The 119,242-nt window shown below is 40.9% G+C and overlaps 2 protein-coding genes across 4 annotated transcripts in view; both read right to left on the bottom strand.

Moving 5' to 3' along the window:
* Positions 1-10,397: 10,397 nt before the first annotated feature.
* EGF (epidermal growth factor) lies at positions 10,398-80,466 on the bottom strand. 3 transcript variants are annotated; one of them, XM_058666926.1, is made up of 24 exons: positions 80,008-80,466; positions 68,472-68,671; positions 65,781-65,962; positions 65,135-65,362; positions 64,195-64,397; positions 55,011-55,136; positions 53,948-54,070; positions 49,451-49,573; positions 48,278-48,403; positions 47,034-47,170; positions 45,423-45,571; positions 41,597-41,701; positions 40,369-40,592; positions 35,314-35,481; positions 34,479-34,628; positions 31,929-32,048; positions 29,967-30,083; positions 29,158-29,283; positions 25,943-26,065; positions 24,539-24,683; positions 20,609-20,776; positions 17,405-17,516; positions 13,495-13,600; positions 10,398-11,661 (listed from the first exon to the last, which is right to left on the bottom strand). In XM_058666926.1, the coding sequence occupies exons 1-24, from the start codon at positions 80,129-80,131 to the stop codon at positions 11,408-11,410; spliced, it is 3,639 nt and encodes a 1,212-aa protein (XP_058522909.1). In that variant the 5' UTR covers positions 80,132-80,466; the 3' UTR covers positions 10,398-11,407. The 3 variants fall into 3 exon arrangements, with proteins under 3 accessions (XP_058522909.1, XP_058522910.1, XP_058522911.1); XM_058666927.1 differs by having other exon boundaries at positions 31,929-32,045; XM_058666928.1 differs by lacking the exons at positions 65,781-65,962; positions 80,008-80,466 and having other exon boundaries at positions 68,472-68,633.
* Positions 80,467-104,664: 24,198 nt separating this feature from the next.
* Positions 104,665-119,242, bottom strand: part of LRIT3 (leucine rich repeat, Ig-like and transmembrane domains 3) — a 23,229-nt gene continuing 8,651 nt past the window's right edge. The window contains exons 2-4 of the mRNA XM_058666691.1: positions 119,132-119,242; positions 108,487-108,792; positions 104,665-105,815 (exon numbers count right to left, since the gene is read on the bottom strand). The exon at positions 119,132-119,242 is cut by the window's right edge and continues 362 nt beyond it. Coding sequence (XP_058522674.1) covers positions 104,665-105,815; positions 108,487-108,792; positions 119,132-119,242 — 1,568 coding nt within the window. The remainder of the gene's footprint in view (positions 105,816-108,486; positions 108,793-119,131) is intronic.

Raw genomic sequence — 119,242 nt, 5'->3', positions numbered from 1 at the left:
TGATTTCTGACTACTGCTTTGTAAGAAGGTTCCTAAAAGTTTGTGATGAGTGCGGTGGTTGGTATAGCAGTTAAGTCACTGCTTGGAACACAGAATCCTATGTCCAATCACCTGGTTCAAACTCCAGTTATTCCAATTCTAATCCAGTTTCCTGCTAAAGCACATGGTGGTAGGCAGCATATGAGGGCTCTGGTACTCGAGTGCCTGTCACTCGTGTGGAATGTCCAAATTGAGTTTTGGGCTCCTACTCACAGCCTAGGAGCCCCCTTTGTTACAGGGTATGTGTGTGTTGTAGGCGGAGGTATTAGGAAGTGGCCCAGTGAATGGAAGGTCTCAATCTGTCTTTGTCCTTCAAATAAAATGCAAATAAACACAAGAAAGATTTATTGTCATTGGAAAGGCAGATTTATGGAGAGAAGGAGATCAAGAGAGAAAGATTTTCCATCTACTGGTTCACTTCCCAAGTGGCCACAGTGGCTGAAGCTGAGCCATTCTGAAGCCAGGAACCAGGAGCATGTTCCAGGTCTCCCACGTGGGTGTAGGGTCCCAAGGCTTTGGATCATCTACTGCTGCTTTCCCAGGCCATAGGCAGGGAGCTAGAAGGGAAGTGGAGTAGCAGGAATAGAACCAGTGCCCATTTGGGATCCCAGTGCTTGCAAGCGAAAATTATTTAATTGAGCCTTCACACAGGGACCTACAAACCTTTTTTTTTTAAGAACCCTCATACACGCTTGACTATTACAATGATTTCTTTCACTATTAGCAGAATGTGGCAAATATACTATGAAAGGGGGAAAGCAGTCACTCAGTACCACCCAGGGTTTGGCCACATTTGGAATGTGGTGCCCACTTAGAGCGCCCCATGTAAGAAAAGGGATGCTGTCACATTAGAGTAAGTGGTAAAGAGGGAGCACAGCATATAGTCCAGGGACTGTTCCTGGTAGGCCTGAAAACATAATCCACAACAAAATGACCCCGACCAATCAAGAAGACGTCAGGAGCCAAAGGGAGACTATTTGAAATATTTGAAGCATTGGCCTTTGCACCATCCTGCCCTAGCCGGGTGCAGAGTTGTAATAGCTTGCTGTGGAAAATTTGCTCTCAACTCCAAGGGCCCAACAGCTGTCCTTTGAAGTCGCCAAGTTCCCTGCGACAGCAAGTGGTGGAAGTGAAAGACTGAAGCCAAAGGAAGGAGAGGCAGGAGAGGAAATTCTCCTGGGTGTAGATGTGGCTGCCCTGGGGTAGGTCACGCTTTATCACGAAGACCTTGTGAGTGGTCGGAGCATCGGCTGTATTGATCCACCGAGTCTCTGTGCAATCTCCAATGTCCTGATCTTCACACGTGTGCCATGTTCTCTGAGAATTTTGCTGACCGTTTTGTGAATCAGAAAAGGATGTGTTGGAATCAGAAGTCATCAGGAGCCATGGTGGAAGAGAACTCTGGTTTGGGAATGAGAAAGGAACAAGGCTGGTTCTGAGAGATTTAGAAAGCCTTGAAGCACCTGCTTCTTCCTGTAGTGATTTTCGAGTTCCTTCAAAAGGGGATCCCTATCCACAATTGCATGAGTGCAGAGAGCAGTTTCATTCTGAACCCCAGCTCAGGACAAACACAGGCACTGCTGTATGAATCTGCTTAATAATTTAGCAAACACAGAATCGCTTGCACAAGGATTTGAAAAAGAGCATTTAAAACTGAAAGTTAACACAAAACCCAAACAATGGATTGTTGAAGGTCAGCTTATATTAGCAGGAGAGCAACACCCAGCCCAAATGAACACTAGAGATTCTGAAGGCTCCATCTCATCACACTTGCTGAACATCATTTTTATTTTATTATTATTATTTTTTTTTTTTTACAAAGCCAGATATACAGAGAGGAGGAGAGACAGAGAGAAAGATCTTCCGTCTGATGATTCACTCCCCAAGTGAGCCGCAACGGGCCGATGCGCACCGATCCGAAGCCAGGAACCTGGAACCTCTTCCGGGTCTCCCACGCGGGTGCAGGGTCCCAGTGCATTGGGCCTTCCTCAACTGCTTTCCCAGGCCACAAGCAGGGAGCTGGATGGGAAGTGGAGCTGCCGGGATTAGAACCGGCGCCCATATGGGATCCCGGGGTGTTCAAGGCGAGGACTTTAGCCGCTAGGCCACGCCGCCAGGCCCATTATTATTATTGTTTTAATGGAAAGACAGACACACAGAGAGAAGGCGATACAAAGAGAAAGATCTTCAGCCCGCTGGTTCACTGCTCAAGTGTTCACAACACTGGAGCTGAGCTGATCTGAAGCCAGGAACCACGAGCCTCATCCAGGTCTGTAATGTGGGTGCAGGGTCCCAAGTCTTTGGGGGCATTCTCCATTGCTTTTCTAGAGAGTTAGATGAGAAGTAGAGCAGCCAAGACATAAATTGGTGCCCCTATAGGATTCTGGCAAATGCATGGCGAGAACTTGGCCACTAGACTATCATGCCAAATCATCCCCAACCCAATAATTTTGTAGGAGATTCAAAAACTCAGTATAATGTCCATGTTGTCTTGAGTTTGCTATACCCCCTTTTCCCCTTGATCTTCCAGTGTCCTGGGTTTCCTTTTTATTTTTCCGTTCACCAAGAGTTTTCAAAGTTGTGTAGTAGAAGATTTGGGGTTTTTTTTTTTTTTTTTCCTTTTCTCTTCAGGCTCCTGTAACTGTGGAGGAAAATTCCTAGCTCCGAAATATGTTAATCCAGCCTTTTGTGTAGCTTCAGGGATCCAGGGTCCAGCAAAACTAGCCAGAATGAATGCAAGGAATGTGAGTAATTCTGCTCTGGAATCCAATGTGGGCTTCAACAGAATTTAAGGACAATTTCGTTTGTGTTCTTTTGTGTTCTTTTCACTCTTTCAAGAAGTGTAAAATATGTCACAGGAGGAAAAAGTGAGAGTATATGTCTGTGGGCAATTCACAGAGAAGTCGTTGTTACCAAAACAGAGCTGAGGCTTGGGACCAGAGCCCTGCTGGAAGCCCTGGGGTCCCCATTACGGATGGGTTCCTCTCCGGCACCCAAGACAGCTGTTCAACAGAGTCAGTTCTTGATGATGCTCCGATTCTCTTTTGTCTTCTACCACATGGGCTTGCATCTATTCACAATACACTGTTTGATTTTCCTGGTGCATAACATTTATATACAATGTTTCCCTGATAAAATGTGAACCTTTCCTGTTTTTTTTTCTGCCTTATTCAGATTCAACACATGCTTTCGAATTAATATATTGTCATGTAAGATTTATTTATTGAATGTGTTTATTTAAGAAAAAGAAAGGTCTTTCAGCTGTTGGCTCGCTGCACAAATGCCAGTGGGGTAGGGTCCAAAGCCCGGAGCCAGGTTCTTCCATTAGAGTGGCAGGAACCCAACTACCTGAGGCACACCTGCTGCCTCCCTGCCCCTGCTCCTGCCCCGCTGGCAGAAAGGTGCCAGAGTCAGGGGTTGAACTTGGGCACGCCAGTGTGACATGGGCATTAGCCACTAGTGCATGCAGCCCAATGCACACACTTCAGTTGCTACACAGTATCCCATAAGAAAAGTATATTGTGTGTTTTTTCAAAATATATATATTTTTTATTGCAAAGTCAGATATGCAGAGAGGAGGAGAGACAGAGAGGAAGATCTTCTGTCTGATGACTCACTGGCCAAGCGGCTGCAATGGCTGGAGCTGAACTGATTCGAAGCCAGGAACCCAGGTCCTCCTTCGGATCTCCCACGCCAATGCAGGGTCCCAAGGCTTTGGGCTGTCCTCCACTGCTTTCCCAGGTCACAAGTAGGGAGCTAGATGGGAAGCGGGTGCCCACATAGTATCCCAGGGCGTTCAAGGTAAGGACTTTAGTCACTAGGCCATCGTGCCAGACCCCGTATGTTGTGTTTTCATTCACATTCTTGTTGATGTTTATGTGTTTTTTGTTTGTTTGTTTGTTTTGCTACCCCGTGTTAGAAACAAAATCATACTGAAATAGTGAATGATGGTAAAACCAGATTTATTGAAATCTGCTCCCGGGAGAGGTTCATCGGTAGGGGCACTGAAGTTGCACCTACACTGAGCGGTGCACTCCTTATGTAGTGGTGATGACAGGGCTTGATGTAAAGGTATGTGTTGTCTTCTGATTGGTCAGCTCCATTTAAATGGGTCTGGGGCAGTTGTTCTCAGCAGAAAGTTTTGTCACCACTATGGGCTTTCCACCTGTCCCCAAGTCCTCTGCACTAACACTCTGAACTTTCTCGAATATGCCTTAAGATAACACATAAAACTTTCTCTAGGATATGTATCACAGATTGAATTTGTAAATTGTATAGTCCGAATATGTTCTAATAGGCAATGTACTAGCTAGTGCCAAAATTATTGTGCCAATTAATTTTTGCACCAGTGTTTAAGAGTATTGATAGTTTCCTATTCTTGCCTAACCTTGGCCCTGACATTTTTGAACATGGCTGAGTAATTGTAACTGTGGTTTCGTTTCCTACTGAGCTGCTGAGGCGATGGCTCATCATTCCATGTCGTTTTGGGGTCACACTTATGCTCTCTCTTCTGCTCATCTTTTGATTACATTGCTTCTTATAATGTTAAGAAACAAATTTGCATTCTTTATATTCTTCTTTGTCAGATGTATCCATGGAAAATTTTGCTTCAAAGTTTGAAACTTACATTTTATGCTTTTTATGATGCATTTTGAATAGAAAGTTTTAATTTTAATGATAACCTTGGTATACTCTCCTTTTTTGTGATTTTTAAAAAGACTTATTTATTTTTATTGGAAAGACAGATTTACAGAGAGAAGGAGACACAGAGAGAACGATGTTCCATCCATTGGTTCAACCCCCAAATAGCCATAATAGTCAGAACCTAGCTGACCCAAAGCCCAGAGCCAGGAGATCCCTCTGGGTCTCCCACATGGGTGCAGAACCCCAAGGCTTGGTCCATCCTCAACTGCTTTCCCACGCCACAATCAGGGAGCTGGATTGAAAGTGGAGCAGCGAGGACAGAGCTGGTGCCCATATGGGATCCTGGTGTTTGCAAAATTAGCCAATAGAGCAGTCAAGTCAGGCCCCTTTTTGTGATCTTGATTAAGAAATTTATACATAGCCTGAAATTACTAAAATATGATCTAGCAATATCTTCTGAATTTTTTTTAGTTTTTCTGCCACATTAAAGCGTATATTTTCTATAGAATTGATGTTTGTGTAAAATGTAGTTTAAGAATGTTTCTAATTTTCTGAATATCTTCTCAGCTGTAATACCAATTGTTTATCCTTATTCCACTAACATGTATTATCCATTTGTTTGACTATTTTATTCATCTCATATCTATCTTGCACAATAATAAATTTCTTAGTTACTATCATTTTATGATAATCTCTGATATCTTATAGATCAAATTCTCCTATTTAATTTTTCATAAGTAGCCTTATTTTATAACCAAATTAATTTAGCTTATAGCTTATACATACTGATCTTCTCAGGTTTGTTGGTTTTTTTTTTTTTTTTTTTTTCTAATTTTCATGATTTTGTCTGGAGTCATTTTACATCTGCATGAAAAATTCCATTCAATGTATGCCTGTATGTAATGTGTTCTGTTGTCCAATTCTTTCTACTTGTTGCTATCTAAAATCTGTATTTTACCTTTACTTTTGAACAATATTTTAGCTAGGAACAGAATTCTAATTATTCCAACACTATAAACATATTCTGTTATTTTCTATTTTCATTATTTCCATTGATCAGTCAATCTGTATTATTTTTCATTTCAAATAATTGTCTTTTGTGACTGCTTTCAAATTTTTTTTTCCTTTGGGTTTACAGTTTTGTTTGCACCTGTTCTATATAGTTTGTAGCCATTTTCTGGAGATTTAATTTTTATTGGAAAGGTGCAGTTATAGAGAAGGACAGACAGACAAAAATCTTCCATTCATTGGTTCATTCCCCAAATGGCCACAATGGTTGGCTCTGGGCCTATCTGAAGTAGAGAGCCAGGAGCTTCTTCTAGCTCTCCTACTTACAAGTAGGAGTGTACAGGCCCAAGAACTCAGGCCAGCTTGCACTGCTTTTCCAGGTCATTAGCAGGAAGCTGGATCAGAAGTAGAGCACCCTGAACTCAAATTGCCCCCCATGTGGGCTGCCAGTGCCACAGAAAGAGGTTTAGCCTTGAACAACACCTTAGCAATCACAGTTTGTAACATTTTTGAGTTATTGCTCCACATTTTTGAATGTCCTCTTATGTCATCTCTTTAAATATTGCTTTTATGACATAGCATGATGACCCAGCAAAATGGCTAAATTCTCACTTTGCAAGCACCAGGATCCCATATAGTCATTGCTTTGTGTCCCAGCTGCTCCACTTCCCATCCAGCTCCCTGCATGTGGCCTGGGAAAGCAGTGGAGGATAGCCCAAAGCCTTGGGACCCTGCACCTATGTGGAAGACCAGGAAGAGGCTCCTGGTTCCTGGCTTCAGTTTAGCTCAGCTCCAGCCATTGCGGTTGCTTGGGGAATGAATGAGCAGATGAAAGGTCTTTCTCTCTGTCTCTATTTCTGTAAATATGCATTTCCAAAAACAAATCTTTCAAAAATAATATTATTTTTGACTATTTCTCTTCTGAAATTGAAAACATATGTGTTGGAAGATTTTTGTGTCCTCATGCATCATTCCTTTTCTGTATTTTACATCATTTTCCCTTTTTCTTTATGAATTTTTTTATTCTGTTTCCTACTTTCAATAGTCATTACTTCCTGTGTGTCTGATCTGCAGTTAGACCCTTTCACTAAGTTCTTCATTTCACTTATTGTATTTTCCAGTGCATTATTTGTAAGAACTCAAAACCACAGTGAGATTATTTTTCTCTGTGTATCTTCTTGTGTAAAATCTTACATTATTTAAACCACACAGCTGATAAATCCAATAGCTGGATTCCCTATAGGTCGGTGTACTTGACCTGAGTTTCCTTTTCTTGGCTAATTGTTCAGTTTTTTTTTCCTGAATACCAGATGCCACATATAAAATTTTGAGGAAATAATTAGAGATTCTGAATTATATTATGTTTCTGCAGAGAGGATTCATTTTTGCCTGCAGCAAGGTTAAGGGTTAGATTAGATCACTTTAATCTTATTTTAGAGTGAGCTAATTTGAATCTGTGTCTCTTTGTGAGTGCTGCACTATTTCTAACTAGCTTTTGTGCACAGACTGTGGCATCTCACATATCTTATGTGAAAGCTTGGATTTGTTATCAGGGTCACTTTTCTTTGCCAAAGTTTTATGCTCATCTTCTAGCTCACTGAACTATTAAAACTCTGCCTAATTTTTTCTCCCATATTACTACTATTCTCTGCTTAACCCTTCATAAACTAGCAAATACTTAAAGACAGAGAATGACAGGTTTACCTTCTTGCATTTTCCAACTTAAAAAAATTTGTTAAAGTTTGTTTCTTGAAAGGAAGACAAAGAAATACAGAGAGACAAAGCGATCAGTAGAGTTATTGGCCAACTGCTTGTTCACTTCTCAGAAAAACAGTGAGAGCTGTACCAAGCAAAAGGCAGAAACAGGGAACTCCATCTAGGGCTTCCACACATGACGGCAGTGCCCAAGTACTTGGGGCCCTTCCATTGCCTTTCTAGGTTTCATTAGTCAGGAGATGGATCAGCAGTAAAGCAACCAGGAGTTGAACTAGCACCCCTATATGGGATGCTGGTGTGTAAGTAGTAGCATAACACTGGTGCACCGCCAACACCAGTCCCTGTACATCCAATTCTTTATCTCCAAAATCTCAGCCCTTTGAATTCACACAGCCTTAAAAGACACACAATGACTTCCAATTAATTTTGTTGGAATTTTATCTCATTTCCCAAAAATTTTCCTATCAGGAGGTTTCTGATAAATCTAGACTTTCATAGTCAGACCTTCTATATGGAATCTGACATTAGTCAAGTTTTTTTTTTAAGTTTTTTAAGATTTATTTATTTTATTACAAAGTCAGACATGCAGAGAGGAGGAGAGACAGAGAGGAAGATCTTATGTCCAATGATTCACTCCCCAAGCGACCACAACGGTAGGTGCTGCGCTGAACCAAAGCCAGGAGTCAGGAACTTCCTCCAGGTCTCCCACATGGCTGCAGGGTCCCAAGGCTCTGGGCCGTCCTCGACTGCTTTCCCAGGCCACAAGCAGGGGAGCTGGATGGGAAGTGGAGCTGCCAGGATCAGAACCGGCGCCCACATGGGATCCCTGGGCGTTCAAGGCGAGGACCTCAACCACCACGCCATCACGCCGGGCCCATAGTCAAGTTTTTTTTAAATGAGATTTTAATTGAAATGTTATTGTGTATGTATGTATGTGTGTGTGCATGTACTAAGGGAAAATTGATGACAACAGCATAACATTAAGACTTTATGAACATGGTATATCTTCTTTTAGGTCTTTCTAAATTCTTTCCACTTTTTAATTTTCTAGTTTATCTCACCTAGCATATCTTCTTAATGTATTCGTAGTTACTTCACTTTTATATTACCTTTATTACTTATATGCTAATATTTATTTGTATTTTCTAGTCAGTAATAGTGAGATAAATTTTGTTACTGCTTATAATTTAAGTATAGATAATTTTTGCGTTTTGTGGACAACTATGAAAATAATTAACACCATTTCCTTATTTTCACTTTTCACAAATTCCTAAAATATAACCTTAGTATTGAGTGTGATGTCACATTTCTAAGATCTCTAGAACAATGTGGAATATAAATCATGACAACCTTTGTCTTAGTCCTGATCTTAGGGCTAAAGGGAATGCTTTCAATATTAATTACTAAGTATAATGTTTGCCGGAGGGAAGAGAAGGTGTTGGCAAATTTCCTTCATCATGATAAGGAATTAAACGTCACTTTATTTTTTGCTGAGAAGTTTTGTCAGGAATGAGTGTTAAAGTTGAAAAATTTTATGCCTCTATTAGAACATGTCAAGTTCTTTTTTAAATCTGTTACCATACTAAGTTACACTTATAGCTTTAAATATCTAACTTTTCATGAACTAAATACCACTTGATCATAACATGGTAGTTTTTTTTTAAATGCTGCCAAGTTTAGTTTAATACTTCGACTTTTGGTTTATATATTCGTAACTGAATTTCCTATGTTATATACTGTCTTCTGTAGAAATACTGTTAGACCAACCCTATAAAAATGAAAGGAAGTGTTTTCTTTTCTCTACTCCATGGACAAATTTGTGTGAGACTCTAAGTGTATTTAAATATCTGGATGAATTTGTTGTATCAGTCTTCAATGAAGGAAGTAAATCACTGGATATTAGATCACAAGCAATTTATTATAGACATTGACCTTTACAGAATTACGAGGGGAGCTGGGAAAAACAAGTACCAGAAAGAGGACCTGGAGGATCTGAGTTTCTTAATCAGCATCTCTGCCACAATGCAATACATGGAAAGGTTGGGCATTGGCAGTGAAACTTCCAAAGCCAGGCACTTTTGGCTTCTTACAGAGCATCATCAAAAGGACATCATTTGGACATCATGGCTAATGGGAAGAAGTGGAATCATATGTTTTCAAAAAATTCAATGTTCAAAGCTTTCTTTAGGTGCTAGAAGAGAGGACAGAATGCTCATTTTAGAAGGTGATATTTAGTCAAAAGGAATTTCATTCAGGTAATGTGCACATGAGACCCTGAGGAATGGGAAATATATTCAGTCTGGAAAACATGCAAATCAAACACCGTAGGTGAAAATGCTCTTTTTGTAACACTAGAATTTTAAAGAAGGGAGAATATTTCTGAAGAGATGTGGAGCTGCAAGAAATGAAGATGTCTTCTCGGGGTGACTTGTTGCTTTGTTGCATTGTCTTCAATCTGACCAGGGAGCCGGTGGGATAGCCTGGGCAAAGATTTAACACGGTGACAGTTTTTAATGGTATCTCACTTGTCAAAAATCTCAAAGGACATAGGAAATTTCTGGTTCCAACATACTGGCATATTATAAGTGCTTGCCATCTCATGTCATTTCCTCAGTGATTTTCAAAACCATAAAAGAAGAATGTACTGAAGGACAAAAACCGTAATCTAAACATTTAAAGTTTCATTTCACTCATCAGAAATAAAAGACAGGTCTTCTGATCTTTCATGTTATCAATTATCAATCAAAGCAAAACTGAATATAGGAAAATTTAAAGTAGCTGGCAAACTGATGTAACATTTGTAGACCTCAAGTCATCCTCCCCATTGCCACGACGAAATCTGCAGCACAGTTTGGATAAAGCAGTCATTTCAAAGCATGCATTTCAATTCCTTTTTATTCTGTGTTCTGATGTAATCAAAGTCCAAGTCGTTTAGGAGAAGTAAAAGATAAAAGGGACTAGTTCATGTATAAACGAAGTAATCACAAATCTCAATCCAAAGTTATTATAATAGGCAGATTGTGTTATCTATTGTAGCAATGCCCTCACTGTAAGAAAAATGATAAACTGGAACACTGTGTGAAGTTTTACTTTATGATGTTATAGTTTTGAAATAAAAAAGGTTCTAACAATAAGCCTGACAAAACCATTTGGTTCAAGTCTAATATCTCTTTTGATCACAATTGCTTTTATCAAGTAAACAATAATATATTTATGTTTTATGCTGACTTTATCTTAATAATTAAAGAAATTAACTATAATCCATGACAAAAAACAAATAAATCAGGCTATGTGTTTACAACCTCATACTAGGAAACAGGTAGAAAATTGCATACAAACACACAGTGGGAAAATTCAGTATTTTCACTGGAGAAGACATGGTGACAGTAGACAGTAATGGCAGGGAAAGCCTCTTGGGTAACATTTAGAAGTTAAATCTTTTCAAAGATTTTCAAATAGAAAAAATAAGCTGTTTAATTTTAAAGAAATTGGTTCATGGATTTATCACAATTCATTCTGCAAAGTTACTAGCATGGACCAAACTGAAGATCAGTTAAAGATTATGCTGTAACTTAAAAAGGATATTCCAATATTTCCATCTAGTTGAGCTAAATGGTCTGTCTAGATCAAAAACTTGCTTTATAACTGACCAAAACCATAGAACTGCCTGTTCTAATCCCATTCTGAGGCTACAGGAAGGAAGAAAATATCTGTATGTACTGTCAAAACAGCATAGCTTATAAAATACTATCGCACCAATTTTGGTTTTTAATGCTACCAGGTGGTTCTCCTGGTTACTTGAATTTGAATATTTGCAGTGAGATTGCCTGAAAGAAGAAACAAAAGCCTAATCATGCATCTATGTCCAGAGTTCTGAGTAAGTGATTGGTTGCAGAGGATATGAACCCAGTATCTGTAGTTTTCCTAGACAATTTGTAAGGAGCCATACTACCCACATGTGTGGTTTGTTCCTCTGGGCCTTCCTTATAATTCCAGCTTTTCACTGAATTGGTTCCACCTGGTATGATGAATCTGAGGCCCTTTGCTGCCATGATGGATTAGCAGATGAGAAAAACTGGAGCTTCTCAACTCCCACAGCAAGAGGCTGTGCCCCATGCGAGGGCAGATGCAAGCTTTGCTCCAGTAGCTGGGGGCCATTCCCCTGAGCACAGGATGGTAGAGTCAAGTAGTCTGGTTCCATGGTCACTCCAAGTATCTGGGGCTCCTTCCCTGCTGGGGTCATTTGTATTGATTCTACATTAAAAAAAAAAAAAGAATTTTCATCATTCACATCACTCACAGTGGTCAGCAAGAAAGATCTTAATAGTGGCCTGCAAAGAGAGATGGAAAATTCTCATTTCCCATTCTCAAATTACTCTAGAATAAATTTAAAAAATTTTTAATAGCTTTGGCTGGTTGAGCTGATTCAAAAAAACTTTACTGTCTGATGATATTCTTTAGCTTCCCTATACAACTCCTGTATCCCACCTGCTCCCTAAGTGATGCATGAGCTGAGCTTCAGTGTTAAATGTAATTATGGGAGCCGGTGTCATGTGACAGTGGGTTAAGCCATTGCTCGCAACACCAGCTCCCATATCCAAGAGCTGCTCCATTCCTGAACCAGTTTCCTGTTTTGCCTAGAAAGGCAGTGAAGGTAACTCAAGCACTTGGGCCCCTGTCCAATATATGGGAGACCTGGAAGGAGTTTCTGGCCCCTGGATTCAGCATGACCCATATCTGGCTGTTACGGTTATTTGGGGAATGAATCAGCAGCTGGAAGATCTCTCTGTCTCTCCTTCTCTCTGTAAATCTGCCTTTCCAATAAAAAAATTCCTTAAAAAGGAAGTAAAATACTGGCCCCAAACTAAATATGATTCTTAATTCTATTCCCCACTCTACCTCACTCTCTCGGGCACATTAGGAAGGAGTTCAAATAGAAATGAAGTAGCTGAGACTTGAACTGCTGCCCATAGAGGATGCACAGTGTCATAGTCCACAGCTTAACCCACTGTGCCAAAGTACTGGTTCCCTGTTGTATTTGATAGAGTCAATATTACAGCACCAGCACAGATTTCATTTAGGACTTCATTTAGGAAACAGCAAGAATATATATAAGCTATTTACATGTAAAAGATAACATAGTTTTATGTACATAACCATATTAATTACAGTTTTTATATTTAATCCTTAGGTATACCTTAATACTCAGACCTCTCTTACATTCCATAAAATTCTATCAAATTTATAATTTTAGACCACAAAATAATATATGTACAAGGGGGTATTTAGAGTGAATTTTTCAAAACAAGGAGCCCATGTTCTCTTTACAAAGGAGTCTAAGGAGGGACAATAATAAAAACATTGATAAATATCAGCAGGTAAAAGTGGAGTTAGTATTTCATTAGCTCCTTTGTTTGGCAGAGAAACTGTTTCTGTTGGCTCAAAGTTTCTCTGAACCATACCAAAGGTTTATGGAATTAACTGTGACCAATAATATCCTCTGGATTGTGAAATTAAGTTACAATAACTGAGACCCAATCCAAGAGATTGATCAAAATCGAACTGTTGGCAAAAATATTATGTCAAAGGTTATCTGACTCCATTTCCACCTGTAGCAAACCACATTCCAGAACAATATGAGAATCCAGGCAGATCTGATGGTCTCGAGGAATGGTTGGACCTGCTTGGCTGGACCCAGGAGTGTAGCTGAGGTCCAAAATCCCCAGAAAAACTCCCAAAACAACTTAAATTCACAGGCACCCTTCATTCTAGAACACAGAGATTTTTTTTTAAGAACAATTTACAATTGCACCAGAACCATGTTTAACAGCTACCAACAATGAACTCCCAAGTTCCAGGAATGATCCTACAGTAATACGGGAGACTGTTATAGGACAAGAGTGTTGAGTCAACCTGGAAACCTCACAAAAGACAGAAAGCTACTCCAAGGTTCTTTTTCTAAAGCTCCATGCATTCCAAAACAGTCCAGCTGCTCACACATCTTAGACATTTTCACTACTGTCTTTCTAGATAGACAAGAGTTTTCGTTGGAAGACCTCAAGGTTCCAGATAAAGATAATCACTCACCTGGCTTCAGGGAGGACATGTGGTCAACAGCTGCTTCCTGGCCATCTGGGCCAGCCACAGGCTGACTCCCCTGTCTGAAGTCTTGCTGTTCCTTTATAACCACAAACTGCAGAAAACAGAAAAGGTAGGAATATGCGGCACAGTATCTCAACATGCATTAAATTAAAGACTGTGACTTCATCATGTTCATCCTAGGGAAGTTGGAAGTTAGAAGAAAGGTCCTGTTAAATGTGTCTGTCTCTTCAGTTAATAAAAGGTTACATTTTCAGTGATGAAATTTCTGTTACATTTTTTTTGTTACGTTTTATGAAAGCCAATAGACTACCAGTATTTTCTCTAAAGAATCGATTCTGAAATCTCAACTTTGGCTCATGGATTCTTGGGGACTCCTGTTTTATTAAAAGTAACCCAAGGCTTCCTAAGTATTTTGAGCATATTTTGAGCTCACAAACAATATCACATGTATGTATATACTATCACTTCTAAGAATATGTCATATTTTAAGTAATGAGTCATTTCCATGTACCAGTAAATTCTGAATAATCAGTCATTAATAGACATTCTCAGGGCATTGATAGTACAATTATTATTTGGTAGGCAATCTGCCTAATGTTTTCTTGTGTTTGAATAGCTTGGGAACCAGAATCCTGAAAGGGAGCCCTAGAAAACAACATTGTTTCTCAGACTGATTTGTTTTTGTCATTATTCATATTGTCTCAAATTGAGCACTTGCAAAACACGCTGATGACAGTTTATTGGCTCCTACTCACTTTAGAGATATAAGGTATCAAAGCAATAAATGACAAAAGGAAAGAAAACAAGGGACTCCAGGCTCCAGGATACAGGACACAGGTTGGTGAAGTCCCTCCCTGTTAATCAGCAACCCTGCGGAAGGACTTCCCCGTGGTTTTGGCTGACTGAACTCCACTGGTTCAGAAGAATGGGCTCTGAACAGGAGGTAGCCTACAGCTCAAATGGGTGAAAGGAAAGAGGGAGAACAATATTTTGACTACATTCTATATGGGCAGATTGTATGAGAGGATGGTGAATGGATTCAGATGGAGGGAAATGTTGGTCATGGGAAGGTGAGGGCTATGAACATATTTTTCATTTTCTGATTTCCAACATTAACTTCATTACCTCCTCATTAACATTCCTTCAGCCCCTCCTCCTTAGAGGCCTCCCGGTAGCAGCACATGACTTCACCAATGCGAGACCTGTGGCTTAAGAGCTCATGCCCGTTATTTCCAGTTCCAGTTAGAATCCATCTCTACTGCAAAGTGTCCAACTCTGAGATTTCTCTGCATGAAGAACACGGGGCCGAGAACTCTGGGCTAGGACGAGGAGGGCAGCTGATGGCACTACATTTGTTTCAGCTGTCTCTTCTCCCAGTCTAGGCACTTGGTTTGTTCCTACTCATGTCAATTTCTGTTGTAGCAGCTGCTGTGGACATTTTATGATGACTATGAGTGTGACGTTCATTAGCCCCGGGGTCTTCTAACAGTTCTGGGCCAGTAAGTTGCTCATGTCAATAGCAAGTGATTTGGATTTAAAAACAAACAAGAAACACACACACCACACACACACACACACACACACAGAGTTTCTTCTTCTTTCCTGTGATGTAAGTAAGATGAATTAAAATCTACTAACCAAAGCTTGAAAGAAATACCTGCTAGACTGACAAAGGCACTCTGGGTTAATTGAAGTCCACAAATTTATGAGGCCTCAAAGAAGAGAGCCCATTCTATAGCTAAGCCCCCTATAATCACACACACATGGAATTTACAGAGACAGAAAGGAGTTTAGAAGTCATCCAATCTGGGGCCCGGCATGGTAGCCTAGCAGCTAAAGTCCTTGCCTTGCATGTACCAGGATACCATATGGGCGCTGGTTCATGTCCCAGCGACCCTGCTTCCCATCCACCTCTCTGCTTGTGGCCTAAGGACGGCCCAAAACCTTGGGACCCTGCACCTGCATGGGAGACCTGGAAGAGGTTTCTGGCTCCTGGCTTTGGATCAGTGCGTCTCTGGCCATTGCGGAGTGAACCAATGGACGAAAGATCTTTCTCTCTGTGTCTCATTTTCTCTGTATTTTCCAATAAAAATAAACAAGTGTTAAAAAAAAAAAGAGAAGTCATCCGATACAAATCCCTTGTTGTACTGAAGAGGCCACAGTGGTCTGCAGAGGTTAAAGGATTAGCTGAAGGTTAGGATTGTCCATATAGGAGAGGCAAAGGCTAGAACTCACATTTGTTGGTTTTTGATTGAATTTGAGTATAGACGTTAAGATAAGTCAACACTGAATGTCTATAAGAGGTAGGAACAGATAGTCACTTGTTAGCCAGAAGCAGAAGGCACAGGGTGGTGGGAGGTTTCTAGGAATTGGTGAAAGAATCTGGGAAGGATTCCCAAATATCTTGCGTTTGCCCATCCCTAACTCTCTAACAGCTCTTTCTTTACAGTTTCAATTCCCCATGGATCCGTTATGTATGTAGGCCTCTTCTACAACATACACCACAGAAAACACCAACACCACCCAAGAAACCAATCAAGTTACCTCTCTGACAGATTTCTGGAAATTGAAATTCCCCAAGCACTTCAAGAGAGCTTAACTTGTCCCAAGTCTGCCCCCTAGCGTACTGAAGGGTGATCTATGGAAGCATTTTGACCTCTGCCCGCTGCAGTTTTGGGGACAATATCTAGGTTCCCTAATAAAATACAGAAAGCCCAGTTAAATCTGAGTTTGAATTTAAGCTGAAATTTTATTCTAAACACAAATTAAGCATGCATAAGTATGAATGTGAATTTATTTGCTGCACCTAGCAATTTTATTACTTAAAGCTTAAGCACTAAAAAACATTTGTGAGAAAAGCCAACCATGGATTGAGAAAAGCCCATGGATTCTCTATTCATGTATTCAACCAACTATGTACATAAAATGTAATTAGGCTACTAATGGTTATGTTTGTGCTGAACAAGTATAGATGTCAGTATTCCATAGGGAACAAGCATAACAACTATTTTCCTATCACTGACATTATATGAAGTATTTTACATAAATTACAGATCGGGATGGGCATAGGTAATATGCAGAGCTATGCTATTTTAAGTAATGGATTTGGCTGTTCAAGGACGTTGGTATGTATGGGTGAAGTGGTTCTCAAACTGATCCCCCTCAGATACCAAGGAAGGACTGTATTAAAAAAGTTAGAAGCATTATATTGTTATTGTTGTTGTTTTAAGACATTAACCCGGAGCCAGTACCATGTATATGAGGTTAATCTTCCACCTACAAGTGCCAGCATGTTACTTGGGCACCTGTTCTTGTCCTGGCTGCTCCACTCCCAATCCAGAGCTCCCACTGTATGGCCTGGAAAAGCGGTAAGAATGGTCCAAGGCCTTGGGTCCCTATTCCTATTAGCAGACTGGGAAAAAGCTCCTGGCTCCCAGTCTCAGACCAGCTCAGCTCCAGCCATTGCAGCCATTTGGGGAGTGAACCAGCAGGTTCAAGACTTCTCTCAGTGTCTCTCCTTTTCCCTCTGTAAAAATCTGTCCTTAAGACAAACAGACATTCACTGCAAGGGATGGTCTAAGAATAAGAGCTGGGAAGGACATATTATAAAATACACAATAATCTAAGTGTTTGGAAGAAGCTAGGTAACAGGGAAAGTTTCATCAAGTTTTTATGCCATTAAATTATGGTTCTACTTTTACTTGTCCAATACGCTTAAGGACACGGTTCACCTACCTTCCCGCCTAGGGCCTCCCCAGTCATATGGTGCCAGCATTGATATCAGATGGAAGCTCTAATAGGTTCCACTCACTCTTACTCAGTTATGAATGGGAAAAAAACGGACTCAGGTTAACAGCAAGCCACTTCCTTGTTTCAGCTAGTTTGTATGAATTACCCAAGGCTGAGGGCAAGAAGACATCCCAGTCCCGGTAGGCCTGTTACTGCTCCCATTTCCGCTCGACTCTTCATAAGGGTTCTTTGGATGTTTTAATTGCTTCTTCTGAGTCCTGCAATAAGCCAAAGTTTGAGACAGACTCAACATGCAACAAAGTACTCCCCACTCAGAAACGATCAGGACCGACTGTCTTGCTAACTGCCGTCTATCCTCAGTGAAAACGTAATCAAGCCCATCACTGAAACTTTGCAGAGGTAGTCAGCTACACTGACAGGAATTGTTAGGTAAGATACCACAGACTGGCACTGGCACCATGCTGCAGTGCGTCAAACCACTGCCTGTGACACTGCCATCCCGTATCGCAGTTTCTATTCAAGTTCTGAATGCTCTGCTTCCAATTCTGCTTCCTACAAACATACATGGGCAAACAGAGGAAGATGGCCCACGCACACGGTCCCGTGCCACAGAGTGCAGCTTTAGCCTGGCCCAGCCCTGGCAGTTACAGCCATCTGGGGAAGTGAACCAGCAAAGCAAGATTTATTTCTCTCCATGTCTCTCTGCCTTTCGAATAACTAAATTGTCTTTAAGGAAAAAAGACACCAGAGATTCATGCAGAACTCTGATTCCATTTTAGCCACAAGAAAAAGAATGTGTTCCGCAGAGCTTTCTTTTTGAAGAAATTATCCTAGCCACAGTCAATTTTCAGCAAATGGAAGTAGCAGGGTGACGATGTTAATACCAGTACATGGTGCCTACAGTCATCTTTCAGCAGAAATGGCCTTTGAACCGTAAGACAAAAATCCAGCAATGCACCATTCTTCTTCAAACCAGACCTCTGAAAAATGTTCAACATCAAATTTAAAAAGCAGATTAAAACTTTAAAAAAAGATTTGATGTATGTGCAATTAATATTTACATATCATTGCATGTTTAACATATTAGATTAATAAATGTAATTATCACATATCAATAATGTGGTAATAATTATACACACATAAACTTAAATCTCTTGCTTCTCTGCTTCTCCACAGTATTTCCAAGCACCTTCCTTTCCTTTGGCATTCTCCATTACAGTCTCTTTTTTCCACATCCTTTTTGCAAACTTCTAAGATATTGAACATCAGGCTAAAAAGTGTAAGTGTTAATGATGAACCACTGAATTGCGACTTTAAGTTTCTGCCTGAGAATACCGTCTCTCGTGAGGTGGCAAAAAAGGAATTTGAAGCATATGACTCATTTAAGGAAGATTCCAGTTCGTACAAAATCGTGATAATGACAACAGATGACATTTGTTACACCAGATCTACATTAAACCCTTGCTTAGATTAACTCAATTCATCTCGGTACTGTTCTCATCCCTCTTTGAATAAAAAGTGAAATTAATGAATAAAGGGGTTAGGAAGTATGTCTGATGTCATTTGACACTGACTAGGATTTGAACCTGTACACCCTAGGATATAGCAGGATTTGAGACAAGTGTATCTTGGCTGACCTGTTGGATTTTCCGCGATACAGGACTGCTGCCACTCCCATGGCTGTGTAACACCTGTAACCTGGCTGTGTTTCTAGTGCAGGTAGGAGGCATTTGGATATTTGCAGAGAAGTTGGACAAATAAGTTAAGTGGCTTTTAGCTTCTTCAGCATGGGATGATGATATTGAACTGGATAATTCTATAAAGTTCCCTTCATCCCAAAAATATTACGTCTCAGATTTTGTACAACACAACTGTAACAGTAAGTAAAATGCTTTTCTTTTCTTTTTTTTTTTTTTAAAGATTTATTCATTTTATTACAGCCAGATATATACAGAGGAGAGACAGAGAGGAAGATCTTCCCTCCGATGATTCACTCCCCAAGTGAGCCCCAACGGCCGGTGCGCGCCGATCCGAAGCCGGGAACCTGGAACCTCTTCCGGGTCTCCCACGCGGGTGCAGTGTCCCAATGCATTGGGCCGTCCTCAACTGCTTTCCCAGGCCACAAGCAGGGAGCTGGATGGGAAGTGGAGCTGCCGGGATTAGAACCGGCGCCCATATGGGATCCCGGGGCTTTCAAGGCGAGGACTTTAGCCGCTAGGCCACGCCGCCGGGCCCGTAAAATGCTTTTCAATAATGGTAACAGTAGAGAATACTGCCCCACTTCTTAAAACATGGAAAATGGGGCTCCCTGCAATAACATAGTGGCTAAATCATTGCCTTACACACCCAGGATCCCATATGAGCGCCAATTCGTATCCTGACTGCTCCACTTCCCTTCTAGCTCCCTATTTGTGGCCTGGGAAAGCAGTCAAGGATGGCCCAAAGCCTTGGAACCCTGCACCTGTGTGGGAGACACAGAAGAGGCTCCTGGCTCCTGGTTTTTGACCTCCGATGTGCACAGCTCCAGGCATTGCAGTCAGTTGAGTGAATCAGCAGACAGAAGACCTCTCTCTGTCTCTTCTTCTCTCTGTAAATCTGCCTTTCTAATAAAAATAAATACATCTGGGCCTGGCACGATAGCATAGCGGTTAAGGTCCTTGCCTTGAACGCATCAGCATCCCATATGGGCGCTGGTTCTAATTCCGGCAGCCCCGCTTCCCATCAGCTCCCTGCTTGTATCCTGGGAAAGCAGTTGAGGACAGCCCAAAGCCTTAGGACCCTGAACCCTTGTGGGAGACCTGGGAGAAGCTCCTGGCTCCTGGCTTCAGATTGACTCAGCACCAGCTGTTGTGGTCACTTGGGGAGTGAACCATCAAACAGAAGCCAATTTGAAGCCAGGAGTCAGGAGCTTCTCCCATTCTCCTACGCGGATGCAGGGTCCCAAGGCTTTGGGCCATCCTTGACTGCTTTCCCAGGCCACAAGAAGGGAGCTGGATGGGAAGTGGGGCCGCTGAGATATGAACTGGTTCCTATAGAAACCTTTAATCTCTCTGGTCCACTTTCTAAATGTCCATAATAGCTGGGGCTGTACTAGGAAAAGCCAGGGGCTGAGAACTCAACCCAGGTCTTCCATGTAAATGGCAGAGATCCAAATCCTGCAGCTTCGCAGGGTCTGTGTTGGCAGGAAGCTGCCACTGGGATTCAGAGCCAGGACTCCAGCCCAGGCACAGGCATCTGAAGCCCTTGGCCAAATGGCTGCCTCTATTTATGTTTCGAAAGGTAGCGAGGACACCCAAGTTCACCTCCAGGAGGCAGGGGCTCCCCTGGACCAAAGGAAGGAAAGGGTCACCTGTAGGAATGAGCCCCCCAGAGGCCCAGGAGGAGCAGCAGGATCAGCACCACCACGCAGACTATCGCCACAGTGAGGTCCCGCTGCCGAGCTCTGCCGGTGTGGCGCAGCTCCCACCACCTGAGGTCTCGGTGCTGACAGCGCTCCCCGACATAGCCAACCACACAGCTGTGACAACACACAAAGAGCCGTCATCAGAGACTGCAGCGCCATAGTTTCCACCCAGGCATCTCTCCACCCTTGCGTATTCACTCAGTGCTATGGAAGCCTGGGGGGAGAAACAGCCATCAGGGGTCAGGTGAAAACACCACAACTCACAAGTCTATGCAGCATGATCTTCCCCGTTGCCTTGGAGAGAAAGGGAGGGAGGGGGATAATATTTGCATAGTGCCTCCGCAAGGCTTCACAGGGAGTTGATTAAAGATCAATTTCTGTTAGGCTGAAATCTGGAGGAGTCACCTTTTAAGGCCAAAGCCAAGAGACTGTGTCCTCAGGGCCCAGGAAGTTCGGGAAGCAAATGTTTGCAATAAGCAGAGGTGAGCAGAAGGAAGAATCTGAGGCAGAGACCCTCCCTGGGAACCAGGCGGTCCAAGACGAATGTGCCAGCACAGGAAGAACAACCCAGCCTGTGAAAGAATATTTCTCCTTTCTATCACCACTGACCCAAAGACAAGACGCTTCCATGTTGACACAGAGATTCTCCAGTTTTCTTCAAGGTGGGGAAGAACTCTTTGGAGCAAAAAAGAACTTTCCCACATAGCCGCCGGGCTGTCCAACAAATGAAATTGTTGCTTGAATTGTCCGAGACAATGTACTAGGAATCCTTTGCAGTCAATGAAACAATACTGCCATCTACTGGACATGTTCGTACCCAGAAATTGTCAGGACATTGGTTAACAAGCGGTCTTCTGTTCTTTGCAAGAGCACTAATAGAAGGACCTGGTTAACACTTTGCCATGCTCACTTACTAGGGATTCCCTCTCCTTGAAACAGCTATCTATGTATGCAGGTCCCCTGCCTGTTCCAAAAGGACTTGAAGGAATTAGTCCAGAGAACAGATAAGAGCTCCTGTGGCAGAAGACGCAGCATGCAGAAAGCATAGGAAAGCTTCTGAAGGCCTGGGCCCTGTTCCCGGTTCTATAATGAGCTCGCCATGGGGCTTTAGGAGGCAGGAGGAAAAGAAATGAACACTTTGTATGTCTGACGCTGTGGTAGGCATGTTACCTCAATGTCATGCTCCGTTTTCACAGACGAGAAAACTGAAGCTTGAGGAATTAGTTTGCACAAGGTTGAACAACTAATGACAGGTTTGATTCAGGCCTTGCACCAAGACAGAGCCACTGGTTGCTTCACTCTCTTCCACGAATTCTGGGATCTGCTTCAAATGACTCTTCGACATCCAAGCCCATGTTCTTCCTACTACACTTGGCTCGTTCCCAAAAGAATGTGCAGGGCTATTCACCTCTGAAAAGCTATTCTTCTAGAACTGACCACATGAGAGATGGTAGGGCCTGAGTGTAGAACCTATGGGACCATCATGCTGTCTCAGACTTTCCTGGGCACACTCTTCACTCTAGCTCTCTTTGGTTAGGCCACTCCCATCGATGCCTAGCATCCGCTTTTAAGCTGCTATATATTAATGGACCACATACTCCTCTGATGCTCTCAGAGATGTGGGGAGCTTGTGGACTCGGTCAGTCACGTGTCCATGAGTTCTCCAGAGCCACGTTAGCCTGCAGGAGCAGAGCTTCTCTGAGCTTTTATTATGGGGTGGGACAGAAACTCCAAGTTCTTTGGGTCATAAAGACTCCCTAGCCAAATATGTTCCATTTCCCTCGGTCAAATAAGTTACATAAAGGCAAGTAAGTCTTGTCAATGAGTTGCAGTGAACCGAAGGCTGGAGTATCAGGCATTTCTTGGACTGTGCTGAACACACAACAAGGGCTAAGGAATCTTGATTTAAACACCTGCCCAGAAAGTGGTTGGACCAAAAGCTAAAGCAGAAGGCACAGGGACCTCCCGTGAGCTCAAGAGGCTTAAAGCTGCCTGAAAATTGGCACAGCAGGAGACTTCTGAGGACCATAGTGGGCACGGAGCCTTCCAGTTCCCACTCCTTCCACCTCTCAGGGAGTCTGGGCTCCCACGAATTTCAGGGGAATGTCCACTGTCTCCAGGTAAGAAAGAGCCAGCCCACTAGAACGTGCTGTGCAGAATGGTGCCTACAAAGCGCTTCTTGTAAAAGCTGCACTGATAAGCACACCCTAGAGATTTGCTGATTGGGAATTAATAAGGCATAAGGTGAGGTTATCAGGGTACGGCGGGGGGAGGGAAGAGTTGAATATTTGCTTAAACAATACTGTTAATTGAATGCACAAGTCAAAAAGCTATGATTCAGATTATGGTGAATTTTGATGTCATTTTAAACATTGCTTTCCATTAAAGGCCCTTGGAGTTCAATGTAACCTCCAGTTTAATTATCATTTTGCAGCAATTTGTGTTTAAATCATTATCAGGCACATACAATATTTCCATCAGGAGTGACTGGCAAAAAGAAAAACATTGAGCTAAAGAGCTCATCAATCGTCAAGGGAATTATGAGGCCCACATGAAAAGACTGCACGAAATACAATAAACAATGCCCCATCTCCCACACTACCCTCTGTATGTTATGATTTTGGAATAGCAAGTTACAGCATTATAGAGGAAAACAATTTATGACCTGATAAACCAGAATATTTCTTTTTGTAATTTTATTATCTGTGATAATAAGAAAAAACGAACAGATTTTAAAAACCTGGCTCTTAATGTTAAAACTAAAGAAACTAAAGAGAATTAAAGCATTCGTTTTATCATTCATTAGAGAATTACAGCCTGTAAATATGAACACGAAAGCAGAATTCCATTAGAAGAAAGCCCTTTTTGCTAACACTTTAGAGCCTTTCCCCGACTTGTGTCCCACTCACATGGTTTCCAAAGCAAGACCATACACTCAGAGAATATAGCTTATTCTAACCATTTAGACTATAATTCCACTCATTATCACTGATGAAATTTTAAAAAATCCTCTCTGCTTTAACATCTGTTTGTGAGGATCAGAATATTCCATGACACCTCCCCCAAAACACACACACACACACACACACAGGCACACAGAGAATTATTAAGGAATCAGGACTCTAACTGTGGGAGACCCACTTTTTTCACTACCAGCGGCTTTGAGATATGAAATTAATCTAGGGAAAAATTTGATGCCTATCAAGATACTGTCAGCTTGGGTTTTGTTAAAGTCTCCATGGAAAGGTCTTCCCAATGAGTACCCCACACATTCAGACCTTCCTCTGATATCCTTTTTGGGCTGACAGTGCCCATAAGGAACCCCCAAACTGAGAGACAGCAACAACAGCAGTTGCAGAATCCAGTGATTATCACTAAATGACAAAAATGCAAAGCCAACTATTAAGAAGCAAAGTAATAAAAGGTTTTTAAACACAAGGCAAGAAACCCAGTGTGGATATGTACACATTTTTGTAACTCTAGACAAATACTGTGGCCTACGAATGCTCTCCACATATTTGGCAGAAAAGAAATTGCAGTTTCAAGAAATCCTCTCACAAACCTGTGTGGTTTTTTTCCAATCAGTATGAGAAGCACAATCCCCAGATAATGCTAATAGTAATGTCGACTGATTTAAGAAAAACGAAAATCCCCAGCTCTTGTCAGTTATATTTAAGCACTGGTGGTTGGGCAGGGAGGAAAGGGGTCGTACATAAATATGGAGGATGCTATGGAACACGCACATGGGCCCCCACACACACAACACAGTTTACGTGTGTGTGCTTTTTCCTAAGGACAAACCTAATGGTAGTGAAGTTATTTATTGTAAATTTCACCAGCTAGTGAAAGTTCTAGACTGTGAGACAGGTGACGTACTTGCACGCATAGTTGTCCACTGCTTCAATGTACATGCACACGCCACCATGGAGGCAGTAGCCGTCATGTGATGCGGGGCATCCCGGGTAACTATTTCTGCCAGGAGGAGGCTCATCTTCCCTGAGGTGAGATGGAGGCACGGAATCTAGGAGAATCAAAGACATGGCTTTTATTTTCTGAAGTGATTAGGGTATTTTAGGAATGAGTTTCTGTGAACAACTTGTGATAGAGCAGGGACAGTAGAACCATCAGGAAAGGCAACAGGTTGACTTTCCTCGATAGATCTTATGTCACTCAGAGTGACCCAGATAAAAAGCACCCTGGAGAAAAGTAAGTTACCATATGAACTTGGTCAATGATGCCCTTACAGGAGCAAATCTATCACCCATGGATATGCACTGATTCCATGAAATGACAGCCTGAAGAAGGTTTCACTGACCAACCATTATCTTTGTATGACTTCATAAGTACACAGCCTATTCCCCTTAGTATCTTGAATCTCAAAAATTTCTCCCATGTGATGTCGTCTACTAAAAACTAACTATCCTGGGAAACTTCAAACACAGGACTATAGCAACTTGGACAGGAAGGGAATGTTACTGTAACAGAGGGAATGCCAGAGCAATGAAGTCGTCGTCATTGAATGGCTCACTGCTCTTTGAAAGAAAACATCAGGTGTGCCGCTGACTATACAAATAGAAGTTTTTTTCAATATCTTAAAGAACAATATATTCTTTTCCTTTTTCTTTTCTGTGGAAAAGTCTCAAGCTAAACAGACCAGGTAAGTGTCGGATTTTCTTTTTTCATAATATTTTTGCTTTCAGAGAGAGGGAGACAACTAGGGACACAGAAATGGAGTCCTGATTTTGGCTCCATGGTCAAGATGAAACCAGCTTCTTTTGTGGGGTGCTGATGGTGAGAAGTTTTAAGAAGCATGAGGTGACCCTTTGTGAACATCTTAAAACAAAAGTAAGAGAGTTGGAGTTCTAACTCGGATCAAGAAATGTGAACTTTAAAAAGTAGTATTTGAAAATTCTTGACTGCAACTGAAAATGTTAGGAGTCCCCAGACACCCTCACAACCTGCCTGCCCTGTGAAAGTTTTTCCAGCAGCCCCAGGAATCAACATTTCAAGCTGGGAGATTAGTTGCATAGTTAAAAAGAGCCATCTGTGGTCCCAGCTTCACTGAATTGTGAACAATAAAAAGGGATTTCTTCCAGATACTTTTAAATGAAGAAAGCCTGGACCATTTCAAATTCTCAAGCCCAGCATTGACCTGCCCAGAATAGTCAGTTTTCTAGCCTGACCAAGTGCAATGATTTCTAGATTAACACAAACATTCTGGGTGCAGAATTTCCCAGAAGCAGGCCCCTCCCTTTCCAACCAGGCCAGCCACCCACCTACCAGGGCACACCAGGCCAGGTTCGGATGGGCTGCCAGCACACGTGCAAGTGTAGCCTCCCTCCGTATTTGTGCAGTTGGCATTCTCTCCGCAGCTGTGCACCCCCAAGTGGCACTCATCAACATCTGCCAGAAAAATAGGGTGCAGGGGAGGAAAGAGTGTTACATAAGCAAGCCCAACATCCTGAAGGGATGCCTCCTCGGGTCTGCCCCACAGCCTGTTCTCCGAGGCTTGTGCAATTTCATGTGTACAGGTGATGAAGCAGAGTGCCAGAGAGAGAGACTGGGCCCCTCAGCTGCCTGTGCACACAGATGAGCCACACTTCTGGCGGATGTTTTCCAGTTACAAGTCCTCCTCCTGCTTGGCAGGAAAAGAGACTTGCTCAAATTATCCACTGGTAAACCACCTCGGTCAATCATTTTAGAAGATCAGATACTAAAGATTCATGACTTCACCTTCATGATTTGATATCCAGCTATTCACACGCACACACATGTTACATCAGACATGACATTTTTAGGTTTACACATAAACATGAATGACATAATTAAGCCAACCTTGATTTTCTGACTTACCCAATCCACATTTTCCTGTCTCGGCTACTGCTACCCTAACAGGTCTCTCCTTTCTCTCACCTGCCATCCCTCCAGGCACAGCCTCATCCTATTCCTGCATCCTAGCCCTCTTCCAGCTCCACACCTAAACATCAGTACCAGGTGGTTGTCCCTGGATCACATGTTGATAAAACCATCACAAACTCAGATGTTGCCAGTGGCTCTCTCGGATCCTTGTGGATATTCTGTCACTGTAGCCATCACCATATGTGGGATTCAACCACTTGAAGTGCATGATTCCACACAGACATGGACTATAGGTATCAAGCATACAGCAGATTCTGAAGACCCAGTATCAAAATCAGAAAGAATGTAAAATAGTTCAATCATGTTGACGCTTACCACACATTAAAATGTTAGAATAAAAACCATGACATGAAAATTAATTTCAACCATTCTTTATACTCCTTACAACGTGGCTACTAGAGAACCTGTGAGATCACTGGCCAAAGGAAGTAAATTCCCAATGACTGACCCTCACATTCTAGCCTTCCACAAGTCCTAACAAAATGGAACTTATGTCCTTAAAGAAGCGGAAGAAATCTCAGAGTGTCCACTCACTCAATCTTTCTGGCATGTTCTGTTGTCAGTCCTGGCTCTCTCTGAACACTGCAGAGAAAAAGCTGTCTAAGTTAATGAAAAAGAGGCCGTCTACAATTTAGGAAGTGATCCTTCACCAGACACCAAGCCAACTAGAATGGTCTCTGGGGCTTGTACATTCCAGAACTGTGAGGAATCAAACTTTTGTGGTCCAAGTCACCAGCTCGATGGTACACAGCTTCTACCCTCCTCACATTTGGTGCTCACCTAGACTATTCTTTACCGTACATACAAGACACATGGTTTGTTTAAACCTGGAATACTCTCCACTCCTGCCCATGTCACCTAATGAAAGTGTATTCATCTTTTCATGGTCCCATTAGAATGACATTGTCTCTGTGTAATCCCTCCTGACCCTTCATGTATTTCTCCAAGTTTTGAATCCCCATTGTAGTTCTAACGTTTGACATGAACATTTCTTCATGAGCTTTGATTACAATCATGTGTTTTGGCAAATGATATTCTCAGTACAAACAAGGACTGCATTCCCTATCTTGACATTCCCCATAATTCCTAGCACTGTGCCTTTGTACCTGAAAGAGACTGATCAAATATTCATCATGGTGATTCACTAGTCTGAATGACCCAATCAACTCCTTTACCTTGAACCATGAATTTGATAGAGAAATAGAGAACTTTTGCAAACTCAAAAACAAAATGCATTCTTGGCCAAGATTTAAGACTATTGTTCATAATAACAGTAAGACTTTTATATAACAATTACTATGTATAAACCCACAGTCCATAGAATTTTATCTATATGTCTTTAGGAAGACAGAGAAAGAGGAAATAGTAGGGGGAGAAAAGAAAGAGAGTAAGACAGGGAGTGAGCCCTATGTCTCAGTGGAGGCCCAAGGACTGTGCCAACCAGACAGGCAGGGTCATGATCTCGTCTCGTGTGTTTGACACTGGAAGGGGGTAGGTTAGTAACCGAGAGAGAACCAAGAGGAGAACGAGTTTAAACATCCACAAACGAGACCTCTTTCTCTTCAAAGTAAATTAAGAAATCTGCCTAATTATCTATGAGTCGGCTTAATTAGAGTAGTGACATTTTCCTGACTGATAGCCAAGTCGGTGTTTATTAGAGCATTTGCAGTTGTCAGTGGACTATACAAAATGAATCTGATAAAGGGCTGATTCAAACCAACTCCATCTAGAAAATTCAGCATTTTCACTGCTATGTCATCCTTAGCCTCAACACATGGGACAAGGCAGTATCATCAGAGTTTGCTAGCAGGGCATCTGCACCTCAGGTTCCAGAAGAAGGAAAACACAGAAAGGAAAATTCTACAGCTTGATAAAACTGCAGATAACCCCTTGACTAGGTCACAGAGAGCTTCAGGCAGGCCTGTGCTCGCAGGGCAATGCTCTGCTACAAACACCTGGCAAGGTGCATCTGCCAGGTGAATTCCCAACCAGCAGACCTTCCCCAGTCTTTGCCAAGGATGGTGACTATGCAAGAGGTTTTAAACACTCTTTACTTATACCCTAAGTACCAGTGGTTGCAATCTCTCATCTGCTAAACTCACCAGAAACACCTGATGAACACCTTCACATAAGCAAGTCACCTCTTTTAAAAATTTGCTTGTAGCAGGGACTTTAAACAAACTCACAGCAGCCCTTAATTCACCCCACTCCAGTTGCCAAACTCAGCGACAAAACAGTGTAGCCTGATTCCTCCACATTGGTTCAAAATGCAGAGTACCAATGAGACACTAGTAGCACTGGGACCCCAGAGAAAGAGCAAGAAAGACATGGGGGATTGAGCAGGTAGGGCAAGGACTTGGAGCTGACTAATGCAGCAAACACAAGGGAACACACACTCAACTATTTACCAAGAATCGAACTATGCCAGTTTGAACTGGTTGTACAACTTGTCTTTCAGTCTTGTTATGTATCACCTCAGTTATTCCCTGTCTTCTCTCAGCCTACCACACCCACAGGGCATTAGATTGCCCAGGGCTGACCCCCGCCCTCTTCCCTTGGCACACAAGTTCTCTCACCGAGACAGTGAATTCCATCTCCGTGGTAGCCTTCTGAGCACTGGCACACATAACCACCTTCCATATTGATGCACTTGGAGGAGACAGGATGGCAAATTGTGTTCCCCATCTCACATTCATCTATATCTATGGGTAAAACAGTGAGCTAATGAGGTATTCAGGCAATCCTGGTAGCAATGGATACAGCAGGAAACAACAAACAGAATCTGAAATGCAGCTAATCAGTCAATTACAGGCACTGTCTGCAAAAATAACACAAACCATTGCCTCATGAATGTAAAGCTCACTTCTGAATCAACTTTTAGAGTTCTCAGTCTGACGGCTAAATGGGTTTAAATAAATCACATTCCTAGAGTTTCAGACCACAGATAATGAGCTCTTTTCAGTAATCACTAACATTTCCAGACTTTCAATATAAAACAGAAAACTAATCTATCACTTGACAAATACTTAGACCTAAGCTTCTGGTGAACAAAAACAATAGTTGCATTTTCATTAGAATTGGTGAATTCATACTGTGACCTGAACTCAAATCTGTGCTTCTCAAGCTAATTATAAATTCTCCCCCTTAACTTTAACTGCTTGTATTATGTAATATTAATGCAAATGCAGCATAATGTTTATATTGTATATTTAAAATATGTCTAGTATTTCCTATGTATATTATCCAAATCTTTTAGCTATCATATAATAACTTACTCAAATCTGTTGATTATGTAAATCCTCCTGGAGGTTTTGAGGCCATATGAGCAAAAAGAATGTTTTTGGTTTAAGGTTTTCCAAATGTGTATGCCTAGCCTTTCTCTTACCAGAACAAAGTTTTCCATCTCCAGCAAATCCTTCCAAACACTGGCATGTGGCAACCTCTCCCTCAGAGACACACTGGGCATGCTCATCACAACCTGTAGGTACGCAGTCATCTTGCTCTGCAAACAAGGAGAACCACATGCTATATAATTTCCAGATCTTAGAGAAGAGAATGGACTTTAATGTTCCACATTCTACAGAACATCCCAGCATTTCCCTTCTCCAGTTCTGGGACAGGTTAATTCCAGACAGAAACACTTCACTTGCCTAAAAGCTATGTTGTAGTACACAGGATCCACACACCAGGTGACTCCATTAACAAGCTCCCATTAAGGATCCATTTTGGAGGATGATGTGGTCTCCAATGAGCCCTGTGTACCCCTGTTTACGAATCTTTAAAAAAATGCTTGCAGACTTGAGCTATAAAATTATTAGAACAGATTGACTCAAATTTTAAGAAGCCTGGTTACTTATTTTTAAAATCCTAACCATTTGAAACATACAAGGAATCAATCTCTTTTTATTCCCCTAAGACACACAGATCAATTTGAAGTGAGAAGATCTGTTCACCAAAGTGGCCAAGAGCTTCAACCATAAAAAGATTTATTGTTGATTTCCTAATAGTCAGTTTCATATGAAATAGAATACAGATAATCAACCATGTATGTTGATTATTCAGAGCTATGCAGTGACTTGCAAGCCTCCAGGCACTTTTCCAAAGTCATTAATCATGTTAGTTAGATGCAATAAAAGAATCATTTTATTCTGTACTAAAATCAAATACAAATGCCCCAAGGGACAGATTTACTACATGCTGAGCCATAAACGTGAACAATTTTGTTGTGTGTGTGTGTGTGTGTGTGTGTGTGTATGATCGTTCTTCAAAATCTATCTTTCTGCTAATTTCTTAGAATTTGGGGGATCTGACACATAAACTATTACCTATTCATTGGCAAATGAAGCACAGAAGAGACCAAAGAAACCCTCCAATCAGTCTATAAATTAGAAAGTTAAATGGGCAAGATCCCGGTGCAGATATTGGATACTGAACATGACTTGCTTATAGAAGGTTTCTGTTGATGGAACACATTCCTTTCATGGTTGTTCGATCATCTCTTGTCATTCACAACTCCTGAGGATGGATAAGTTCAGGCTAATCGTACTTTCATTTCATTCAGTGTTTGTTCAGAAAGAGGGTGAATGGTACCCAATTACTCAAGATATAATGTAAATACCTGCAGAGTTATCTTAAATAAGAATATGATTCTGAACCTCATGTGGCAACTTGTAAAATCAAAGCCAGCTTTGCATAATGTAAAGTGAGTGGGTATGCAGTTTTCTGGGGGGGCTTGGGCTAGAGTTGATCCCACCTCAATGGCTGTTGCCTTTAAGCAGTAAGCCAGTGGATGGAAAATCTCTCTGTGTCTGTCTCTGTCTTCCTTGTCATTCAAATATATTAAAATGAGTAAATATATATTTACTATCTGTTCTTCCTACTCCTGGAAATACAGCTAGATGGACCCAAATCTTAAAACATTGGGTATGGACAGACATTGAAATCTTCTCTGGCCTATTCTTCAGCATTGTTTCAAAGTTACACAAGGAATCTTCAAAAAGTTCACAGAAAATCTGTAATTATGAAAACCATCATGAATTCCAAGATTGTTTTAATACCAAATTGAATTCATCTTTCAATTCCTTTTCCCACAAACTGTTTGAAGTTGCTCTTGTATTTCTCCAAAGACTGATCATTCCAAAAACTTTCAAGGTACATAGTTTACATTTACTGTGGAGCCATCTGCCTCAGGCTCTCCAGTCAAAGGGAAGGCCTGTATTCCTAGGCTTGGCTTCATTAAGTTTGTACAGGTATAGCCTACATTCAGTAACACAGAAATCAGAATTTCTCACATGTCAGATGGCAATTGTTGGAACCAAAGCTGTGCTAGAAAACTCCCCATTCATACCTGACACCATGATCTCTATCACCAGCGTGTGCTTAGATGCTGCCACATCCTCTTCTGATGCTCTGGTCCCCAAGGTGTCCACTGGGGTCATCTGACTGTTCAGATCAGCTTCACCACCTGCTGGAGGTCAACAGATTCGATTAGTGGTGTTTCTACTGTAAAGGGAGTATGATTTGATTTATATGCATGGTGATTCACTAGTTGTGAGGTCAGCTCCTTCTTACACTTGAGGATTCAGGGAAATTGGCAGGGTCTCAATGATACAGCACATTTTGCTCTGCTCTCTCACATCCTTCCAACTTCACTCAGTGCACTTATAGATTTGGGGAACAGGGCAGAGCAGGGAAGGTAAGTAGGCCTCTTTTAGGTACTGGCAAAACACAAGCATCAAGTACCAATATCTTTTGGAATATATTCAGTTGATAATCTCAGCATGCCTCTAGTAACAACCAAGGAGGGATGATTGCAACCTACCTTCCATACACACCCCTTGACCGTTAAGCTGCTTTAATGCTTATGTTAGCTTCATTTTACCAGAATGACATACTATGAAAGGACATTAAAAAACCATGATTTAATATAGACATTGAATTCTTGACCCTTCCATCCCAAAACATGAAGAAATGGATTCTCTAAAGAGGCTGTTCTCTAAATTGTGATCTGCAGACCCTTGGCGGACTCAGTGCATAGAGCCCAATTCATCAAAACTATGACTGTGTTTATAATATAACGGTCTTTGCCTCTTTTCACTGTGTTCATGTTCATATTAATACAACACGAGCCAAGAGTGGGTAAAACATGCCTCATCATGGATCAAGGCATTGACACCAAACTCCACTAGCATTCACATTAAAAAACAAATAGGTTTCACAAGAAGATTGTGGCAAATCAATACAAATTAGAAATTTCTGAAACTCTCAACTATTTACTGCATGGTTTGTAATATTCTGTGATACAAAAGGAATGATAAACATTATTTCTTCCAATGTATACTGAAGCTATGGTGGCGATCCAGTGACAAAGTGCTCAAGCAACTTTTGAGTTGTGACCAGAAATTAATCGCAACCCTCCCCACTGTAATATGATTTTTACTTGAAGAAAAAATGCCGACAAACTGTGCTAATAAGACTTAGGTGTTTGGCAAGCATTTTCTCAAAATGAATGAAGTGAGCCTGTAACTCTAAGGAAAAAAAAAACCTACCTATATTTGTTGCCACTGTCAAATTTCACTTTGTCGCTGAGTTGCAAGACTACCAGTTCTGGTGCAGTATCAAAAGAACAGAACCCCAAAAAGACACTCTAAATAGGCTGTTGGACAATACTGTCCAACTTCACATCTGTGAGAGGTCAGCTTTTCAACACTGATTTTAACCAAAACAATGCATAACAACCAGGAGTGGCTACAAGAATCCAGCTGTCCTGTCAAGCCAGACACCCAAACCATATAGAAAAGGAAAATCACACCACTCTTCTCACTACAAACTTTCTCATTTTGAAAATATGCTTATCTTAGCTTTGTGAATATGTATTATATTAATAAACAATAGACTTATTATTACAATTTCAATAGAAACCTTTAAAATGTTTTGACTTCAATATAATAAATAGTAAATAGGCATAAATAAGAACTCTTTGGAGCTCTCAATACTTTTTTTTATTAAGTTTATTCATTAATTACATTGGTTGTAATTACATAGAATCTGGGATTATCCTCCCACCCTCCCCCCATGGGCTCTCAATACTTTTTAAGAGCATAATGAGGTCGAAAACTTAGAGTTCTGAAATTGTTGTCTTAATGCAAACAAAACAAAACAAGCTCACTAATAGAAAACCTTGAAAATCACCCAAATATCTGACTCTGGTATATGGACAAAGCAATCCATTTATTTGTTATCCATCTAGCATCCATCTTATATTTATACTGTGCCTACCAAGTAAATACAAATTCTTTTAAAGTGCTGTAATAAAATTTATTTTTGACCTATGTTTCATGTAAATATATCAAAGTTGAATCAAAAAAATGCCTAAATTGTTTGATAAATACATGGACACATTACAGGAAGGCTAATCAGTGGTACTAGTTACATGTCACTCTTGGTTTCCTGATCCTTTCTCTTCCTCAAAATTATATTTAGTTTGCTAAAAGTGGATCAAATAGTAAGTTTTTCACAATTTAAAAAATTTCAAGAAATTTACTGTTCATATTAATACCTTTCCGGTGGCAGGGTCTAATATATGACTACCTCTACAATTGAGAACATAAAACTTCTACACAAAATTTCTCTAAACATTTTTTAAAATTTGATAAAATTCCTGTATCCATTCCACTTCAAACAGGGAAGCAGGCAGATTAAAGTGTAAAAATGTTACAATTGGAGATCATCCTCTAACAAGGAATTTAAAACTTATCAGGGGAGGAACTCAAATATATTCTTAACAGTCCTAAAAAGAGTAGTTTTTAGTAACATAAAATATTTAAAATCAGGTTGTGCAACTCTATTCCTGAACTGAGGGAGGACCCTTCAACTATAGGATTTATTATTAGGTTACCTGCCCACATCGGGTCACCATTCAGAGCCAAGCACTTTTTCCCATCTGGGGATTTTATAAAACCTTCACGACATGAACACTGAGCAGTTCCAAATCTCTCTTGGCAAGTATGTTCACAGCTTCCATTCTGGTGTAAGCAGGGATCTGTTCCTAGTGGAGAAGAGAGGCAAATTCACACATGCGCTTGGAGATGCAAAGGACGCTGTGGATGCAAATCACCTTCTACAACTTTCAGGGAAAGAAATTGAGTGAGACTAAACACAGAGTATATCAAGAGCTATCTCAGAAGTGTTCCCATAGTGAGCCACCAATTCTAACAGAAGTTCAGGATGCAATTGCCTTTTCCATATCTACTGAGTATAGACAGTCTCTGGTTCAAGAAGCTCCTTGGTCAGATGTGATTCCTATCTCCTGATTCATCCTCCAGTCAGACTGACAAAGAGCAATTCAGAAAGGAGGAGACTGTAGGCAGTAGGAGACTGCATACCCCCAGCTGACACTAATTTCTTGGCACTCTGTAGGGGGAGAGGAGAGACCCAGTGCAGGTTTCTAAATTGTCTGCCCTTACTACCTTTAATCCAAGGGTCTCTGCAATGTAGCCAACAAGAAAAGCTGATCCTGGAAGGAAAAATCCCAATTACTAAAATCACCAAATTGAAGTTACCAGACTACCAGACAGACTGTCTTAGTTTTAATGAAGTCCAAATTTCAAAAAATGCTAGCATCTTTTCAGACTAGTGAGAACTGCAAAGCCCTCTTGATGTTCCCTGCCCATCACCAGTTAAAACAGTCACAGATTGCAGCCAAAGAAAAGGCTGATTAACTTTCAGTGTACCTGGTTTTGCCAATGGATGGACCACAACCAGTGATGAGGGCTTCATCATGCTGCCTCGCAGACGTACCCTGTTTTTGCCAGTCCTCTTGTTCATTCTTATTACAGATGGCACAGCCCAATCTGAGAACCACACATAATCCTCAAATACAGCTACAGCAAACGGATGACCTGGAAGTAATTCAGACTCATTAGGTACACCCTCGGTGTCATGGTTGTGAAAACTTACCAAAGGACAGATTTCAAACATACACAATTCCAGCACTAAAGCAGTACTTTATCTGCTCAGATATGGTATAGGCTACTGGTTCACAACATCAAGGAGAACCCACACGATAAAGGCTCCTCGATTGAGAGTGGGAGCCTGTTGGTATGAGGTCCTTGCAAAGCCCAGTATCTCTTCAGCGTTTGGACAGAGAGAGAACATGGGCTGATTGACTTTACAGCACTAAGAAGAGGGGGCCGAGATGGACATTTCCTGTGTTCACTTCGTACATCTGTCATTATTTACAGACTCAGCTCCAGTGATTGCTCTATGCTATGCTCCTTACCCTGGGTTCCTCATCATTTGAGTGGCGATAATGCACCATAGACGAAATTCATAGGTTGCAAACAAACGTTATTAAATATTTGGGTAACAGTCTCCCAAAAGTCGCCTGGTAGCCCCTCTCTCCTGCCTCTTTCTTCCCTTTCCTCTTAGCACAGACCTGTGCTTCTGACATCATCTTTCCTTCCTTGATCCATCAACAATCACCACTTCACTCTTTCTCATTCCACTTTCCCTCAGTCTACTAATACCCCGTCCTCACCTCCTCCTCCCCTCAGGCCCTCTGGTTTCTCTTTGTCGCGTTTTGTTAGTTTGTTTTAGTTTGAAAGGAATAGGCATACAGGAGAAACAGAGATCCTCCATCTGTAGGTTCACTTCCTAAAACACCTGCACCAGCCAGGGCTGTGCCAAACCAAAGCCAGGTGTCAAACAATCTGGCTCTCCCACATGAGCAGTAGCAGGCAACTGGGATTGGAAGCTGGGCTGAGATTTGTGTTCTGGAATGCAGGCATCCTAAGCAGCATCATAAATGCTGCCCAAATGATTACTCCAAAGTTAAGAGTCATTTATTATCTACTGCCTCTATTTTCATGGTCCCTGTTGACTTGCAAATGAATTGCATTTGCAGTCCGATTCAGCCAAATTCAAGTCAGGCCTTCAAACTACTGGAATACCTATAATGAGGTATTCAAAGAAATAACAAGCAAGGCAATGTTTTCTTTTTCAAGCACTTAGAAACTAAAATTAAATAGGCCTAAATTTGGAAGTTTGAATCAATGTCTACTTACATTGCTGTAGGTCTTTTTTTTTTTCTTTTTTTTCTTTTTTTTTTTTTGCTTAGGAGTAATGTTATTTGGTGAATTAGAGGGAATGTCTCCCTCTACTGGCAGCAAACCCAAATGAGTTTCCACTCGTTAAGACTCATTTTTTTGCTCTAGTTTATAATCCAATTACAGTAGTGATAATAATCCATAGGAACTTCTCAAGATGTTCTGCAGAAGTCATTAATATTACCAAACCTATACTTATATGTACCTATATGCTGGTTTTTCTTGTATGAGCGATCTTCAAATACATTCTTGCAAGAAATCACATTATGAAAAAACTATGCCTGGATTTCAAAAAAGATGTGGCACTAAAATCAATTTATTTTTAATTTAATTTTCCACAAACTTTCTGAAGTACTCTCATACATATATACCAATGGTAAATTTTATATATTAGGCGCAATCAAAGATTAAGGACAATATTAGCATAGAACAATTATAACAACTGACTTCAACAAAAGCTACTTAAAACTTATGAATTGCTTATTTCTTTTTTTTTTTCTTCACACAGTTGACCACAGTTAACTAAGGCTGTGGAAAACAAAACATATGAGAAAGGGAGGTTTGCTTTAAAACCACAAATACAGCATGATCTTTTCTTTTTCATGTACCCACAGTTCTTTTCATTGTGGCACCATATTTTTCCATTTTGACCATTTCTCAGCGAACCATTCAGAAGAGGTAAGTCCATTCATAAACTGATAGGCAACTAATCTTCGGAACTTTTCATCTTGCAAACCCCAACCTCTGTGCCTTTAAGCAGCTCTGCATTTCCTTCTGTCCTCAGTTCCCTGGGAATCACCATTCCCACTTCTGTTTCCATAAATGTGACCACTCTAGATATCTCAAACAGGTGGGACTGTATAATACGTGCCTTTTGGTGACTAGCTTATTTCACTTAGCACAATGTACTCAAGGCCTATCCATGTTGAAGCACATGTTAGAATTATAGTGTTTCAACAGATATCCTACACGACACATCATCTTCATTATTTTTTAAATAGAAGAAGTACATTGGTTGTACTTAAACGTTAAGAAGGGGTCAGTGCAGTGGTGTAGCACATTAATTTTCTGCCTTTGGTGCCGGTATCCCATATGGGTGCTGGTTCAAGTTCTGGCTGCCTCACTTCTGATCTAGCTCCATGTTTATGGTCTGGGAAATCATTGGAGAATGGTTTAAGTCCTTGGGACCCTGTACCCATGTGGGAAACTCAGAAAAAGCTCATTCAATCCTGACTTTGTTTTAACCTAACCATCGAAATGCGTAATATCTACATCAGAGTGCCTGAGTTTGCTTCCCAGTTCTGGCTCTTCAGATTCCCAACCACTATAAATGGTGGAGCCTGAAGTGATTGGCTCACGTAATCAGGTTCCTGCCAGCCTGTGGAAAATGTGGATTGCATTCCCATCTCCCAGATCGTGCCTTGGCCTGGCTCAGGCTGCTGCAGGCTGTTGGGTAGGGAACACGCACTCACTCTCTCTTCCCTTTCATCCCCTCCCCTGAATAAGTAAGTAAGTAAAAAAATAAATAAATAAAATCATGAATTGAAGTTAAGAAGAATATATACCAGCAGAGGGCACTATTATGATGGGAATGGTTAGATTATTTAACAAAATTATTTGATAACGACTGTCAATGGAAAGTTGGGTTCATCATAGATAACAGTAGTAATACAAATTATTCTCAAAATATTTGCTATGATTTTTTTGGAATATGACGTCTTTACATACTGGTAAAGACCCCAGTCAATCCTTTCATATCAAAGCTATAGGTTTATATTTACATGTGTTTGAGTGATGTATTTTTAAAAATATTGTATATATCTTGCTAGCATCCATGATTTCATAGAAATCATAATATGGTCCCCTGTATCTCCACTTCCTATAAGGAATTTTTGTTAAAGTGCATGGATGAAATTGAAGACTGTATGCAAGTTTACCACTTATTTAAAAAGTAAATATTTAATTTTCAAAGAATCTTAAAAATTTCTAAAATTTTAAATTATATTTATTTTGCTGTGTTTAATTCATATCGCAAATATAGACATTCATTACCTAGATAGATATGCATAAACTAGATGGAGGAGTGGGCAACCTGTGTGGTGGTTAAAACATCACTTGGGGCCCATCCAATCCCCCTTCCCCACATTGTGGAGTTTGGGTTCAAGTTCTGGCTCCACTCGTGATTCCAGTTTCCTACCAATTTGTATCCCTGGAGGCATGAAGGGAAGGTTCAAACTGTCAACTCCGCACACACACGCATGAGGAGTCGTAACTGAGCCCCTGACACCTGGTGACGCAGGCTCCTAGGGAGTGAATCAGCAGATAGAAGTGCTTGCTTTCTCTCTCGCTCCCTCCCTGCCTTTTACATAAATAAACAGAAATTTTTTCAAACTTTTTAAACCAAAGAGGAAAATCAAAACTATATCTTGTACAAATTATTAAACAAGAGAGATCATGTTTTTCACCTGCAACACCTCCCTGGCTCTCATTTTCTGTATCTAATCTGTTAACAAATCTTCTCAGTTTCTCATTCACAAGAATCCTTAATATCTTCCATTTCATTTTTAAATGGTCATGTTCTAGGACAGGTCTTCATTAACTATTACATGCATACCTGCTGTAGCCTTCTAGCTGATTCCTTTCTCCAAATTCCAATCTACCCTTTGTCTTATTTGCTAAGTGTTTAATTATTCTAACATGTCATTCTGCTGAAGAATACTCAGTGGCTCCCTAATAAGTTCAGAATAAAGTTCAGTTAACACATCCTGGCAGTACCAACATGTAGATGCCCATCTTCACATATAAAGATCTGTCACATGTCCAGTTCAATGTTGCCTTTACTGATATCCTGAGTCAAAATAAAGCTCCCACTATTCACATATCCTCATGGTCACTTGCACTTCTCTTTCAAGAGTAAGCATAGGCTCTAATATTTTAAAACTTTTTCCTGAAAATGCACAATAGCCCATGGAAACAATTTCAAAATACAACAGAGAAAATAGTTTTATTTTTTTAAGTTTTATTTCATTTATTTGAAAGACAAAGTTACCGAGACACAGAGAGGGAGAGACAGAGACCTTTCATCCACTGATTCACTCCCCATATGGCCATAATGACTGAAACTAGGTCAGGAGCCTCTCTTCTAGGTCTTCCGCGCAGGGGCCCAAGCACTTGGATCATCCCCTGCAGATTTCCTAGGTGTGTTACCAGGGAACTGGATCAGAAGTGGAGCAAGTACAAATTGAACTGGTACCCATACAGAATGTAAGTATCCACAGGTGGTAGCTTTAGCTCAACATCCACACCAGAAAAACTTTACTATTCTTAGTACACATTATCAATTTTTTCATTATTACTGCTGTAAAAGACATTTTCTAAAACTTAAGAAATGTAACAGCTAAACCAAGTTTTTATTCTTAAACAAATTCAGAAATTTTTACTGTTTTTATTCTGATTTGGGAAACTAATAGAAAAGAGGAAATGATTATACAACACTATTTGTATCTGCTATTCTCACCATCTTTGTAATTCATACGTCCCTGGAGCAGACTTTCTGTCTGTTTCTTTTTCATCACATGGTAAGGATGTGTGTGTGCATGTTATATGCCTGTGTGTCTATGTAAATACACTTCATATTTAACACTCAGCAAGATGAAGACATCACCCACTCCCAAGCCTCACCTACATCATTCTGGGCAAGTCTTTGGCGTTTCGAACCATCCAGATTGGCCATTTCAATCACTGACTTCTGGGCATCACACCAATACAGTTTGTCAGTCACGTAGTCAACTGTGATTCCACTGGGCCCAATCAGATCAGAACTGGCTATGATCGATCGGCCAAAGCCTTGAAGGGAAGAACTTTCAATTCGTGGACTGATCCCCGAGTCAGTCCAGAACAATCTCCTTTAATCAAGGAAGCACACAACAAACAAAAACTGCATGAAAAGGTACTTCTGCTCTTTCATCACTGCAAACATCAATGTAAATCACTTCAGAATACATTAAAATGGCACAGTTAGGAATGTAGAAGGGAAAAATACAGCACCATACTATACTGCTGTGATCATATGAAGGAGACTAATGGGAGGCGAAATAGAAGGGGGGAGGAGGGGAAGGAGGTAGAAGGAATCCTTATACATATAAAACTGTATCATGGAAAATAAACCACCACTTGTTGGATAGTAACTTTGAAATACGAAAGAATTTATCTTCTATCTTGATAAAAAATGCTGAAATAAGGCTCAGATCACTAGATCAATGAATTACTTCTAAAGACTTTTATCTATTTAAAAGACAGAGTACTAGAGAAAGAAGGAAAGACAAAAAGAAAGATATCTTCCATCACTGATTCTCTCCCCAAACGGCTACAATAGTCCGCGCTGGGTCAGGCTGAAGCTTGGTCAGGGTCTCCCACTGGGGTAGCAGGAGCCCAGGCACTTGGGCCATCCTCTGCTACCTTCCCAGGCACATAAGCAGGAAGCTGGATTGTCAGTGGGGCAGCCAGGACTCAAACAGGCATTCTGGTATGGAATGACAAGATTGCAAGCGGTAACTTAACCCCATGTTCCACAATGCCAGCCTCACGGACTTTTGTTTTTTAATAAAGTAGATAACTGCTGGATTAAGTTTGAGTAGTAAATGACTTATAGTACACTTTGTTTCAAAAAGAAATTGAATTCATTTTAAAATAGAAAGGTATTTTGATAATAAAATTATTATTCAAGAATAGAAGTCCAAAGACATTAAAAGGTTGAAGAATACATGTAGTTCCATCACTTCTGAAGATTTCAACAACTTCCTTGGACTCTTCTTGTTTTCTGATCCCACCAACCACCTGAGCTCTATGGCAAATTCTGACCTGACACACGGCTTCTTTGTAGGGTTGCCTTGTCTTCACAACTACTCACTTGGCCATGGGATGAACAGCAATCCCTCGTGGTTGGGAGATATTCTCCTTTATGATTATTTCACGGCGTTTTCCATTCAAATTACTCCCTTCAATGACAGACTTCCTAAAATGCATATAATACAAAAGGGTTTGTTTTCAATCAAAAACATTCCTTTTCCCTGTTCCAATCATTGATAGACATTTTAGACTACTATTAATCCCTCTTTTGCTTTCTCTGTTAAACACACACACACACACACACACACACACACACACCCCAACCAGTCCACAAATTCCATTTTTAAAAAAAGCATGATCCCTTAATTAACCTCTGAGTATTCATCTCAGGAACCTAAAAAACACCATGACAGGATAAGGTCAAAAAGGGACAGTGTCAGGGCCCTGGTGGGGACAAAGCCGCACTGATCTCTGTCTCTTCACGGACCCCCTGCTGCAACTGAGGGAGGCCAGAGGCAGGAGAGGGGTCCAACTCCTGAGTCACAGACTCTTAGGAGGAATGACACAAAACGGCACAGAACACTAGAGATTTTATTGGCTTTCACATTGTTTCAACTGAAATATTATTTGCTGCCTATTGTATTTAAAAAAATAATAATAACCTGGGGAGAACATTTAGCTTAGTGGCTAAGAAGCCATTGTAGATAACTATGACCCATATCAAAGTGCTTGTGTTTCATGCCTGGCTCTGACTCGAGTCCAGCTTCCTGTTGGTGCAAACCCTGGGGGCTCAGCAGGCAATGGCTCAACTGGCTGGGGCTCTGCCACCCACAAGGGAAACCTAGGCTGGGTTCCTCTCTCCCAGCTTTGGCTTGGTCTAGCCCCAGCTGTTTCGGCAGGTGAGCAGAAAAGCACAGAATAGGAGAACTTGCTCGCTCACTTGCCTGCTGTTATTTTCCATGTCTCTCCAAGTAAAAAATAAATAAATATTAATAAAAATTAAACATCACTCTTTGAAACCTGCAAAGAAAGAAAAGTCTTATATTCCAGTTTTGCTACTGATTTGCCAAATAAATATTCATTATAAAGCAAATATTTACTGAACATCTACTGTGTGCAAGGGATTAGTCTCACACTGGGGACACAATAATAAACAAAACCCTGTCTCTAGTCTACTGAAGCCATAGTTCAATAGGAACAAGGGAGAAAGGGAAGCAGAGGGAGCAGGGAGGGGTCGGAAGGAGAGATGACTCAGCATCTGCAGGCACACGGAAGAGAAGGAGAGAGTGGGTAGCCCAGCCCAGCAGGGATAACAGAAGGATCCTTGGAGGGAATAATACAGCAGGATTAGAAGAAGGGAGACAGGCAAACATGGGGGGTAGAGAAGCCAGACCTGAGAGGAAGAAACTTTTGGTACAAGTTCCAGAGATAGAAAGAGTGCAGGATTGTCATAATATCACTTAGGAAAGTTTGTTATATAGAGATGAGATAGGTAGGAAATGATTGGAGTGAAATGAAGTGGCAAAATGCATACACACACATACACATACAAAAAGCAAGCATTGGCACTAAGAAGACAAAAATAGATGGATTCATGTAATCTACAAGTTTGTAACATCCCTTTCAGGAGCTAATAAGTGATGCTGGCATCTCATAGCAGAGTACCATTTCAAGTCCAGGCTGCTCTACTTCCAATTCAGCTTCTGTCTAATGTACCTGTAAAGGCAGGGGATGCTGGCCCTGTCTCTCATGTGGGAGAGCCAGATACGGTGTGTGACTCCTGGCTTTGACCTAACCCAACCCTACAAGGAGTAATCCAACAGATGGAAGATCTTTTGATGTCTATTTCTCTCTCTCTCATAAATAAGTCTTTTTTCTTCTTCATCTTTGTCTTCTTCTTTTTCTTCTTCTGAATCTCGAGAAAAGAAGCAGGGATTCTGGCGAGTTTCCCAGAGCAGGTAGGATGCAGTAGAGTGCAGCAATAGAGTGAAGAAGAGCCATTCTAATGTATTTTCTGCTTGCTCCAAATCCTATTTCAGGCTAGAGAATGTAACCACATTGAATTCATTCAATAAACATCCATCAGGGTCTAACTACCTTGTCCTTGTGGGCAAATCAATAAGAGACAGACATGCCCAGAAACAGAATAGGTTCATTCTCTGCTCCTCATTCTACAAAATGTCAAGAAAATCTTCATAGCCTTATTCTAGTCCCTGCTGCATGAGGCATAGGGCTTTTCTGTGTATTCCTCCTCAAAGGACTGAAGCAGAGGGAAGTAGAGAGGAAACAGACTTAGGGCCTGTGTTGGGTCACAGACACTGACAATGTGAAGCAGGAGATCATCGGAAACCATCTATACTCCAACAGCACTTTTCAGATAATTTTGTCTCTAGGTGAAATGGAAGGGAAATATTCGTGAATTCAATGTGTTGAATTCTCTCCTCCCTTGGACATAGTTGTCATAGTGCCTCTTCCCCTGGTGGTAGGCAAGGAATTATGAAGCTACCTGCTTGCTTGTGGCTAGGAGAGATGAAATTGTCAGTTCCGATCTTGCTATGATAGTATCTCTAAACTTTAAAGCAAGCATAAGAGGATAAGAATAGAGAATGGCATAACAGCTGACTGGTTTTCTCTAAAAATGGGATTGCTGGAATCTATTTTTCCAGCTCCCCAACAAGTTCACACAGCCATACATTTCTACTGGCTTCAGATGCTCACAATGGCTACTTTATGGTGTTCAGTTTCTCTCAGAAAATATCCTAAGGCACACAGCACATCTCACACTACCCTGTGAGGGGCTTTCAGGTTAGCAGTTTCACTCACAGAAGCAAGAGGACAGAACTATGGCAACTTCACTCTGCTCTGGTCCCCACCAAAGGAAGGGGCATTGTCTTGGACCTCCTGAACTTCCCTAGCAGGAGGATATCACAGCCAGAGTCAGCACATGGATTCTGGTCACCTGCACGTTCTTTGACTTTGAATAACTCCTTTAGCCTCTTGGCTCTTAGGTTTCTCACCTGTAAAATGAAAGGGTCAAGCTAGCTGAAACCCCTTCCATTCCCTGAGAGAGTGTGCAATGTTCCATTGGCAATTATTTTCACATTGCTCTCAAAACATTTCTTGTGCAATATTTAGACCACTCTGTTGTATTATTATTATTAAAATATGCCTTATCTCTCAGATAATCTATGGGTCAACTGAAAATATGGGGCATGTCTCATGCTCCATGTACCATCAATGAGATCTAGCAGGTAGACTATGGTTACACAGATCTTGGGTTTCTCTATTAACAATAGCGTGAACTACAAAAACACGTATTATTTTCTTCGTCCTAGAAATCCTTCTGCAGATACAAATCCAACGCATCCAGTTTTTAAAATTTTTCATTGGGTCATTTTTATGTATTTGAAAAGCATGGAGACAGAGACTTTCCACCCACTGGTTTATTCCTCAGATGTCCATAACTGCTAGGGCTAGCCCAGGCCAAAGCCAGGAGTCCAGAACTCAATCTGGGTCTCCCACAAGGGTAGCAGACACTCACGTGAGAGCACATTAACAGGAAACTGGATCAGAAGCAGAGCCAGGACTCATACATCTGACACTCCAGTATGGGATGCAGGACTCCAAGTAGCATCTTTCTACTGTACCAAACATCTGTTTCTCTATTTTCAAAAAAAAATTTAATAGATCTTATCTCGGTAAAAGAGGGACTGTCTTGTTTGGCGGGAGAAGAAGTGTTAAGTAGTAATGATGGCTTCCTTCCTCCAATTCCATCCAACTAGCCTGACAATATTTTTCTATCATCACAGTGGAGAGTGAAGTGAGCTGTATTACCTATCACATCACTCCCATCACACATAATTTAAAAGCTAATGCTGCAAACTTACCCTCTGTCTGTCCAATAGAATCGACGGCCAATCCAGTCCACAGCAAGACCTTCCGGCAAATCTACTCCTTCTTCAATTAGCCTTTCTCTCTGGGAACCATCCATATTAGCTCTCTCTATCCACTTCAGGACTGTATGGGCAAAGTATATCTACAAAAGAGAACACAGGATGTTCTGACTGAGCTAGGGGAAAAATGTGGTATGGATCCAAATTGGGTTGGTAAGCTTTCAGCACCTACAATGTAACTGCTAAGAGGGTGACCTTGGAGATGGAGATGCCTGCAACAAAATTCCAACTTTGCTGCAACTCAGAAAGATGGAACCTTTAGCAAGTTAATCAGGTGTCTTGGCATCTCAGTTTCTTCATTGATCAAAAAGGGGATAGCAACAGCATTAGTGTAATCACATGTACACAAATCCTTAACCCTTTGCTTTTGTCCGCATCTCTGCTGTTACTGGCAATTTCTTGAACTTTAATCATTAGTCAGTAGCACAGCCATTTTATCTCAACCCTAGTGACTCATACATACAAAAGTGAGCAAAACTCTGCAATTTAATGAGGGCTACAAACTGGGATCCATCTCTGTTCAAATTATAGCATTCCATGGCAAATCAGGGGACACCAATGCCTCTCCCAATTTTGCCACTTATCTGCTTGATTGCCAAAGCCAAGTCATTTAACCTGAATTTTCTAAACTGGAAAAATGAGAAGATTGCACTAGAAACTTAATAAGGTTCCTATCATGTCTAATGTTATGTAACTTTATTGCTATTACCTGGATTGTCCAACACAGTATCCTTTGTAAGTGCAACGTTCTTTTTCCAGTCTAGTGTGCAGGTTCTCCAACAGGTACAAGTTTCATTAAAGTATTAAAAAATGCTAAGGGTCTGCCAACAATTTAGTGATAACATTTGTGGAATTTTAACTGTGATTATACAAAAGAACTTTAAAAACTTTGTGGGAATGAAATGAAATGGTAAGTTCTGGTAAATTTTTAAAAATCTATGCATATATACAAAAGAACTTCAAAAGTTCATAGAAATTCATATCACAAGAATTCCATGCAGGGACTTCAAATTTTTAAAAAACAAAATAAATTTATCTTCTGATTCTATTCCCACATAAGCCATAAAGCTTCTTTCCTAATTTTCAGGGTAACAAGATGATTGAATTCCATCCCCCTATCAATAATATATCTTAAATGCAAATTACTTAACCCTTATTAGTGTTACTATGTCCCCACTTCTCACTCCTTCAACTATTAGCAAATGATCATAAACCTATTTATGGAGCTCCTCCCATGGGTGTAGCACTGCGTTAGCCTAGTCTGTTATATCATCATCTGCAAAAAAGAAACTAAAAATGCAGATCTTGCATGATCATTCCCAGTGAAATGGCTGAACCATAGCAAGAACAAGGGCACAGTTATGCTAGACAGAAAGTACTTAAACTATCTCAAAGGATGCATTAGCATCTATTTTCAACTTGTTCCATGCCTGTTGGTCCTGGGCTTAGTTGAGGACTTTCACATAACCGAGGTCATTTGTTGGGTTCCTCTACTTGGCCCTCAAAGTGAGCATCTCCACGTCTGTTGAAGCAACAAAGCCATACCTTATTTTCCACGGGGTCATGATCTAGAGCAAAAACCATTCCCATCTGCTGGCTGACCAGGGTTCCATACTCTGTTCCATCAAAATGCATGTGTCGAATATCTTGAGAATTTGCAAACAGCAAAAATGGTGGTGGACCTGTCAATAAGATTCCAAATATGGTTGCACTGCAAACATGCTTTAGAACCCAAGAGGCATTTCTGACTCCTCCCTTTCAGGGCACCCTCTTTAATTTTGGCAGTATTGTTTTTCTTAATTTCCCCAGCTTGATGTAGGCAAGGCTTGATGTCAGGCAAGGCTTGATGTCAGGCAAGGCTGTCTTCCAGTAGGAGACCCATTGCCAGAGTGTCATCAGCAGGTCCTTCCCTCTCCTGGTGTCTGCTTTTGAAATACAAATTAGTTGTAGGAAAAAAACAGCATTGAAAAAACACCATAATTAAATAATGCAAGTTTTAGGGCTATACCCTCCTCATTCATATACACTGCAACATACTAAAATCATACTAATGCTGAATACTGAACCTTTCCTGGCCTGGATACTTTCGAAAATGAGGTATTTTCAGAACACAGTGTTACCTGTGTTAATTCCAAGACCCTTAATTATACTAGGACACAGATACTGCAAGACAAACTAAGACCTTGAGAAATTAGCACAATTGGGTCTCATTAAAACATGCTATACAGCAGCGTCATTACAATATCCCAGATTAAAGCATGCTGAATCTGCTGAAGAAATGAAATTAATCTAGGATTTCCAAAGCTGTTGAAAGACATAGGAAACGTGATCTCACAAAACAGAAAGACAGCTGAAGCATACAGCTTCTTATTGAATCAAGACACAGTAAGGACAGGATTTGTCAAAGTATTATGATTATTACATTCAGAGGAGAGATGAAAATCAAATCAATCAACCAAGATTCATTAACCACTTTCAAACAGAAATTGTTTTAAGATTGTTCTGGTCAGGACATTCTCATCCCCCACAAATATTATTCCTGACACTATGTTAAATCATTGCTGGATGCTAACGAACTTAGAAATGTTCTTCAAAAACACATTTATGTATTACTTATGTCATTATTTGTTCATGCTTACAATGTAACTGGTTTTCTATTTCCAATTATTAGAAATTAGACTTTCTACCCAGAAACCAAGAGCAATTCAACTGTCCATGTTTCTAAAAGAAATGTTGTTTTCATGTCACCTTTCTGCAGGGCCACACTTTGAGACAGTCACGGCACTGACCTGCAGCTGCACAGCTTTTCTGGTCTCGCTGTAGATCATACCCAGGCAAGCAATCACATTTCCAGGATACGGGACTGAAAGGAACGCAGAGCTGGCTACACCCGCCGTTGTCAGGAGACGAACAGCCTACAAAACACAATCACTCGGTCAGGATGTTCCAAATGATGATCCACAACAGAACAAAGTACTGGGGTGACCCAACTATATGTAGATTTGTAAAGCCATATCCATATCATGTGTACTGCTCTCTAGTCAGACTTATGTTGCAGAGGCCAACAGCAAATATCATAGTGCCCTCCTTTTGTATAACTCACCATCTTGGTGGCTAATGGCCCTTGTCCTCTAGCGCTACCACTAAGTTCAAGAATCAGCACAGGTACAGCTGACTGGAATAAGGGACACATTTTGCTGAGTTTGGCAGCTGGTCTAGCTCTTCCTTTGAGGAATATATTTTCCCCAGTTACATGTTTGGCCTGGGTGAAGCTGTCTGCCTCCTGCATCAGAGTAGTAATGATCAGTGGTCAGTTCTGCCTTCTGACTCCAGCTCCCTACCAAGGCAGATGCCCAGAGACAGTGGGAAGGCCTCCACTTCCTGGATCCTTGTCACCTAGGTGGGAGAATTAGCCTGCCTTCCCAGCTCCTGGTTACAGCTCCTGCCTAAAGTCCAAACCACTGTGGTCATTTGGAGAGTGAACCAGGGGATAGGAGCCGCTATCTTAAAAAAATAATTAATCTTTTCTTTTTTTAAGGAAAAAGTCACTCCCAGGTCACTACATGGTGAAGTCTCCATGGAAATCAAGGAAGACAGGAACGTTTTAGGCGTAAGCAAGAGGCCAAGCACTCGGCATCTGTCATCTTACTTAATCCAGTTGGCAATTATCAGACCTCTACTGATGAAGAAACAAGGCTGAGAGAGAATAAATAATCAGTCCCCAGTCACACTGCTATTAACGGATAAAGCTATTACAAGGCCATTTAACTTGAGAGTCCTTGCTCATAACCATTGCACTATGCGCTCCAAAAAAAAAAAAAACCCTCCATTTAAATCTGTGTACTAATCCTTTACTTAAACATGTTTCAGTGTGTAATTTTAGAAAGTTGATTCTCCTTTGACAATAAGATCAAATGTTAACTATGACTTGGGAAATATAAAGAAAAGCTAAATAAACTCACCACTACATGTTTTTCCATCTTTCTCGAGCACGGAGCCTTCAGGACAGAAACAAAGGGGACCGTCTGATGTCAGCACACAACCATGGCTGCACTCAGAGGCATTACTAGGACAGGAAACTAGTTCTAATTTGTATAAAGAACAAAGTGGAATTAGTGTTGGGTTAGGATTGTGGAAATTAATTAGTTTCAAATACAAAAATGTTACCTTAAGCTTAATATGACTAACTGCTGGGGCCAGCCTGGTGGCAGAAAAGCTAATCTTCCACTGCAAGGTGCTAGCATCTGCTAAGGGCAAGGGTTCTAGTTCTGGCTGCTTCACTTTCCCATCCAGTTCCCTGCACATGGCCTGGGAAAGCAGTGGAGGATGGTCTAAGTACTTGGGCAGCTGGACCCAACTGGGACATTCAGAAGAAGCTCAAGGCTTCTGGTCAGCTTAGCTCTGGCCATTGTGGCCATTTGAGAGGTAAAATCACAGATAAAAGATCTCTCTGTCTCTCCATCTCTCTTAAGATTTGCCTTTCAAATAAAAATAAAACTAAAAAAAGATTATGAAAAGCTGTAGTCATAGTCACAAAATAAAGAAAAAATCAAAAAACTAAACCTCTGATTTTTGAAAAATCACTCTACTTGTGATTTTTTAAATTGTTAGTCATTGAAATTTCAATATATTTTAAACGGAGCTTGATCAAATGATTGAAAACTAGAGTGATTTTGTGGGTTTGTTTATATTTAGGAAGATAAAATAAGAGGCTCTTAACAGGTATCAATGTTTGATACAAGTGCAATCAATAGATAGCTGGGAATAGGTACAAAAATAGGTTAATAGGACAGAGTAAAGTTAAATCTAGAAAATAATGAAGTATGTGTAAGAATGTACTTTTAAAATACTGTACATATGAAAGATCATTCAATAAGTGTTGGAGAACAATTGAGTGGTGATTTTGGGTCAGGGCATCTAAATCCCTATCCTGTATCATGTATCAAAATACATTCAAAGTAATTCAAAGATTTCAATATAAAATATGTACCATACAGGTTTTATAACTTTTGAGAATCACGTGAGATTATGTGTGAAATGTCTGAAACATAATGGACCCTATGACACAATAACGCCCTACACTTCAGTATATTTGCCAATAGGCAAATCATGTAGTATCAAGAGAAGGCCAAGTTTCACAGACAGGCACAGCTACTGGAGAATTCCCAAGAAATCTATTCGTATTCATCCATTTCCATATGCCTGGTGTCACAGGCATAGATGACAGAGTTGTTCTCCATCATTTCTGAAACAAACCCAGATAATACACACAATCTGAAACATTCACTTATACTTAGCCATGTTAGTATATTTGATAAGAAATACATTAGAAGGTATTTGAAAATGCTTTTCTAAATTTGAATTGGTATATTTATAAATTTCTAACTTTTTAACTTTTTTTGTACATACATTTTAAGCTTTAAAGCTCCAAAAGGCCCGGGAACTAACTGGTAGTAAGACTGTAGTCTCTAAATGCAATTTCTCATTCATAAGAATCTGTGCTCCTCAAGAAATGTTAGGTCTAGACATTAGCTCTAGAACATGAAATGTGTGAGATGAGTCTATATAATACATCCATGGGAAGTATCAAAGACTGCTGGGGTCAGGCACTCCCTTGAGAAGGCTCCCACTAGCCAAGGAAGATATGATCTGCTTGTGAGTTGGAATAAATGCAGTGTGTCAAAGAATTTTTTACATTTTTTAAATCCATTTAGTCAAAAATGCCTAATTTTAAAATAATTTTTAAAAATGTTTATTTGCTTTTTTCTTTAAATTGGAAAGTCAGATACACCGAGAGGAGGAGAGACAGAGGAAGATCTTTATTTATTTTTTATTTTTTTATTTTTTAAAATTTATTTATTAATTACATTGTATTATGTGACACAGTTTCATAGGTACTGGGATTTCTCCCCACCCCTCCCTAAACCCTCCCCCCGTGGTGGATTCCTCCACCTTGTTGCATAACCACAGTTCAAGTTCAGTTGAGATTCCTTCATTGCAAGTGTATACCAAGCATAGAGTCCAGCATCTTATTGTTCAGATAAGTTCAAGGAAGATCTTTCATTCACTGATTCATTCCACAAGTGGCTGAAATGGCCAGAACTGAGCCAATTTGAAGCCAAGAGCCAGGAGCTTCTCCCAGGTCTCCCACGTGGGTTCAGGGTCCCAAGGCTTTGGGCCGTCCTCGACTGCTTTCCCAGGCCACAAGAAGGGAGCTAGAAGGGAAGCGGGGCTGCCGGGATTAGAACCAGCGCCCATATGGGATCCCAATACATGCAAGGACTTCAGCCACTAGTCTTCTACACTATGCCCTCAAATACCTAATTTTAAATACTACTAACTGGCCACCTTAGGAAAGTATTCACATACTAAGCCATTTGCTATATGTAAGTAAATAAAGAAAAAAATATAATGCTTATTTGGCCTTTATTATAAGAATTACATAAAGGCTTATTGCTAATATGGCTGAGGGGTTGTTTTTTCATCTCTAGGAAACGGCTCTTTCTTGTTTCAATTTAAAAGTTTTTTTGGTGCCAAATCTAATTATTTTTTGCTGTGAATTTTATCTTTTTGCACTTTCCAGTCACTTGTATTTTTCTCAGTAAATTGATCATCCATAAGAAACTTTGAATGCTTGTTAGCACCTGAGGTTGTAAAAATCCCTTTCGGTACTGTTTCTGCTACATCTCATGGGCAATGATGTTCTTGTTTGTATTGTAATTTCTTCAACACCGCCTGGGTTGTGCAGTAGCATCGATTTCTACCAGAAGGCTTTTGATTTTCTTTTCATCACATTAGCGGTGCATTGGCAATTCTGTAGCATGTTGCTTAACTTCATGTTGATGAAAATTTTCTGTTTTTCTCCCTTTTGTAAACTGTGTTTTCTGGCTCTGTGTTTAAGGGGATGTATAATAGAAGCATAGCGGAGACTGATAAGTCTAAATGTGGAGACATAGTGCAGTATGTCTCTCTGCATCCAGAATAAAGATGAACTCCCAGTGAAATAGTTGAAAAAATCCTAACAATAGATGCTGGACTTTAAGACATTGTCCATGCATACAATGTCAGGAAACACTTCAACAGTGGAATGATGGACTTAAGACTGGAAGAACACCCATTGTAATACTAGAGGGGAAATCAATGGGTGAAAGGGACTTGGGGAGGGGAATGGGAAGTCCCAGAGCCTAAGGAACTGTATCACAAAACAATTATATAACCAAATAGTGTATATATATATATATATATACACTATTTGGTTATATATATATTTATATTTAATATATATAATATATATAAATATATAATATATAAATATATTAATTATGCACACATTATATAACTCATCTATTAATTCATCCATTAATGCATGAATTTATTTTTCACTTTAATAAACTAATACTTATTATGTTAAAAAAAAGAACTGCATGAAGGTACTTCAAAACACTTATGGTAAATGAAAATTATAAGGTAGATTTATTTTGGTGCCAAAAATTCCACATAATTTTTTCATGGTGTACCTTTTCTGTGAATTGTTTGAAGATCCCTATATCTTGAGACAACTAGTCAGTGAAAGCTCTCCTTATAAAGACATTCTAATTAGCAATCAAAAAGAAATAGCACAACTAGAATTTCTCTCTATGAAGCTCTTAATGGATCTAGTAAATGACTGCTATAAACATCCATTGAAAGACTTCTGGGGAATTGTACAATGGATGTGTGAACGTATTAGTTAATTGTGACAAAGAAAGAACTGCACCTCATGTGTATCTTCATCAAGTACAGACATTTCACTGAACGGTTCCTCCCAGAATGTCAAACCTGAACTTGATCAGCCTGCCGATCTAACAAACGTCTTCAGAAAACAGAGACATCACAAAGGTGTGATTAGCAAATGAGTTGAGAAAAAATGGATGAAAGAAAGGAGCCAATCCCTACAGTCAAAGAGAGATGTATCAGGCTACATAAAACACAAAGCTTGTCTGAATGTCTCGTCATGCAAATCCCAAAGTTTTTAAAGAAAGCTTTGAGATAACAGGAGAATTTTGGAAACTGATTAGAAAGCTGATTAGAAAGCTAAGGAATTATAGTTGATTTTTAAATATGATAACGATATTGTACTTAAACCTGAAAATTGACTGAATATTATTTATCAGAATGGAGAATTTATTAATTTTTTTAGATATAAAAGCACATCAGGATTATTTTCCACATACTCATCTTTTGGAGATGACCAATGAAATACAAGATAACATGTTAAAGACACAGGAAAGCAAATCTCTCTGTTTCCCAATCCTTTGTGATATCATCGGATTGTTCCAGTCATCCTTGTTTTTAAAAACACAGCACTATAAAATTCCAGGATAATTCTGATGCTCACTGCTGATGGATGAGCACTGACCCAGATTACTATGGAAACATTATGGACAATGATGCAGTAAATACTAGCTGCTGTGACTTACCATGACACCGTTTCCCATCCGGAAGCAGGACAAATCCTACCGGGCATGTGCAGTAATAGGATCCAAGGATGTTTTCACATCCCAGAGAACAGCCATGGTTCCAAAAGGCACATTCGTTTACATCTGTACCACAACAGCAACAAAACACCGATTTTTTAAACATACAAGCTTATATTAAATATCAGTACAGAGTAGGATATCTCCTACTACTCCACATTGCAACCAATCAATGAAAGGCTGATAGTATTTGTAGCAAAGGGTGACAGAAGTCAGCTTAATGCTGATGCAAATCTTTTCTGTCATAGTTTACATTTTCAAATATATTTCCACACTAAAGTGACCTTGGCTGGGGTGGGGTATTGTGGGGAGAGTGGTATTATTTCTCTCCAAAGGATACAGCATTCTATTTAAGTTAGAGACTCTGGAAAGTTCCTCGCCCACTTGCAACACTTCCTGCTTGCAGGAGGAGGCCTTCCTGGAAATGTGGGAAGCTCTCCCAGCAGCCTTTCTGCTTTTGTTTCTAAGAACCATGACATCTGTTACTGGGCCCAAGTGAGCAGGAGACCGTAATTAACAGGTGTATGTTAGTTTCACCTTTATCTCAGTCAACTAACTACTGTAGCCATTGAATTCTTCTCAGGAGTCAACTGCTGCGCCTTGCGGGTGAAACAACACAGTATTTCTCCTGGGTGCTTTAAGGTAACTAGAAGGGCCCCTATCCCTTTCAGGGACAACCTATGAGAGTTCCCTTCTACTTTTCGGAGAGGTGAAGATTAGCTCTGGCGCCACGCCCCTACAGACAGAGAGAACCACACCTTTCCCATCTTTTTCAGTTCTCGAGAGCTTGATCCTCCCACACAAGACATAAAGAAAATCAGAAAGTATTCTAAAAGCTTTATACGACACAGAGAAACAGAGAGACTGAGAGAGCGCGCTCAAGCGAGCCTTTTTGGAGTGAGCTCGGGTTGGACTTGAAACTGCTTTCCCGCGAGTTTAGGGGAGCCGCGAACCCTGAAATCGAAGTTCCTCCCTGCCCTGCCCCGCCCCGCCCCGCGCCCCTGACCTTCGCAGGACTTCCGGTCTCGGCTTAAAGTGTAGCCCTCAGCACATGCGCACTGGCCGGACTTGGGGTCTGCAACGCACACGCTGTCGGAGCATTTTTCCTTCCTGGGGTTGCAGAGTTTCTGTTCTGCAGGAGAAGGAGCAGAGGTGTGTTTGTACGGGTGGTCAGGCCTCTGTCTCCGTTGTTGAGAAGTGGGCTCCGTCACGCGGCTCTAGTTGGGATCCCCAGCGTCCGCGGCCGGTGGAGTCTCTAATCGTTATTTCTGCCCAAGCAGCTCTCAGATTAGGGCATCCTAGCCTCTTGGAGATGGCATGCCCCCAGGCTGCAGATAAAAAGCTCAATTTGCTAATTTTTTCATCCTGTTTTTCTTTTTCTTTTCCAAAAAGATATTGTGGATTGTGAAAAGGAAATTTTTAAAGCTTCAAGCCTCAAAATAAGTAATATTTGTAGTCCAGATCTATTTGATACTATGTTTTTACAGTCTTTCTTTAAAGAACACCTTTTAGACTTAAATACCGTTGCTCTGTGCTTTATTCCCAATTTTTAAGTTTATTGCATTAAAATCTCCCAGAGTAAATACAAAATGCGATCCGTGAAGTGGGTGATTGGATTGAACTAGTCAAGCTGACTAAACGATGGTTGATCACCTCAATGCGTTTGTTTTTCAGAGAGGGCATCAACAGCTAATCTCTGGTTGTTGTGAGTATATATACACAGTGGGTTAGTGGAGGGAGCGTTCTCTTTGTCTCTCTCTGGCACTCTACTTTTGTAATAAAATTAATTACTAAAAATACTTTTAAGACTATAGAAATTTTAATTAAACCAAAGAAAAAATAAAATGGCCAAAATTTTTATAAAAGTAGGGTGACTAAAATTAGAAACATGTAAATTTGTTGGAGATAAAATGTACCCACTTTTGATTTTTTTTAAAGACCGGATAATTACTGGATTATGAATCAGAAAAACAGATTTATATTTTGGTTCTTCCTTCTATAACAGATCACTTTGTGTCGTTGACATTCATGTCTTAATCTGTGAAATAAAACTGTTGAAGTAGATAGTTCCTGAGATAGTGCCTTTAAAATTGATTGCTCTAGACAGAATTCAGCCTTTGTGGTAAATTCCTCTAACTTTATTCCTCCAAAATTCCCAGCCTTAGTTATTGTTTATAATAAAGTAGTGAACAATCCAAATGGCAGAAGAGGAAAGCAGCTAGTGTCTAGGTATCCTGAGTACTCCACACATAAGTGCTCCATTCTCACATTCAATCCAGTATTAGTTTTTCCTATACCTTTCTCCTATCTCTACCTGGACTTACAGGTGTTTCTGTCATCATGCCTATTATCACCATCACATTGCCATATGTACATCTTTCCCCCAATGTCTGATAATCTTCCAAAGATAAGGCATGTGTTCTGTTCACATTTGGGGTCCCTCTAGCCCCTGAGTATACCATACCGCCTTTCAGAACACAAGTGTACAGAGTGTGCAACACAGGCCCCCAAACCTCTGATCCTTTCACCTGCATGCTGAATATTTCATTTCACCTTAAATCTGTGGAAGACCACAGAGACGGTGTTCAGCTTGTCAGGTGGTGCCAGCCTAGTGCTCCTGCCACTGGTCGCTGAGTGGTACAGCAAAAATGTTAATGATATACATGAGTTCACTGAGGAGCAGACAGGAGGCAAGTAATTGCTGTTCTTTACATGGCTGAGCTGCTGATGTGACCTGAATTCAGAGACTAACCAGTTTAAAAGGCTGTTTTAGGAAGGGATCACACAGCAGAGTGTGGGTTATGTATTTGTTTAATCTCCTTAACCTTCTGCTGTTCTTTAGCAGCCCCAAATGCTGCTGCTGACCTCAGATAACACAGGTCTCAGCTCAGCTTAATGCCCTGTGAGATCAATTAAAGCTCCTAATCAGGGAGTTGAATGTGCACTGCCAACTGCCCCTCCAATCATTTGCCTACTGCGCACACCAGGCACTGGTAAGCTTCAGTATAGCCAAGGAAGTCTGTTACAGCTTTTACCCTGGCCTAGTTCTCAAACAGCGTGCTTGGGATTTGCTGTTTAACTTTCTCCCAACTGATCACGTTGTTTTTTCCAGCCTCTAATTCTGCGCAAGACTCCCGTCATCAACAAAGCCAAAAACAAAGAAACAAACACTCTCTCCTATTCACTTGTCACAAAATTTTTGATATCTCCAGTATTTAGCACATAAAGCATTTGAATACCACTTTATCAGGTGTCTACATTCTCCCATTTAATTTCCATAACAAGCACCTGTGCTATTAATAAAAACAAGCATCATAAATTTCATAGATTAGAAAAAAGTACCTTATCAAAAAATACTTAGGTAATAAGGAGGAGAATGGGTCCTGAGCCCTGACCCCACATCTTCACCACCACTTGTAACTCTTTGTGTGTGCATTTACTTGTATGTGCGGAAATACACATGCATACATGTGGAAAGTGAGTTTGGAGTTTTTAGCAGAATAAACATCATTGAATTTCACTTCCTATGAACTTTTTGAAGAAGTCTCATATAAATATATATATATATACACATATGAATGTATTTACATCTATGTATTATATTTATAACTGTGGGTTTTATGATATATGTATGAAAAACAGCTACATTTTAGTGTTCTTTTTTAAGATTTATTTATTTTCATTGGAAAGGCAGATATACAGATAAAAATCCAATAAAAATAAACAAGTCTTTAAAAGTAGAAAACTAAACTAAACACAGGCTCCCTAGCCACACTGCAGAGACCAACAAGGTATTAGGGCTGCCAGCCACAGAGAAGACACAAGGAGTCAGAAGGAGAAGAGGAAAAGGGAGGGCAAGGAAAATGACAAGGAAAAGAAGAAGAAGAAATCCCAAATAATCTAAAAGGCATTTCAAATTACAGCCTTTTGGTGTCAGGGCAAACCTGGACCAAAAGCCCCACTTTACCAAATTAGTCCTATGCTCATCCAACGGTAGGCACCCTCATACAAATGACTTGAGTCACTAAGAAGATGGCAGTAATTGCAGATATCACCAAGACAATACGGTAATCCACAGATTACAAAAATTTCTATGGCAATAACAGAACTTTGCGTGCTTTAACCGGTAGTGAAGAATTCTAAGAAAGAAAAGCATTCATCTTTAGGATGATTCTTTCCTAAAGTTTTCCAAATAAACCAAGGTTTTACGGTAGGCATGCCAGCAACAAACAGTAAACTGTAAAATGCACAGAGGTTGGGCTTCAAGTAGTGTCATTAACAATAATGTGTGAGAGAGAGATTGTGATAATTGTATAGCTGTCAGGAGGAGTGACTAGAAGTTCAATTTTTGAAATTGAAGAGAAACAAATAATGTTTTATCCCCAAAATCTGTGAAAGCTGAAGCATTTTAATCAGCAAGTAGCCATGGATATACAAAGATAGGCCATATTATAGGTTTTTCTTCCAACAAAGCAAGTCAAAGACATGAAATGATAGATTGTAGTGAAAGCAGAGTTAGAGGGCAAGCATGGTATCACTTCCTAGATTCAAATTCCAGTTTCCACCTTGAGCACCCACAATGACACCTCTTAATTTCATTTATTAATGACATAAAATGATGCTAATAATCATACTTAATCCATGGGGTTGTTCTGAAAATGAAGTGGTATAGGAAAAGCTCAGAGGAACTAACTCTGCACACAAGAACCATGGCTCTTTCTATCAGTCAGGAAGGCAATATATCCTTAGAATAAATTTTTGAAGATTGCTTCTTTTTTAAAAAAAAGATTTATTTATTTTTATTGCAAAGTCAGATATAGAGAGGAGGAGAGAAAGAGAGGAAGATCTTCCATCCGCTGGTTCACTCCCCAAGTGGCTGTAATGGCTAGAGCTGAGCTGATTCGAAGCCAGGACCAGGAGCTTCTTCTGGGTCCCCATGAAGATGTAGGGTCCCAAGGCATTGGGCTGTCCTCTACTGCTTTCCCAGGCCACTAGCAAGGAGCTGGATGGGAAATGGGACCACCAGAAAAAATTAGAACCAATGCCCACATGGGATCCCAGTGCGTGCAAGGCGAGGATTTTAGACACTAGACTATAGTACAGGACCCTGAAGATTGCTTCTTACAGAATTATTCAGAAAAGAGTGGCAAAGGATAATTTCTTCTATTTTTTCAGTTCTTGCTTATGAAAGTCCTTTAGGCATTGAAAACACAATGAAAAGTGGTATCTTCTGTCTTCCTGAGACCTTGACATTTAGGAATACAGACAATTTTGGCAAAGCAGGATAAAGGCCACATGATTGGTGCTGCTTTCTGAGAACACAGAACTGGGACGGCGAATGCAGGCTCACAGTGGAACTGGTGAAGAAGCATTGGGGCTGCATCCCAGTGGCCGAGCAGTAACAGCTAGTGACAAGAGGAGAAACAGCCTTCCTGAACTTGCTGGCAGAGACTGGGAAATAGAGATGAAGGATGATGCTGAGAAAGGAGCAGGGGGTCTATGAACCAGGTGAAAGACTGAACTTTGAGGATTGCCAGTTGAGAGTGGTCAGTGGGTTTTCACCAGGTAATAACATGATTGAGGTTTCATTTGTTAAGGCTTACATTCCATGCAGCATAGTTAAAGAGGCAGGGAGAGCCCTTGGGGGCTCCTGCAGTAGATCTTTGTAGCCCAGCACTCACTATGTCTCAGATTCTGTTTCTTGTTGAATATCCTAGGACACTTTTTGGATCCTAGAAATCAAAAAGGAGACCAAGGCTAGAAATAACAGGTGCAAGGGTCATGTGAGAAGTATGTAGGAAATAAACCAGGGAAGGCCAATTGGTAGTAGTCAGCCCCAAGGGGAAACATTACATATACCATTCCACTGATTCTGAGAACTCCCACTTGAGAAGCAAACAACCAGTTAAACTTGACTGAGTCTGGGTCTTCTAGGTCACTTCAAAGGTTTTCCCCCCAAGAACAGCATCATAAATTTCCATAGAATTTGAATTTTGTAGAATACACTTCAAGAAAAAAATAGCTGAGATGCTTTGCCAAGAAAAGTAAGTATAAAGAAATTCTTATTGGTATAAAGGTTTGTGTGTTATAACAAAAGCAATATCAACCAGATGACATGAGTTCTCTCAGTTATCAACATAGCTTTATATTAAATGCCTCTTAATCCCAAGTGCCAGTGTTCGCCTCTCCAGAGAGGCAGCAACCACACACATAATATCCATAGGGTCCTGACCACCTTCTAGAGACATGTGACTTTAAATTTGAAAGCCATCAGACACACTGAAAGCCTGATGAAAATGATCCACCATTTCCTTAGTTGTTAGAACTGTATACTTGTAATTATTATCAAGTAAAGAGTTTCACAGCCCCCCACATCTCAAGTGCAGAATCCCTGCTCTCTGAAGCACTGATGAATGATGCCCAAATTTACAGTGCTCATGAAACCAAACGCTTATTGCACACGGTGTGTATGTGAAGTCCATCCTAGGAGTATATGTGAAGCCAATCTGCAAGACCAATTGTCTGCTAAATCGCAGGTTGAACTGTGGCTTTGTAGTTGACAGTGACTACTCAAACTATGGTGTTTCTGCTTAATAAGTCACCAGGGATTTTCTTCTGAAATGCTTGCTCTCAGCTATCTGATTGGAACTCCATATCAAAGAGGTCGAGTCACAGTGAAGTATTCCAAAGAAAGAAAGTGTTTGTGGTAGAAAGAATGCTAAACAGGAATCCCACCCCCCCCCCCAAATCCAGCCCGAACTAGCTATGTAATCCTGGAAAAGACACTCTGTTTAGATTTCTCAACTAGAGAAGGAGTATATTTTTTCCTTCCTTCCTTCCTTGTCCCACAATATTATTGTATTGAACCCGTAATAAAATGTCAATGAAAACACTGGAAACTATGGGGCTACTTACAAATGTGAGAGGTGATGCTAATGATGGCAGTCTTAACTGTCACTGCTGAGACAAAGGGACTTGCTTATTTAGCTCTCTTTGGCACAGTGAGTCATCACCTCTCTAGACATGAGTTGAATTTGCAGTCCGTATAAGTCAAAATAGTCCACAGCCCTTCTGTGCGAACTCTATTCACCATTTGATTTATAGCATTGCCACTATGTGATATAGTGCCACAACTCATAGTTAACTATAAGTTTTTCACAACTCTTGCTTTGTAAATTCAAAAGCAATTTAATAACGTGCACCATCAAATGTTTCATCCATGGAACTCTTCTGAATTCTAAGAATAGCTTGTACCAACAAATGCTTCATCCATGGGATTTTAAAAAATTATTTGCAGATTGTATTCACTTGCATGGAAAACATAGCTATTACAAAGTTAAATTACAGTTTCTATCGAGGTTTTCAAAGCAATCAGAGGAAAGGCATTGTCATTGTGAGCTTCATGCCCAAGGATATAAGAAAGAAAACCCTGGAGTCCCCCTGAATTCCAGCTTCCTTTGCACAATCTCAAGCCTATCCTGTTCTGTCACCACAGTACTCTTCAGGAACTGTGTCCCGGGCAAGCATGAAGATGTTTATGCACTACTTATGACAGGGAACTGTCATCCAAAACATTTTCCACACAGTTAGCAATTCTGAATGGTATCTAACAGGAAGGATGTAGAGGAAACAATTTCCTTTTTGAAATGAAATATTTCTATAAGGGTGATATGTTAATGTAGCATCTTTATGTTGTATCTAAGCCGCCTTGAGCAACTTAGCAATTATAAAAATATTTAAAAGCCTAGCAAATTTCTAGTTCAAATAATTATATGTTAAAGGTTTCTGAGAATAATTACTGTGGCAATAGAAATTAGAAACTATAGCTAGATTTAGTTATCTTTTAACAGTATGTTTAACCTAAAATTTATTTATTTACAAATAGCCACTTATATACATTTGGGAATTAAAAAGTAAACATGATTTCCATTTGTATAGCACTTATATTCAAGTAAGAAAGAGAATCAAATTGGATGGAATTGATATGCGACTGAATTTGTGAGGGGTTAAATGAAGGATGCATGAGACAAGAGTAGGAGATAAGTTTAAAGGATTAAGGGGCTGGTCCCCTCGCCGGTCAGCTACTCCCACTGGAGAGTGTTGGCTGGGATAGAGACAGACCCGACTAAGCAAGGCTATAACACCTGTGTGCTGCATGTGGACTAGATCAGGGCCGCAGCATCAGCTGGCAGAAGCTGGCACTGGGGACTAATTCTGTCGAGTCAAATCACAGGACCACCTAAAGAGTGCATAAACCGGGACAGAGAGACCTGGGAGGGAAAAGTGGGTTCCCCCTTCCTGGATCACTATTCCCGTGGGAGGGCATGAAAACTAGGACGGGGGCTGGGATGGCTAGATAGAGAGGCACTCAACAACATCTGTGAGGGCTGGATGGTTGAGTTGATTAGATAGAACTAAGCTTTAATACCCATTGACAAGTACCAGAGCCAAATGGGATGGGGGACAGACTGGTCTTCTGCTACACATACTGGCAAACCAGGGTAGGGGGCGGGCTTGGTGGGGGTTATTGTGGGTCGCCCCGACTAGGCTGCAGCTCCCACTGGTTGATGTAAGGGCCGAACCAGACTGGACTGCAACACCCATTGGTTCCAGTGCAACTCGGGACTGAAAACAGAACCAACCCAGCAATTGCAACCACCAGCTGATCGGGGTGATGGACTGTGCCGGGCCCTGTGCTTGCTAGAACATACAAAAAACTAATCTGGGAATACCTCAAAGTATCTTTGGAGATCTCCCCAATCGAACTGCTGGACTCAGAACTCTAACCAAGAAAAGACAGAAGACAGAACGGGACAGTCATTCATCTCAGCTATATGTTGGCAGCAAATTATGGGGCAAACGGAGACTTTATGATGGACCATGTCAATCAGTGGACCACCTCATCGAGCGAAACTGGCAGCGATTCATAACTGGAGAACTATTAAAACCACTTGGGCACATATCTCAGAGCATGCCCCACATCCGGGACTTGGGGTGGGCGGGAAACTGGGTGGGGTCCCTTTACCTCAGATGCATGATGGAAACAATATGGACATAATGGCATTACCCACTTTCCTATCCCCTGAACCTTTTTTTTCTTTTTTTCTTTTTTTTTCTTCTTTTTCCTTTAACTGTAATTAACTATGTAAAGATTGTCAACAACAATACAATAAAAAGAAAAAAATTTTTAAAAAAAAAAGAATAGGAGATAAAATGGTCGGTCTATTTTGACTTATCAGGGTAGGACTCTCTGAGGGCATGACATTTAATCTTAGAGCTTGAAGATATATCTGGGCCAACAGAGGAGAAAAAGGTTAAAGGCAAGAAGGAGTTGCATTGTTGTACATCTGCAAGAAGGCTTGGAATATATCCTAAGCAGAAAAATGAATAGATCAGTTTCAGTATTTAGAGACAAGAAAGGAAAACAGAAAAAACATCAGTTAGTGGCTGTTATAGCAGACCAGACAAGAAATGCTGGATGTTTGGGACATGGAAGTGGAGGAAAAAGGTAGATAGCTGAGATACACTTAGGAGGTAGAATGGGTAGATTTCACGGAATATTTGAAATTAAAAGTAAGGCAGTAGGAAACATCAGAGATGAGAAAATGCTACTGTAAGATAAGGATTGTCGAACTGCAGATAACTAAGGGGCAGTCAAGGGCAACCGACGTTAGCCCACAGTAAAATAGCACTTTACAAACATAGAAGGCATCCCCTCTCCCCTCCTAAACATGGAGAACAAATGCTAACCACCGACATCAATTTTTAGATTCCAAGGCCTAGAGATTATTCTAGAGGAATCCACATTACCAAACTCAGCTAACAAGCCTATATTTGCCATCTTTTTTGTCCTCTCCTAAGTTGCTACCATCAGAGGGTCGAATTATTTTCCTTCCTCTGTCACTTATCTAAAAATGCAACATTATTTCTTAAACATGCTTTCTGAGCTGGAATTCAAAGTCACTTCTTTAAGAGCCATTCATTTCACAGTGTCTGCCATGTCTATGTGAAACACATGTTAATATATTTCTACTGACTTTTCACTTATTTTTCTTGCTGCCAGGTTCTAACTAAGAATTTACAACAGCTGAGGAAAAACAATTGTTTTACTGTATATCCCGTGCCTGGATGGAGCAAGCAGCAGGGTGAGGAGTATGTGCCAGGCCCTATGGGAGGTCAAGGTGACTCACCAGGCTCCCAGGCATCGTCCATTGCCTTGGGCTGTACAAGCGGATGTACTACTTTCAGTGCACCTGGTGGCACAAATGATGTGTTGAGGTTAATTTTAACCATATCCTTCCCAGTGTGCTTGTTGGCTATCCAAATTGTCCTCTTTTCCCATGTTGAATAGAAGATACGGTCACCAAAAAGGGTCATTGCAAACAAATTGTGCCTAAAAAACAAACAGCGGGAAAAATCCATTACATGGCAAAGCACTTGTACCCTGACTTGTTAATGTTTCATGCTATTTCAATTTCTTGGCTGACTGTTAATCACCTACCTTTGCAATAATTTATCATTTAAGTCTAGAAAATTTTATTAATAATTTCATCATAATCTGAACTAATTAGATGTCAGTTCTAGTTCCAGTCCCATTGTCTCATCTTCTCTTAGCAGCCACCACAAAAGTGATGAATACGGAGAAGAAAATAGGAATAGAGTAGGAATGGAACCCAGTTATATCAGTTCCACATTTGGGCCTCTCTGCACAAGTCTGTCTGCCAACTGCCAGTGTGCTACACAATTATATAAAACATGGGAACATCACAAAATGTGTGATAATCATTCCAAACACATTAACTTTGACTGCCATGTGGGAAGTTACTCTATGCCCAAATCTATTATTTTCTTTTGCATTTATTTAATCTTCATAGTAACAACCGTGACAACAACAAAAACCCACTCTTACCACCCCCACATTAAAGAAAACTGAGCCTAAGAAAAGTTATGGAAACCATACAGAGTCACGTATCTAGTGAAGAATAAATCTGGAATTTGAATTCCAGTCTTCTTGGACTCGACATCTCTATTTCAAACTACTCTACCAATTCACCTACCAAAAGTAAAATTAGTTCACCACACTAACTTGAAACGATGACTGCTTTATTTGACACCTAGAGCAAAACTTACTGTGCTTGGGGTCTGCTGCAGCGGACAGAGCCCCCGTCATAATCACAAGAGCAGATTCTAGAACTGCTTGCTTCTGTGCTGAACCCAATCCAAAAGAGCCGCCGATCAAACACATCCAAGGACGCAGCAGGTATTTTCTGTGGCATTTCCAAAAGAGTCTTCACTTTAACACCATTGAGGTCGGCTCTGTGAAGGCTGCCAGGCATTTCTGAAGACCAAAATATAAACCTAAAGACAAACACATTCCACGAACCCATAACTGAATGTACCACCATTAATCACTTAAACAGCCAGCTTGTTCAGTGTTCAGCAGCTCCTAACTTGTACCAGAGATGAGCTTGGCTACTTTGAATGAAAATTCAATTCAACAGGTATGTATTGCTATTTTAAGGAAATGCCATATGACTTCAGGTAGAAGAGGCATGGTTCTATAGCAGAAAGCCATGCTAGTTAAGTAGTGTTTGTAAAGTGAGCCTGACTTGAACCCAATCCAGGCTACTTCCTTGCTGCAAATGCTGGCGAAGAAGCCCTCTAAAAGAGGACCTTGCACTCAATAGGAAGGTCCCTTTTGAGTTCAAAATGTTATGATTCTGCAAGTTGTAATTAGATGTTGAAATATATTTCAGTGTCTGAAAACAGAATTTACCTTTCTACTGGATCAACTGCTATATGTGCAGGATATTTTAAGGCGCTTAAAAGAACGTAGGAATAGTTTCCTTTCATATCTGTTACTGTAATGATTCCTTCCTGTTGATTTAACCAAATAATTTCTTCATTTATCCAATTTATTGCCATTCCAGAAACATTTTTCTCTATATTGCACACTTTCTGTAAAATCAGATTTCAGAATTATTATTAGCATTTCCCCATTCATAGTAAGAATGTATTAGTATGTACAATTAATCTATTATTTTAAGTGCTTGTCATTTCTACATATCCCCAGCTTGTTTAAATGATAAAATGGTCACAGATAACGTGTATTTTGCTCTAGCAAAATAAATTCCCCTCACATGGATATTTCTTGGCACAGGATTTTTATAATGCTGGCAATTCCTATAGACACTGTTGAAATTAAAGAATTCACTATAAAATATTGATAAGTTCACCTAAAGTAACAGTAAATTTCAATGCTACATTCAGGATTGTCTATTCAATTTCCTTTCCTAATTGAATTTTCTGGCTCCTCTGAACTCATGCTCAAATTTTGCCAACTTCTGGCAAGACTCCTTTGAAATTTGAGCAAGGTGTTATGAAGTCGACGAATCTCTCAGGCCCCTCTCATTCTACTGCCCATGATGTCCGCATGCTATAACAAGTGTTCCAAGGTTTATCTTTCTGCTCCTTGAGTTCTATTCCTCACTGTCTCATGACAGAAACAACTAAACAAAGCTTCTCTTAATTCCTAACTCTAACAATGAACAGGAAAATCAGTCTTCTTGGGGGTTGGAGAGTGCAAGATAAATAGAAGCCCTGATTTATACAACTGGAGATTTCCATGGTGTAAATATTCCCACTTTCTGGAATTCCAGCTACTCTTTGGACTTCATGGAATTTGGAGATTGCAAGTCTCATGAGCCAATTCTAGTTCTACATTGTACGAAGTAATTTACACAAATTACTTTACCCATTTTTATATCTATAATTGCCTATACAGGAAAATTATATTTTAATTGTCATTCTTTATAAATAATACTTCATTCCAAAGTGAAATCGAGAATTGGAGGAAACAGTTGAGTCACTTGGCGTGCAGCTCCCATTGGTTCAAGTCCTACAGCATATAGGTTTGGTTTCTCTGTTTAGCTCTGCCTAAAGCTAAACAGACCCCTAGCCTGGAACAGGTTCATACCAGTATAGAGGGCTACACGCATCTGCCCTACATTCACCAATAGCTCATTATAGGCTCATTGTAATCAACCTGCCATCAACCATGACAAGAATCGTTAGACCATAAAGTATGAAAAGGAACAGTAGCTAGATTCTGGGAAATCTTTATCAACTTTTCAGAAAGTCCATGACTATTTTGCCCTTTGTTAGAATGTACTGTCTCTCATTAAACAATCCACATGAAATTAACAGTTCAGAGCCAGACTGTGTGCTCTCAGAGTGAGGTCACAGTTGGTGAAGTGTGTACTTTTCCTCTCCCAGTTAGATGCTTGCTGCTATTACCCACTGTTCTCTGGTTCTCTCAGGAATCCTTTTTCACAGTGAAGTCATGAACCTGGATCCTGATGGGAGGCCGTCAATACAAGAGTGGCTGTCATTAGGCAGCCATTAGGACATTAGGCCTGTCCTTTCATACGACTAACACAAGTTCACAACCGGCTGACATTTTTTCTTGTTCTGTGACAGATTCTTAAACTCAAAAATTTTGAACTGTCTACCAGATGGCTGGAGAATGAGGGCCTCCTTTGTTAGAAGTGAGATTAGAAAGTGTTAGAAATGGAATGAGATAAATTAGCAAACTGGAGCTTTATGGAAGGAAAAAAGTTTTGAAAAACAAAACAAAACAATGAGCACTTTGTTGTTGGGAAGAAATGCTTAAAGTTTCTCTAGTCACGTGCTCTCTAATCTGTAACCAAAGAAATGCAAGGACACTCCTTCTGGTGTGGGTTGAAGGATTCTGTTAAATAAAAAAAGAAAGATGAAGGATCCTTTGTATGTACTTACAATACTTAAATCTGCCATTTGGGTTTTTTTTCTTTCTTAATTTTTATTAACAGAGTGTAAACACGTTGAGATTAAACAGAAAAACAACTTTCTCCCTCAGTGTTAGGTGCTGAAACCCATGACAGATAACTCGGGATAAAGCAGGTGCTCCTAGCTTCAGCACAATTGGCAGCTCACACCAGTCAAGTCTGTGCCAAGCAGCTTCCCCAAGGATTGAAGGGTGCTTGGTGGTACCCCTGGCCTCCACTCACTAGAGACCAGTGGCATTTCCCTCCTCCAACCTTGCCCAGCTCTGACAGCCAAAATTGTTTTTTCAGATATTGCCAGATATCCCCTGCAAGGCAAACTCGTTTCCAACTAAGAACTACTGGGACAGAACATATCATGCCAATAATCTGTTATAACCACAAAATAGCAGTCTGACTTAATAAACGTGGATATGTTCAAAATTATATTCATGTCCTTATTCTCTTTTTCAGGAGATTTCTAAATATCAATCAATGAGCTTATTTAATCATATAGTTCTATAACTGCAGATTACAGAAAAATCTACATTGGCCAGACACATTTAAATCATATTGTTGTCTTCATTTACTATACAATAAGAATGCACTATATCCTGTGAGTGTATGCAAACACTTCTCAAACTCTGTGAGTCATGGTACCTTACCTCTTGCATTGAGCCATTCATAAAAGCTCTTTGCAAAAGTTGTCTTTCTGGATCCACCCAATAGATTCTTTTCTCTTTGTAGTGAAAATCCATAATGATTGAGACACCAGCATCCACCACCAATTGCTCATGATTTGTTCCTTCTGGGTCAATCCTAAAGATGCTATTTCCATGCGAGAAAATTAAAAAGGGTACAGAACCTGAGTGGGGACAAAAAAAGAAGCTGATTATTTTCTATGGTATTTCTGTGATACTTTATCTGATTTGGATTAAATTTTTCTCCCTGACAACCAACACCAGAATTAATATTTAATTTCTGATTTTTAAATTTTAAGTAAAAATTTCTGTAAAATAAAGAGCTCCTGGAGATCTAACAATTATTTTTTAAAGTGTCTCCTCCACAAACTAAATATTAGAAATTAGCATTGCTAATTTGTGGAAAATGAACTATTTGAAGAGAAAGTTGGTTTCTTTACTCTCATCTATAAAATGCCTTTTACTATTTCAAAAGAAACCCTCTATGAAACTCTATTAAGAGGCCACATGAATGTAGACTTTAACTGATCAAATTGGAAATGAAACACAAATGTGATCAATTTGAAGATGGACCCTGTCCTCCTCTCTCCTAACCTATGACTACAACCTTCAGTGTGATGGCATAGAAGATGGTGAAGACAAGACAGAGAACTGTCTCAAGAGAAAAAACAAAAAGTGCAAATGCTGCCCTCTGTAAGTTCTGAAATATTTTTCCTTGGTTAAGCATTGTCACATGAAATACAAGAACCCCAGTTACATTTGAATTGTGTATCCAGATTAAGCCTCTGTAATTCAAAAACCAAAAATTCAAAGTGTGCCACAGTCCAAAGTTTTTGTGTGTCTTCCTGATGTGCAAGTGGAAAATTCTACACCTGACCCAAGGTGATAGTTATAGTCAACACTCACTAGGCAACACTAAGGTGTGGGTATTTGGCCCAGTGGTTAAGACAAAAGCATCTTATATTGAAATGCCTGGTTCAAGTCCCAGCTCTGATTCCTAACTTCAACTTTTTCCAATGCAGATCCTAGGAGGCAGCGAGTGATGCTTCAAGTAGTCAGATTCCTACTATTCAAGTGGAAGACCTGAATTCAGTTCTATCTCCAGGTCTACTTCTGCCCTCAGCCACTTGTGGTCATTTGGGAAGAGAATCAGCAGCTGGGAGGGCTCACTTTCTTTTTTTCTCTCTACCTCTCAAAAAAATTTTTGAGGGACCCAGTGCAATGGATCAACGGCTCTATCCTCATTTTGCAACTACCAGCATCCCATATAGGTGCCAGTTCATGTACTGGCTGCTTCATTTCCCATCCAGCTCCTTGAATGCAGTCTGGGAAAGCAGCCAAAAATGGTCCAAAGCACTGGAACCCTGTACCTGCATGGGAGACTCAGAAGAAGCTCCTGGCTCATGGCTTCAGATCAGCTCAGCTTTGGCTCCTACAACCATTTGGAGAGTGTACTAGATCTTTCTCTCTGTCTCTTCTTCTCTCCATAAACATGATCTGCCTTTCCAATAAAAATAAATCTTGAAAGATTTTCTTGAGAAAAGAAAGCTTATGCATACTAAAACTTTGGCACAACACTACCTTCAGGATACATGTGTAAAATGTCTATGAAATATACATGAATTTCATGCTTATACTTGGGTTCCAAGCCCGAGATATCTCATTAAGTGTACACAAATATCCCAAAATACAAAATGCTTCTGATCTCGGACATTTTTGCTTAATGAATATCCAACCTATATATGCGTAGTACAAGCAGTGAAAATTATCCTCTGTTTACTTGGAATTTAAATTTAACTGAGTATGATTGCATTTTTATATGCTAAATCTGCATGGTGGATCTCACTAGATGTCCTGGTTCTTACAGGACTTGCTCAGCATCCTAACCCTGGACCAGTGATTCCACACTGCTCAAGGTGATGGTGAAGTGTCCCCTCGGGCTTATAGTAACCAGTTTTTTCTTGGGAACTTGTTTCCATCCATAGAAGCCTGAGCATTAATTTCTAGATGACTCCATGCTCAACTTGGCTTGCAAGCTCCGAAGTGACTCAGCCCCAGCTCCTCTCAAGTCACTGAAGCAAATAGGATATGAAAGGAGAATCGTAACACTTCCATATTTCTACCTGGATTTACTCCACTTTGCTTTAACTTTAAATTTGAAATCCCAAGATGTTTGTTTTCTTAAGGAATAAGCAGAAAAACTTGTATTTCCTTAAGAGGATTCATAGGGATAGAGATGCAAAAGATTGGGAGAACCACAAGAGCATGAGAACTTATAGACCTAGACGTAAATGTCCAAGAGAAATAGCGCAAATCGCTCTCCATCTTTGCAACACACAAGCCTCCCTGTACGAACACATGGCACAGCCCATGCACCATTGACCTCTGGTTATAGAGTTACACAGATACCTTGGATTAAAGAGAAAGGGCCCTGGACAGAGAGCCAGAGGGCTTGTTTTTCAGTCCCAGCTCAGAGACCAGCTGAACACGTCACAGGATCTCTCCTATTGCATAGCTCCTGAAACATGTGTCAGATTACTATAGACTTAAAGACTGGCTGCCAGGAGTGTTCATTAATACAGATGTCATTCATTATTTATAAAAGGAATAAATGTGTCCAATGTATGTTACTATTTTCTTTTTTTTTTTTTTAAAGATTTTATTGTTATTGGAAAGCCGGATATACAGAGAGGAGGAGAGACAGAGAGGAAGATCTTCCATCCAATGATTCACTCCCCAAGTGAGCCGCAACGGGCCGGTGCGCGCCGATCCGATGCCGGGAACCAGGAACCTCTTCCGGGTCTCCCACGCGGGTGCAGGGTCCCAAGGCATTGGGCCATCCTCGACTGCTTTCCCAGGCCACAAGCAGGGAGCTGGATGGGAAGTGGAGCTTCCGGGATTAGAACCGGCGCCCATATGGGATCCCGGGACGTTCAAGGCAAAGACTTTAGCCGCTAGGCCACGCCGCCGGGCCCATATGTTACTATTTTCTAATACTTCATGACCTGAAACTGAGTGTTTAGCTTTCCCAAAGTACTATTCTTTGAAGGTCTTCCTTGCCTGGGTCTCTGTGTCAAGTCATTACTGTAGCCATTCTACCTGAGTAGCTGATTCTAATTTCTATGCTCACAAAACACAGTTTTCTTTTTCATAAACCCTCAGAATTATGTTATACAAACCAAAGCCTGGACCGAGTATCTGTAGAAATGGTACACAGTATGATTTGAAACAAAATGAGACACTTTTGAGAATTAGGCTTAGAAAAATAGGCATTACTCTGCACCACTCAAAACGACAAGTAAGTCTTCAGGTATTTTTTTTAGGACTCTAAAAACGCTGTTGTGCAGTCCAATCTGGGGATGAGAATGTCAGCAGAGTCCTCATGTTTGAACAGCTTATGCCTTCCCATGTCAAAACCTACTGCATTTATTTTGGGTGCAGTTCAGCAAAAGAGAAAAACCTAGAAAATCAAACATCATTGCTAAGGAGCACAAACCCAAAGACAGCAAACAATTCTGAGCAAATCCCCTGGAACCTCTGCCTTCTGGAGCTAGGCATTAGTGGGAGACCTGCAGGCATTAGAAAGGAGTCCAGAATGTTTGGAGACTCCAGTAGAGACTACAAGGAAGTGGAGCCTCTGTGGACTGAAGGTCAATTACAAAGAGCAGGTTTGAACTGATGTGGGACTGGAGGGGCAGACACATAACATTTCCCAACCTGCAACTCCTCATCCCCGTGAAGCTGTGAGAGGAGCCTGAACAGGTAAGTAAAAGAAGTTGATTGTCTTCTGCACACTTCAGGAGCAAGGGCTCATGGGAACTGGTGAACACCCAAGTATTACAGCCAGCTTAACCAGGTCCTCCCAGGCCAATACTCCCTCCTGCCCCTAAAGTTACAGAGTTCTTGCTCTAAATCTGTCGACAGACCAAACACTAACAGAGCAAAGAAGGAAAGGGGTTTTTCTGGGCTTTAAGATTGCATGCCACCATGAGAAAAGAGAGTAGTTGAAGCCCTCCTACCTCCCCCCCACACACACACTGCTCCTGCCCTGGATCCCACTAAGAAACCTTTCTGCCACTCCCTGGGATTGGCTCCCGTGATATCTTGGAGTGTAAGAAACGCAGAGTTTCATTTCACTATGAGAGATTGCCTCATCTCCTTTTTACAGTCATGGGACTTCAAAGCGCACAGATGTGTATTTGAGACCAATGACAGCCTTCCTCTTGGCTTATTTGGTTTATTCTTTTTTATTTTAAAGATTTATTTATTTTTACTGGAAAGGCAGATTAACAGAGAGAGATGAGACATAGAGAAAGATCTTCCACCTGCTATTTCACTCCTCAATGACTGCAATGGTTGGAACTGAGCCAATGCAAAGCTAGGAGCCAGGAGCATTTTCCAGATCTCCCATGTAGATGCAGGGTCCCAAGGCTTTGGGCCATCCTCTACTTTCCCAGGCTGCAAGCAGGGAGCTAGATGGGAAGTGGAGCATCTGGAACACGAACTGGTACTCATATGGGATCCTGATGTGTGCAAGGTGAGCATTTAGCCACTAGGCTATGGTACCAGGCCTCTGACTTATTTTTTAAAGTCAAAATTCAAGTAAAAGGGAGAAGCCAGGTAATTGAGAAGCAATACACCCAGAGAGGTACACCAGCAGATTTTGTTCAATGCTGAGGTCAATGCTAATTTCTGGGCTCTTATTATCTCCATAGCCGTAAAAACTATATATAGAAAAAGCCCAAAGAATTGAGAAATTGTGCTATACTTTATCACCAATATAACAAATCAAATGACAGCATAGAGCCATAGTGATGGTGATCAAAGGGAAAAACATTAAGATACAGGTATTAGAAAAATGTCACAAAGCAAAGGTGTTTCAGTATATGAGAGTTGAAAGAAAGCAATAGCCAATATTTCCCAGGAGCTTCCGTGGTGTCAGACAAGATTCTAAGAACTTCTATTTAATAATTTATTTAGTCTTTATGACAAGCTGGTGAGATAGATACTTAGCAGTTTGCACCAACCAAATAACTGTGCCTTCCAAATTTCAAAAGCTGATGCCTAACACAATATGACAGACGTTAACGTATTGTCTCCTTCATGCTATGCCAGGCAACAAGCAAGTAAGTGGGGTCCACTGTACAATACTTATGTAAAGTAGCCATCACAATTCACTGCACTTAAAATACAGCATAGGCAGGTGTTTAGCACGGAAGTTGACAGTGCTTGAAACATTCACACCCCACTGCAGAATGCCTGAGTTGAAGTCTTGGCTCTGCTTCTGATTCCAACTTCTATTCATGCACACCCTTGGAAGGCAACAGGTAATGGCAGCATAGGTAAGTCCTTGACACTATTATGGGAGGCCCAGATTGAGTTCCAGGCTCCTGACTCAGCCTGGCCCAACCATATATAGACATGTTATAGACATGTTATAGACATTTGGAGAATGAACCTTTCTCTCTTTGTCTCTCTTCCTCCTCTTTCTTTCTCTCTTTTTCCTTTTTTCCCATCCACTTAGAGTATCTAAAATTCTAAATAATATTGCTGAAATCTAAGATACACATTTTCTTATATGTAATAAGTTAGCATAAGTAAGCAGGAACCTTTGCAAGAAGATGCAAACTCCTTTGTGGTGAAAATCCTATGGCAAATAATCACCACGTGCTTGGGAGGGAGTGAATTGGCATAACCAGTGTGGCTTGCTGCACTCAGGTAAGAGCAGGTCTTGCTGATATGGCAAGGGACTGATGCGTGGGTTTAAGGAGGCTCCTGGAAAGCCCTGCAACAGACAACAATAATTTTGCAACCTTTAAGAACAGAAATGATCTTCAGAAAACTAAAAACAGATGTACCCTATAATCTAGCTATACCACACCTGGAAGCACATCCAAAGAAGGTGAAACAGTTCACGCGAGAGTTACCTGCATGCTAACGTGCATAGCAACACAATTCATAGGTTGTGGAATCAGTCTAGATGTCCATCAACTGATGGCTGGATAAAGAATATATGACACACACATACAAGATGGAAGACTACTCAGTCATAAAGAAGAACGAAATATTGATGTTGGAAACAAAATTAATGCAACTGGAGAGTATAATGCTAAGTGAACATAAACTCAATAAGAAAATTACCACATGTTTTCTTTTGTATGTGATAGCTAGCGTGAATGTCATGTCTTTTGGTTTATAGTCATACAATTTTCCCACACTGTGTCATATCATGTAAATGATATGACAGGGCCCAAAGCAATGGCCTAGCGGCTGGAGTCCTTGCCTTGAACATGCCAGGATCCCATATGGGCACCTGTTTTAATCCCGGCAGCTCCACTTCCCATCCAGCGTCCTGCCTGTGGCCTGGGAAAGCAGTCGAGGACGGCCCAAAGCCTTGGGATCCTGCACCTGTGTGGGAGACCTGGACGAACTTCCTGGCTCCTGGCTTCGAATCAGCACAGCTCAGGCCATTGCAATCACTTGGAGAGTGAATCATTGAACGGAAGATCTTCCTCTCTGTCTCCCCTCCTCTCCGTATATCTGACTTTTCAATAAAAACAAATAAAATCTTCAAAAGATGTTTAAAAATGACACAACACAACTGCTTTACACATTACTAATAGAAAGAAAAGAGGAATAGTGAGGACTCTTGGGGTACTCGTAACACTTTGTTCTTAGGGTATTGTTTAGGAGTCGAGCCAGATGACCAAAGAGAGCATGTATGTATACTTATGTGCAATAATGCTCTGTATATTGTGTTTTAACAAAATGCTTTTTGAAAAAGGGGTGGCACAAAAGCTTTCAAAGAAAAAAAAAGGAAATTAAGTATGTTTTGCTTTCATTGTGAGATGAGCTGTCCAGAATGCAAGCAAGCAGGCTTGTGGTGGTTGTTGCAAGCCTTCTCATAGCGCCTGCACTTCACCCTCATAACACGGGTTCTTCCCCAACGTAAGAGAAACTGAGTGGGGAATAGCCTGGTGATGCAGCACGGAAAACAGAGTGTGCAGGAGGAAAGTGAGACACAGAAGTGACCAAGAGGTCAGCAGAAGGACCAGAAGGATACATCAAATCAGCTTCATCAAATCCCAGGGGACACCCACTTTTGATGGAAACAATCTATGGCTTTGTGTTCTATCTGAACACAAGTAAATCATTCTTACTCTCCAAACCCTAACTAGCCCGACAAGGTAAGCTGATGAAAAGAAGCAATGACCTTTATGTGTCTTCAGCAGCTTTAAAAGCCTCAGAGAAGATGCCACATCCTCTACCTGAGTGCCATACCTGCAGTCCCAACTTTCTCACGTTCAGTTCAAGCTGCCTGCTAATTGAAAGTCCAGGGAAGCAGCCAGTGATGACTCAACACGATCCTCGGGTCCCTGACACTCCTGTGGCACACTGGAATTGAATTCTGGCCTCCTGACTTCAGTCTGGCTCATTCTCAGCTGTTGCAGATTTTTGTGCATTAAACTAGTAGATGAAAGATCTCACTCTTCCTGCCTTGCAAGAATCAGTCAATCACTCAGTTTGACAATGCAATACTTAAAAGTATTAATGTTTAAAAGAATTTGTCCATGTACTGGTTCACTCTCCAAATAGTTACAAAAGCTGACACTAGGTCAGGCTATAGCCAGGAGCTTCCTTGAAGGTCTCCCATGTGGGAACAGGGTCCCAAGGACTTGGGCCATCCTCCACTGCTCTCCTAGGTCATCATCAGAGAGCTGCAATGCCCATATGGGATCCTGATTCTGCAAGCAGTGGTTTAATTCATCGTACCACAGCACCTGCCTATTGAGTAAAAAACTTTTTTAAGGATTTATTTATTTCTATTGGAAAGTCAGATATACAGAGAAGAGGAGAGACAGAGGAAGATCTTCCATTTGTTCAATCACTCCCCAAGCGGCCGCGACAGCTGGAGTTGAGACCATCCAAAGCCAGGAGCACGGAGTCTGCTCCAGGTCTCCCATGTGTGTGCAGTGTCCCAAAACTTTGAGCCATCCTCGATTGCTTTCCCAGGCCACAAATAGAGAGCTGGATGGGAAGTGCGGCTGCTGGGATTAGAACCAGCACCCATATGGGATCCCAGCATGTGCAAGGTGAGGCCTTTAGCTGCTAGACTACCGTGCTGGCCCCAAGAAAATTTTTTGTTATGAAACACTCACCAGGTTTCTCAACATGACATTTTTTCATATGCGCGTGTGCACATGTGTGTGTGTGTATGATTGTAGCTGAAGCCAAGCCACATTTTGAAAATTGTATTACCATAAATGCCAATAGAGATCATTTTAGCAACAATAATAAAAATATTCCGAGTGTTTTTTACAGGCTCGCTCTGTTTTGTGTACTTCGTACGCATTGATTTAGTTATTCTATGCCCAAACTACAGATTAGACTCACCAAGGGAGCATTTTAAAAAGACCTGGGTTCCACCCCCAGAACAGACTGTACTCCAGACTCACTGGGATGCTGACCTTGACACTGACGAATTTATGCAATGCATTGTGGGCACCAGAGAGGACTACATTAGCATGATGCTGACCATAGCTCTGGGACAGGGTAACTAACCCTACTTCGTGGTAAGAAACTTCAGACACACAGTTGCAAGCAGTAGGATCAGCACTGAGACAGTCTGTCTCCAAAATGTACACTTTTAACCACCAAATTCTCCCACCCTCTAAAGACCAAGCACCACTGACTCACTGAAGGAATGATTTTATGCATATATATATATATATATAAAGGCTTCTTCTGCAATTTCTCTGTACAAAACTTTTAAACACCTTTGTACAACTTTGATTAAAAAGAAGCAAAATTCTGATGTAGGAATCACTGAGGTTTGCACATGACGGGGAAGCTGACCAAACCTTCACTGGTGAACTCCAGGATTTCACTGTTTGCTGCTAAACGGATCTACCGGTTGGTAACCTTTGAACCACCCAGCAGCTGGCTCTCTGAGGTTGAACTTCTTCCTTGCCCTGTGTTTACCAAGAAAGTTCGTACAAATAATGCAAGGACGAACGTCAAGCAGGAAATGTTCCTCTTACAGCTGATATTTGTCCTCAAGGGCAAATTGGCTTCCAAGTTCAGAAGCCAAATGCCGGCTGCTTTCTTTGCTGTTCTCTTCATCTTGAGTTCAAATGGAAGCTAACAGAATACTCATTCAATTTCTTGCAAGGGGGTGGGAGAGGGGAGTGGAAACAAAACCTTTCTGTGTTGCTATTGTTTGATTTATCTGGCTAGCAGTCCTTGGAGTGTATCTAAATCTTGTTAAACCACAAAGCGTTGTTCTTGCTATGTCAGACTGGCTGCAGAAATGGTCTGTCTCAATACCAAGGGGAAAAAAAAAAAAAAGACAGGTAGAATTTAAATGAGGGAAAGGCAGAAGATGGCAGCATATCTAGAGAGGAGAAATGCCAGGTGTAACAGGTTGTGACCTCGGCAGTTATTAGCTAATATGAGACCTGAAGTGTAAACAAGGGGGCTCTAGCCAGGGGCCTGCAAAGAACAGGGGAGTAGGAGGCAGACAGTAACACAAAGTAGCATCCTACCACTATGTGGGGTCTTAGAGGATGACTTGAACAAAGAGGCTTAGCCAAGATCTGGAGCTCACAAGGACATTTACTCAGCTAGTTACTGGGAAAGGTACTTCTCACAAATTTTCTCAGACCATCTTAGCAACAATCCTAACAGCTGGGATATTATTTCCCAGTGACAATCTAAGGCCATCCAAGCAGTAAGTCAATAGCATGAAATTCAGTTGTAGGCTTACTTCTGAAACCTGAGTTTCCTCCATGTATGAAACAAATTGTTGTCCCTATGCTAGACTCCCTGTTGATTTGGTGCGATCCTCTCCAGCACAGGTGTTCCAGAGCAGGATGGCAAGAAACACAAGAGACAGGCTGTTGACCAGCAGGAATCACACACCAGAGCTAAGCACAGAAGTCCATCCCTCCCCTTTTCTGGGCTCTTCTTCAGAGGATCAGTTCTTTTTTCTTCACCACCAGCTGTCTGGTTGGCTTCCACCCTCACCCCTTGCATTCTACAAGATTGGCAGTCTCTGACTTGGGTAACTTGCCAACTGCTCTAGGAAAATTCTCCCACCCCAGAGAGGCTCCAGTGCATCTGACATAACTGTGCAGTTTTTATTTGTGCCTTTAACAGCTAAGGGAGAGGTTCATGGGGTTGTTCCTGTCTTTCGTCACTCCCTTTTGTCAGGATTCTCCAGAACTCTGCTATTAACAGGTCAAACAAAGACTGCATTCATTCATCTAGAATGTACTGAGACCATCTGATGAAAGTGGGAATGTTCACTAGGCACTGGGGACATAAAGATAATTAGCATACAGCCCTTCCTTCAAATAGCCTAACGTTCTGCACACCTGTTACAGAGAGTTCTGCCTGGCGATAAAGCCCAGAGCCTGGGAGCAAGAACACCTGATTTCCTGACTGTTAACTTCCTTCATGGAGAGCCAGGACAGCAGCCCAGCTCTGGCAGTGAGCCTAAGCTCAGCTCAGCTCTCTCTATACTTGTTAGCTTGCTTTCTTCTAGAGGTTTCTTTCCTGGATACTTTACTAGGTTTCCCTTCATCTACCTCTTTTTGAAGGTCAGACATCATCTCAGAAGGGCAAGATAACCAGACCAGAATTTCAGGGCATTCATATCTGAAGTAGATGCAAATAGTTTCTTGTCTGGGCAGTAGTTCAGAGACCCTCCCCAAGACGAAACAAATGCATGGACAGTGAGGTGTTTTTGTTTGTTTTTAGGGTTTTTTTTTTTTTTTGCAAAATATTTGGGCAGGATGATAATCTGCATTACAATGTTCATTACCTGATGACTACAAATCCACTTACTGTGAGAGGGGTTGATATGCTCATTGTCATTTCTTAGTGGTTCTCCAAGTATAAGGCACCTGTCACTGAAAAGCTGTTCTGCGTCAGAGCTCCAGCCACTGCCACGGAGGCAAAAAGGAAGAAGGTGGCTGAACTCGAAACTTGGGTTAATTTTCACAGTGACAGAACCACCTTTGTTCCCAATTCCCTCCCCACACATCACCAATTTTTGGCAACTTCTGGGTTCTTACAGAGAGGTATCAGAAGGAAGGATTTTCCCTCCCCTTACAGCTTAATTAGAAACCGTTTTCAAAACCTGAGAATCCCTGCATCTCTGCACTTTCCAATAAGAAACTATTTACCAGCTGCTAGTTCCTCTTCATGTCAGAATAAGCACGGGTTTGGGTGACAAGAAATACCCAGCTAATTTAAAATGTACTCTATTTAGGCACCTACAGAAGAGCAGTTTGAGAGCCATGAACCTTTATAATCTGTAGCAGATGAGCCAATGAGAAAATAAACATGCAGTGGAAAAGAAAAACATAAGGCAATACACATACCCGAAGACGAATCAGAAAAAAAAATCCAAGAATAAATAGGAGCTGCACAGGTGTAAGAGCAGGCATCTGAGGGCTATTTCCAGGAGGGTCTGAGGTCCTGCTCAAGGACTTACCCACACAAGGAGAGTGCCCATGTCCCCGGATGTGTCTGTCAGGACCACTCTGTGGCTGGAGTGCCGAGACATTCACACGACTGAATGTAAAGACTCCTGGCAACAGAATGAGCCAGAGCAGCATAATCGTGGTGGGGTTGAGCTCTCAGTAGAAAACAATCTGAATGAGCTCCAGCAGATCACAAGCACGGTGGTTCAGTGTGACCAGGATGGCGTCTCAGCAAGTAGGTCTTCAGCCAGGGACATGTCCCACTTTGCTCTGTCCTGCCTGTCTTCCTCCAAACTCCAAGGCAGCTTCCGAAGGGAGTTTCTGTAGCTATGGGTTCTTAGGAGCTAGGCAGAAATACCTGACACACTTCTGACAAATTTCATTCTGTTTCACAGCCAAGCTCTGGAGGCTAGCGGCTGATTGCCCTGTGACTGGCAGGACTGGGGCAAAGGCTGAGAGAGAGAGAGAGACAGAGAGAGAGAGAGAGAGAAAGAATGGATAGAAAGTTTCAATCCTGACCCTTGGGTGAGTGAGGCTAAAGAAAGAAATATGTAGATAGGATTCCTCCCAAGCACAGTTCTCTTTTAGAAGAGTGGATGACTCCTTGTTCTCTTTTAAGGCTCTTAAGCCCCGCCCCTCTCCCTTAGTGACATTCGCTTTGCAAATGGGAATGTGGGCAACTCTGCCCAACAGGAAATCAGGACCAGCTGCCAAAGAGGCGATAGCTGACCTCTCACCATAAATATTCCAGGCGGACCAGGGGAGGAGCGATTAGGAGCTAATGGTGCCTTGGAGGTGCCTGTTGAATACTGGTTATATTGATTATCTTGGAGAATAAAACCAAATGAAGCCATTGCCATATTAATTGATGGTGAACAACACTGCTGATAATTCAAATTTACAATAATTGATCATCCACAGGCATGATACTAAAGGTAATCTATCCTCAAAAGCTCATTATTTTGAACAAGATGTAGACACCATTGCACATTCCTGGGGCTTAATTGCTTTCTCTATCTCTCCTGTATGTTTTAGAGTGGAATTGGGTTATTCTTTCCAAGTCCAAGGGAAATCCCTGGAGCCAAATGCAAAGACACAGCATGCACTGACACCCTTTCTTTCAGCAGGAGCATAACAAAACATCATGTGGGTCCCGGAGTACAGGGAAAAGAGTGGGTGTTATTACAGAGCACGTTGGAAAAACTCATGTAATAGGGCAAAGGCTGGGAAGCACTGGAAACTCAGCACTAGGGCAGGCTCTTCCTTCCCGGGGGATGTGGGCTCCTTTCAGAGCTCAGTGGTAGGAAACAAATGCTTAATGCATCATTCTATTACTCCTCAGGAATAATCTTCTAGCGTACAGAAACATCCAGCTTCAGCAAACCCTTTATTTATATTGTTTTCAATGAACAAAGGAGAGTTCTGCCAAATTATTTCATCCTGGAGAACTGACATTCAGTTGCCCAGAGCTAGTGCTCCGAACAGGAACCAGCATGGAGATAAAGCGACAGAAAAGCCAGTCACTAGTGAAACCCGCTGATGGAAGGCAGAACGACCCTAAACATGTATTCCTTTCTCCTGTATCCAGAATACTCCTTAGAGACTGGGACACTACCTGTAACCAGAATACTCCTCAGAGACTGGGACACTCCTCAGGGACTGGGACACCTGAGATCAGGATTTCTGTGACACCAGCCAACCTCTGCCGACAGTTGTGACCCTTTATAAGAGAAACAGACCTTGGGTGGGAGAAATACACAGAAGACTTGTGGAGGTATGGAATATTCCAGGGCTTTCTAGACTCATTCAGACTCAGGATTTAGGATGGGCCTCCTACACATAACCTGCACTGACTGTTCAAGTCCCTGGCTAATTAGCTTCCCCTTATGCAAATATACTGTCATTGTCATAGAGGATAGCAACCAAAATAGCTTAGAGGACACTCATGCTGTGCTAAGGAAGAGGAATGAAAAGAAAAATATAAAAAGAAATATTAAATAGTCCACATAATTATGTTCTACTTAGACTTGGAAGCTCTCATGCTATTTAAAAAATATTTATTTGTTTTTATTGGAAAGACAGAGTCTTCGAAGCAGCAGAGAGAGAACTTCCACTGGCTGGTTCACTCTCCAAATGGTCGCAACAGCCAGAACTGGGCTCATCCAAAGACAAGATCCAGGAGCTTTCTTTAGGTCTCCCACACTGATGCAGGAGCCCAAGAATGTGGGCCAGCTTCCCCTGCCTCCCCAGGCCATTAGCAGGGAGCTGGATCACCAAGCGCATCAGCCAGAGCTCTAATGGGTGTCCATGTGGGATGCCAGCACTATAAGTTGAGACTCGGTGTGCTACATCACGATGCTGACTCCTCTTATATCATTTTTTACCTTAAAAATGTTCACTTTCAGGAAATACTATTTGGCCTAGGAGGTTAAGACCCTGCCTGGGCTGCCTGCATTCCATTTCTAAATGATTGGGTTTGAGCCCTGGCTTTGTTGCTGATTCCAGTTTCCTGACAACATGTACTGTGAGAGGCAGCAGAAGATGGCACAAGCTATTGCATTCCTAATCACCACATGAGAGACCTGGGTGGAAATATGCTTGCTGTCTCTCCCAGTCAAACAAAAATAAGTAATTAAAAATTAAGAAAGATGTCCTAGTTACATGTCACTTGTGCTAGTATTTCCATTAATGTGGCACGTAAGCCCCTTAGGAAATAATGAAGTCTACAGGAAGGAGATAGTTAGTAAGTTCATATTCTTACTTCTAGATAGGATCAAGTATTTCCTGGACAAATGAATATCTTCCCTATTTTAGAGTTAATTAGAAATCTATTACAAGTTTTTGGGTTAAGGCTGCCAACTATGTTTTGGTTCCTACAGTTGAGTCAAAAGAAACTAATGTTCTGTAGAATCAAGCAGCTTCACGTGATGCATACTGAGGTCAAGGAACAGAATCCACAATCTATAATCATTTTAAAAAAATGTTTATTTTATTTTTGCTGGAAAGTCAGATATACAAAGAGGAGGAGACACAGAATAAGATCTTCCATCCACTCCCCACAGCGGCCAGATCTCCCACACAGGTACAGGGTCTCAAGACTGTGGTTGGTCCTCGACTGCTTTCCCAGGCCACAAGCAGAAGGCTGGATGGGAAGCGGGGCCACTGGGATTAGAACCAGCGCCTATATGGGATCTCAGTGCATGCAAGGTGAGGATTTTAGCCAATAGGCTACCTCGCCAGGTTCAATCTGTAATCTTTAGTCTACAATCTGTTAACAGTTTGCTGAAATTGATCATCAACAACAACAGAGTATGTAAGAATGAGCCAATTAATGGCCAGTTGTCAAGAGTTCTGTGGGTGTCAGGAAAGAAAGGCGAGCAGCAAAGAACTCTATGGATTGAAGCATGCAGGGATGCTTTGTGGAATGGTCAGGAAGCTTCAGATGAGCCATGGGCAAGAAGAAAGGAGAATGTGGAATAGATATGAACAAAGAAAACAACTGCTTGTGTGTCCTTAGCTGCTGAGAGGACACAGCTGGATGGGCAAAAATTATGCAGGTGAATCAGTAAGAGAGCTGCACATTCATGGCAAGGAGAAAGCTCTAAAGCCTTTAAGTGTGAGTGTACAGCAGTGGCTAAGAGAAAGAAGGCTGTTGGAAGGCACATCAGTGTGTCGGTCCTTATCCTTCTCTAATAAAATGGCCCCATCAAAATACAAACCATCTAATTTTGTAGGGTTTTATATATATGTGCTGTACTCAGCAGCTCATCTTTATTACTCACCATCACCTAGATGCCACTAATAGATTGTTCTCTATGTGCCAGGCCAGTGGGTGGCAGATAGGTTATTATACACATCATCTCAAATTCTCCATGTCACATTGCAAGGTGGATATGATCACTTCCATTGCACAAACAAGGACGCTGAAGATCAGAAAAGGTGAACAGTTTGTCCAAGAAAGCACGTATGTTATGGAGGATGAGAACTCTGAAGTCATCTCTCCTCCTTAACCAGAGTCTACCAATGGAGTGAATAGATAGAGGCATCATCAATATAAAAAGCAAAATTCATACTACACAGATGAATGTGATGGTGGCAATCAGAAGTAATGAGGCAGCACATTTTGGTGAGAATGATTATTTAACATTCCTCCTGCAGAAACAGTCCAAAAGCTTATTTCCTGGACCACCTCCACCAGCAAGCTTCATTTCACCAGGGAGGGACCTACAAGAATTGAAAGCATTTTCTCCTTTTTCAGAAAGAAAGTGGTTAATGTGCTTCTGTTATTCTGTATGATTTACACATGGCAAAACTGAAACAGTGTTCAAGGAAAGAAATAGAAAGAGGCATAGGCACAGGAGTTAACTACAAGAGAACAAGATGTCTATACAAATTTTTATATTAAAAAAGGGTAATCATGTTCTTTGATACTTACCTCAATGAGTCAAAAACTTAGGTCAACATAAAAAAAGGCCTGCAAAGAATGTTTGCAGTAGCTTTATTCACAATCACAAAAACTGGGACACAACCAAGATGTTCTTCAATAGATGAATGAATAAATACACTGTGTTCACATACATACAATAAGTGATTTTTTAAAAAAGGAAATGAGCCATCAAGCCACGAGAAAAAAAAAACCATATAGGCATCTTATTCAGTTAAAGGAATTAAAAAAAAAAAAAACTGGGGTATGTGCCATGGTGTATCAGGTTAATTCTCAATCCTGTGGTGCCAGCATCTCATAAGGGCACTGGTTCATGTCCCAAATGCTCCACTTCCAATCCAGCTCTCTGCTTATGGCCTGGCAAAGCAGCAGAGGATGGCTGAAGTCTTTGGGACTCTGCACCAATGTTGGAAGCCCAGAAGAAGCTCCTGGCTCCTGGCTTCAGATCAGCTCAGCTATGGTCATTGTAGCCATTTGGGGAGTGAACTAGTAGACAGAAAACCTGCTACCTCTGTCTCTCTTTCTCTCCTTAAAAGCTGCATTTCAAATAAAAAAAATATTTTAAAAAGAAAAAGAAAAAAGAAAGGTTACACATGATATAAATCTAGCCATATCATACTCTGGAAAAAACAAAGCAATGGAGACAGTAAGGAGATGGTGGCCAGGGTTTCTGAAGGAGGAAAGAACGGCTGTGTGAGTGGAGCGCAATGGGATTTTTAGGCACGGAGACTGCTACGTGAGACGTTCAAGTGGTGGACAGCCATCCATACGTTTGTCAAAAATCATACAATGTACAGGTCAGGAGGGAGCCTGAATGTGAACCAGGACTTTTGTTAGTGATACTGCATCTGTGATATTCACCATTTGTCACAAATGAGCCCACAGTAATGAAAGAAGTTAATAATAAGAATAGCTGTCTAGGGCCTGGCGTGATGTCCTAGCAGCTAAAGTCCTCGCCTTGAGCGCGCCAGGATCCCATATGGGCACCGGTTCTAATCCCGGCAGCTCCACTTCCCATCCAGCTCCCTGCTTGTGGCCTGGGAAAGCAGTCGAGGACAGCCCAAAGCCTTGGGACCCTGCACCCACGTAGGAGACCTGGAGGAGGTTCTGGGCTCCTAGCTTCGAATCAGCACAGTTCCAGCCGTGGTGGTCACTTGGGGAGCGAATCATCAGATGGAAGATCTTCCTCTCTGTCTCTTCTCCTCTATGTGTAACTGACTTTGCAATAAAAATAAATACTTTTTTTTAAATAATGACTGTCTTGGTGGGGGAGGTAGGTGAATAAAGGGTATATAAAAATTCTGTGTCCTTTCTTTTCAGCTTTTCTGTCAGTGTAAAACTTTTAAAAGTTCTTTTTTTTTTTTTTCAAAATGAGTCACTATATAATTAAAATACACAGATTAAATAATGTCATATCCCTACCCAACAACATATAAATTTAAAAGCATTATGGGGGGCCCCGGTGGCGTGGCGTAGCGGCTAAAATCCTCGCCTTGAAAGCCCCAGGATCCCATATGGGCGCCGGTTCTAATCCCGGAAGCTCCACTTCCCATCCAGCTCCCTGCTTGTGGCCTGGGAAAGCAGTCGAGGACGGCCCAATGCATTGGGACCCTGCACCCGCGTGGGAGACCCGGAAGAGGTTCCTGGTTCCCGGCTTCAGATCGGTGCGCACTGGCCCATTGCAGCTCACTTGGGGAGTGAATCATCGGACGGAAGATCTTCCTCTCTGTCTCTCCTCCTCTGTGTATATCTGGCTATAATAAAATGAATAAATCTTAAAAAAAAAAAAAAAGCATTATTGGGCCTGGTGCAACGATCTAGTAGCTAAGTCCTTGACTTGCATGCCTGGGATATCATATGGGCACCAGTTCATATCCCAGCTGCCCCACTTCCCATCCAGCTGCCTGCTTGTGGCTTGGGAAAGCAGCAGAGGATAGCTCAAAAGCCTTGGGATGCTGCACCCACATGGGAGATCCAAAAGAAGCTCCTGGCTTAGGATCAGCTCAGCTCTGGCTATTGTGGCCACTTGGGGAGTATATCAGCAGATGAAAGAGCTTTCTCTGTGTCTCTACTTTTCTGTGCGTATCTTGCCTGTCCAATAAAAATAGATAAATCTTTTAAAAAGGAAATTTAAAAACATTTTGCACAAGATAAGTCAGTCATTTTTCACTTAACCAGTTAGTTCAACCCAATTATATAGAAAACTTCCATAAAGAGAAACAAGCCCCCAAAACTGGACACATAGCAAGGAAATACATGATAATACATAATATATAAACGCAATCCTAAGCAGGTATATCACAATTTAAATCTGAAAAAATAAACTGTCCACATGAAATTGCATTGAATTTGTTTACCTTACCTGCCTCATTCTTCCCGGCACTTTGACTTCAAATACGTAGAGGTTTAGAGATACAATCTGAGCTTTTCTATCATTCACAATACAATTTCCCTCCCTAACTTTCCATTTTGTCCCATCCACAAGAAACACATTACCATGAAATAAGAAGCATTTGAAGTCCAAACAAGTGTACTAGAGATGCTATGAACTGCATATAGTTGAACACCACTTGCTGGGAACCGAGGAACTTGCAAACCGTTGCTTGCAGCTCTTTGCTCTCGTAAAGCTGTGATTCGCTATCTTTCTTCTCCTCTACATCCGAGACAGAAATTACTTTGGTGAAAATAATCATGGTTTGCCTCTCAGGAATGGAGAGAAGCATACAATAAAGGGTAAAGAAAAAACATGTAATAGTAAATTTTTGAAATTTTAAGTTCTAGATTACAGAAACAAAATTACTTACATGAAGTTGTTCCATTTGCTTTTTCCAGTCTGACTTTTTTCAGTTGAGATGCATCCACTTTTTTATTCAAATAGAATTTGCACAAAGTGAGCAGATCTTCAATCTTAAATGTTTGATCTGCTGAGTTCTGGTAAATGTTATCCACACACTTCATAAGATGTGGAACGTTTCCTTTATCACCAAAATTTCCCCTGTGCTCCTTTTAGTGAACTCCACCCATAGGAAACCATTGTTCTTATTTCTGTTGTCATAGCTTAGTTTTGTCTGTTCTTGACCTTTATATTAGTACAATCACATGGTATGTTTAATTATGCGCTTAGCTTTTTTTTTTAACATTTTTTATTCACCTAAGTTATGTATGTCAGTACTGCATTCTTTTTCATTTCTGCCAAGTAATCCCTGTATGAATATAGCACAATTTGTTTATCAGTCTGCTGTTGATGGACCTTTGGGTTGTTTCCAGGTTTGGTTCAATGAATGTTTTCGCCTCCTTTCAGTTAATATCTAATTTCTGCTTCATAGGGTAGGTATATGTTTAACTTCATAAGAAACTGCCAAGTATTTTATTATTAAAGTGGTTGCTCCATTTTATATTCTGATCAGCAATGTATTTAAGCTCCATTCTACATCTTTTGTTCAGTTAGTCTTGTTAGGCTTTTGTATGAGTGACTAGTATTACACTGCAATTTTAATTAGCCTTTCTTCAATGACTACAGTATTGAACATATTTTTGTGTTTGTTCATATTACATGGAATATTTTGTGACATATCTATTCAAACCTTTGGCTTATTTTTATTTAATTGTTTAGCTTCTTCTTATTAATTTATAGAAGCTCATCATACATATTCTAGATTCAAATGCTTTATCTGACCATATGTATTGCAAATATTTACTCCCAGTTTATCAGTTTTCTCAATAGTATCTTTCGGTGTACAAAAGATTTTAATTTTGATAAAGTTGACTTGGTCAATCTTTGTTTTGTGATAACATTTTTTTTGTGTTCTCTCTCATAAGTCATTGTCTACTGTGAAGTCTCTGAGATATTCTTTTTTCTTTTCTTGCTGCTGTTAGAGTTTTAGCTTTCATATTAGTGATTAGTGTTTATACAGTATATGAAGTTGAAGCTTATTAGTTTTTTATGATATTTAATTATTTAAGTATCACTTATAAAACATGTTTTCTTTTTCCTTGAATTGCTTCGATATTTATGGAGAAATTATTTCACCATTTGTCTATGGATATATATCTAGACTTTTTGCTTTGGCTGTTTTTTCTACCCTTATTCTATTACCGTATTATCTTGACTACTGTTCCTTTGAAGTGTCTTAAAACCTGTTTCAGTACATCCTCCAACTTTATTTTTAAAGTTTTTTTCCCTTTGGATATTTTTGATTCTTTGCATTTCACTATACATTTTAGAACTAGCTTGACAACTTCTACCAAACAAACAAACAAAAAAAAGTTCTTTTGGGGATCTTAATTGGGATGTCATCGAAATAATTAGCCCAATTCAGAAAGCACTGACATTTTAGCAACATGGAATCTTTCAACGTATAAACACAATATATTTTGCCAATTATTTAGACTGTCTTAAACACACTTCATCAATGTGTTAGAATGTTTAGTGTTGAGCTCCCCATACCTTCTGTTAAAATTATTATATATTTTTTAACAAATGCAATTTTTCTATTAATTTTGGTTTCCAATATTCTGCTGTTACTTTATGGCAATAGAATTAAATTTTTATGGAGCTTTGTCTTTTCCTGATTGCTAAATATTTCATTATGTCTGGAGTTGTCATTGAATGCAAGGTCTGGAATGAAAAGTCCCATTCAGTTTTTTTTTTTTTTTAAACATCAGCCATCACTATTTAGCATCATTCAGTGTACCTCATCAGGAAGATCAAGCCAGGACAACTTCTATCTGCCATTTGAGGAAGTAGGCATTAACCCCATTTAACAGGAGATAATCCTGAGGTTAATGATCTTGCCCAGTCTCACGGCTGCAAAGTGAGGGAAATGCTACAGAAATCCAGCTCTCTCTATCCCTAGGGCCTCTGCCCAACTCCTGCTTGGTAAGACTCTTTTTACATCCCTAAGGATGCCAAGGTGAGCACTTCTTTCTCATGCCTGCCCTGAGACCATTACATCAGGAGCAAGCATGAGTTTCCATCCTTCCTTTTAGCATCTTCCAACTCCTCCTGTGTGTCTCCCCAAACACCTAAATGCCCGCCAGCAAGGTGGTTCTCACTGCTGGTGAAGATCATAATCTAAGTTGTTTGAGAAATGAGAAAGTCTTCTTCAGTGACCCATGAAGTTGTACCTGGACATGATACGAAAAAGAGACAGCCGTTAAATTAGATTGCTTAGATGCCCTGATCTTCAAGAACATTTATGTGTCTGAAACAGGGAAATCAAAGATAAATATAGGAAAGTAACTTTAAGAATGAGCAAGAGCAAGTGTCTTGGATAACTAATAAATGATGTTATTCCAAATTCTCCTCAGTAATTTCAAGTGTATTTCAGAAAGAAGGAGGCAAAGGACATGACCATTTTTGCAGAGACTAAGACAACCGGGAACAGTTTTTAAAACGCTGGTTACCAGATCCTATGACTGCTCACGTAATGTAAATCTGTGTCACAGAAATGATCCATCTTCTTTTAGGTCACCTGTGGCTCCAATTTCCATGACTGCATTCACATACCAGCTGTAGCCTTTTCACAAGGTATCTGCTAAACCAAGAATAACAAAATAATACAGTCCTTGCTTTGTGCAGATGAAACCTCCTGTGCACAGTATTTTATTTTTTTAAGAATTATTTTTTTATGGGAGCTGATGCCATGGCAAAGTATACTCAGCTTCTGCTGCCATCCCATAAGTGCCAGTTCAAGTTCTGGCTGTTCCACTGCTGATCCCACTCCCCATTTAGGGTCTAGAGAAGCAGAAGAGGATGGCCCAAGTCTTTCAGTCTCTGCACCTGCATGGAAAACCCAGAAGAAGCTCCTGGCTTCAGATTTGCTCAGTTTCAGTTATTTCAGCTCTCCAGGGAGTGAACCAGCAAATGGAAAACCTCTCTCTCCCTCCTCCCTCCTTCTCTCTGTAACTTTGCATTTCAAATACAGAATATTTTAAAGATTTATTTTAGTTTTATTTTTAAGTAACTCTTCCTTTCAAATGAAACAAAAATAAATCATTCTCACCAAAAGAATTATGTATTTAGGGCCTGGTACAATAGCCTAGTGCCTGAAATCCTCGCCTTGCATCTGTTGGGATCCCATATGAGCACTGGTTCATATCCAAGCTGCTCCACTTCCCATCCAGCTCTCTAGCTCTCCACTTGTGGCCTGGGAATGTAGTCGAGGACAGTCCAAAGCCTTGGGACACTGCATCCATGTGGGAGACCTGGAAGAAACTCCTAGCTCCTGGTCTCAGATCAGCTCAGCTCCGGCCTTTGCAGTCACTTGGGGAGTGAACCAGTGGACGGAAGATCTTTCTCTCTGTTTCTCCTTCTCTGTTTATCTGCTTTTGCAATAAGAAATAAATAAAATAAATCTTTTAAAAAGGAATTATGTATTTGAAAGGCAGAGTTACCGAGAGAGAAAGAGAGAGAAAGATCTTTCATCCCCCAGTTCACTCTTCAAATGGATGCTAAGGCCAACATTGGGCTGGTCTGAAGCCAGGAGTCTCCTTGGGGGTCTCTGAAATGGTTGCAGGAGCCCAAAGACCCAAGCCATCCTCCACTGCTTTCCCAGGTACGTCAACAGGATCAGAAGTAGAGCTGCATGGGAAATAGAGCAGCTGGGACTAGAACCAGCGCTCACATGGGCTATGGCTACTACAGCAACTTTACTCACTACCCCACAGTGTTGGCCCCAATGTTTTTTAAACTACATGTCAGAATATGACTGTTTTATGAAGTAGAAAATTACATTGTTTCTAGAGAATCTGGCAATCAGTTCTAATCTCATTCCTAATCTCCAACACAGGAGACCATGAAATAAAATGGAAGGCAACGCATGTGCGCGCACACACACACACACACACACACACACGTTAAACTAAGCCTCAGCCCTTCCCAGGCATTGTGTCACTCAAAGAAGCATTTAGAAAGATCATACCTGTGGTTTGAGCCATGGTTTAGCCAAAAGGTCACCCTCAGATGTGCATACTTCATAATTCTGACCAAAATGAACATGCCTGACACATTTGCAGCACAGGAGACTTCAGCAAAATTCCTGCAATATATTCTTCTTCTGTTAAGAAATGATATATTTTGTTTCTCATCAGTCAAGTCGTTAGTTTAATATAACTTACCTTGATCTTGTGTCAAAATAAGTCTGACCTTTAAAAGCCAGTTCGCTCCCAGCATGATCCTTTCAGTAAGTAATTTGGCAACCCAGTCAGTGCCATAAAAATATTCAGAGGCGTTGACCATGTAATCTCACTCCTGGCAATTTCTGCCTAAACGAATAATCTCTCCACTAAAAAAAGAAGTTGTAGTCATATGATATATTTTATGTCATCATTTGTGATAGCAAAAATTATAAGCTTTCATTTACAGTTACAGAAATGGTTAAGAAATTGTTAAAAGAACATGATATTAGCCTTAAAAGGCAACATGTATTGCAATATTAACAAAAAACAATATAAAAATCACATTCATCCTATTATCACAGTATTTTTCTTTTATATACATGAATAAGAACCCCCTCCCATCAGAAATAGTTCGTTTGAAAAGATCATGGATTTTCTTCCTTTTCAATTTGTTTTATTGCCTTAAAGTTGTAAATATATATGTGTATATATATAAATTATATATGATCCTAATATGTAATTATAATATATAGCATATACAATTAATTACAATATAATTATAAGATATAATTATAAGAATGCAATCCAAATCTTTCATGTGAATGGCAGAGACCCAACAGCTTGAACCATCATTGCTGTGTTCCCCATCTCCAACCCCCAGGTATGCTTAAGCAGGGAGCTGAAATCAGGGGCCTGAAATCAGGGGCTTGGGTCAAGTACCAAACTCTCACACTTCATTGTGGTATATGAGCATCCTAGTTTAACAGGTGTCTTGCCCCTAAAGTTGTATTTTTATTTTATTTTTTTTAAGTTTGTTTATTTGTATTTGAAAGGCATGTTTACAGAAGAGAGGAGTGACAGCGAGAGAGATCTGCCATTCACAGTTCACTCTTCAAATGGTCACAATGGTTGGAGCCGAGTTGGTTTAAAGCCAGGAACCAGAACTTCCTTGAGGGTTTCCAATGTGGGTATAGAGACCCAAGGCCTTGGGCGATCTTGTAAAGCTTTCCCAGGCTATAAGCAAGGAGCTGAATCAAAAGCGGAGTATCTGGGGTACACAGTAGATAATATGGAATGCTGGTGCTGGCAGGTGGAAGATTAGCCTGTTGAGCCACAGCACTACCACCACCACCCCTGTCCCATTCAGAGTTGTAATTTTAAATGAGACTTAGCAAACTATCCAAAGCTCAGAAGAAGAGCATTATGATTAGCTTTTAAAGCTGCTGATGCCCGGGCCCCAGCCCTGCCAATAAAGTATAGGCCTTGAGGCGAGGCACCTCGGTCTCTGCATCACTTGAAGCTTATTGGGAACACAGACCTCAGGGCTGTCACCATGGCTCAACTGGCTAATCTTCTACCTTCAAGCGCCAGCATCACATGTGGGTGCCAATTATTGTCCCTGCTGTTCCACTTCCCATCTATCTCCCTGCTTGTGGCCTGGAAAAGCAGTACAGGTTGGCCAAATCCTTGGGGCCCTGCAACTGTAAAAGAGACCTGGAAGAAACTCCTGGCTCCTGGCTTGTATCAGCTCAGCTTTGGCCATTGTTGCCATTTGGGGGAGTGAAACAGCAGATGGAGGATCCTTGTCTCTGCTTCTCTATCTCTTTCTAATGATAATAAATTAACCTTCAAAGAAGGAAGGAAAGGAGAGAGGGAGGGAGGAGAGAGAGAAGGGAAAGAGGGAGGAAAAGAGGAAGGGAAGGAAGGAAAGAAGGTAAGAAGGAAGGAAGGAAGGAAGGAAAGAAGGAAGGAAGGAAGGAAGGAAGGAAAGAAGGAAGGAAGGAAGGAAGGAAGGAAGGAAGGAAGGAAGGAAGGAAGGAAGGAAGGAAGGAAGGAAGGAAGGAAGGAAAGAAAGAAGGAAGATTCTTTGTGTTACAGGACCCTGTATCTAGTGCAGGGTGTAGTACTCTCTCTCCCTCCTCCTCCCAAGAAATGTTAATGTATTAGTTCATGTTCTGTTGCTGTATTGGAGTATCTCAGCCTGGGGAGTTTCTCAAGAGATTGATTTCTTGTGTTCCAAGGGCACAGCACCAGCATGTGGTAAGAGCTTTTCTGCTACATTCAAAACTGGCAGAAGACACCACACGGTGAGAAAGAGCAAGGTTACTGGTCTCTCTTCAGTTTCTCAGAAAGCCAAGAAGGCCATTCTGGGGCCCACCTCATGACCCCCATCACAGTTATTATCTGCCAAAGGCCCCCTCCAATTACCATCCATATACAAATCTGAGGATTCAATGTCCAACATATGAGCTCTCACATTTAGGCCCTAGCAGCCAGTTAAAACCCCAATCCTATTACACAACCAAAAGCACCCCAAAGCTGCTTCCTGTGGATCTAAAATACTTTCTATGGATGCAACTATTAGCCTAGGAAGATTTGACCTTCTTTTATGAGAAGTCAAGTTGACTCCTGTCACTTTTGCTCCCAAATTGCCCTTTTCTCCTCCTTCAGGACTCCTCTGTTACAGTCCATTATTTCATACCCTCCCTAACCTCAATGAAATTCTTTGAGAATATTCATCCTTTATTCACTCAACCATTTGTTGGAAAAACCTCAACAGTTTGATTATTGAGTTCACGTCATTCACTCCACACACACATATATACATATATTTACCTAAAAGGACTGCATAAGGGAGAGTAGCACACTGAGAAGTGAAGACACAGTGCAGTATGCGTCTCTAATCCTGAATAAAAGATGGACTCCCAATGAAACTGTTAAGAATAGATTTACAATGGGATGCTGGACTCTCTATCATTGTCTATACCTACAATGTCAGAATACACTTAAATTGCAGAAGGATGAATTTGTGACTGTTGCTACAGGACTTCACTATTGTAACAATGCAGGGAAGATGTTGGCAAGGGCAGGAAAATAGAGAGAGTGGAAGGAGAATTCCCTAAGCCTATGGAGCTATAGCATGAAAAATAAAAATTAAAAAATTAACATATACTTAAGTCAAAGGCAGGGATTAGAGTTGCCTTTGAAGACTTTCACTCCCGGAGAAAACATAACTTTTTTTTTTATCTGCCGCATTTTACCAAGAAGAACACCAAAGTATAGAAATCAACTAAAAGTTAGAAAATTACTTTTGGCTGTATTTCTGATCATTCATACTCATCTATGACAGTTACAGAACGTCCTGGATTCAAAGAGCATTTAAAATAGCCTTGGCACTCATTGGAAGAGATCGGTGTAACTGGAATCATAACGGCATTACAGAAGTCACGTTCTGATTCCTGAGCCCGGAGAGCTGCTTAACTCTGAAGAAAACATCAACTGAATCATTATCTCATGATCACATAACTAAGAAAATTTGTGCTGGGAATAGAAGCTGGAGGTTACAAATTTCCCCTTTCCTTTTTTGGGGTTCCTAAAATATACAACTGCTAGATGACTGGCTAAGTTTTTTTATTTAAAGTTACTTATCTCAGTGGGAGTACTTCCAAAGTGCTCCTACCAGATTCCCAAATTGCAAGACCAACCATATATTTTGCCAACACAGACAGTACGTGAAACACAGTGAGCAGTCAATATATCTTTATCAAGTAACTAAATGAATGGCAGCTAAGGAGATGTTAAAAAGAAGCAGAGGAATCCGTCTTGCAGCGTGTGTGTGTGTGTGTGTGTGTGTGTGTGTGTGTGTATACACACTAATAAAACACCCAAAAGCCAAGCCACAAACAAATAAAGTCTCCAAAAACTCAATAACAGCAAAATCCTCCGTGAGGCTATGGTGGGTAAACTGCTTTCCCTTGTGGGAGTCATCCAGACACTACAGCATCTACTTAAGAGCCAAACACCACCTGATTATTTGGACACTTGTGAGGAATCCCCAAGAGAGGGCAGAGATGCATCACTTCTACCATAGAAGGCAATGAGGCCAGCAGAAAAGAGAGTCAGGAGCCTTGTGACCCCACGCAACCTCCCAGCTGCCCAGGGAGCAATGCCAACGTGTGAATCTCAAACTCAAATGTCATGATGAGCGAGAATCCGGAGAGTGGTGTCTGGGAGCCATAGCCAAGACACACCCTGCTTTCAAGCCCAGCTGTCCATGCTCTTCTGGGATGGGATGCCCAATGAGAGCCAAATCCCAGGACTGTGGGTAAGGTCGTGGAGGTGAAACTGGTCACTGAGCTCACTCAAAAGCTTAAACAAACCGATCATTGCTAGAATTTAATCCATTTTGAATGTTTTTAAAAATAATCTTTACCTTCTCAAAGTTAGTAAGGGCATTACAGGAAACTGAAAACACAAGAAGCCAAAGACAAAGCCATCTGCAATGCCAAGCAGTGAGTTCGAATTGTCCTTTTGCGTCCCCTGCCTGCACACACAACATCCACTAACACGCAACTGGATTCACACAGAATGAACCCACTTTTAAAGTAGGATTTTAATTGACTTGTTGATGCGTTTTCCAGCACACCACAGGGCAACTCACACTTTTTGATCCTACACTTAACATTCGACTGGAAGTTACTGATTATAAAGTAACTCAAACAAGAGTTAGAGAACATCAAGCTCACCTCAAACCAAAAATAGACTTTATTTTGTTGGCTGTCAACATGCTGTTTATTCTGAAATGGACAAAGGAAAATTTTCAGCACCTTGTAGTCTATTTCACATGACTTTTAAATGTTCCTAAAAACCCGATTAATGACATTCCTGAAAACAGTGGCATTTCTGGGGCACAGCAAGTCTGGTACTCACAGCTTATCCCCAGTCACACTTACTACCTGGTGCCAAGAATGCCCCGCTGACGCTCAGTGGAATTTTTCTCACCTGATACGCCCTTGAATTGCCTGCCTATGTCTTATGCTAATTATGTAGAGCAAAATTCTGTTGGGTACTTGGTCCAGCAACTCTTACGTGAATTTTGTTTTCCTAAATAACACATTGCTTTGAATAACTCACCTGCATGAAAATGAGCAAACCTGTGTGCCAATAGTGGCTTTAATTTCCAAAAGTGGTATTCTGTTACTTTGTTTTACCAGAAAGTAAAATTTAAAATGACCACATGCAGTCTAAAATTTTCCCTTGCAAAACTCTTAGAAAAGTTCTCCTTTATTAATATGCAAAAATCATAATAGAGGAGGGTCAGTATTTGGCAAAACAGTTAAAATGCGGTTGGTTGGGGCACCCACCATTCCGTTTTGAATGGTTGACTTTGAGTCCTGGCCCCAGTCCTAATTCCAGCTTCCTGCCAACACTCACCCTGGGAAGCAGTAGATAACTCAAGTTGGGTTCCTGCCCTCCATATGGTAGACTTGGATTCTGGCTTTAGCCTGGTTCAGCCCTTTGCTGTTGTGGGCATTTGGGGAGTAAATCAACAGATGGAAATGTTCTGTCTAAATATTAATTAATACTTTTTTAATCAATAGAAAATAATACTCCCAAGACAACAAATGCACCTTCATGGGAAATTGTTCTTAAAATTTATCAGATACATCAGATTTTCACTTCTTTTAAATTTACTGAGTAATTAACTTGCACTAAAAAATGATGTATAGATTTTGTCAACCCAATTCTTAGGATGCTTTAGCAAGACAGCTAAAACGTCTGTCATCCATGTAATCTGTACGGTGGAGATTATCCAAGCAAAGGAGGTGTCTTCCACGTGGCTTGGTGCCCTACATCTCATAAGCTCTAACTCTTCACTTTGGCTCACTCAGGGATGGCCAGAACAATCAAAGAGATGTATTTTGGTACTCATATTATTTTTTCCCAATTTTTATTGTAAGTAATATACATTACAAGCATGCACAGTCTAATCCTTCCATTGCAGAGTCCTAAAAACAATCATTAAATTTTAAATAGAGTTCTTATTAATTTACCCCAATTTCAAATTCTTCTGTTCTCTACTTTAAATACATATCAATTAAAATTGTATCTGATCAGAAACCTCAAAGTAAAATACAACCACCAAACATCCCAAATATTGGGAGAATGCGTATATGAGTTGGGGATGAGGAGACATTTTTCAAGCACAAAAGATGGCAAAATCAGAAATTGTAAGAATGATTATGAACTGATTTAATTGCAGAATTGTACGAAATACCACAAAAAGATAAAAGAAAAAGGGGAGAAAGACTATTTACAATATGCATAGCAGGTGAACAGTTGACATCTATTTTTAAAAATTATTTATTTATCTATTTTAAAAGGTCAAAGTTATGGAGAGATAAAGATGCAGAGTGAGAAAAATATCTTCCATCCACTGGTTCACTCCCAGACAGCTGCAATGGCCTGGCCGGGTGGGGGGCTAAAGCAGGAGCTGGGAGTTTCATCCAGGTCTCTCCCATTGGTGGAAGGGACCCAGGCATATTTTTGAGCTCCTTCTTGATGCTCCTTTTCTGTTGTCAATGTGAATGAATTATAAAAAAACTGATAACTACTAATCTTCGCATTAGAAGGCAAGCCAGGGGGATGTGATTGGTTCAGAAGGATGCCCGGCAGTATTTTTTTTTTTCTCATGTCGCCCTTCAGTAAATACAAGATCCATGAAGTGCCTTCCCAAAGAATAAGGAAATGAACGAATGAATAAGCAAAGCGCTCTATACCAACTTACAATGAAGGCCTAATCTTCTTGGTGGGGAAACAACTGATACTTTTTAATCTTTTTTTTAATCCTTCATGTTTTTCTGACCGCAGGTGAAAGCATGATAATTTGCTTTAAAATATTTAAATATGTTAGTGAATCTCACAGCCCTGTAACTGTATTCTCGAAAAGAGTTTCCTTGGCCCTTGTGATAGCACCGAGTGAAAAACTATTTGTCTATTTGGAAATTAGAGTGGCTTCCTTCTGAGAGTCTGGTTTCTAAAAATGACTGCAGTTAACAATCTGTAATTCATATACACAATTATCTGAATTCAAGAGAGGAGTGCAGTTTCTCAAAGAGCAGGCTGTGATGCAGGCACATGAGCACACATGCATATTGGAAGAGGGAGCTAAGACACACCCACACACACCCTGAGCAATCCTTTGAAACTAAAAACCTTGGGTGTACAATTGTGCAAATGTGCAAATTGCTGGAGTAAAACAAGATTCTGCTAAGGGTAAATGGAGAGCAGAACTGGCAAGGGTGTCTATAAGCAGGAGCATGAAGAGAGTCGTCCCAAGGAAAGAGAATTCCATGAATGTTGAGCTGATAAGTATTCCCCAGAGCTAAGGAAATCATTCCATTTGTCAAGAAGAATCAGCTGCTCTCTTTGGATTTTGACTGTTAAATGGCATGGATCATGTTTAAACAAATACCCAAAATGCCTGCCTGTAGTGATCTTATTCTAGTAACACATGCAAATCATTAAGTATCTAAAGATGCACCTCCATTGCTTGACTATCACTCAGTTTCCAGGTTTCAGTTCATCTTTCTTTAACAAGCTAAAGAACCTGATCACTTAGTTCACCTAAGTGCTAGCTTTTCTTCCAACACTGTGTTCAACACGTAAAAAATGATTGTAACCAGAATCTCCACTGAGGTCAACAAAAATAGTTTTACAGCATTTTTTTTTAAAGTCTGTAACACACAAAGGACTTTAGCAGAGTTTTAATGTACTCTGTTCATTTTAATTTCTGATTTACTGTCCTATATACTTTTAATTTTTATGCTTAGAAAGTTTTGAACTCACAGAAAGTTGCCAATGAACTCTAAAGTGTCCTTAATTCACACTCATCAATGGTTAAGATTTTGCCACAGGGCCCGGTGCAGTAGCCTAGTGGCTAAAGTCTCCGCCTTGCACCCACTGGGATCCCATATGGCCACTGGTTTTAATCCCAGCCTCCCAGCTTCCCATCCAGACTTTAGCCACTAGGCTACTGCACTGGGCCTTGTTATTCTTTAAAAATGCCTATCATTTGGGAACAGTGTTGTGGCACAGCAGGCAAAGCCACCACCTGTGATGCCAACATCCCATTTGGACACTGGTTTGAATCCCAGATGCTTCACTTCCCATCCAGCTCCCTGCTAATGGCTTGGGAAAGCAGTGGAGGATGGCCCTTTTGCTAGGGCACCTGTACCTCTGTGTGAAACATGGAGAAAGCCCCTGGCTTTGGCCTGACTGAGCACCAGCTGCTGCAACCATTTGAGAAGTGAACCAGCAGATCGAAGATCTCTTTCTCTCTCTTTCTCTCTCTCTCTCTCTCTCTGGTAACTTTGCCTTTCAAATAAATACAATAAATAATTATAGAAAAAGCTGAAGAAATGTTCAAGGTTAAAAGAAGTTAATGTCTACTGACAGCAAAATACAATTTATTGCCCTAGACTGGAGCAGAGAAAGTATAAAAAGTATAAAATTAAAGGCAGTTGCAAAAATTATAAAGATGGCATTGTATCAATGTCAACTTTCTTGAATTTAAAAGCTACACTGAGATTTTGCAAGAGAATAAGGTCACTATGTTCTTAAAAGAAATACATGTGGTATGAATGAGCAAAAGATATGATGTATAATATATGCACACTATTCTCCCTTGTATATTTGAAGAACATAAGAGATGGATAATGCAATTGTGAAAAAATCTTATTTTAAAATATTTATTTATTTTTATTGGAAAGTCAGATATACAGAGAGGAGAGACAGACAGGAAGATCTTCCATGAGCTGATTCACTTCCCAAGTGGCCTCAAAAGCCGGAGCTGAGCTGATCCGAATCCCAGAGCCAGGAGCCTCTTCCTGGATTCCCACATGGGTACAGGGTCCCAGGGCTTTGGGTCATCCTCTACTGCTTTCTCAGGCCACAAGCAGGGAGCTGGATGGGAAGCGGGGAGGACTGGTCAAGACAGCAGCACCCGAATGTGCATCCTGAATAGGGTGTGGGTGGGCTGGGATGCAATGTTCACCAGCTCATACAAGGCAAATAGGAAGGCTGGACTATGCCAGACACTGGCCTAAAACCCAATGGCATGTATGGGAACTGGGTCCGGGAATGGGTCAAGTGGAGGAACTTGGTTAACTCCCCTGGAGGATCATAGCTCCAGCTGGTGAACACATGGTCCACAACTGGGAGTCAGACAAGCTGGGCAAAGTAGCTCCAATGGCTGGCTAATGTGTGGATTGGTAATGGATCTGGGTGGACCAGGCAGTACTGAGCAAACCTTAGCCCACAAGCAAAATTAGAAATCAGGATGGAGCACAGGTCAAGCCGAGCTAGGCTCTTGCACCTACTGCTCTGCGCGAGCCAGGGATGCTAAGCCACAGTGTAAGGCAGGGGTTGGGACAGGTGAGGGGCTGTACCAAGCTGAGTCAGAGCAACCACTGGCATGCACATAATCTATGGCTGGGAACAGGCCCAGTTGGGGAGCTAAGGAGACACCCTAGCTGGGAGGAGGTTCCCACCAAGGAGCATGGGGCTGGAATGGGGGCTGCATTCTGATCAGGATATGGTTGTAGTCTCACTTAGCACAAGCGTGGACTGGGACTGGATACATCAAGCCAGGCTAGACTCCAACACCATCTGGTGTTCTGGAGGACCAGGGTAGATGTGGGATGGACTAGGCTAGGTCTCAACCCCTACTGAGCCATGTGTGAGCTGTATGTGGGTATGGACAAGCGTTGGCTGGGCTGAAACATCCAACAGTAAGAACCAGATTGGGTTGAAGGCCAGTCAGGAAAAGCCACTGTTCCTGCTAGGAGAGGAGGTGAACTGAGTAGGACTGGCTCATGGACCCCCTGGTATGCGCAAAATCTGACATTGGGAGAGGTTCTGATGGAGGAGCCTGGGCAAGTCCTCTGGCAGGACACAGACCCTGCTGGTAATCACAAGAAGCATGAAAGGAAACAGCCCAGAATAGGCCATGGAAAGTGTCCCACTGGCATACATTTGGCATGGGTCGGGAGCAGACCAGGCTGAATCAGTTCACATCATCCACTGGAGAATCCGAGCACCAGAACAGCTTGTAGGTCGAGCTAGCTTTGGTCGCGACAAAAACCAGTGCACATTACGGAATGCCAAGGTGAGGTTACCTGTACTGGATGTGACTACAGCACCCAACCAGCACACATGAGAACCAGGAAGGGAGGGGGCGGAGCCAGCAGGGGGAATATGGAGGTGCTCCCTTGCTGGATGGCTACTCCCACTGGAGAGCATGGGCTGGGATGGGGGCAGACCAGACTAGGCAGGGCTACAACACCTGTGGGCCTCATGTGAGCTAGATCAGGGAAAAGCCAGGCTGGTCTGACTGTTCCTACTGGTGCGAGCATAAATCAGAGTGGGTGAGGGTTGGTTGGGCTTTGCTGCAGTATCAACTGGTAAATGCTGGCACAGAGGCTAATTCTGTCAAGTTAAACTGCAGAACCACCTGGAGAGTGCATGATCTGGGAGTGAGAGTGGTCTGGGAGGAAAATAGTGGGCTCCTCCCTCTTGGGTTATCACCCCCACTGGAGGGCACAAAAACCAGGACAGGGGCAGGGGTGGATAGACAGAAAGGCACCCACCAGCAAGTGTGTGGGCTGGCTAATCGGGCTTGTTGGGTTGAACCAGGCTTCAGTCTCCATTGACATGTACAAGAGCTGAAAGGGATGTGGGACAGACTGGACTAGTCTGTTGCACATACTGGCAAACCAGGATATGGGGCAGACCTGGTGGGGGTTATTGTGGGTCACTCCAACTAGGCTGCAGCTCCCACTGGTTGATGTGAGGGCCGAGTGTATGCTTGGCAGAACCAGGCTGGACTGCAACACCCATTGGTTCGCGTAGAAGACGGCACTGGAAACAGAACTGAGCCAGCAATTGCAACCACCAGCTGATTAGGGCGATGGACTGTGCCAGGCCCTGTACTTGCTAGTACATACAAGAAACTGGTCTGGGAATACCTCAGACAAAGTCTCTGGGGATTTCCCCAAATGAACTGCTGGACTCAGAACCCTTTTCTTTCCCGTTTCCTAGCTTTCATCAGAACTTGGAGATTTCGACATTTTGTGTGCTTTAATATATCATTGCAAACTCAAATGCATTTTTCCTAAAAGCAAAATATTGTAGTCTTGTTGAATTGCCACATATATCACTTATTTTGGCTTGCCCAAAATGCGTGTAAGTGACATTGATAAGCAAGCTATTAATTAAGTATGTGGCATTTCTTGCTGCCTACTATAACACCAATCTTTCTCTCCCACTCAAGAAATCATACTTGTAAGAACGTAAGGGCAATGATACCATTGGGATGATTTTGACCATACACACATCATTCAAAGTAGAAATAATTTGCAATGTGAGACTTCACCGGTCATGTTAAATTGCCTGCAACACACCTGGTAAGCCAACACTAACCTGAGGGACAACAAATGTGCCTTCCTTTCCACTCCTATGCTCCCCCACACCCACCAGTCAGCTTTCCTCATTGCTCATAATCCAGCCCGGACTTCACTGGCTTTTCGTCATGAGGTTAGTTCCTCATTCCTCTGGCCAATAGTCTAAGTCTCCTGCCTTGACAAATAATAACAATAATAATAATAATAGTAAAATCTGCTTTTGTACAGTTTGGACACACCTCCATGTCAACCACTTGGCTTGGTAGTCTAACATTGTTCTATAGTTACCACATTTTGCATGCAATACTATTCAAGTAGTTTGTTTCTAAGAGGCTTTTAAATACATGATAATGAAATTGCATGGTGTCTGTAGCATAGTAAAGAAAAGAAAGTTATAACCTTTAGATTTAAAATAAGTTGTTCTAATACAAATTGAAATTGAGCATAAAATTGTTATGCAAATGGTATTTGTTAACAGATATCTGAGTAACAATGATATCTAAGCAGTAACAATATGTGTGCTGGATATGATATCATAAACACAAAAGCTTGATCTTAGAGTTGGTCCCATCAAACCAAAATTATAGCTCTTTTCCAATGGCTATCAAGTGCAAACAGGCTCCACATGTGCCCAGGAAATTCAAGCCTTGGACACAGCAGTGACCTCAGAGACTGATGCCTAAATAATACTGTGGAAAGAGCCTTGCTGGATAAGGACAGAGTCAGAGACGGTGGGATGGTCTGGGAACCTGTCCTGGAAGCAGGACAGAAAGTCAAGGGTGAAGGTATCTTCCTGCAGAGGAAAAGAAGTTGGTGTTCTGCCGAGAGGACAAGTCAGAAGGCAGAACAAAGCCGACACACCCAATGAAGAAATCCACAATGTGCCATCCAAGTTCTGGATCTCAAAATCTTATAGTTGGGCTCTGCCAAGACAACTGCAGGCAGGACTAAAAATTCAAGAAGTCTATAGCAAGCTAATTTTAAGGTGATAGTTTTAATGATGTCATAAAAATTAAACTGGACTTTGGCACAAAAAGGTTCTCCATCCCTATTCAGTTTCTTTCACAAAATCCTAAACTATCCTTTAGGGATTTGAAAAAAGACTTTTAAAAGCCAGTAATTATAAAGAACTTCTGTATGTTTAGAGTCAAACCTTCTAGCCTGTGATCCTTTGGCTATCCATACAGCTTTTGAAAAACCAGAAGGGGAAAGATGGGGAAGGAAGGAAACAGGCATGAGCAAATATGAAATATTAACAAGATGACTTTAAAATAATTTTAAACGATCATTACAGTCTATCAGAAGTTGTGTTCAAACATGTTATGTTGCTGGGATCTCTATTTCTAAGGATAAGGAGAGAATTTACTTACAAGCTATATGAACTCTGCTATACAGTAGGCTAAGACTAATGGCCACAGAGACACAGTCCTCCCTCTCCAATGTAGTAAGCACAAAAATCCTATGCTTGCCCATCAGGCAGTGCCAGAAAACATCCATAGTAAATGCTGTAAAGCACTTCAAATGTGAGTGAACATCAAGGCTTAGCTGGCTATACTATGATTTTCTCTCCCTTGCTCTACACACAAAGTTCACTTGTTTTAACTATTTTAGCATTAATTTATTTTTAAAGAACTGGAACATGATCCTTAAAAAAACAATATCCTAAAAACTAATTCTGTGCACATCCCCTCACGCAACAAAAAATCATGATTTAGTTTTAAAATCTCGTGGTATATTTAAGAAGGGCTCCATATGTGATTTTCATGTAGAATATGAATGTCTGCTGAAGATCCAGCCGAAGGATCAGCTACACCCTCAGACCCTTAATTTGGTACTTCACATCCTCCCTGAACTGCACATGCTTAGCAGTAATACACTGGCTTCAAGTCCTCGCTTTTAAAAGTCAGCTGAGAGTCCTCCTTTGGCTTAGAATAAAGCAGTAATTTTTCTGTGTCTTCTTTGTGCCTTCGCGTCCAGAGCTCCCCTAAACTTTGAGACCTGGGGGATAGTGTCTCAAATTGGATATAAGTCTCTTTTGACAAATCATCTTCCCAGAAAGATTCTGACTGACATTGCAGTTTGCAAACTTTGTACAACAAAAAACATATCAATGGCACGACCAGCACACAAGCAGTACTGGTCACCACGATTAGAAATGACCACCGAGAATCCCCTTCTTCAACTCTGTCTGTAGAAAAGATAATACAGTGATCTCTCTGTGGAGGCACCCCTGTTGGACTTACACATGCCATATATTGTCCACCAGGCTCCAAACCATCTATGGTTACTTGGTTCTGGCTGGAGTCTGCATCCCATAGAAGCAGATCCTTCTCCCCATACTTGGAATACAACACAGTCATTGCAGAGTTCTGCATGGTATTGGCGGTGTCCCATCTCAAAGTCACGCTCCCTTCTGTCTCACTAACCACCCTGAGGTTTTCTATGGTGCCATTCGTCTCCATAGACATTGCTTGCTCCAGCAATGCCGGCTCTTCCCTCCAACTCACGTTGGCTGGAAAGAGCTTATTCCCACTCCTCTCTATCTTTCCAGTTTTTTTCCTGTCTGAGTGGAGCTGGAGTGACTGTCTGCTGGCTATGCTTGCTGCAATGATAGTGTTTGGAGTTTTGGTTGAAGAAATGATGGAGGAGAAGAAAGGAGACAATGAGGAGGAAGAAGTAGGAGAAGACCAAGCAGAATTAGAAAGAGAAGCAGAAGAAGCAGGTAAAGAAGAGGAAAGGAACCGTGGAGACGATGATGATGTTGTGAACATGGGTGTTGGTCTCTCGGATCCAGGCTGCATCTCCTGCTCAGCAAGATTGTCACTTCTTCCTTCAGAGATGGCTGATGAGCTGGTGGTGGAGACATCACCAACCACTGTCACTGTAACCACAGCTTCTGCCGTCCCAGCCAAATTTTTGGCTATGCATTTGTAGTCCCCAGCATCCTTGTGAGAAACGCCTGCCAGGCTGATGATGGACCACCGGACTCCTTCCCCTGGAGATTCCTGAATGACTAGAAGGAGACAAATATGCAGTGTGTGAGGAGAAAAGGAAAAGCCCAGGAGGCTACACCAACTGAGAAGGAAGCTTCATCTGTTCCCACTTGTGCCTCTCACCGAGGCCAAGAGGGCAACAGGTGGTAATGGGGCTGCAGGCGGCGTCACATGGAGATGGGGATGGTCTGCCACGCACTAAGGCATCTGGATGAGGAATGATGATTTTCAAAACCTAGGGATGGAGTCCCACTCAATGGTCCAGTGGCTAAATCCTCACCTTGCAAACACTGGGATCCCATATGGGTGCCGGTTCATGTCCCCATTGCTCTACTTCCCATTCAGCTCCCTGCTTGTGGCCTGGGAAAGCAATAGAGGATCTCCCAAAGCCTTGGGACGCTACACCAGCTTGGGAGACCTAGAAGAGGTACCTGGCTTTAGATAAGCTTAGTGGCCACTTGGGAAATAAACAAGTCATTGCGGCCACTTGGGAAGTAAACAAGCAGACAGAAGATCTATATCTCTTTATCTCCTTCTCTCTGTAAATCTGCCTTTCCAAGAAAAATGAATAAATCTAAAAAAAAAAAAAAAATAGGGATGGAACCCAGGAGGCTTGGGTGTTTGACTTTTGTTCATTAGGTAGTAGGTGCCTTTTACACAAGACAATTAGTGTCTTTAGTTCTATGCTTCTGCATTTGTAATCTAAGAGGGTAAGACAAAGTGATCTCGAAGGTCCCCCCCTTTTTTTTTAGTTTTTTGAGGTTTATTTATTTATTTATTTGAAAGGCAGAGTTAGAGAGAGTGGGGAAAACATACGGAGGGATCATCCATCCACTTTTTTCTTTTTATTCTAGCACTCTTTTTTTTAATTACATTGCATTATGTGACACAGTTTTATGGGCACTGGGATTCCCCCCACTCCTCCCCAAACCCTCCCCCCATGGTGGATTCCTCCACCTTGTTGCATTGCCACAGTTCAAGTTCAGTTGAGACTCTTTCATTGCAAGCGTATACCAAGCACAGAGTCTAGCATCTTATTGTCCAGATAAGTTCAATGGCTTCTTGGGGAGACCATCTCTGGTCTGAAGGTAGAGCCGGCAGAGTGTCATCCCGATCAATTAAAAGCCCCAACATAGCATCAGCAACAATTTATAACGCTATGGAATTACTTGACATAGTATTGAGTAACCAATATGTTTTAAAAAATGCAAATTCTGAACCACATCCTGTGACTTCTACATTGACATTTCGATTTTAGTTTATATACAACCAGGTTCTATACACCTTAGAATGGCTATAGATTACTATTCAGTTGTCTCATGTCTATTGTCAGTGTAGTATTTAGCTTTTTACAGTGTTGAAGAGTAATTTTGGTGAACCTGGCTAAAAAAAAAAGAAGGTCCCTTTTAATGTTAACCGTGATGCTATAAAATGGTTCTCTTAAGATCTTCCTCTCAAGATAGTTTTTTGTTGGAATAAAGTGCATCTGTCCACATAGCCACAAAGCACAGCAGGTTATTTCTAGCTACAGAGGGCTATTCATTTGTACTCATTTTATATCTAATTTATATAAACTAGCAAAGCATGGATTCTTTTGGTATACAAAATAACATAGAACTTTTCCAAAAACCAGAGTCTTGCCTTCCTAAATGATAAATGTTTTTCTGTTATGTCTTGTGTTCAGAAACTGTCTAAAGAATAATGTTTGGGGTGGTATCTCAACAACACAATGCTTCTCTCCTTACACTCTGGCCCATTCGTTATTTGTAGGAATATTGGGCTTTAATGTATTTTCATACATGAGGTTTCATTGTTTTCCATCTCAATTTTAATTTGATTTTGAAAACTTTTCAAAATATATGCCTTGGGAAACTCAGAATGTCACTATGGAAGCTGGAGCCCAGGCTACGACTTGGTTATTGTAAGATTCGAAAGGGCTTTATTAACTGATATTTCTTGAAATTATACTTCATGTCTCATAATAAGGTTTCCATATAGTTTAGTATTAAAATAATCATTAAATGAAAAACTTGCATAAAAGATCCTTCTTTAGAAAAATAATGTTTATATAAATTTTAAAATTAGCTGTATCCAAGATCACAGGATGGGTCATTCCCTTTCCAGCAACCATTCATCCATTGGGTCACTTTGTTTTCTACTTAAAAGAGAAAAAACCTTGGTTGTCTAACTTTATCAAGGTACAGATTAAGTATCCCTTTTCCAAAATGTTTGGGAAAAGAAGTGTTTCAAAGGTTGAATAGTGTTTAGATTTTGGTGTATTTGCACATACATAAAGAGATATTTGGAGGTGGATAGAACCTGAATCTATGCATGAAACTCAATTATGTTTTATGAGAGTTGAAGGTAACTTTATGCAATATTTTAGCACCCCTGCATTTTGGCCATAGCCCATCACATGAGGTCAAATGTAATTATGGCATTTAATTGGTGCTCAAAATGGTTGAGCGTTGGGATTATTTCAGATTTCAGATTTTCCAGTTAGGGATACTTAATCTGTAGTGAGATAAATGGAGGGAGATAATGAAATGTGTCCTTCAAATTCCTTCCACTCAATCATCTTGGTATACTTTATTAGACTTAATCAACCAATTTCAAGTCACACCAAGACATGGAATTGAGTTCAGATGCTGGGAAGCTCCTTGTTTCAAAGAACTGAGTAAAGACATATACCTCTGTGATTCACTGGTGAGCTGTCAGACCTGGTCCACGTGAGGTGGGGTGTGGGGTAACCAGTGGCATCACATTGCAGCAGAACATTACTGCCCAAGGCAGATGTGATCTTGGTGGCCGAGGTCATCACTAAAGGTTTCAGACACCGCTCCAACTCAGCCCGCTGAAATAAGACTCCTGTGAGGCGCTCGGGCTCACTGCAAACCATCAGTGGGTCAAGAAGCACGACAGCGGGGTCGGTAATCTTTGACAGCTCAATAATTTTGGAAATGTGACAGTCACAGAACCAGGGGTTATCCTGCAAACCTAAAAGAGAAGGCAGAAAAAGACTTATGAACGTTTTCTGGTGAATTCAGTTTAAGTCAAGTTCTCTTGGAAAACGAGGTATCTACACTATCTCCCTGAAAACCGAAGTACTTTGGGAAATGAATTAAAGTCATCACTGTGTTACTTTTGCCCTACAAACATGTACCTGAATTAATATGTCCTGTCTAAACCCAGGCGAAGCTCTTGGCTCCTAGCTTCAGCCAGGCTTAACCCTGGCTGCTGTGGTCATTTGCAGAAGAAACCATAGGATGGAAGATCTCATTGTGTATGTTTCTCCCTCTCTGTAACTCTGCCTTTCAAAATAAATAAAATCTTTTAAAAAGTGTGTTCTTCTCTTAGTTCAGATCATTAAGTCAGAGCTAATATTTGTTGCACACTTACTTTGTGTTAGGTTCTGTTCTGAGCACTTACCTGTGTTGTATCATTTAATCTCAACAACTCTGTGAAAAAGTGTTACTGTGCACATTTTGTAGATGAAGCCGAGACCCAGGGAAGCCAAACTACTTCCCCAGAGTCACATGGCTAGTCAGTGTCAAAGGTAAGATTTGAACCCAAGTATTACAGAATCCCATAAATAGAGATATTGCCAGGGTACCATGAAAATACTTAGTGATAGAAGTCTAACACAGTGCTAAGCAGCATCCAACTCAACCTGGACTGTGCCAGGGTTTGGTTTGGGGTGACTTAGAGATTAATTGGGTAATATAAATCTTGCATAGTTAAAATTGAGTGTGACAACATGCTATGGCAGGAGATGAGACCGAAGAGACTGACCAAGACAGAAACCACTCCTCACGACTGTCATATGTGGTGGCCATGGAGGAGCTTTGCTTAGATCTCACTTCAACAGAGGATCAGGTACAAGGAATGCACTTGGCAGACAACCTCATCTTGTAGATGCCTTTACGGTCTCCCTCCATTTTCTGAATTGCTAGCAGCATTCTTTTAGCCTTTAAAGTGACTGCCAACCAGAGCTCAAAGGAAAATTGGAAAATTGTTACCAGAAACTAGAAGAAAGAGTATCTTTGTTGTGGAGTGGCAGAGAGATGAACAGCACTGTATGTGACCTGTGGCACACAGAGAATGTGGAAAGCGTACTCAACAAGGTGATGATCCACCTAGGACATTCCAATGGAGTTTTGAAACTTGTGTCTGGCATCCGCTTAATGGTTAATGGTAAGAGACAGAAAACAGCTAAATAACTGTACCACACACAGGAGGCAAATCTTTCTGAGTTCTATCAGTTTTTTCATTCCTAGTCTCCTCCAAATTCCCAAATGAAAATGGGACTTCAGAGTGAAAATTAAATCCAGCATGGGGCAGAAGTGTCCCAAAATCTCAGAAGGATCTCAGATGGAATTTGAGCACTTTATGTCAGAAAACCAGTCCCTTCAAGGGTCTGGCAGACTACATCCCACAACCCAAAAGCCAATATAGAAAGGGGTTTATCTCATAAATGCATAGGGATGAATTTTACTAATGAAGTAGATTACAAAGTGAGAAGAAAAGACAGCATAACAATTTTAAGGACCACAATGTCACTGACTAGTTATGTAATTTTGGGAAGTGGTTCATTCTATGCTTCTGTTAACGCCCATTTAATATTTTATTTTAGAAAATTGCTTTTCTTCCCTGAGTGGCTAACCTTGAAAGTTTCCCTCCTGTGGTCCCATGAACCTATGACTTGTTCTCTAATTAATATTAGTTTGAATTCTATTCAATTAAGTGTGGCTCTTTCACCCAATTTCGTGCCAAACTACACTTCCTTGTCTATTTTTATATTGCAGTGACTAAGTGTTACCCTTGAACCTAACATTGTGACAAAAAGTCTGATTCTACAAAGCTGCAGCACCATGACTAAGGATTTCTCTTAACCTCATGTACAGGACATAATAATGGCAGTAATTCTTCCATAGAACTGCATGAAACATTAATTAGTGTGAATTCACATAAGCTATCTAGGACAATGGCTTATTCCTGTTTTTTTAAAAAATCACTATAAATGTTAAGCATCCTTGCTAAACATAGTTCTTAAAGTTTCTGCTTAAATAGTCAAAGTTTTTGTGTATAGGGGGCAAATGGAGTGTCATAGCAGGCTAAGCTCTGCCTTTGACACCAGCATCCCAAATGGGCACTGGTTCATGGGACAGATGCTCCACTTCCCATCTAGCTCCCTGCTTATGGCCTGAGAAAGTAGGAGGATGGCTTAAGTCTTTGGGACCCTGTACCTACGTGAGGGAACGGGAAGAAGCTCCTGACTCCTGTCTTTGCATCAGCTCAGCTCTGGTTGTTCCAACACTTTGCGAAGTGAACCAGCAGATAGGTTCTCTCTCTCTCTCTCTCTCTCTCTCTCTCTCTCTCTCTCTCTCTGCTTCTGTCTCTTCTCTGTAAATCTTTCAAATAACAAATCTTTTTTCAAAATTTTCAATATATAGTAATAACAGCACAAGTTCAAAATTGTTGATTGTTTATTACATGGCAAATACTACCACAAAACAATAAAGGAGCCCAGCATGATGGCTAATTCTTCACCTTGCCTGTGCCAGGATCCAGGTCATGTCCAAGCTGCTCCACTTCCCTTCTAGCTCCCTGCTTGTGGCCTAGGAAAGCAGTAGAGGATAGCTCAAAAGACGAGGCTAGTCCAAAACTTTGGAACTCTGCACCCGCATGAAAGCTCAGAGGAGGCTCCTGGCTTTAGACCAGTTTAACTCCATCTCTTGTAGCCATTTGGGGAGTGCACCAGTGGACAGAGGATCTTGCTTTCTCTCCTCCTCTCTATAGATCTACCTTTCCAATAAAAATAAATGAATCGGGCCCGGCGGCATGGCCTAGCGGCTAAAGTCCTCACCTTGAACGCCCCGGGATCCCATATGGACGCCGGTTCTAATCCCGGCAGCTCCACTTCCCATCCAGCTCCCTTGTGGCCTGGGAAAGCAGGAGAGGACAGCCCAAAGCTTTGGGACCCTGCACCCGCATGGGAGACCCGGAAGAGGTTCCTGGTTCCCGGCTTCGGATCGTCGTGCACCGGCCGTTGCGGCTCACTTGGGGAGTGAAACATAGAATGGAAGATCTTCCTCTCTGTCTCTCCTCCTCTCTTTATATCCAGCTTTCCAATAATAATAAATCTTAAAAAAAAAAAAAAAAAGAAATGAATCATAAAAAAATTTCTAAGGGTATACCTTGATGCTATGGTGACCAAAACAGCCAAGTTGGCCCAAGGCATTTTTTCTTTTAGCACTAAGAAGGTAACCTGGAAAGTTTCTAGTCTAGACCAACTAGCCTGAAAAATCACAAACCTATGTAAAGAATTCAGGAGGAACCAACCTAGATAGAAGAACTGGCCTGGAAGATTGGTGGAGAGCACTGGCCTTGATGAGCTGGCCTCATGGGTCAGCAGAGAGGAATCATCCTACCAAAGCAACTCACTTGCGCTTTTGGCAAAAGACCCAAGACTGCTGCTTAGAGCTGAAGGATGGTGCTAGTGCTCACAGCAGTGGGAGGACACAGCAGTGGGAGGACATTCCACTGGGCAGCAAGCATGCCAGTCCTTACTCTGAAAGAAGCCATGTCTCTACCTTCTACACCTGCTCTGCATAAACATTCTTGAAGAAATTGTGTAAAATAAAAGGGTCAGCACCTGCCTGCTCACAAGACATGTCAAAATTTAAGTTCCTCAAAAAATAAGCTGTTTATTTCAGTTATGAAATCTTTAAGATCAAAGGCACAATTTTTGAGCCTGAATGAAAACAGTGATCCAAGAACCAAATAATTTCATCAAACTATTTTTCCGCCTAGGGGCAAAGGTACAAGAACCCTCTAAAGTTAAACTATTACTTGCACTTCATTCCTTCAAGGTAGCATGCCAACTACTAGCACAGCAATTTGCATGAATTAATTTATGTTATATTAACTATTCTTGTCTGGGATAAGTGAACTTTGCTTTTATCCCTTTTTTAAAAAAAGTAATGTTTTGCATGTAATCAGAGTAGTTGGGTTATTTTTCACAAAAAAAATAAATTCATATACAAAAGTTACTCTTCAGATTATAAACTTTTGGAAACAAAGAACATGCCTTAGGTTTATGGAGGCCTTAGTGTTATAGGAGGAGAAAAAAGTAGTTTCAACAAATGGTGCTAAAACAATTGAACATCTATTCAAAAAAGCTTAAACCTCATCCTTAACTCACACTATATTCAAAATCTATTTTGACATGGATCACAGACATAAACATAAAAGTTGAGAACATAAAGTTAAAAACTAAATATAGGCTAGAATCACAAGGAGAATAGAAAAGTTCTGTGTCCCAGAGATAGGCAAGTATTTATGAAAAGAAAAATGAATGTATAGGCCAGTCCTGGAGAAAATATTCATGATGTATATAACTAACAAAACAGTTTTATCAAATGATAACAAATATATGTAACTCTAAACTATTAGGCAAAATACATGAGCAAACACTTATTAAATGAATACATATGAAGGACCAATTATCAAACAAAAACTTGCTCACCACCATTATTTCTCAGGAAATACAAATTAAAATCAGATTATGTTCATTCAGACAGTTGAATGTGATACTGCAATAAGGAACTATCTCTGATCCTCTCATTTCCACAACAGCATAAGTTAAAATAATTGATACCACGAAATGTTAGTGAGAATATGAAATAACCAGACTATCATATACTGTCCACTGCGATTTTCAACGCTTTATAATCTCTTCGGAAAATCAGTGATTTCTTTAAAAGTTACACATGCAGTCATCCTGCCACTCAGCCATTTGAAACCTACGAAGTTAACCCAAGAAACAAAAACATATACCACAAAAAAAAACTTTTTCCAGGTGTTAATATCACATTGAGTCATAATAGTTCTAAACTGAAAACAATCGTTTTGCCCAACATCAGAAGAAATCACAAACACTGGTTCATTCACACAGTTGTGTTTGATGTTGTAATAGAGATTTACCAGGAGCACAGTATTGTGGCATAGCAGCTTAAGCCACCCCCTGCAATGCCAGTATCCCATCTGGGTGTCAGTTGAACAAGTCCTGGCATTTCCCACCCAGTTCCCTGCTAACGCAGTTGGGTTAAGCAACAGAAGAAGGCCCAAGTACTTGGGCCTCTGCCACCTATGTGGAAGACGAGGATGAAGCTCCAGGTTCCTGCCTTCAACAGGTCCCCATCCCCACTGTTGCAGATATTCGAGGAGTGAACCAGTGATGGAATATCACTCTTTGGGTCTCTCCAAGTCTCTCTGTACTCTACCTTTTAAATAAATACATAATATGTCTTTTCTTTTAAAATAATAATAAGGAACTACAAAAATGTACAACAACTTAGACAAATCCCAAAAACCTGGTTCTGAGTAAAAGAAGCTTGGGACAGAGGTATATGTTGTGTGATCCCATTGATGTGGCATTCTGGGAAAAGTGAAATTACTTTACAGTGATGGAGGCCAAAATGGTGGTTGTATGGGGCAAGCAGGATTAGCTAAGAAGGAGCAAGAAGAGCTTTCTAGGTGTTGGGACTATCCTGCATCCTGATGAGGGAGAGGGTTTCCTGGGGATACATATATTTCAGCCTTGAATGCATTCTACCTTCAAGAACTTTCATTCCATTGTAGACAAAGTATACGGCAATCCTTCAATGTAAGCAGAAGTTTAAAACAATGAAAGAGTGATGTATCTGCAGGTTAGTGCACTTGAAACTTGATGCCACCTGCTTCCCGGCAATAAGCAGGTGATGACCATCACATCACACTGGGGGGATATTGAGGACACGCATGTGAGATCTCAGAGAGCCTCTGGCAAGGTGACACTTTCACCATGTGGAATGTTCACCTCCAGGCCCTATCCACAGAGGTCACTCAGGGTCTGATGAGCTAAACGTCATCTTGCAAAATTCTGTGCAAGTACTCAGGCTGCAGCTGACTCTCCAGCAAACTTCTTTAGAAGAAGCCATGTTTGCTGCTTGTGACTAAGTAGATCTGGGTAGCAGTAAGTAAAATGCCCAGAAAGCCTCTTACACCTACAGAGAGAGGCTGCATAAATATTTACTTAAACTTGAGAAAGAGGTCACGAAAATTTACCTGTGCTGCAAATCAAAAATCTAGTCTGATAGTTCTTAAACCCTTTCTAGTTTGTGTTTATATGGATATATAAAAGGACAGTTCCACAGAGTTGATATTTTTACTTATATAGAAGAGAGCACTGAAAATCCTTGCCCTAACTATTCTGTTATCAGATAAATGCATGACTTGATGGTAATGTATATATGAGTAAAGTGATGCTGTCATATTATATACCTTGTGTTATAAAGAATTGGGGAAGCTCTTGGGCCCCAATGGACCATTAAGTCAAATCCCAGCTCCATTCTTTCATACTGAGTCAATCTGGACAAGTGTCCTACCTTGTGCCTCCTCCCTTCTTTTATAAAATAGGGATGAAATGGTAGAGACTGCAAGGTTAATGTGACACTGGAAGTACTACAATAAGCCTTAGCCCTGAGTCATCCCAATGATGGACACAGGGAATAAAGTAAACAGACACAGCTGTGTATCCCACTACAGGGATACACAGTTACAAGGTGCCTGGAAAGACATAATTACTACAGTTAAACATTGAGTTCTGCAGAAATCTAGAACTGTTTCTCATCACCGTATCTCAATATTGCATCTGGAAGACTCAAATATTGTTGGAATTAAAAAAGAAAAAGCTATCTGGAGAACTCTTTCCTTGTAATATATGCCCACCCCATTCACTGCTGTGGTAGATGATTATTATCTAAAAAAATGTAACCTTAGCCAGATATCATGGTTCAGCAGATTAAACCATCACTTGAGACACTCACATACCCTACTAGAGGGACTGAGTTCCAGCTCTGCTTTTGATCCTGCCTCCTGCCAATGAGCCTGGCATGCAGCAGGTAATGACACAAACACTTAGGATCCTGCTGCTCCTGTATACAACCCAGATGAATCCCCTGGCTCCTGGCTTTGACCTACCCCAACCTGGCAATCACAGATATTTGCATAGTGAGCCAGCAAATGGAAGACCTCACTCTGAATATCTTTCTGTCTCTCGTCTCCTTCCCTTCTAAACAAATAGATCTCTTAGGCATTCATTCAGAGATTTTGTACTTCATAGTCCTGACCACTATCACATAAAACATCTCACTTTACTCTCTTAACAGTCCTATAAGCCAAATGGAGAAAGTTTACATCTTCTTTCATAGATGCAAACTGAGTTTTTGGTTTTTGGTTTTTTTCGTTTATTTGGTATAGGACCCTTACACCTTGGTTAGGCCTGACCCCAGAGGATGGCACTGCTTTGTAATACAACAAGCATGGCTTTGCTAAGGTCAGCTGCCACCCACAGCTCAGTACGTTCCACACTCTATGCTATTCATGTTCACTGTCATTATTAAAACACTCTCAAGGTGGTGACTGGGATGTCTGGCTTCAGGTAGGAACTGAAACCGACCCCACAGAAAAACAGATCTCAGGGGCTGCCAGTGTCCAGCCTTGAAAGGCATGGGCCATGGAGCAGCCTGTGAGATGCAGCAAATCCATCATTTGCCGCTTAAAGACTCCAACAGTGACAATGGTTTTTGTCTCTACAACTGTATCCTTAAACAAGGTATCAAGAGCATCACTGAAGGAGTTCAAACTAGACAAAAAGAAACACAGCTCAAAGTGTCTCCAGGAAGAAAACGTCCCAGTCTGAGGGGAAATCCCTCAGAGAAGGGTGGCTTTAGATGACAAGCTCTGCCAGAGAGAAACACAGAAATTGCACCTGCTTTATCAGTGAAGGAGCTTTCTGCAGTCACCATTGATGTACAAGGAAAGCGTGGAAGCTGTGACCATAGTGAAACAGCAGTTTCCTCAGAGCTCCAACTGCAGTGGGGCCAGGAATTATCTGAGTAAAGTCTGTGAGGAAGATGGTGTCTATGGGGATCGAGGCGGCATTCAGACCTGAACTGCAGCAGAGGAAGACTCACCAGAAGGAAGGGATGACAATGGAGCTAAAGATGCTGAGCCAGACTTTGCAACCCATGCAGACTCTAGATGATTCTAAGAGTGAAGACAATGATGAAACGTTCGCCATGAGAAAGAGTAAAGAAATCATAAGAAGTGAGAGTAAAATCCCCAGTACCAAAAAAGAAGAAACCAAAAATGCAATGTAATGCTTTTCATTCATTAGATTCTGCTCCATCTGCTATCAATCAGAATCACAGCTCTCACTAGGACAGACTGATCTTCATTCAGAGGCCACTAGGAAATCATTACAAACATACATCCACTCAGCTGAAAGCAAGAGGCCTCAGCGGATCCCATCAGAGGCAACGGGGTGTGGCAACTGCAGTAACAGCAACCTCCTGCCAGGCATGAATGCCCCATCTCCAAATCAGGGTACAAATGGCTAGTCCAGATTATCACAAGTTAAACCTTTGTGTCTGAGCACCACTGGCAGCTGTGGGTAGGGTAGTGGCAAAGATATGTTTGATTATGAGAATCACAATTTTGCAAATATGTTTGTGTTCAGGTTGTGTTTATACTTGTATTTGAAGAGGGCAATGTAATACAGCATGCTTGCTGTAAGAATGGTCCCTGCCCACTTCCTTTGGTCATTCTGTTCATTCTAAAGCAGTTTAAGACTTCAGGAACAGATTTGTTAGAATTATTTTCTCCTGCTGTTTCTTTCTGAAGAGCCTGTTCTACCTTCCAGGGCTATCATAATGCATTGTCATTATGTGATTGTCAGTGTGACAAGGAGCAAGTCCCTGTCCCAGGCCATTCTGGTAATGTGCTGCTCTTTTCAAGCTTCATCAAGTTGATGACACCTTCACTTGAAGTGTTGAGAGTTTAACTGGCCGTGGAAAGCAATGACTTTCAAAGGACAATTCTGAAATTCTACAAGCTACTTAAACAGCACTGTCAATTTTATTGTAAGTATGCTCCATGTTGTAGCTAAATCATTTTATAATAGAATTCAGAATTATTTTACATATCAAAATAGTGAGTAGGACTTCTCCTACTTGGAAATAGTTACTGTTTATTAAATGATGTTTATGCATTTAATGATGTTTATGAAGTCTCCACTGTCAAAGCCTTATCAAAAGTGAAAATGTTTGACAAAAACAAGGCAAAAATGTAATTGCCATAATCATCACAGAGCATCTCAAAACCATTTTTATAAAACTCAAAAGACAGGGTCCAGTGCGATGGCTCAATGGTTGAATCCTCACCTTGGAAGCGTTGGGATCTTGTGTGGGCATGGGTACATGTGCCAGCTAATCCACTTCCCATACAACTCCCTGCTTGTGGCCTGGGAAAGCAGAGGTAGATGACCCAAGGCTGTGGAATCCTGCACCTGAATGGGGGACCTGGAAGAAGTTCCTGACTCTTGGCTTCAGATCAGTTTGGTTTCGACATTGCAGCCACTTGGGGAAGGAACCAGCAGATGGGAGATCTTTCTCTCTGTCTCTCCTTCTCTCTGTAAATCTGATCTGCCTTTCCAATAAAAATAAATAAATCTTTTTTAAAAAATGAAAAAAAAAGAAAGACACTCCCCCCAGAGATGACAGTTAACCAGTTAACATACTTTGTCAGCCTTTCTTTGTACATTTTTAAGTAACTATGACCATGCTTTTGCAAAATGAAACACCTGCTTTGATTTTTAAAAGCTTTGCTCGTTTTTATTTGAAGGACAGAGTTATAGAGAGAGAGAGAGAGAGAAAGGGACACAGAATGAGATCTTCTATACATTGGTTCACTCTCCAATTGGCTGTAATGGCAGAGGTAGGCCAGGCTGAACCCATGAGCCAGTAGCTTCTTTTGGGTCTTCCACATGGGTACAGAGACCCAAACACATGGGCCATTTTCCACTGCTTTCCCACTCAAATTAACAGGTAGCTGGAGAGGAAGTGGAGCAGCTAGGACTCAAAATGGCATCCGTAAGTCACAACACAGACTCCATACCTGCTTTTTAAATTTAGTGTTCTAACAAATGTGCTTTTATGTTACTACTTTTAAAAATGTAGGCTCCAAAATGTAAACTAATGTATTTGAATAACTCTTCCTGGACACTGAAATATGTTAGCCCTTTCTACTTGCTTCCTAAGCTTTCATTGAGCTTCAACTCCAAGTGAGACTAAATCTTAAGAAAATCTCTTTTACTCTTTTCCCCCTCTCAAATAAGACAAAAATAATTTTCCTAAAGTGCAAATACAGAGTAATGCATCAAATTCAATACACCTTAAAAAACTGGAAAACTAAAGTACAAATATACAGAAATCTCAGCGGGTCATGCATTTACCAAGTATAATTCTTTTGGGTGGAAGTTCTGGGCTTCTAGAATGTATTGATACCAAGTGGGACCAGCTCTCCAGGAAATCTGGCGGCAAAGTGGTTAGCCTGTTGCTTGATA

Source organism: Ochotona princeps, chromosome 7 (assembly GCF_030435755.1).
Source record: "Ochotona princeps isolate mOchPri1 chromosome 7, mOchPri1.hap1, whole genome shotgun sequence".
Lineage (NCBI taxonomy): Eukaryota > Metazoa > Chordata > Mammalia > Lagomorpha > Ochotonidae > Ochotona > Ochotona princeps.
Note: the sequence above shows the minus strand (reverse complement) of the source record. Positions and strands in the feature narration are given on the sequence as shown.

Coding starts and splice junctions, on each gene's coding strand:
- EGF (XM_058666926.1), bottom strand. CDS start 80,131: ATGCTGCTCTGGCTCATTCTGTTGCCAGGAGTCTTTACATTCAGTCGT. Junction 45,572..47,033: donor ATGACCCCGTGGAAAATAAG/GTATGGCTTTGT, acceptor TCTCTTTTGTAG/ATATACTTTGCCCATACAGT. Junction 32,049..34,478: donor TGGTGACCCGATGTGGGCAG/GTAACCTAATAA, acceptor GTTGACCTCCAG/CAGGTGGTGAAGCTGATCTG.